Source organism: Chionomys nivalis, chromosome 19 (genome assembly GCF_950005125.1).
Source record: "Chionomys nivalis chromosome 19, mChiNiv1.1, whole genome shotgun sequence".
NCBI lineage: Eukaryota > Metazoa > Chordata > Mammalia > Rodentia > Cricetidae > Chionomys > Chionomys nivalis.
Genome location: NC_080104.1, coordinates 16,779,105 through 16,923,283, shown reverse-complemented (window position 1 = coordinate 16,923,283; position 144,179 = coordinate 16,779,105). Strand labels below are relative to the sequence as shown.

The 144,179-nt window shown below is 39.2% G+C and overlaps 6 protein-coding genes across 8 annotated transcripts in view; 3 read left to right on the top strand and 3 right to left on the bottom strand.

Moving 5' to 3' along the window:
* The window catches only part of Rhag (Rh associated glycoprotein), a 26,750-nt gene extending 22,519 nt beyond the window's left edge, over positions 1 to 4,231 (top strand). The window contains exons 7-10 of the mRNA XM_057751214.1: positions 459 to 580; positions 1,527 to 1,600; positions 1,936 to 2,009; positions 3,459 to 4,231. Of these exons, the coding sequence (XP_057607197.1) occupies positions 459 to 580; positions 1,527 to 1,600; positions 1,936 to 2,009; positions 3,459 to 3,533 (345 nt within the window). The 3' untranslated portion in view covers positions 3,534 to 4,231. The remainder of the gene's footprint in view (positions 1 to 458; positions 581 to 1,526; positions 1,601 to 1,935; positions 2,010 to 3,458) is intronic.
* A 13,869-nt stretch (positions 4,232 to 18,100) lies between these two features.
* On the top strand, positions 18,101 to 34,653 carry LOC130890388 (cytochrome P450 2K6-like). Its single transcript, XM_057794321.1, has 9 exons — positions 18,101 to 18,206; positions 20,464 to 20,626; positions 21,579 to 21,728; positions 24,656 to 24,816; positions 26,537 to 26,710; positions 27,543 to 27,684; positions 28,341 to 28,525; positions 30,986 to 31,127; positions 34,466 to 34,653. The coding sequence occupies exons 1-9, from the start codon at positions 18,102 to 18,104 to the stop codon at positions 34,651 to 34,653; spliced, it is 1,410 nt and encodes a 469-aa protein (XP_057650304.1). The 5' UTR covers position 18,101.
* A 6,608-nt stretch (positions 34,654 to 41,261) lies between these two features.
* C19H6orf141 (chromosome 19 C6orf141 homolog) lies at positions 41,262 to 45,474 on the bottom strand. Its single transcript, XM_057751811.1, has 2 exons — positions 44,719 to 45,474; positions 41,262 to 41,720 (listed from the first exon to the last, which is right to left on the bottom strand). The coding sequence occupies exon 1, from the start codon at positions 45,461 to 45,463 to the stop codon at positions 44,921 to 44,923; it is 543 nt and encodes a 180-aa protein (XP_057607794.1). The 5' UTR covers positions 45,464 to 45,474; the 3' UTR covers positions 41,262 to 41,720; positions 44,719 to 44,920.
* Positions 45,475 to 68,955: 23,481 nt separating this feature from the next.
* Glyatl3 (glycine-N-acyltransferase like 3) lies at positions 68,956 to 78,019 on the bottom strand. The gene is made up of 5 exons (XM_057752045.1): positions 77,942 to 78,019; positions 77,051 to 77,158; positions 76,046 to 76,172; positions 73,931 to 74,063; positions 68,956 to 69,382 (listed from the first exon to the last, which is right to left on the bottom strand). The coding sequence occupies exons 1-5, from the start codon at positions 78,017 to 78,019 to the stop codon at positions 68,956 to 68,958; spliced, it is 873 nt and encodes a 290-aa protein (XP_057608028.1).
* A 7,635-nt stretch (positions 78,020 to 85,654) lies between these two features.
* Cenpq (centromere protein Q) lies at positions 85,655 to 100,267 on the bottom strand. The gene is made up of 9 exons (XM_057751139.1): positions 100,102 to 100,267; positions 95,840 to 95,974; positions 95,549 to 95,603; positions 94,377 to 94,503; positions 93,269 to 93,337; positions 91,894 to 92,023; positions 87,050 to 87,169; positions 86,850 to 86,927; positions 85,655 to 86,203 (listed from the first exon to the last, which is right to left on the bottom strand). Exons 2-9 carry the CDS (start codon positions 95,936 to 95,938, stop codon positions 86,072 to 86,074), a joined length of 810 nt encoding a protein of 269 aa, XP_057607122.1. The 5' UTR covers positions 95,939 to 95,974; positions 100,102 to 100,267; the 3' UTR covers positions 85,655 to 86,071.
* Positions 100,268 to 100,374: 107 nt separating this feature from the next.
* Mmut (methylmalonyl-CoA mutase) lies at positions 100,375 to 131,727 on the top strand. Of its 3 annotated transcripts, none has more exons than XM_057751886.1 (13): positions 100,375 to 100,506; positions 103,850 to 104,268; positions 105,663 to 106,030; positions 109,084 to 109,241; positions 111,341 to 111,512; positions 114,047 to 114,295; positions 117,088 to 117,199; positions 118,451 to 118,566; positions 122,197 to 122,312; positions 123,310 to 123,441; positions 125,872 to 126,019; positions 126,472 to 126,639; positions 130,206 to 131,727. In XM_057751886.1, the coding sequence occupies exons 2-13, from the start codon at positions 103,890 to 103,892 to the stop codon at positions 130,332 to 130,334; spliced, it is 2,247 nt and encodes a 748-aa protein (XP_057607869.1). In that variant the 5' UTR covers positions 100,375 to 100,506; positions 103,850 to 103,889; the 3' UTR covers positions 130,335 to 131,727. The 3 variants fall into 3 exon arrangements, with proteins under 3 accessions (XP_057607869.1, XP_057607868.1, XP_057607870.1); XM_057751885.1 differs by having other exon boundaries at positions 100,394 to 100,499; XM_057751887.1 differs by having other exon boundaries at positions 100,394 to 100,518.
* The last annotated feature ends 12,452 nt before the right edge of the window (positions 131,728 to 144,179 follow it).

Below are 144,179 nucleotides of genomic sequence, written 5' to 3'. Positions count from 1 at the left end.
TTTGACATGGGTGCATTTCAATTTCAAAGGAAAACTGAGCCTTAGAGAAAATTGCCTCTTCTGAGTAGAGGCAGAAATGGAGAGATGAGGAAAGAGAATACAGAATAGCGGACAGTAGACCTACAGTGTAAACAAACTTTGAAGTCTAACATATGTAAGAACTACAGGTTTTTTTTTAATGTACTATGTTTGGAATTCATGCTAATAAGTAGTTTCTAGTGGCTCATATCAGAAAATCAAAATTTTTAAAAAGGAGTAAATGTGGACATGATGGGACTGACAATTTGATTCACTCTAGTAAAATCTTAACCATGCGTTTGTAATGTGTAACACTACACTGTTTCGTATGTAAATGATAAGAACTTATGACTCTATTCTTCTACACAGCTGTTTGCTCCACATCCTTACAGAGCTCTGTCTGTCTTACAAGATAATGATCTTCCTTCCTTTTACATTAGCCACTGTTAGCTAACAAATTGATGATCAAAGATACATGTGGAGTCCATAACCTGCACGGCTTACCTGGTGTTTTCGGAGGCCTTGCCAGCATTTTGGCCATATACTTGGGAAAGTCTACAGTGTGAGTAAAAATCAGTGGGTGTTTCTTGCTCTGGTCCTGTGCTTTGTAACTGTGTTTGTGGGAATACACAATGATGGGGATGGGACCCTGTTGGTGGGGTTAACTTCCAGGCTCAAAGAGACATGAATGCTGTTGGCGAATCTTTTCTAGTTGCGTCTTTTCACAGACTCGCTCCCTTTATGTTTTATAAACTCTATTACCCGCCTTCTCAGAGAGTAGCACTGTGCTAGTGATACTACTACCTTCAAAGTTTACTTGCCATTTGCGTAGCAGCCTTACACGTTTTAATTTCGCTAAAATTGTTTCATTAAAGTGGTGAGGAAATGCTATGCTGTGGGACAATGGTCTGTATCCTGTCACTTGTATTTTAATAAAACGCTGATTGGCCAGTACCCAGGCAGGAAGTATAGGCGGGGTGACCAGGCAGGAAGTATAGGAAGGGCAATGAGAATAGGAGAATTCTGAAAAGATGAAAGGTCAGTCTGCAGTCATCATCCAGACGCAGAGGAAGCAAGATGAGAATGCCTCGTTAATAAAAGATACAGAGCCACTTGGCTGACATAGACAAGAATAATGGGCTAATTTAAGATGTAAGACTTAGTTAATAAGAAGCCTGAGCTAATAGGCCAACCAGTTTATGATTAATGTAGACCACTGTGTGTTTCTTTGGGATGCAATGGCTGTGTGTCCGGGCAGGACAGAAACCTCTGTCAACAATGGTAGTCACATTGTTTTAGCATTGTCTCACCGAGCCTGTTAGAAGAGAGATTCAAGAACTGATGTGCAGTTGGCAGTGAGTGAGTGAATCAAATCAAGGGTAAATTTTTGAAAGTCCTAAATTCCTTTTGATGAATGCTTTATTAACCATAACTAATGAATGACAAAGAATATTTTTAAAAGAAAAAGAAAAAAGCAAAACCAATGACTACATATTTGCTTTTCCTAGGTCTACCATGGCTATGCAGGCAGCAGCACTGGGTTCCTCCATTGGCTCAGCAGTTGTTGGCGGTTTGGTTACAGGTCTGCATCAAAAGTAAACATCTAGATGAGTTTTGTGTTACATGATTGTAACCATGGCTACATGGGAGGTTAACAAGGAAGGATTAGGACTTCCAGACCATTGTAAAATTATCTCAGAATAAGAAGAATAATAACATGTGAACTCTTGCCAGTACCCCATTACTTCATTTACTTTGCAGAGAAATGATTAAGACACAGTTGATTGGTCAATTCCAAACTGTGCTAAGATTCTGGCAATTAATTACCTCAACTAAAGGAGATGTTTTCTTAACAGTATTTTAACTGCTTAGTAAGCCTTCCCTCTTCATAATACTGTATTCCCTCTACCCTCACAGGTCTAATTCTGAAGTTACCTATCTGGGATCAGCCCCCTGATGAGTACTGCTATGATGATTCTGTTTATTGGAAGGTAATGGACAGGATTCAAAAAGAGAATATAAATCATGGTTCTGTCATGGTTTAGATGACCTAACCTCTTAGCACCAGTCATACAATTACACAATTCCTTCTGTTAGCCACAGAAGAGATGCTTCCCATCTGGCCAGCTGGCCAGTGTGGAAATGGGCACAGAATCATCAAGAATTCACTGTGCCTTTTGGTAGCAAAATATCTCCTTTTCTGATCGCTATGGGTTCCTGCATGCATATGGTACACATAAACTCATGTGAGCACACACATACACACAAAGTACATATGTAAAAAGTAATATATATTAAAGGGTATGATATATTTTAAAGTAGAAACTCAACAAATATAGAATTTAACTAGCAAATACCATTTCAGTTCCGTTATATCAATTTTTTAAAGATGTTTTTTGTTGACCAAGATTTCTGATACACCCAGTCTCACAGTCATTTAGTCCCAAAGAAACACACAGAGGTCCACATTAATTATAAACTAATTGGCCTCTTAATATAGGCGTCTTATTAATTAATTTTTACATCTTAAATTGGCCCATTATTTTTGTCTATGTTAGCCACGTGACTTGGTGTTTTTTTTTAAAGGAAGGAGTGCTGTGGGACAATGGTCTTTTATCCTGTCACTTGTATGATTTTTAATAAAACGCTGATTGGCTAGTAGCCAGGCAAAAAGAATAGGTGGGCGACCAGACAGGAAGTAGAGGCGGGACAACAAGAATTCTGAGAAGAAGGATATTTCAGTCTATGGTTGGTACCATATACCCAGAGACAGAGGAAGCAAAAAAGCAAGATGTGACTGCCTTGCCAAAAAAGGTACCAAGCCACGTGGCTAACATAGACAAAAATAATGGGCTAATATAAGATGTAAAAATTAGTTAATAAAAAGCCTGAACTACTAGGCCAATCAGTTTATAATTAATGTAGGCCTCTGTGTATTTCTTTGGAACTAAATGACTGTGGGACTGGGCAGGACAGAAATCCCAGTCAACAGTTTATAAAAAAAAAAAAAAAAAATGCTGGTTACTGACCAGCAAGGTGTTATATTCAATGTACAAGTAGGAAAAAGCAATTGTAATTTTTAAGGCTGAAGACTGTGAGGAAGCACAGATCCAAAAGTCCTGTGATAAACCAGCCCCACGCTCTGCCTTTTGACTCCACTGCTGCTTTCTCCCAAACCATTTCCTGAATTCCCTGAGGGAGATAGGTGCTTCAGCAGACTCTTAGGGAAACGGGGGTTTGGGAAGCTGGGAAAGCAGTCAAAGACAATGGGATAAATTATTTGCTCTTTTATTTTTCTTTAAACCAAATATTTTTTCTTCTCATATTTTCTATGTTTAGATAGTAGTGATAGAAAACACTTTTGCTTCAGTACTAACTTTAGACAGGCCCGGGAGGAACCATTCAGTGTCACATTGTCATTGTCACTTTTGCTCTCTAAGGTTCCCAAGGTCAGAGAACTTGATCCTCAGTTCTTTCAACATGCGAATCACAATCACCTGGAGCATGAAGTTTAAATATCGTTCCTAAGTTCCTAAACCCTGCGTCGTCAGCATTACCGAGAAGAGCCAAGCTGAAGCAAACAAAAGTGTCGTATTCCCAGACCCAGAGACAGTGAAAGACACATTCCAGGCCCCAAATGGCCCGTGTAAAAAATGCCTTTATATCTGGTATTATTCCTTGATGTTCAAATGATTTCTCAATTGACAGGAAATTGCCCGTTAAACAGACTGTCAATTGGGTTCTATCCCAGACTTGAAGAATGACTTTGCAAATGACTAGAGACATAGCAAATATTTGATTCTATTCTTGATATTTTGCAAAAGAGATTTACATAGAAACCAACACTCCTTGATCATGTCAGACTTTACCCACTTTTTAAGTTAGCATGCAAAGTAGTAATTTTACATCATGGTGTCTTTGTGCGTGTGTGTCATTATTTTGTTCTTGTCCATTTCCCTACCTGCTGCAACCCCTTGTAATTCCTTACCTTCCCCAGCTGGGTTCTTCCTTTCCCCAGTTAGATATGGCTTGTTTTATTACATGTATTCCATCACCATCCCTTTCATGTACATACCATGTCTTCAGTTCCAAAAAGTATAAAGTTGGAGTCAATAAAATGACATAGTAAAGAATCTATACTACAAAAATGAAAGAAATTTTTGTAAATAAAAAGTAATATTAATCTTCTAGTTAGTGCCTTTTTAAATTTTAAAAACAGTCATAGTAATATTACACTGCTGCTTGCAAATTAATTCCTTTTTATGGTTATTATTTGTAATAAGAGCTTAAAAGCTATCTGTATAAAATTTTAAATAATTAAATACTATTATTAAATAAGGTATTTGTCTCTAGCTCACTTTTATATGATGATTGAAATCCATTTTCATCGTAAGCACATATATACACACCTCATACTTAATGCATTTTTAATTCAAATATATTACTTATATATTCACTATCAAAATCAAGTGACCTTTACATAGTATAACTTTTAAAGCACTGCATTTGGAGATGATGGTTGACACAATCACATTAAATCATTTTTATAAAAATCAAGCAAAATTTTTCCAACATTTTTCTTCTATCTCCCAGTCCCCAAATCTTAACAGGAAGCACCTGGGGTCCAAAGGACTGGGAGCCTTGCCACAATCAATAGTTACAACTTTAAAACTACAGGCAATGATGAATTGCTTAATATTTTATTTCAGGTAAATATTTCTAAGTCATAAGAACATTGTGTGTCATGCAGGTGACTTCTTGCACCAGGCTCTCCTTCAAACAGCCTTTTCAAATGTGTCAAATAAGCAAAATCTACTGTCTCCTCCTATGATGGCCTCCACAAACAAGCATCTTCTTTACCCTGGCACTCAAGGTTCCTTTACTCTCTTTGGATCACAGAGAAAAGCACAGTGGGTCTGGAAACACTAAATTATAAGAGAGGATCTGACTTCTCTGGAAACGTGTTGTGATGGCATCCTTGACTGGCTTGTGAACACTCCCATTGACCTTTCTTTAATACAGGTCTTAGAACACTAAAATTTTGTTTGTTTAAACTCTGAGTTAACATCCTCTTGTTTGCAGTAGTGTATCGTCTTTCTTTTTATGGACAGAATATTTTTATTGGATGAAGAAGGACACTAAAAAAGAAATCCCACACTGTCTCAGAAATAAGTATAATAAAAGGTTATTTATTTAGAGGTAGTCTCGCAGATCACAATCCTCTGCTGGAGTGGGGAACAACAACCAAAACCTGCAGCCAGAAAAGAGACTGGACATGCACTTTACATCAATATCTATGGTGTAAGAGGCCACCCCCAAGTGGGCAGGTAACTTAAAGCTACTGGTGGTAAGAATTCCTACAGCACCCCCCCCCCTTTTGTTTAAATAAGAAAGTTCTAAGCTTAATACAAAGTAATATACAATAAGAACAAATATCAGTTTTAAAATTTAGAATTACAACCAGCATAAACAATATCAAGCAAGAAACATGATAAATGTTTCAGTAATTATCCTATCCTAATGAGTTTAAGTCTTGTACATAAATAACTTGGCCAAGTCATGAGAGGAAAATAACTACAACTTTCTAGTCTTCAACCCCATCAAAGACCCGAGAAGGGAAATAATATTACTTGAGTAAGCAGGAAGAGCAATCAAGCAACTTCCAAAATGTGCAACAAATGACAGAGACAACTGGCTACCTGGGAAATCACCCAACGTCTCATTTACAGTGTTGGAGCAACCAACTTTGACTAAGGCCTAGAGTAACTAACATACCATTTTCAGAGGCAGGAAATTTTTCAAAACCATCTTACCCTGTCTTGACAAGACTTGACCGTCTATTTTCTTGTATTCTGCTTGTCCTGTCTGGACATCATGCATTTTGTCAGTGGGCAATGCATGGGCAGTTCCTTGTTCAAAGGCCAGTTTTGCCAAGAAGAAAACAAGCTCCAAGTGGAGTGTCTTCACATTCTCTTGGGAATAGATCAGTGCGGCCAGGAGCAATCGTGTCTCCCTTCAATAGAACCCCAAGTCATTTAAATGTCATATTCTACAGCTCTTTGAACTGAAGCTGGCCTATCTATGCAGAATGAAATCTCTATATATCTAAAGAACCTGATTAGTCTAACTATAAGTGTGACAAACATGGATGACTATTGACTTCATAATAGAATATTAAACAAACTTTAAACAACTGTGCAACAAATGAGGACAATGATCTCAAAATATAAACAATGTACAAGTATCTTGATCAGAGGTAGAAATGTATATTGCAATTGATAAATATGTCCTAAAATTATACCATAAACAAAATGTCTTAAGCAGAGGTAGAAGCATGCATGCATACAATATGACAAAATAACTTTGCCTAAGTATACAAATGCTGTAGATAAAAATAGGAACATATTCAATATAATTTAAGCTTGTATCAATATACAAGAATCTATACCAATGTCAATTACCTATAAATAATAGCTCACAAATATTCACTCCATTACTCACTATTATTATTACTGTGAGTAAGCTCACACTAATCTATTATCCCATCCAATTTCTCCTTTTTTTTCAAAGAGATCCCCGAGCTTACATAATTTTCTCCCCAACCCCCAACCTTATAACGATTATAATCAATCCCTAAATGATATACCTAACCCTGAGAACAAACTTTGTTGAGAGTGGGGACGTGGTCTTCTAGAATTACTTCCAGCTGTCATGAGGGCAATGTTCTTTCTATGGGATCCGGTGAAAATAAAATGATGGTTAAGTTCCAAGATTACTATCTGGTATAGTTGCAAATAGTCTCTGAATATTCGGTAGGGTTTTTCTGAAGTTCCTAGTTGGAGTTCTGGCCAGAACGTTGTAAAAAAAAGTGCACCATTTCAGCTAACAAAGGTAGAACCATCTTGACCAGCTGGTACCCAAAACAGGTCTTATAGTAGCACTATCAGCATCATAATGTCATATCAGCCAGGTGAAGTTGTTGTTGTGGGGCCCCATCTTCTTCATGGAAACTTCAAAGGTTACTGCAGGAAAATTCATAGTTCATTGTGGAAAACTTAAACATTATTTAAATAGACATATACAGGCATATATATAGATGAAAGGTATAATAGAGACAAAAATAGGTATGAAGAAAAGTAAAATGTTTTCTAAATTCTTTTTTCTTTCTGTCCCATACCAAACGGCTCTTGACATGAGACAGAAACTCTGAAATTTTCTCTTAACAACACGCTTGGATTTAGAGGACAGATCCATGTCCAACACCAAAGCCAACTCTATATATTCATACATAAACACACACATATACATATATATGTATATATGTATTTATATGTATGTATGTATATATATGTGTGTGTGTGTGTGTTTTAATCACCTGTCCTAATAAGTCATATTCCTTTTTCTTAATGATCCATATTGGATAGTTATCTTTGCTTCTGTCAGCATCCAGACATCCAGGGTCTCTTGAATTTTTGAAGGTATGTATTTTCCTGTAAAGATAAGAGCAGAACCCTGTCCCAACACTATATGGTTTCCTTACCACCTGTATGATTTTCATCTTTGTGGATGAGCTGTCATTTCTCTTTCTTAATAGATTTCTCTTTTTCAGCTAATCTTTATAAATTTTGATGGTATCCATTGTTTTCCTTCTCCTGTGAAAACAAGAGCAAAACCCCATCCCCTACTCTCCCAGTCTTCTACCTTCTTCATCTTCGTCATATTTATTCCTTTCATCTACCCCAATTATGTCGATTTTTGTATATCTAACAAAGTTTTATGTGCAGGTAGTCTGGGTGTGCACAAGTGTCTATGTGATATACTAAAAACTTTATTACTTTAAAGTTATTTATTTGAAGGAATGTTTTTAACTCAAGTTAGAAGTCTAAACCCTCTCTATTTTAATACTTAAATAACATCACTTTCATGTCAACAAAACAAAACAAAATTCAATATGTCAAATCAATCTGCCAGTTAATGGGTTTGAATGAAATTTCAAGATATATGTAGGTGATCAGTTTCAGGAAACTTTTGTTATTCTTCATTCTTAACTAAATCTGAAGTGCTGACCCAGTATTATTAGATGCAATTTCAGACAGATTTGTGAAATATAAGATATCTTCAGAATTCTCCAACCCTTATTTCCATAGCCTTTAAACAGGGTTTTGCATAAGATGAGAAAGAGCTGCTGGTTGGCCTGGGATTGAAAGCTTTCTCCAAAGTTCTACTTTGTTCCAAACTACTTTTATTTAGAATAAACTTCAGCCTGTTTTAATTCTCTTCCCTGAGTGTATGGTGGGGCCTTGTTCTAGGCAGAGTTTATTTATGTTACTAGTACTAGGATTTTAAGTTCTCACTGCTGAGGTACTTTGAATGGCAGTTAGGGAGGCAACCAGAAATGGTACGTGCTTTCAATTCCAGCCCTCAGGAGAACAGGCGGGAAGATCATGAGTGTCCAGTCAGCCTGAGCTCCAAAGCAAAACTGTCGCTCAAACAATTACAGCCGCAAAGTAATGTGAGGGACAAAAGAATTCTCTTCTTAGTACCTCTGCCCAGTCCCAGGGTGCAATTCCTCTGGATAACCAACTGAAGGACAAGATCGCTGTACATTTCCGTCATCCAGCAAGACCAATAAACGCTCCTGACCAGCCTTTTGGAGGCTTGCAAGTCACCAAAATTCTCACCACCACCCCAGGGAACTTATCATAGGAGCTGCATCTCACTCCCATGATGGGTCCCAAGTAATCACTATTATATGTGTAGAATACACATTGGGTGTGCAAATGTGCCATAGCACACTTACGGAGGGCAGGGGGCAGTTTTGTGGCATCTATGTGAAATCAGGCGTTGAATTGAGGTTGCCAGACTTGTACAACAGATGAATTTATTCTCTAAGCTGTTTCTCCTCCCCCAGTTGTCAACTTTTTCAGTTCTTCACCATCTAACAATTTCTTCTGTATTTTTCTGATTTTCATGATCTTGAAACTTTTAAAAACTACAGATCACTGACGTTGTCTCCAGTTTGGATTTATCTGGTGTTTCCTTAAAAAGTTGTGTTCAGGCTGTGCGACTTTCACACCAATATTGCAAAGGTGAGAATCTGCATGGAATAACATCTGCCTGGATGGAACAGGATTTGAACTTGGTCCATAATTAATGGTTGTTCTTTGAACACCAATGAAGCTGACTTGTTTCTTCTTACCTTAAATTTTCTTGTTTTGGAAAAGCTAGACAGATAACATAGTCAGTAATGGATTTGTCACACAAGCACAAAGATGTGAGTTCAAATCCCATCCCCTCTCTGCTAGCCAGGAGTGGTGGCACACCTTTGTCATTTCATTGCTAGGAGACAGAGGCAGGTAGATCCCTGGATCTCAAATGGCCAACCAGCCTAACTTGCTTACTGAGTTCAAGGCTAATGGGAGACCACATGACAAAAAATTAACAATAATAATAATCAAAAAGGATATAATGCTGAGGGATGTGTCACCCAAGCTTGAACTCTGGACTCCACAGATATGTGCACACTTGTACACATGTGCCCATTCCCACACTAGCATCTACACAAACAAGCATACATACAAACACAATAAGTAGTTTCTTGTTTTGCCTTTGTTATTACTATTTTGTGGGGAAGTAATGGGAAATGCCCATAGTCCCCGTGTCACCACCTCTTCCTTGCAAGTCTTTTAGTGTGTTTATACATTAATGTATACCCATATAAACTTTTGATTTCTCTTCCTTCCTTTCTTTTTTTCTTCCTTCCTTTCTCTTGGTTTTTTTTTTTTTTTTTTTTTTTTTTTGGCAGGGTTTTTTTATAATGGCCCTGGCTGGCCTCAAATTTACACACAGTGATCTACCTGCCTCTGCCTCCCTAATTCTGAGATTCAAGGCATGTGCCACCATTTCCAGCTCTTATTCAAATTTCAACAAAGCATAATAAAATGACTATTAACTTGAAATTATCCCTGACTTTGCCAATACATCCCTGTTCATGATGCTTTCTACATCTTTTCCTATGTGGTTGTCTCATGTTTGTGCCTATGTTAGCTCTGGAACCAGACATTTTTTAAATAGCTTCTTCAGTGGCCTTTATCTTCTGAGATGTAAAGACACATGTGATCATTGTCATTATGCTGCCATTCTCCTGGTCCTCTCTGTTGTCAAAAACAGAGGAAGCAAATGATGGGAATCTATGTGCAAATGCTTGCATCTACGATTAGTTCAGACTATCTAAATAGTTACACAGAAAATGGGGGCTATCAAACACCTGCTTTACAAATGTGAATTCGTGCCAGTGTAATGGACAAGTTAAGGGGGGAAAACATAACAAAATTCGTGTTTACACACATTAGATTTTACTTTTAAAAATAGTGTACAAAATTGTCAAAGAACTAATTTTTTAATCACATAATTATGTCTGGTATATAATAGTATTTACATTAAAATAAATGATGTGTGTTTACAAATATATTCGTGCATTTCTATGTCTAAACAGTTACATAGAAAGTCAATTAGAGAGTGGCAAATGCTGCTGCATCAGGAATGGACTCCTGTAAAAAGAGGGATTTTTCACTTGTTCATGGCAAGTGTTAGCTTGTATCATCTGTGACAGTGTTGCTTGTATCATCTGTGACAGTGTTGTATGTGTTCATATAATGTACATGAATGCAGGTTAGAGAAACTTTTTAAAAAGGAAGAAATATAGCTGGTTATAGTGGTGTATACCTATAATCCCAGCACTCGAGATAGGAACTCTGTGAGTTTGAGGCCAGCCTGGTTTACATAATGAGTTGCAGGACAGCCAGGACTATACTATACAGAAAGACCCTCTCTCAGGAAAAAAACTGAAAACAAACAAAAAACAGAAAGAAAGACAGACAGACAGAGAGGGGGGGGGAAGAAGAAGGAAGGAAGAAGGAAGGAAGGAAGGAAGGAAGGAAGGAAGGAAGGAAGGAAGGAAGGAAGGAAGGAAGAAAGGAAGAAAGGAAGAAAGGAAGGAAGGAAGGAAGGAGAACTGAACACAGAAAACTTCATCCAGTCATACAAAGTGGCACATAAAATATAAGCATGTATGTATGTGTGAATGGCATTTTCCATTTTGGCAGGCTTTGGTTCACACAGTACTAGGTTTACAACCATATTCTCCCTGTTCAACTTTTTGGATATGTAAATGAGAAAGGCGAAGAAGGTCAAACAATTACAGTTTGGGGCAGAAGAACAGAAGGTAGTGACATTAACATAGGATATTTTCTCTTGCATTTGCATTATGGATTATGTTCTTGTATATTTGTTCCCTTCAGGGTGGATGTGAAAACTGTTACCTTGAATTAGAGCAACTGGCATATAATTTTTAGTTTGTAGATTTTGACATTCCAAACAGACTTTGCAATGTCTTCAAAACCTCATAGATACAGGAAGGGAAGGGAAGGGAAGGGAAGGGAAGGGAAGGGAAGGGAAGGGAAGGGAAGGGAAGGGAAGGGAAGGGAAGGGAAGGGAGGGAGAGAGAGAGAGAGAGAGAGAGAGAGAGAGAGAGAGAGAGAGAGAGAGAGAGAGAGAGAGGGAAAGAAAGAGAAAGAGGGAGGAAAAAGGGAGGGAAAGAGGGAGGGAGGGAGGGAGAGAGGGAGGGAGGGAGGGAAGAAAAGTTAATTTCAGGCATTGTATGCATTCTTAAATAATTATTATTTAAAATTTTTGTAAAATGGGAGAGTGGAGGTCACAGGAGAAGGTAGAAGGGGAGAGAGAAAGAGGAAGGTGAATGGATAAAAATGCATAGCTCAATAAAAATAAAAGAATTCTGTGGCAAAGTTGGGTGGCAAGGAAATGGGAGAGTGTGGATCTTAGAAGAATTGGGGGACATAAATATGAGCAAAACAAATTGTACACAACTCAAAACTCAGGGAAATGCTTACATTTTATCAATGTAGCTAAGAAGAAAGAGAACTGCTATGTCACATGTACCAGGAAGTACCAATCTAAGGGTCCTCCAGATCATTTTAACATTAAGATAAGTTGTTAGAAAGACACCAAATTTGGAAAAGATAATGTATTGGCAGTCATATTTTGTTATTGCAAAAGGACACAAATTAAATAATACTTGCCCAGGGGTGTGTGGTCTCCGGATAAAGCCAAGAACACCCAGGCACAGGCTCCCAGTTGTTTGAAACTCATGGAGTCAGTCCGACAGGACTTACTCTTAACAATGCTTTGTGGCAATATACAAACCTAGACATATCTTCAAAGATGGCATCTTAATTGAGAAAACATCTCTATAAACTTGGCCTGTCAAAAAGTCTGTGGGGTACTGCTTTCATTAATTATTGATGTTGAAAAACCTGAAAAGCCCAGCCGGTGGTGGGTGGTGCTAGATTGTATAAGAAAGCAGACTGAGCATACTATGGGGAGCAAGCCAGTAAGCAGCACCCTTCATGGTCTCTGCTTCAGCTCCTGCATAGAGCTCCTGTCTTGAAGATCCCAGTTTCCCTCAGTGGTGGTGTTTGACCTGATAGTCGTAAGCTGAACTAAACTCTGTCCTCCTCAGGTTGCTTTTGGTCACAACATCAGTAACTCTTAGCTAGGATAGACATCGCACAAGCCTAAAAGGCGTCTTCATTAGGATCGCTAGTCACATTTCTTTATCTCCCTTAAAGGTTTTGAAACAGGGCATTTCCTTCAGTAATGCCTCCTTTATGAAGTTGTAGATGGCAGAGGATAGACTATTCCAGTCAGTACATGAGCCTGGTAAATAAACACCCACTTGGTTATTCATTACCTACTTACTTTTTATTGTTTAAAACAACAAAACAACAACAAGAAAACATGCTTCTCACATGCCCCCCCCTTTATATATTGGGGTTTTGAATCTGAACTTTACAGATTATCGCATGAGGACAGTGAAGATAAAGGAAAACACTTTACGCTTTGTGTTCTAGATAATGACTTAATTTTTTAAAAATATCTTTCCTTGTGTGGTTTATAAAATCCTTAGAGATGTCCCTTTGCTGACCTATGTCGAGCCCAGGCACATTCCTCCAAATTTCCCCACACGCAATTGAATAGCTGAACTTCTAAGCCACTGATCAAGCAGAACAACCTCCCTCTCTTTTCTCCAAACTCAGAACCATAGCACCTATTTCAGTAGTCCCTCCCTTGTTGCAATAATCCCTCTCTCTTCTTTAAAATAATCACTATGATTAAAATCTCACTTTACTATCTTGATCTGTTTTGAATTTGATAGATCCTGTTGAATGCTGAACTTATTAGACTATGCAATTTACTTATATTAATGAAATTAGGTTAAAATTCACAAGGAAAAAACCTTTATATATGTAGGCATTCATAAAGGCTAAACAAATACACATGGAAGCCCTGCTAATTGATAATTGATCTTTGTGAATAACAGCGTATACTTTTTATATCTACGAATTACTGGGAAACCCAAACTCTAATTATGCTTGCCAGTCTTAGAAGTATTTGACATCCTAGTCCCCTATGGATGGCCTGCCTCAGATACTGCTCAATTGACAGTGTTTGCCTACCATATACATGCCTCTAAGTTAGCTCCAAAAGTCACGGTAAGACAAATAGTATAGAAGTTTACAGAAGTCATTTCTTAAATGAAGATGTTAGAGTTCGAACAGTGTATACAGTCTTATATGTAGTGAAATAGAGAGACTAATAACAATTAGAGCATGTTTTATAAAGAACTTGAGCTGGGCAGAGGTGGCACAAGCTTTAATCTCAGCACTTGGAAGGCTGAGGCAGGTGAATCTTTGTGAGTTTGAGGCTAGTCTGGTCTACAGAGCAAGTTCTAGGACAGGCTCCAAAGTTACACAGAAAATCCTGTCTCAAAAAACAAACAAACAAAAAAAGAATAAACTTTTAACTTATATATTGTACAACCTACCAAGATGCAGATTTATAATGTCCATGTTTTAAGTTGGAAATTTGTTTATTTAATGTTCTGCAACTATAGAATGCTTTCAGTCATTAACACAGGCTGACAACTGGTTAGTGAATCATGTTATATTTTTATAGAGTCTAATTTTGATAACTATGGTTCAGGATGAATCTATTTCATATTGAAATACAGACAGGTTGAGTACTTTGTCACAAGTGGCCTAAGAAAAAGAAGAATTGGAATTCAAATTCAAGTCTGTCAAAGGTCATATTTTTCGACACCCTGCTGCATCAGACCCTTTCTATACCCAAAAAGTCATTACCAAGGTATAATATTTGGAGCTCATGAAGAAAAGCTTTTGGATATACCTCATGAATACAGACAATATATTGTGTTTGAGAGGGCATAATGAGTACACATTATATACATTAATACATAATAGCAACATTACATACATTAATACATAATAGCAGTATGACATCATTTTAAAACATAAAAAGAAAGTGCAAAAAGAACTTTGGAATGACTTTTGTACATTTTTAATGAGAAATATAAAGACAACAATTGGATCACTTTACCTAAATCACCACATTTAGCCCTGAAACTTTTCAGTTTAGTAGTTTATGTCCAGACAGCTCTGTATCCTCCCATTACTCCATCCTTGACTGTATTTTGTGACTATCTCTTATGGATTTCAGTATGGGTGAAGTTAAAAAACTAGGATACAATCACCCATGGGGGAAAGAACCCTCCTACCATTTTCTGTCATTTTGTATGCCAGCCCCTTGGGAGCTAACATGTACCCTCTCTGACTTGGAGACTTGAAATTACATACTATGTCATATGCAGAGATTTCATTTCTCTTTTTGGAGAGTTAATAATAGTCAAAACATGAAACACCTAACTTCCTTAACTGACATACATATATTCCAGGAAATAATACTGATAATATATGACAATTATCCTACACATTCAGAGGAACAATTAAGAAACAGTGATGAGCCGGGCATTGGTGGTGCACGCCTTTAATCCCAGCACTCGGGAGGCAGAGGCAGGCGGATCTCTGTGAGTTCGAGGCCAGCCTGGTCTACAAAGGGAGTTCCAGGACAGGCTCCAAAAGCTACAGAGAAACCCTGTCTCGAAAAAGCCAAAAAAAAAAAAAAAAAAAGAAAGAAACAGTGATGACCATATTTCTTTGTTATTTGTCACCCTCAGTCTCCAGGTGCATCATTAATCATGGGCCAGATGTGTTCATGAGAACTGGAATCTAGTGAGCTGTCACAGAGTTCGAGAGCATTCAAGTCAGGTGAATCTGAATCCTCTCACTGACCTTGATCAGATCACTCAACTCCATAAAGCCACCATTCCTTCATTTGTAACTCTCAATAATCACAGTATAGTCATAATAAATAACAGTATTGTCTGCACAAAGTATATTCTATACACAGAAGCACTGTTCTTTGTTTTGTGCTAGTAGCTGCCTCTTTTAAACCGTTCAAATGTTTAAGACTTGAATGAGAAGATTATCATCACTGCTTGACAAATGAGGTTATCTGACACTGGGATATAGCAGTCCTAGGTTTTCGCAAACAAAGGAAACTTTAGTTATGTGTGAGAAGTAATTAGTATCCTCTCACTAAACCGTGTGATGTACAGAGCATCATAGAACAACAAACTTAAGTTGCAATGGCAGCCCTGCTAAAAGATATAGCTAACCATATCTCTACCAAGACTCCTGATCTCTTTGTGCTCACTGCTTTCACCCATGCAATGGCAGAATTTGTTTTATATGGTCACATGACTCTTCTCAATGTTAGTAAGACTGACTCTTCAAAAAGTGTGAAACACATAAATCATTCATTAAATTTTTAATCTAACTACTAATTTGATACATATCCATTAAGGACTGAGTCCTGTCCTAAGCACTGAGGAGGTGAAGGTTCCACAGTCAAATAGAAAGTAGCTGTGCATGTATGTGCATGGTATTTAGAACTCAAGAAACAGAGACAGGCAGATCTGTGAGTTCCAGGCTTACCTGGTCTACAGAGGAAGTTCAAGGCCAGCTAAGACACAAAGTGAGATCTGTTCTGAAAAATAAAAATAAAATAAAGTCAAAAGTAGAAAGGAAACATCCTCACTTTCAAGAATTTTGGTTTGATATGAGAAAAAAATGATTAACTAAGCATGAACTGTGGTGGTAGCAAGTGAACACTTGAGGGGGAGTGCCATCAGGAAGCGATGTGCAAAAGATTAGTCTCTGCAGTCTGTTAGCCAACTTCCTTTCCACAGACCTGACACAGCAAGGAAAAACGCACATTTCTTTCCTGAGCAACTGAACTAGAAAAAGCTTCTCTTCTGGTTATAAGGGTATAGAAAACTGATAGATTAGGAGATATTAAGAAAGGTTCCTCATCAAAAAAAAAAAAAAGAGGGACCTTGTCAATGAAAGGAAAGGGCTGGTGGAAGATGCTGAACCTCACATGTTCACCAGGGGCTGCATGCTCAGCATCCATCACAGTGATTCAGTTACTTATATATTGTACTCTTATCATTTTTTCTGTGTCAACTGAGAAGTAAAGGCTCAATAAAGTTTATAGAAAGAGATTATATATATATATATATATATATATATATATATATATATATATATATACCGGTAATCCCAGCACTCCAGAGGCTGAGACAGGAAGATAGCCAGTGTAAATCTAGTGTGAGCTATATATCAAGATCATATGATGCAGCTATCTACTCCTGGAGTACATCTAAAGGAGTCAATGTCAGAATGTAAAAGATACCAACACACCTCGGTTTGCTGTAGTTATTCTTAATAATTGAGTTGTGAAATCACCTTAGGCATCATAACTATGCACGTAGATAAAGAAAGCATGGGATGGAGGTCAGTGAGATGACTCAGTGGGTAAAGGGATCTACTGCCAAATCTGATGACCCCAGGATCCACATGGTAGAAGGAAATTTACTGCCACTAGCAGTACTCTGACATTCACACAGGATGCATACACACAATAAATAAAATGTGAAAACAAGGAGCTGAAAAGAGAGAGAGAGATGGAGAGAGAAAGAAAGAGAGAGAGAGACAGAAAGAGAGAGAGGAGAAGATGAAGGAAAGGGGAAAGGAAAGAAGGGGGAAAAGTAGCGTGTGTACCTAATAAAGTATTATTTAGATATAAAGAATAAAATTATTATGTGAATGGAATAAAATATCATAATGTTAATCAAAATAGGCAAGACTCACAGAGAAATATTACTTGTTTTCTCTCATATATAGAATCTGAATGGTTTTTAAACACATGAAGTAGAAGGGGAACTATTTAGAAAGAGGAGCGGGCAGTAATAGGTGGGAGGAAATAAAAGCGGGCAATTGGGAAGAAGAGTACGATCAAATTGTGTTCTGTGTGTGTATTATAAAAGTAATGCCAACTATTAGAATTATAATACATTAATAAAATATTCAATAATATTCTTTAAAAGTTCTCTATCATGGTACAATATAAATTGCACAATGCAATGTTCATACACTATTATTTTCCTTCATTTCTCAATCTCCCAAATATTTTTAGAAGAGATTCGTTTACTGAAGATCTGAAATAGAGTCTGTGCTCAATTCTTGCTAAGTTTCAGATAAGTGCCCTGTCCAGGGTATTAAAGGGGAGGAAACATAAGATCATGTAACCGTCTAAGAAATTTGAAGCTCTCAATGTGGTTTTCACATCTCACCACTCATGCAGAGACCATGCTGCACTCTACTTACCAAATAATGCAATCGAGCTCACTGTGGAAGTGTGGACTTCATGCTCAGGGTTAAGCATAAGGAAATATAAGCTTAATCACCGTTTTACATAAAGAGAAAATCCTTCCCTATTTTATTGGACAGAATAGGTTGAACTGGAGGGGAAGGGTAAAAGATCAAAACAGGGCAAGGATGAAGAACAGGGCTTATCTCAGCTTAATTATAAAATAGGTGAAAGACAGTGCCTATAGTAAACCTAGCGACACCTTGAAGTCTTTGGTTTTCATCAGAAGGGTTGGTTCTATCTGGTCATAATTGGAAAGAGTTCTAATTCATTAGTAATTACATCAGCTTAAGAGAATGAGTTGGTTTGATTCTTCTGCTCTACTTGTGCTTCTGGCACTTATTCTCATTTTTACTTTAAACGTGAAAGCCTTTATGGCCAAAGCATCCAAACTACAGCCTCCAGGACCCAAACCTTGGCCAATTATCGGAAATCTACACATGCTCAACTTGAAGAGGCCATATCAGACCATGCTAGAGGTAAGACAAAAAGGCATCCAGATGTACATGATAATTCTCTTGAGGTGGTGGTGGTGGTGGTGGTGGTGGTGGTGGTGTGTGTGTATGCATGTGATGCTTATTAACTTGCATGTGCTAACAACAGTTCACATATGTGTTTTGGGGTGATCAGATTTCAAAATTGACAGAGCTGCTTAAAAATGCATATACACACTAAAATTTCTATGTGTGAGTGTGTGTGTGTGTGTGTTTGTAAAAATTAGCCAATATGATTCAAGGAGTTAAGTGACAATTATATTCTCAAGTATCTATGCCATGTAATCTTCACCTCAAGTGTTCTGGTCTACATTTTTTTCATATATGATCTACTATAAAACAACTAAGTTTGATTATTTGTGTATCTGCAGACTTCAGGTTAACTACTCAAATTTCTATCATAAATAAGATGAAAATCTATACTAATGGTCCAGCAGTTCAGATCTAGGTCTTCTATCAGTCTGATGAATGAATTCAGCTTACTCTGCGTCCATAGTTCAGATCTAGGTCTCCATCAGTCTGATGATTGAGTTCAGCTCTTGTCCTTTGTGTTGCTATCTTCCAGTTTACAGAGTTCACACAAGAACTGGTCTAATGATACCACATGATAAAGTTTAAACTTTAAGTTCTAAAGTGTTTCTGAGTTGAGTTCTCAAAAAATTTGTAATATTTTAATTTTAAAATCTTTTTTTCTTTTTTTTAAAATTTTGGTTTTTTGAGATAGGGTGTTTTTGTGTAGTTTTGGAATCTGTCCTGGAACTCACTCTGTAGACCAGGCTGGCCTCAAACTCACAGAGATCCACCTGCCTCTGCCTCCCAAGTGCTGGGATTAAAGATATGTGCCACTACCACCCAGTCTAACATTAAAATCTTAAAAGACAAGGTATTGAAGAAAAAAAAACTATATTACTTCAATTGATCAAAAAAATAAAATAAAATCGCTTTAAATTTGCCTCGTGCTTTTTATTTAATAAGTCAACACATTTAGCATACTCCCCTTAACCAACCTGGGGGAAGATAAAACGGCATTTTATCTCCATATTACAGATAAGTTTACTTTACAGAAATTACTTCCTAGAATCAATACTTAAAACAACTTTGTGGCCCCTTATCCTACAATTCAAAATCAGGTTAATTCCTCATAAGAATGAGATCTTCATTCAGCAAATTTCTTCATCTAATTAGGTGTTCCTCAACTTTATTTCCACACTACTCCTGTCCTTTGCTTATATATTAACTAGGCTAAAATCTTTGCAGCATGTTTTTTCATTTTCTTTCTCATTTCCACACATATGTCTTGTTCTGAACTATTTCCACCCACAGAACAGGGAGGTTTCAACTCTTTTCCATTATCTGGACCTTTTTTTTAACTAAACTTATCCTCAAATTGTTTTTATGAGATATGCTAATCTACCCAATACAAAGCAGTTCTCAAACAAAACACTCTGTTCTCGAATTCTCATTTTAATTTCTACTTCGGAAAGAGTGATTTTAATTGTACTAATTTTTTAAATCATTGAGTCATCCTTCGATTTCTGTTGCAACTCTAAATAAGTAAGTTTTAATGTAAAGGAGCATTCCGAGCCATCTTAGTCTTCACAAAAACTCAGGTCGGTTAAGACCACAGGCTCTTAGCCAGTGTGCCACTGATTGTGTGGTTCTTGCTGAGCAGCACCACCTACTGTGAGACCTCATAAAGACACAGTAACCTTTCTGTTCAACAGAGGTGATAATCTACTTCAGGTAAGGGAGCTGAGATGTAACGGAACTAAGAGTAAATCAGGATGCCATGTATATTGGCTTCTGTTATCCTTCAATTATTAAAGAAAATGGAATGTTTCTTTTAATAAAAAATGTTAGCAATAATAGAGAATTAACTTGGTCCTAACATCACAGCACACCCTAAGAAACAGGATATGTTCATATGGCATATATTAGCGTGGTAACAAAGAAATGTTTGGTTTTTCCAGAGTTGTGGCAGGGCATTTGTTGTTTTCAAACAAAAACATAATAGGGAGAGACAATGGTTCATTCTGTAGTAAAAGACAAGTCTTACTCTCACATTTGAAATCAAATAGAGCCCAGGATCATGAACTGAAGGCCACCAGTGGGGCTCCAGGGGCTATGATGGCTGGAGGAGTAAACTCTAGTAACGAAGGCCAGAGGTCATGATCGATTTCACTTTTGATTATACCCTGATGTTTCAGTTCTTTCTCTACTTTTTTTTTTTTTTTCACCAAAGCTCTCCAAGAAATATGGCCCCATTTACACCTTTCATATGGGACCAAAGAAGGTGGTGGTGCTTTCTGGCTATGAGACAGTGAAAGATGCCCTTATTAATTATGGCAATCAATTTGGGGAGCGTTCTCGGGTGCCTATATTTGAAAGACTTTTTGACGGAAAAGGTAAAGATCCCTAAACTTTGAATATATCCTTTTTGTTAAAGTTGTTAAATATTAACTATGTTCCATTTATTTATTCTTATCTCCTTACTTTGATAGTTTTATATGCTTTGGATTAATCTTTCTCCCTGGAAAATAGTGAATTTGTTTGCAATTGTTCATTGACACCTAGGTTGATATAAGAATCAAATAGAAACTCAAAAATCATATACTGAATTCAGCAACAAAAATTACAAAATGTTTTCCCAACCCAGAAGTCCTTGCTGTACTACTAGAAAAAGAAAATACCTTTTTACAGGAGAAGGATGTGCTTCACAGTCCACCACTATAAAACCAGGAAGGAATGCCTTTTACATACTGCATCAGATATTCACACTGAAGCCTCTCGGATGAAAAAAAAAATTAGCTAGGACTCATGATACTGGCTTTGCTAATTGGAGTCGCACAAAGAGAAACAAATTTACCATATATGTATGGTATGCACGTTAGGTTAAGTTCTGCCTATCTAACCCTAGGTTCTTATCTTCCCAGAGGAGCTGAGAAACAGGGATCTTGTTTCCCTGATCATTTCAGACAGGTCTCCAGATATTTAGGAAAGACATTCTAGTCTTACATCTAAAGAATGATGACTTGGTTTTCAAAAAGATGTGTGTATATTTCAAAGAGAAGGGAAACTGCTTAGAATGTTTTCTACAGCAAATCTTCTAGGAAGTGAAAAAAGGGAGACTTACTAATCTTGGCAGGGAGATCTTGCTTGTTTTCTTTATTAACTTGCTGAGAAATGAAACTAGGGTTTGAAAACTGCTAGATAACTACTATTAGACTATGCATCAACCCATTCTTCCCTTATTTCTGGCAGAGAATATCAAAGCTTTCGTCTATAATTTTTATTTGTCCTTGACCACTAAATTTAACACTGTTGGAGGTAACTTAGACGCACTCTTTTCTCTCTAAGGAATTGTCTTTTCACATGATGAAAACTGGAAAACAATGAGAAGGTTCAGTTTGACCACGCTGAGGAACTTTGGCATGGGCAAGCAGATTATAGAAGACACTATCATAGAAGAATGCCAGCATCTTGTACAGGATTTTGAATCTCACAAAGGTCTGTAAATAAAACCATTTCATGAGCAAAAAATCAACAGAAGGTATGTTTAGTCATGTAGTTTGAAATAATTTAACTTGTAAAACAAAATCCCAAGGACATACAAGTGTCCAATGCTGTCTACTCAAATACCGTCCATGTCAGATGAGACACTTGTTCTTATTCTCTCCTGCTCCTTTCTCTCCCCCTTCCTGCGCCTCTTCCTCTCTCTGTGCTTCCTCCTTCCCTTTCTTCCACCCTCTCTTTCTGATATTTTCCCCTATATATATAAATCAGTTGGAATTTACTTTTATATAAAATAAATTTTGAACTGTTTGAAAGTATTTTGAAAATATGCTGTCCTTTTATTCTCAAATAATATGCAATAATGCTCGTGTAATGCAGTATTTACTTACCAAGAAGTTAACTGTGACATAATACATAGCATCCGGATTTTGGTCTCCTACATAAGAGAATTTAAAAACTGGCCCATGATGGCTAGTTCGAGAACAGATAAGGTGCTTTGGGCAGCAGAACAGATGAATCTTCCATCTGAGCAGCTGCCAGGGATGGGGGATAGATACGGGAGGCAGCAGAGTCATGCTTGTCAAAGGAGAAGTCAGAAGCCAGAGCAGTCTGGCTCAGGAGTAAATGCCTAAGTGCCATTACCCCCAAGGCTGAGATTTCCAGGTCATCCTCAAGTGTATCATATTTCTTTTTTATCTTTGTACTTTACTTGATCTTCCTTAGACTCTCTCATCTCCAATGTCTTACAGCCAAGAAGGTCCTTAACTTTGTCCAGACAAGGGAAGAATTCATTAGTAAAGGCTAGATACCACAGACCAGGGCACTCGACAAGATGATTACCAGCTACCAGCCATTAGAGGTTCGTCAGCAGATGCCAAGCAGACCCCGAAGAATGCCTGGCAATTAGACATCTCCAGGTTCCTTTACATCTTTTTTTCCTGATGTTTCTTCTCAAAGTCAGGCTACTGAAACTGGAAATTCTCTCTGAGGAAACCCTTTTTCTCAAAGCAATCTAGGAGTATCATTCTAATCTTCACTGTCCATTCTGTCTTGGAGTTGTCTGCAGAAAATTCTCTGACCTATGGTATTAGATCCTAAGACTCCCATTTTTTTTTTTTTTTTTTTTTTTTTATTTTCGAGACAGGGTTTCTCCGTAGCTTTTGGTTCCTGTCCTGGAACTAGCTCTTGTAGACCAGGCTGGACTCAAACTCACAGAGATCCACCTGCCTCTGCCTCCGCAGTGCTGGGATTAAAGGCGTGCGCCACCACCACCCGACTAAGACTCCCATTTTTGAAGGAGCTCTGCTCCATCCCTTGGAGGAAGTACCAGGCAGAGGGAGGACAATCGGAGTCTGAGCAGCCTCCCTAGGTTCCATACTGAGGCTATTATGATTAGACTACACCCTTTGTGCCCAATCATGTTTTCATTCAACTCTCCCTGGTTCATGGAAGCAAAGTTGAAAAAAGGCTACTTTACCCTCTGTTTCTATGTGTTCAGTCTAATGATGCCTACGCTATATGTAGTGCTGAGCCAACAAATTTGTTATTCTTGCATTAACTTATCTTTTGTGGTGTTTTGAATGTGAATGGCCCACATAGATTCATACATTTGAATACTTGGTCCTCAGTTCGGGGGAACTGTTTAGGAAAGTCTAGGAAGTGTGGTATTGTTGGAGAAGGTGTGTTATTGAGGGTGGGCTTTTAGACTTCTAAAACCCACACCATTTCCCAGCATATTGCTTGTGGATAAGAAAGTAAGCTCTCAGCCAGTGCTCTAGTATTATGTCTGGTCTATGATGGTAATGAGCTCTAAGATTCTTAAACTGTAAGTCATATTCAATGTTAAATATATATATATATATGTGTGTGTGTGTATATACACACAAACACACACACACACACATATATATTTGTTCATGGTGCCTTCACAGCAATAGAAAAGTAACTAAAACCCATTAATCTCAGCACTCAAGAGGGAGAGGCAGGTGGTTTTCTATGAGTTCAAGGCCAGTCAGGCTATATAGAAAATTCTGGGCTAGCCAGGCTACCTAATGATATTTTCCCTAAAAAATAAGTAGATAAATAATTATGCCAGTACAAAGTTGGCATGCTTGTGAGTGGCCAACCTGATTATCCCCTCTCTTACCATGCCCTCAATATGTTATTCCTAAAATAAATAAGTAAATAGGTTTTATGAGGTTATAACCTCATAAGCCAAGTAAGCTTTTGTATATGTCTGTGGGAGATGTAACTGGGTAAGGAACCTTGGGCCCATGCATACTAAGCAAGCACGTGACCACTAAGCTGCAGCTGCAACCTTCCTTTTACTTTTTATTTTGGAAATTGATCCCACTTGGCTGTCTAGGCTGGCCTTGAACTCATTCTACAGCTTGGGAAGTCCTCAACATTAGATCTTCCTACCTCAGTCTCCCCTGTAACACAGATACAGACCTGCGAAACCAGGTCTGATTTCACGCTCTGTGTAGATTTCAATGATGCAGAAAACATCAGAATGTAGTAGAATTTCTAGCCCAAACTTCAGTGTAGCCTACTATAGTGAGTGATGTTTTCCCATTTGTTGTGCAATAACAACCCTCTCTCCACACACTGCACTAGAAAGCTACACACACACACACACACACACACACGTTAAGTTGCCCGTGCCACATTATTTTTTCTGTAGCAGAGCTGAATGCCAGTCTTCGTTCACATTTCCACTTCATTTCCTTTGTGGCCATCTGAGCATTTGTGGCAACTTCTAGACATGAGCCAGAGCTATAAAGTTCACATCCCTGAAGGACACAAACACAGCTAATCCTTCTCCGAAACTCTTCATTGGAAAGCCTGCCCCAGTCCGTCTGGAAGTGATTTAGCACTGTGTATGTGGCTATTCCTGACCTGCTCAATGAATTGCCTTCTAGGAAAACCCTTTGAGATCAAAAGAGTACTGAATGCTTCTGTTGCTAACGTCATTGTGTCCGTGTTGCTTGGGAAACGGTTTGACTACCAAGACCCCCAGTTCCTAAGACTCCTAACCTTAATTGGTGAAAACGTGAAGCTCATTGGAAGCCCAAGCATTGTGGTAATGTTTCTTTCTTTCTTTTTTGATTTCCTTTTGTGATTTAGATCCTATGAGGTATACTTGACTATTCGAGAGGCTGTACAAAGGATGCTAATGTGTTCTAAGTATGATGGTATAAACAAACAAACATGCTTGTTTAACCTACCCGATGGTCCTCTCATCACAAAGCACTGCAATAAATACCATGATGCATGGATCGTGAGAAACACTAATGTATGGCTTTGGTCTGTCTTATAAATGTAGCCATCTGTCATTTACCTACACCAACAACCATTCATGGGATATGAATTAAGCATCAATTAAATAAGAAGTGTATAGTGGAATTCAGTTAGGAAAAGGGGTTTTAACAACTCCTTTGAGAAGGCGACTAAATACCAGATCTTATCTAACTAAAAATAAGTATATTGAGAGATTTTAGCAAACAATAAAGTCAAATGTCAAAGCTTGCACCGCTCATCAGTTGCAAACAATAACAACAACAAAAGAAACAAAAAAAAACAAGTATGAAGAATTGCATCTTTAAAATTAGCTTTATTCAGAGAACCATTAACATCCTAAAAAAAAATCTTTGTTACGTCTCATCTCCAGCCTCAGATTAAATGGGGAAAAGAAGGGATGGAGACTGCCTCTCTGGTCAAGGTATCTAACACATCTTGTCACCATCCCTTGCATGCTGCCTTCAATCTCTTGACTTCTGAACCAAGAACTTCTTTAAATCTAGCTGCTATGGTTGGTGCCAACCCTGTACTCTTCCAGGGGCATCTGGACCGGGAGATGGTTAACTGAGAGCTCACCAACCACTAACAGTATGTGTGAGCTAAGTTAATAATACAGTGTACTTGATGGATCTTTTCTACATCAAGGAGTTCAAGAATGTCCTTATAATACAAAGGTGTCCCTGTCAAAGTCTTCGTGAAACGTTTTTACGGGTTGGGGATGACTTTATAAAGTGGTACTTCTTGATGGGATCTACAGATAATGTCTGTTACAAACTGAAGGGTTCTTTTCTACATCAAGGAGTTCAAGAATGTCCTTATAATACAAAGGTGTCCCTGTCAAAGTCTTCGTGAAACGTTTTTACGGGTTGGGGATGACTTTATAAAGTGGTACTTCTTGATGGGATCTACAGATAATGTCTGTTACAAACTGAAGGGTTTCTGTGGTTCCACAGAAAACTTAAGTGAATTTATTGTGTTGTTTGGGATTAAGATGATGCAGTTGTTTACCAGAACTTTTTGGTATTTCGAGACAGGGTTTCTCTGTGGCTTTGGAGCTTGTCCTGGAACTAGCTCTGTAGACCAGGTTGGTCTCGAACTCACAGAGATCCGCCTGCCTCTGCCTCCCAAGTGCTGGGATTAAAGGCGTGCGCCACCATCGCCCGGCATGAAGATTTTTTTCTTTTAAATAAACACTGGGCTTCTTTCTCTCCTCAAAAAGCTGATATTATTGCTGTATACCGTATCACCTTTAATTATGCTACCCCACAGGTACAATATGCAAAATACTGTGCGTAGATAGAACTTATGAGCTGTTTCAGGATTTGCTGTTGATTGTTTAATTCTGACAAATGGAAAAACATCATTATATAATTCCGTTTATCATTCTTAGCTGAGGCAAAAACTGAAACTGTTATTTCTACAATTTTTCACTAATCATATTTTCACTTGCATTGTCCCAACTAGCTTATACCCATACTTAAAGTATTTTTTAAATTTTTTAGCTTTTTAATATGTTTCCTGTTTTGGGATTTCTCCTAAGAAGCCACAAGAAGATCATAAGGAACAGAGATGAATTATTTTCCTTCATAAGGATGACCTTCCTAGAACACCGTAATAATCTGGACAAAAATGATCCGAGAAGTCTCATTGATGCTTTTCTGCTCAGACAGCAGGAGGTAATGGTGCTTCTCTCAGTGGGTTCTTTGGCCAAGATTTGCTATTAATATAACTAATCACTTCTAGAAGCAAAATATTCCTTCAGAAAAGATATACAACTGAACTCAGATTAACAGTGGGTCATTTATAGACTGAAGATGTTATTTATTACATTTTGCTTACATTTGCATATTATTATTGGGGAAAGATATAAAGATCTTTTATATTAGTTCTTTAAAGATTTGTTTATTTACTATGTATATAGTATTCTGCCTGCACGTATACCTGCAGGCCTGAAGAGGGTACCAGATCTCATTACAGATGGTTGTGAGCCACCATGTAGTTGCTGGGAATTGAACTCAGGACCTTTGGAAGAGCAGCCAGTGCTCTTAACCACTGAGCCATCTCTCCAGCCCTATATTAGCTTTTTATTTTTTTAGTAATCTTGCAATGTGTTTCATCTGTTAAACCTAAGAAAGATTACTTTGTTAAAAAATTAAAAAGAAATACTAAAGAAATATAAAAATTTTAAAAAGAAAAAAATTTAAAGAGAATTAATATGGTATTTCACAATACTATAATAAGGCGTGGGGAGTGTTTTAATAACTCAATTGAATACTATCTCATAACCTTCCTAAACGAAAACAGCCTTTGCTATTTTCAGATTTATTTAGCATTGTTAGCATCTGGCACTTACTCCAAGTCCTCCAGTTCTGTAAAACAGCTGCATAATAAAAGGAAAGTCCTCTAAGCTGAAGAGAGCTCCACCTGCTGTTTTTAATCTATGGTAATCTTTTACAATTACCCATTGTGACATTATTACATGACTAAAGACGTATTTTAACATTTTAGAAAAACGATCCATCTGCTGACTATTTCAATGAAGAAAATTTGTTAGCCCTCGTGAGTAATTTGTTTGGAGCAGGAACAGAGACCACAGCCTCCACACTGCGCTGGGGTATTATACTCATGATGCGATACCCTGAGGTTCAGGGTAAGTCTCTAAGATTCAGAGCATTACCCCAGCGAAGGAAAACAAAAGTCTCTAGGAATTAAAACCACAGAATTCTACAGTCATACTGGATACCTGTAAATTGTAACCTTGACAATAGCTTACATAGTTAGTTTCCTTTGAGAATAAGAAAGAGAGCGTTGGGGCTGGGGAGGTGGCTCAGCAAATTAGTTGATCTTCTTGTAGAGGATCAGAGCTCTGTTCACAGTTTTCAGACCAGGGGAATCACAACTCTAGCTCCAAAGGCTCTTCTGTATTCCCTGGGCACCCGAACTCACGTTCACATACCCACAAATACACACACACACATATACATACAATTGAAAATCAAATAAATCTTTTGAAAGAAAGTAGGGTTTGCTCTTTACACACCCTGAGATAATCTGAAATCATGCTCATTCACAGAGCAGCCTTAGAAACAGAAGCAGAAAGTCAGAAGGATGATGAAGAAAGCTCCCAAGTTGAGAGAACAATTGGGTTTGACTTTTATATTTTATATAAATATCACTAATTTAATATTTTATATTTTACATATTTAATGTTATATATTTATATATTTTATATATAAATCACTTATTTAAAAATCACTTGACTCCATGTGCAGGCAGAACCCTAACCTCTAATTGTATTGTATTCAGCAAAGGTCCATGAAGAGATCATCAAAGTTGTGGGCTCAGTTCAGCCTCGAATTGAGCACCGAACTCAAATGCCCTACACAGACGCTGTCGTTCATGAAATACAGAGGGTTGCTAACATACTGCCCACAGGCTTACCCCGTGAGACAACCACAGATGTTATGTTTAAGAACTACTATATTCCAAAGGTAAGGGCTTAGACAGGCAAGAGGAGAGAGTATATCCCAGATGTTTAACGTGGTAGAAGCACTGAGACTGAAGCTCAGGGACAGTCTTGGCCCACTTTTCTCCTTCCCTCCTGCTCCCTCTCCTTTTATTATCTCTTGCCTTGCCTTCCTCCCCATCATTCAAAATAAGATAGCTGTGTGTTTGAGTGTGTGTGTGTGTGTGAATGTGTGTGCACACGTGTGTGTGTCTGCAACTGATAACAACAGTTAACACTTTGTAAAACATTATTCTATTTTATGTTATAACTGAGAAAAAATGGGATTCAGAGGATGTAGATCTTTTCTGGGATGAAAGGTTGCTCCTTGAAGGAGCCAGGATGCCAGGATGTCACTCTCAGAGTCCTGAGCTTTTTCGAGGCAGGCTCTTTCATTGGCACCTCCATTCTTCAATCCCATCCTCTCATGGAATTATGCCGATGGATTCCCAGGCTCCTTCTTCAACAAATCATTGCGTTCCAATGGAAAATTGAAGACATATATGTATACCTTCCTAAAAGTAGACTGAAGGAGAGCATGGCTAGGAGGTTGTGAAACGCAGGTGGAACCAATAGATTTCCTCAATACCTAATCAGAGCACAGCTGCTGGACCCATGTCTGCATAAAGCCATGGTGCTACTGATCATTCGGAATTCTTTTCGCTACACTACTGCACCCCACTCTGGGAACACTCTCTGAACAAGACTGTGCTCACCTTTGGAGCTTTGCTTCTCAGCCTATGTTAGGTACACTATTGAGCTGAGTTCACCCAATTAACAGTGAAACAGAAAAACAAATGCAAGCAACGTGATAGTGATCTGTTTCACATGACTATAATAAAATATACAAGGCAGCTATCTTGCAAAGAGAAACGGTTCGTTCGACTTAGGGTTTTGCCAGTTCACGTTGAAGATTAGATATTCCTGGCCCATCTAAGTTGAACTGGTGAAGACAGTAGGTAGCATTGAGAGAACTGTATGGAGAAGCCAGTGAACAGACAAAGACTGGCTGACTGGAGTCCCATAATCCCCTAGAAGGGAACATTGGCACTGGTATAAAGATGAACCAGTCCCATGGTCCTCATCTCCTAAAGTTCTAAAGAGCCTTTAAAACAAGTCATGAACATAGAACCTTTGGAAGAATCTCTCCACCTTCAAGCCGTAGCAGAAGTGAAAACAGAGAAACAATATTAAATGTGATCCACAAGACGCAGTAAGAGTAGTAGGAGTTTAGTTTTAGCCTCCTGCTGTGCTACAATCCATGTAAAATGCGGTTGTCAAGAGGACTTTGCAGGTACAGGGATATCTAATTAATGTGTTGTCCTACTAGGAGGTAGGCTCAGTCTTGGCACAGTTCAATCAGCTTTTTGGTGAAATGAATATAATTAACATGTTTGCTATGAGGCAGAGAAAGTAAATTTACATATAATCTAGGTAAATAGATATGTTGATAAATGATTGATAGATAGATAGATATAGATAGATAGATAGATAGATAGATAGATAGATAGATAGATAGATAATGGCGTTACACACATGTTTTAAAACAAAATGCTTTCATTCAACTGTCTACTTGAGTAGAAAAAAAACACAAATACTTTATTTGGTAAAAGTTAACCAAAAGATTATATTCCAAATAGTCATTAAAGACAAGTTTAATAATAATAGCTATCAAAATTAAATAGTAAATATTTTCTTTAATTAATTAATTTATTTCCTGATGACTAAACTTGAATGTTGTATACCCAAGGCAGGCATTCTTGTGCCTGAACTATGCCTCCTGTTCAGAGTTTTGAGTTTAATCATGATTTTACAATGTTTTGTTTGCTGTCATTCTCAGAATGCTCTTTCCTATACAGTTAAAACCACCCCTTCATTTATAGAAAGCTGTTTTGTAACATGTGGCATAACATGAAAACAGAGAAGCTTATGATTTAGAATCTGTCCATATAATCTTTGATTTGTCATCCACTGTCATGGACTGTGAAGGATAAAAGAGCAAATCTTCACCGAGCCATCGAACCTTCCAGAAATTCCGCCATGTTCTTTCTTTTGTATTCTTTCATCTACAGCTTACAATGCAAGTGAGGACCACTGAACTTCCCCTACACAGACTTAGAAGTGAATTTGTTAAATTCATGAAACAAGTAAACGTTAACAAGCTGAACGGGGAACCTGTTAAATAACATGCTGATATCACATAACTAATACACACTAAAGGCTCATTTCCAGGTCCTGGTTTCAGTTAGAAGCTAAGGAAAACTTTGGTGACTAAAGGGAACATCACATTACTGACCTTAAATCCTTCTCAGATGACCATATTTCTTTCAAGAATACACCGTATCTAGAAATTGCCAGTCATGTTTATAACACTTTGCAGAGGAGCCTCTTAGAAAGAAAAGTCATTATTTTTTTTTTCACTAACAGCACTAACTTTTATTTCTAGGGCACAGAGGTGATCCCTTTGTTGACATCAGTACTGCGGGATCAAACCCAGTGGGAAACACCAGACACTTTTAACCCCACTCATTTCCTCAGCTCCAAGGGGAGGTTCGTCAAGAAAGAAGCTTTCGTGCCCTTTTCAGTGGGTAAGGTGCCTTACTTGCCACAGCTTCTTTAACGAGTAAGAGAGCTGTCGCCTCAAGAGTATGCTCACGTCTTGTGGTTTTCACGCTGAAAAATTACTTTCAGTTTTACTTTTGCCCCATGATCAATACTGTATTCAAACCTGGCTGCCTTTGCATTCCCTGTGAAGTCTCTTTCGACCTTTAAGCAAGCAACAGCCATCCATATTTAGGATAAGTAACCTGTTTAGGAATTTCCCCCAGTTTAGTATGGAAATCAAAATTTTCTCTGTAGTACTGGGAAGATGACTCAGCAGTTAAAAGAAATTTTGCAAAGGACCTGAGTGTGGTTCTTTTTTTCTTTTTTAAGATTTATTCGTTTTATGTATACGAATACACCTGCACACCAGAAGGAGGCATCAGATTTCATTACAGGTTGTGAGTCGCCATGTGAGTACTAGGAATTGAACTTGGGACCTCTGAAAGAGCAGCCAGTGCTCTTAACCTTTGAGTCATCTCCCCAGTCCCTGAGTGTGGTTCTTAGCACCCACATTTGACAATGATAACTGTTTGTAACTCCAACTTCATGAGCCTCCAGTGCCTTTGGATTCTGATGGAATATATGTACACATACCTACACACAAAGACACATATAATTAAAAATAAATCTAAAAAACTGGAATGTATTGTGGGCCTCCGTTAAAGAAAGCTAAGACTAACAATACTGCTTTTTGTTTGTTCAGGTTTTGTTGTTGCTGTTATTTTTGCTGTTATGAGACAAGGCCTCTCTATGTAGCTCTTGCCATCCTGGAACTCACTATGTACACCAGGCTGGCCTCAAACTCAAAGAGATCCATTTGCCTCTGACTCCAGAGTGCTGGGATGAAAGACATGCGCCACCACACCCAGCCTAATACTACATCTTAGTCATAGACAAACAAGTAAAATTCAAACTATAAGAAAAATATTAAATATGAATCAATTTTATTGTCTGCTTTTAGTGTTAGCTATAACCTCTCTGTCCTTATGTCCCTCTAGTTGTGGGGAAGGTACCCTTTCCTTCTGTTTCCATTTACGGTTACATCCACACTGTCAAGTCTTGTGCTGTGAAGGGAGGACTTTTGTGATCTAAACATCTTTAATTGTCTCCAGAGAGCATTCTCAGATTTACACATACAATAAGATTCTCTTGCTAGAGTTGGAACCTCTTATACTACATGTTTTATCTTGTTGGGCTGGTCAGAATTTCCCATCAAACTCAATAAAGCTTCAACAGAAGGTCATAACTAACATCCCAAGGTCTTTACTTCTCATTCTGTTAGACACCATTCAGTTACGTCCTATTTCTTGGGAGATGGAAAGAGCTAACGCCAAACCTACATTAGCTAACCCTTTCACAGCCTTCTCCAAGGCTTGCAACACTGTTATAATTATCATTTACCTGTTGGGTCACCTGTTACACAGGCAAGACCACGAGAACAATAGCAGTACCAAAGCCAAGCACAATAATGCCAGAGCCTTGTTGACATTAAACCTCCTTATCACTGAGAGGTTAGCTATTCTATGGACATAACTAAACAGAAAAGAAATACCCATGACTTTGAACCCCATAAAAACCTGGCCTCATTATTGTGCCCAATAAGAAAATGCAGTTATATGTAGAGTGATTCTGTTCCGTGTAGCTCTCCAATAACCAAAAGGTTAACATGAGATCTTTTCCCTCTGTTGTAAAATAGAAGTCTTCTATGATTTTGGACATTTGCAATTTATGTTTATAAAAAACAAAAACTAAAACAGAGCTCTACAGCTGTATTAATTACAAAAATTACTGGCCATAATGTAAGTAGCACATTAAAGCCCTCCTGGGAGTAAACACACCTGCTGTGTCTTCAGAAGGACTGAGGGCAGAATATACATTAACGATGCTGCATTTCATTCAAACGTGTTGCCTTCAATCTACAACATGAATGCAAAACTCATTCTATTTAATCTAAAAATAAGATTATTCTTCACACAGTACAATCTAGGAAATATAGATAACTACCAAGAGCTTATTATTTTAATGAACTTCTACCTGGAAAGTTTCCTTTCTCAATTTTATTTAATTATCCCAAACAATGTAGATTTCAGAATTATACCAGTTGGATCTCTCTTACCAAATGCTTCTACAGATTAATGACCTTTTCAAGATCACTGTGACTAGTTCCTATTCCTTACTCTTTTCCATATAATCTCCCTGGTGCCCCATGTATAATGAGAGTCAAATCTCATGCAGCTAATGGCAAAAGACCTCATCCTCACCTTCCCTCATTGTCACCTGGCGAATTTTTCATCCTTTCTTTCAAAGCTTACTTATAAAGCTCTCAATCAAAGAATGAGCCTTCCCTGGCTTACTGGGTATCTTTGCACAGTCTCCTTGTGACACTGCCTATTTATCTGTAGGTCATCTACTACACCATTGTTCTCTTGAGAACAATAGCAGATGCTTAGCCAAGTTCAGTAGCTGTTGTGTTGACATAAATGTGAGTTGGTGAATGAAATAGCTAGCTTTTACTTCACGTGCTTGTTTTTACGCGTGATCTTGTGTTACACATGACTGTCAAAAAGTATTTGCAAATTAAAATGTTGTTATTGTTACCTTTTCTATTGCTGTGATGAACACCATGTCCATAACAACAACTTAGAGAAGAAAGGCTTATACTTCTGGTTCACATTGCATTACTGAGGGAAGGCAAGGCACGAACTCAAGACAGGAACCTGGAGCCAGAGGCCTTGGGAGAACATTGCTTCCAGCCTCCACATCTAGCTCATGCTCAGCCAAATTTTTTTATACATCCAATACTAACTTGCCTAGGGAGGAAGTCACCCACAGTGTGCTGGGCTTTCCTATATCTATGATCAGTCAAGACAACCTCTCAGGTCAATATGATCTGCGTAATTCCTCAGTTGAGGCTGTATCATTAAAGCTGCCATTGGATTTATTTTTTGTTATTTCCAGGTCTTGCTTTGAAACAAAACCAATAAAGCTCAGCAGAGGTTGATGACTGACCCACTCATTCCAAAATAGAGGAGAATGTGTGATCTGGTCTTGTCTTTGGGATTGTTCAGGGTTTTGTGCTGATGTCTTTATTTTTATCTTTTTTTGTTTTTTGTTTGTTTGTTCGTTTGTTTTGTTTTTCAAGACAGGGTTTTGCTGTAGCTATTGAGCCTGTCCTGGAACTAGCTCTTGTAGACCAGGCTGACCTCAAACTCACTGAGATTCGCCTGCCTCTGCCTCCTGAGAGTTGGAATTAAAGGCATGTGCCACCACTACCCAGCCTGTGCTGATGTCTTAAAACCTCCTGTGGTGTCTGTGTCTCCAGGTCGTCGGATGTGTGCTGGAGAACCACTGGCAAAAATGGAGCTTTTCCTTTTCTTCACCAGTCTCATGCAGAAGTTTACCTTCCAACCACCCCCTGGAGTCTCCCATTTGGACCTGGACTTAACCCCAGACACTGGTTTTACCATCCAACCAAAGCCTCATAAGATATGTGCTCTTCTCCGAGCCTAAGCTCTTTGAGTTTACTGAAGCCCCAGTTCTTGGTGTGGCCTGTGATCCTCTACACAAAAGCTTTCCTTCCTTTCATTATAGCTATGGTATTTGGCCAAATCCTTCATGATTATTTTTGCAGTTAGCTGCCTTCTCACAAAGGGATGTCTTTTCAAGTCAGGATGTGTTTTTCAGCTAACTGCTGTAGAAGAAAGCTCACTACCAAGCGTGAAACAGACATGGGCTTCTTAGCCATGAGACATCTAAGAATCATCAATCAAGAGTCAAAATTGGGGACACTCTTATCCATGAATATCATCACAACTGCGGTAGAGAAAACTCAAATTATTAATGCGCACATTAAACACAAGGTATTGTCTTCATTCTGAGAATAAACAAGTGGTGGCTAATGACAGTTGGTTGTGAGTATAGTCAGTTTGCTGAGATCAGAAAGTATTAGTTAATCAGGGTCCTACTAGATGGGTATGCGGGGGTGGAGATCAATAAAGGCACTTGCCATGTAAACCTGGCATAGCACCCTAAGTTTACAGAACTCATGTAAAGGTAGAAAGAAAGAACCGACTCCACAAAAGTTGTTCTATGACTTGTACATGTGTGCCATGGCATGTGTGCTTACACCCGTACATCATGCACACTCACACACACGTACTATCACTGATGATTCTACTTGGTCTGAAAAGGAGAATATTCATCTGTGCTCTGGCCTGAAAAGGAGAATATTCATCTGTGCTCTGGCATACCCAGAATGCCTGTGCTTAGTGCTCTAAAGTCCCAATGAAGTCATAGGCAGGGGACCCTGGCAGCAGAACAAAGAAAACCATGTAGCTCCCTAGACGCAAAAACAACTCCAGCTTTTATGAAGTCAATGTACCCTCCCACCATCAACAACATGCTTCTCCCCTGCTCTTATCTGATTCGTATCTAAGTGAGAACTGCACTAGACAAAGACGACTTTATTTAAGGTATTGTAATTGGCTAGAACCTGGTCAGAACCCAGCTGTGCAGAAGAGCAAAGCAGAAAGGCTTTCAACAGTGGGGTGTGTGTGCCATGGAAAAGTACTGGAGGCTGGGAAGGAGTCTGGCCTATGAGCTGTGTCCGGCTCACTAAATTACTCCTGCATTTTCAAATACTTCTACTGACTGACATTCTACAGTTTCTACTCATTGCCCATTTGACCTTTTCTTTTTATCCACCACTATAGATAAAACCCATAAAAAAACACGCTTTGCATGGTAAGCAAGCATTCTTCCACTGAACTAAGGCCCCCGCCTTTGAGCCTCATTTGAAAAGCTGCTACTTCCCACAGAGACTAGGAGTTCGAATGTCCTATCTTCCTTGGGAATTCATCTCAAGGAAAGCTCTTAGGTCATCAAGAAATCCACATCTGTGAAACTGGCAAAAGATCTTTTCAAAAGACTTGGATTTCAAAGGGAAAGGATTACCAAGAACATTTCTCAAGTCTCAAAGTTCCCTTCCCTGTACATTGGGAAGAAAATTTTCTACAGGTCAATAAAGCCAGAGAAAGTTAGGCCATCTAGGTCATTCTCAAGACATCATTATTCTCAAGGCCTTTTGATGGGAGGACCTCAGGTGCCCTGACTTGCCAGAGAGCTAATGGAAACAAAGAAATGGAACTTACTAGCTTCACTCTGAACCTTGAACACACACAGACACACACACATGGAAGTGCACTTTCTGGCTTGCCCTTAGTTTATTACTGGATCTAGTCAGTTCTAAATCCATAATCAAAACTAGCTGGTGAATGTGGTTTTCTTACCTGGGGAGCAGTGAAAATGCCTTGCATCAGAGATCAGGAGACCCAAGTTTTAACCAAGTAACAAGTTTGTCAGCTATCTATTGTTCTGACATCATGACTACACACTGGAGAGGCACACATGCTCTGTCTGCCTCCAGAAGTGGGGGGGGGGGGAATAGCATTTAGTGATATGTGTAAAGTTAAACAAAGAACTATCTTTGCTGTGCTCAGAGAGGAAAAGAAAAAGCATCATTTTATGTAATTGTAAAGTAACTAATAATTAACTTTAGTAAAGTTTAAAATGTCTGCAGAAAATATGATTGAGAAAACTGATTTCCACTAATGTATTTTTTCTTGATTCATTCTTTAATAATAACAATCATAAAATAAAGAATTTCTTGATGAAGATGTGTATGTCTGATAAAAATTACTTGATTCTACTGCATGGACTGGCTTTGTGGGAGCCTGGCTTGTTTGGATGCTCACCTTCCTAGACCTGGATGGAGGGGGGGACCTTGGACTTCCCACAGGGCAGGGTTCCCTGTCCACTCTTAGGATTGGAAAGGGAGGGAGGAGTGGGGGAGTGGGAGGGAAATGGGAGGTGAAAATTTTTAATTAATAAGTAAAGAAATAAATAAATTACACTTCTATAGTAAAATCTTTACAATTTATTGTTTCTCTAACTCTTACATATAAATTACATAGCACAATCAATATAACTTGATTTCTTCCTTAGTCACCGTAATTGCTATGCTTTTGTCCATGTTAGTCATTTAAAATTGTTTTAAATATTTCTCGTACATTGTATTTATTTTATGTACGCATGTGTATATCTTTTTTCAGCCTGGGACTGAACTCTGGTTGTCAGTCCCGGCAGCAAGTGCCTTACCCACTAGCATCTCATGCTCCGTGCTCCACCCTCAAATTTTTTTGGTAACATTGGAAGTTGAAACCATATTAGAAAAGAGCCGCGTCACTGAGTGTCGCCCCAGCTGAATCTGCTCTTGAAGTATAGAACTAGTTGAGGGTGAAGAAACGGTACTCTTGAAATGGACTTGAAAAGTCGAACCTTTAGTAGAGTGTCCTCTACTAAGTGCATGAGGTGAGGGATTTTTGATTTGACTTGTTTGTGTGTGAGGGGGAAATAAATTCTGCTCTTTAAAATGAGCTTCTGCATAAAGGTGGTAAAGGGAAATTAAAACATGCTACTTTAAAGTTTACATCTGCATGGTTAAAATTCCAAGAGCAACTACAGCTAGCCTAGGCATTGGGGAGAGAAGCTGCAGAGCTTCACGTTGAATTTTACCTTCAGGCCATCACACACAGTGAGTGGTGTAGACTCTGGGTCTAGTTAATTTTGATGTGTGATGTTTTTATTTACTTATTCATTACCAAGTTTTTTAATGATAACGTTTATTTAAATTTTTTAAAAAATAAAAATCAGATCAGTCACTTTGTAACAACAGAAGTGTTTATCACTGAACATATGGTGATACTAAAAACCAGATGAACCTTTAGCCTCATTTGTCATTATCTTGAATCCCTCTGTTGACTTCTCAGGACAATCTTCCATCCCCATTGGTTAAACCTTGGGTCAACCAAGAATATGCACTGCTGAATCCTTTCTTCTCCTGCAACATAATCCTTAAGCAGAATTTTATTATAACATTATTTCATTTATGCCATTGTAATTTTCCTACACATTGGGATGAAGAGATTGTGACATCTGAATCCTTGTAACTTCTAGGATCTGGGTCAGCATTAAGTCCAAACCAGCCTTAATTATTTTGCAGCCTTGTCATTATTCTGCTACAAAAATCTTTCTAACTCCCAGAATCCTCACACTTCTTCGTAACCGAAGAGGGCTGGTAAGTTACTTCATAGCAGGCAACATGTTTTATATATACAAGGCCTTAGGTTCAATCTCCAACACATACAAAGTTCGAAATTAGCAAAAGGCTGAATCTATAGTTATTTATTTGCTAGAATTGGCAGATGTACTAAGGATCAAGTTCAGGGCCTCAGACATGTCAGGCAAGCATTCTGTCAAATCCCGTCCCCAGCCTGAGGTTGAATCCATGTGGCAGTGGCTAGATCTTATATGGAGATATTTGAAAGCAGATAGAAAAGAATCACTGCAGAAATGCCTTCAAGTATTTTGCTTTATGTCCTTAGAAAGTACAGCATAGGTGCTGGTAGGGTTGCTCAGTGCTTAAGGTCAGAGACTACTCTTGTTATGGATCTGAACGCAGTTCCCATAATCTTTGTTTGGATGGCTTACAACTGCCTATAACTACAACTCAAGGGGTTGCAGAGTTGTTCAAAAACACCTGTTTTTAAATACACATTACCACCACTCCTCCCTGAGATAAACATACAAAATAATAAAAAATAGAAAATTAAATAAATACATTTTTAAAAATGCAGTTGATTAGATTGAAGAGAGACGTACACATGACCACCATGACTGATTGTTATTATGATAATGATAGCTGATTTGGGTGTTCATTATATGGCCGGCACTAAGTAGCGTTCATTAAATTTAATCTTAGAGAATTACTGCAGTGCTGGAGGAATGCCACTCAGCCTTGGCTGCCATCTGTCCATAATGGCAGGGTTACTCAGTAACTGCCAGCTTTCTGATGTGCCCACCTTGTCACTCAGGCCCTCCCTGATCTAAACCCATCCTATGAGAAGTTGTGCTTCTAGGCATTCATCCCCTCCTCCCCCAATTCTTGATGCCAGCGGTATACCTCAAGCCTTCCCCTTTCTGTGTTTCCTCTTCACTCTTAAGAAAAATTTGCCCAGACAGATTCAAAGAGAAAAAGACTTTATTGGAGATTTTTATGGTAGGGAAGAGAGAACAAACTGAATTTCTCTGAGACCGATGGTAGGAGAGTTTCTAAACTGGTGAGAGTGTACTGAAGGATTTTGGAGACAGCTGTTCAATGTGATTCGGCCATTTGTGTCTGATAACTAATAATCTGGGGAGGTAGTCCTCTGTTTTCCCACACCACACAGGCAAAGATAATTTGGGATCCTCTCTTCCTCAATGACTCCATTTCAGAGAAGTGGCTCATGGGCCCTTAGTCAAGCTAAGAGAAAATGTGAAATTTTCCCACTGCCTGGGTGCTATTGCTTCCAGCTAGCCTGTTACCTTAACATTATTACAAGCTCTGTTCCGTTAAGACTTTACGCTTCATTTACGTACACGTGTGTGACTGTATGTCTCATGTATACTAGTGCATGCGAGGGCAGAAGATTCCACGTGCCTGTGAGACGCCCACTGTGGATACAGGGAACCAAACTCAGATCTCAGCTACTGAGCAATCCTCTCTCCAGCTCTCCAGTACTCTCTTTTAAGCCAAGAGGTCAAGTTATGATTTTTAAATTCACTTCCTTGTTCTGAGCATAACTGTCCTTATTCTACCGGGAACTATTGGCTGGCGCAGTGCCTGTACCCTGAACACACCTCTTTTGCTGCCCCAAGTAATCTGGACTTTTCCTTTCCTTATCTCCGTTTATGAGATTATTTAGAGAAATAAATCCATAAAGAGCTACCCTTTCTAATTAAAGAGAAAAGTACTGGGTGGCTAAAGAGATTTAGGTTGTTCCAGAGTCCCAACCCTGTTTTCCTACCTGAATCAACTTATTGACATTCAAGCCCCACCTTTGCCCCACTCCCTCATAGCTCGCCATGAATGACTGACAAGCTGTGACTCAGCTGCAGAGATCTGAAACCCTGCTGTCCTTAATGACTTCCTGCCCTTCCTCCCCTAAGGGGCGTCTGGCAATAAACCATTTCACATTCTTTGAAAATGAAAAACTTGTTCTCAGTTAAGAGATCCAATAATCAATCAATACTTCATTAGGGACAATTATAGAAAAATATGGCTGTTTAAGAAGACACGTTTGTTTCCTCCAGGATACCAATCCCTGATAAACTGCCTTGTCTATCCTTTTATAAAGTCTAGTTCCATAATCCAACAAATTGTTATTGCCCTGACATTGTTAACAATAAATTATAATTTTTTTAAAAAATAATGTTTTTAATTGTAGTAACTGACTGGGCTGACATTAAGCTGAGGGACAGGACAACGCTTGTGAACCTTGAATGTGAATCACCCAGGGGTCTTTGCAGACAAGCATGCTTGCTCTGACTCAGCAGTGCAGCGAGAGTGGAGGGAGAAGAGACTCTGCTCTTTTCTTTTGGGGGAGTCTCTTGGGCCAGATCCCCAGTGACAGCAGCCTGTAGGGTAGCTCACCTTTCCAGCTCCTTTCTGCTGCTGTGATAAAATGCGGTGACAAAAAGGGGACCCCGTGGAGGAAAAGCCTCCTTTCTTCTCACACTATCCAGCTAACTAAGAAGGAGACCTACATAAAAGCATTACTCAGAAAATACAAAGGGGTTACACTAGGATTATTTTTCATAATTTATCCTTACAATAAAATAAATGCATAAGTAGGCATTAACTGAAGCTAGTGCACAACAGCCATGCTTTGAATCGAACATTCTACAATGCTGAACAAACGTCTCAGCAGTCAAGAACTCTTTCTGGGTTAAGTTTTGATTACCTGCACTAATCAAATGATTACTTACAACCACCTCTACTCCAGTGTTAGGGAATCTAACACCTTCTTTTGCTCTCTGTGGGCAGCTGGTAGACACAATAAACATATACACATGCAGGCAAACACTCATAAACAAAAAATTTAAAATTTAAAAATTTTAGGAAAAAGAGAATCACAGTGAGTTTTAATATCAAGACCTGGTAAGGCTCCTCAAATACAACAAGCAAGTCAAATACAATGACTAGCATGTGTACTGATGGGTGTGGAAAAGGGGATTAAAGAGAGACGGTAGTCCAAGAATCTGGAACACACTGTCATCCCATTATGTGGGAGGCTGAGGAAGATCTCCAGTTCAATCATCACAGGCTGGTTATCAAGTCCAACGTAAGCCTGGGATACACAGCTAGACACTGTCTCAAAATAAAAATATATATTAATTTTAAAAAAAAATCAGAGGTAGGCACTGGCCTGATCATGGCAGCTATGTTACTCTGACATTTGTCGCAGTCTATTGTGTTCAGATGGGCCTCTGGGAGTCTTTGGTGCAGTTTATCCAACAAAGACAATTTCAGATGAACTCAGTTTTCTGTGAGGTAGAGGTTAAGTCAAAGAGCCACGACCTAGTCATCCTGAGAGATGCCGAGACCTGGTCATCCTGAGACAATCCTTGGTACTGAGGACAAGTTCGGATGCTCTTCCAAAGACTCTTGTGAAATGGAAAGTGTTCTTGTTCTTCACCTGTCAGGCAAAACAAGACAGTTCAGCAACTACTTTTCGCTTTCAATGTGATATCTATTTAAAACCTGTAAACATACTGCAGAAAGCTAACTGAGCGGGAGGGGCCAGGTAGAAAAGTAGTTTTAAAATTATTTTCCAATATGGGGCGTGATGGCGCATGCCTTTAATCCCAGCACTGGGAAGGCAGGCAGATCTGAGGCCTGTCTGATTTACATAAAGAGTCCCAGGCCAACCAAGGCTAGATAGCAAGACCTGGTTTAAGCGTCAACTGCCAGGGAGGCAGTGAAAGCTTTCCGCCCCTCTATTCATTCAGCATAGTGATTGTGGTCCTTCCTCTAGTCTTAGTTGAAGACCCCCACATGGTGTAGAAATCGTTTCTAACGAATTTGAGAAATGGGTGTGCAGATCCATTAAAGATGGAAAAAGCTAGTTCATTTTAATTATTTGTTTTGCTGTTGCTTGTTTTGTTTTTGATTTCTACATTACGTGATTAAATAAAAAGCTGAATCCTGGTTAGGAGAAAAATGGGTTGAATGATGACCACACTAGGAATCCTAGGAGTCAGTGCTGAGCAGTTATTACATGCCAGGCGGTATTCTAAGTATCTTAACTAAATCCTACCCCAAAAGCTCAGCATTTCCTCTCCCTACTTAACAAGTAAAGACATAAAGATTAGGCACCTTGCCCAAGGTTAACAAAGGGTTGGTATGGGCCACAAAACTCCAGAGCCTGCCTTCTGATAGCTGAAGGATGCTATTCTTTGGGGTCATTGCAAAAGATAGTTGTTTTTCTTGTCTCCATTCAATGCTCATTCATGTAGAACCAATCTCATAAGGGCAGAGAGGCCACTTGCCAGTCATGATTAACCTTACAAAGAGATCAGGAGGAATTTCTGCAAAAGGAGAAGTTATTGGGAGATCAGCATCACATTTTCAACTACTCTATAGATCTGTGAATGAGTTCAAGCACTAATGTCCTTCCTCAGGGAAGCTCTCTCAGGCCTGAGAATTGCTAGTGGTGACTCTCCAGCAGGCTGATCTTGCAGGATGCAGGGATAAAAACGACTCTCATACTTTTCCTAAATCTGTGTTAGAAATCCATGGTACCACCGGCGGTGGTGGCGCACGCCTTTAATCCCAGCACTTGGGAGGCAGAGGCAGGCAGATCTCTGTGAGTTCGAGACCAGCCTGGTGTACAAGAGCTAGTTCCAGGACAGACTCCAAAGCCACAGAGAAACCCTGTCTCGAAAAACAAAAAACAAACAAACAAAAAAAAAAAAACAAGAAACCCATGGTACCCTCAGATGGATCCACTTTTGAGACAGGGTCTCCATGTGCAGCACAAACTGGCCTAGATTTCAAATTCTCCTGCCTGGGCATATTTGAATCTCTAGAAGTAAGATGCAGTCATCGTCATCCACGAATCTTTAGGAGGGAGATGACCACATTTCTTGTCTACTTAGTAAGCACATGAAGACACTTGCTCATGAGCTACACAAGCTATTGACCTCGAGGGCAAACTTAGCTCTTCTGTTAAAGAAGGAAGCTGTCTGGCCAGGCAAAAGATAAAAGGTGGATCGGATGATTGCTTGAAGGCAAATCAAGCTGGGACTGAAGACAGATGAAAGGACTAGGTAAGAGCAGCTGTTCCAGCTTCACCCCCAAAGCAGAGCCCCTCTCCTTTGTTACCTGTCTGTTACCAAATACCCCTCCCATAGGGGCCAGTTGAGCCCTCACCTCTCTCTAAGAACTTTGTTTTGCTCCTCAGAGTTCCAAACTAGGTCCCAGTACTAAAGAGTTAATAATGACCTGGGACTGGAGAGATGGTTCCCTGGTTACAAGTACTTGCTACTCTTCCAAAGGACCCAGGTTCAATACCCAGCACCCACACCATGGTTCACAACCATCCCTAACTCCAATTCCAGGGGATCCAATGCTGAGTTCCGAGAGCAGTGGCCACATTAGTGGTGCACACGTGGACGTACAAGCAAAACACTCACATAAATAAGATAATGAAGTTTTTTTGTAATGCTGGTGTCTACTGACAAAGGAAATTAAAAAAACAAGTGTTAGCCTTCGATCATTTTAAACACAGGATAGAGTTAGGAGAGAAGGCTCAGTGGTCAAGAGTGCAGACTGCTCTTGCAGAGGACCAAGTTTGATACCAAACACTTGTTTCCCCAATTCCTAGTTCCCTGTAGCTCCAGCCGCAAGGAGCTCTGGCCTCCAGACATTTACCAACACTCAAGGCATATACATCTAATTGAAGATAATACAACTTAAACCCAGTAGAGTTCTTGTCAGTTCAGTCTTAACTACAGATCTCAGTAGTTAAAAAGTGTGGGAGTCTGGATAAGAATAGGGCATGTTTCTTTCTGAACAGAAAAAGCAGAGGAGCAGATTGGGGATGGAGTGGGGAATGGGAGTTAAGGAGGGAGGGGAAACTGGTTGAGATGTAAAATAAATAAATAAATAGATTTAATTAAAAAAACAGGAATAAAGCATACAACCGTTTATGACATACTGCATCCAGAATGTCTACCTCACTTATTAAACAGTAAATTAGGTTACATGCCCTCCGGGATAAAGGCCTGTTCTCAGGCCAATCCCCTCCACACAGAAAAAACACCCTCCCACCCCAGTCTTTCTTTCCCTTTCTCCTTTTCTTCTCAAGGCGGAAATACGAAGGACCAGAGAGGAAATTGCATACCAGTGTTTAGAGTACCTGGAAACATTTTGCTTCACTTCCTGATTCGTTTTATTTTTTTCTATATATTAAAAAAAATAAACAAACAACGTTCTTAAGGCTTTCGAAGCAAGTCTCTCTGCACCCGCCCCACACACCACACAAATCCTAGAGAGCAAACATCTCTTGTGCTTTTGGGTGCTTAACAGGAAAGAGATGCAGACAAGCAATATGAGTTGCTTCCAAAAACGCCAAGTGAATTGACTAAGGTTTTGCGCTTTCGAACTCCCACGTTCCACCAGTGTAAAAATACCTTTTATTCTCTTAAAGGACTGTCAGACACTGACGCCACAGAGGAAGTCTAAAACTGCTGAGAGTTGGTTCTTCGAGCGTTTCCGCGCATCCCTAGCCCGGGAACATTTCCCCGGGTTCGGATCTTTGGCGACGAATTATCCTCCCGTAGCAAAGCGGGTACATCCAGGTTCTGCTCTCGCCCCAGTGCCGCACAAACGATGTCAATCACTCTGGGTACGAAAAGTGACTGCGGTTACAGAGCGCTCCTTGGTCCTCGTAGTCATCTGACCCTTGGTCCACTCAGTCCGCTGCACCTCCTGCGTCTCATGGTAATCCACGACCCGCACCAACAGGGACCTGGGGGCGGCCGCTGGGTTCCGAGGCTGGGCTCCGGGGACCGTGGCAATGCGCCTGCGGGAAAGCTTCGGTTCCCGTTCCGAATCGCGGTGGTCTTCAATCCTCGGACGGAAGTCCTCGCTCTCCACCAGCTCTGCGCAAGCAGGGTCCGCTTGTGTTCCCAACCACCTCTCGGGGTTCAGAAGAAAGAGCACTTTTTCTCTGACCCAGGACGACTGGCAATCCAAATTCGCTCGCGTCCGTGATCTCACGTCCCCACCTGCCGCTGAGAGGTCCCTGTCGGTCTTCGACAGCGCGGGATCCGGAGCGCCGGTATCCACGGGCGGCCCACCCCCGACCCCGCGCGGAGAGCACACGGCCCGCCCCCGGGATCTCCCGGGCTCGATCCCGGCGAGCGGGTCATTCATACGTCCTCCTTGCTCCAGTTCTCAAAGGAAAACTCCAGCTCCGCTCAGAAAACCGCGGGCGGTTGTAGGGACTGGGTGTGGCCTGAGCGAGTCACAGACTATAGGAGCAGCCCAGCCCGAGGCCAGGCTAGGAGAGGATATCAGCCTCCTATCTTGGTCTACTTTCTCAGCCCTGAAACCTCAGGTCTCCCCACCCATTCAAACACAATCTTGGCGCCTTTTCTTTGCTTTAGCCTTAGAGCCAACTCTTTTTTGGTGTGTTCGGCTCCAGCTCCACGACTGCCTAGTAAGGTCTCCATCTGCCCTCATGCCCGTGCCCCTTTTCTCTAAAACTGAAATGATAGGCACTTGGGGCACCTTCTCAAATTCTCAAAACATTATTTCTTATTCCTTTCCATGGATGTTCAGCATGAAGGAACAATTACGTTTGGTTTTTAATCGTGTGGTTTAATCAAATTCTGAAAAAAATATATATTTATTTGAGAAAGAACTCTGTTCCTGAACTCCATGGCAATGCCCCATCCTCAGCTTCCTGAATGCCTGAACTGCAAAGGATTTGTGTCCATTTTCAATCCTCCCCTAGGCTAGTGTACCTCCAAGTCTGTGGAACCCAGGTCATGGGGTGATGTTGAAGCAGCTGAAGTCTTAGAAAACAGAGCTGGCTGTTAGTTTGTACATTTCCTTTGGAATGCCAGGATCTGTGGGGACAGTGGTCAACTCCATCTGTGTTTTGGTTGTTACTGTAAGAGAGGCCCAATGCCTTTGACTTCAAACACTTATAGAAGAGAAACGGAGCAAATAAGAAGAAATCACGGAATTTATGTTCTTGTACCTTTATAGACCTCCTCCCATTTACCTATCCTCTCCTTTTTTAACCCCCCCCCCCAGATAATACATCCATGTATCTGTTCCCATGTCTGCATATATGGCTAAACCTGTGGATACTCAGAGTCAGGGCCTATGCCACATTAGTCTATGCTGAGTTCGTGGAGAACTCTAGCCAACAGGAGAAAAATCTCATATGTGAAAGTTCTAGTCTATACCTGGTAACAGCTATTTGTTTGATTCGATAATATTGTTTCCCTGTCTGGTTCATCAAAATGACCACAATTGTGGGAAATTTTGCTCTCACAAGAAAGGCTCAACAACATGCTGAAACAGACGTCTTGGTATCAGGGTGGCGTCTGGCTGATTAGAACTTGTTGCGGTCTGGCTAGCCACTGCTACTTCACATTTATCATTCTTGAGTGCTTCAGATGAAAATAGCTTGAAGCACTTTAAAGTCGGTTATCTTTTTTACAATGAAATAAGGAAGTAATATTTCTTTGGTGTCTTTGGGGATCTTGCAACTTTCTGACTCTGATCAGACACTGATACAATGCAGCCTGGTTTCTATTATGCTTATGTTTGTTCCTGATTGATCTCTGAAGTATCTCCTTATAAGACTATAAGGCTCTGTCCTGTTCATAAACCTAACCAGGAAGTACCTAGTATTGCTGAATGCCAGGAGCAGAGTGGTGGGACATTTAGAGGAAGAAGCCAAACTGCTTAACTCCAGAGTGTGCTTCCCTGGAGGTAGAGTGACGGAATCACCTAGGAGTCATAGATATGAACTCAGCTGTGTAGATGAGGATCATCTGCAGATCAACTCTCTGACCTCCGCTCACAGATTTAGTTTCCATAGGTTTGGAGTCAGGCTTTGAACATTGACTGTTAGCAAGGCCCTCGGTAATTCTGATGCAGACAGGTGGTCCATGGGCATAATGGGAAACATACCTCAAATGCACAGCAGCTGCAGATGCTTGCACCATGTTAGTGCAAGAACAGGCCCTTTAACAGTTAGGCATGGGTAGAGGAGGGGCTCTTGGGGCCCTAATCCTAACTGCTAAACCGTTTGCTACTGAGCGATTCATGGAGGAAGAAAATCATTGTCTTCATTTGTACACATGCTGGTGACTCCGTAGGAATCCAATCTAATGGTCACACAGATGACCCTGATTGAACTAAATGGATCAAAACCAGTTAGCTCTGAGAACATATACACAAGTAACATTATACAGATGGAGCACAGGTTATATTTAGGAAATAAACTTACATATATATATATATATATATATATATATATATATATATATATATGTATGCAGCAACAGTAAATGGGTAAAGAGGCCTTGAATTGGAATGTAAGTATGGAAGTGTTTGGGAGGGATTGGAGGGAGGAGGGGAAAAGGAGAACTGCTGTGTTTATGTTATCATTTCAAAAATAAAAATCTTAAAAGAAAGTAAGAAGCCATGAACCTGAGAAAGGTTGGTATGGACAGGAAAGAGATGAGAATGGGAGGGATCTCAGAGAGGGCGTGGTGAATAGAGTAATGAAAATACATTATATGCACTTATGAAATTGTTAAAATCCTAGACTTATTTTGTTCTTTGAAGCAGCAAGAACACTTTTTTCTGTTCCTTCTTTTCAGGAAAATTGAGAGAAACCTAGTGTTTCTCTCAATGCCGAGTCCGTGGGGACCCCAAAAGATCACCAGGGAGACAGACTCACTGAAATGCAAAAGCAAGGTTTATTGTGTGCACAACACAAGCTGGCAGGGACCTCATTACAGCAACTGGTGGAGCAGCAGCAAGGGGACACACCCCGCCCTTCTAGAGGGCATTATTTAAAGGCAAAAATCAGAAAAGTTACATAATCAATTCTGATTGGCTTGTGTCTAGGGACTTCTCGGGAATTTTATTTTTGAACCTTCCCTGTTGCTTGTCAAGTTTTCTTATCGGCTGACCTTCGGATGGGGACATTCTGCAGTTGTCTGTACTTTCCAGAAAGCTACCCTGTTACTTTTGCCCCTAGTCATTTCTGAGGACTGGAATGCTTTATGGGAAATAGCTTTCCCAAGACACATGATAGAGGTGGAAGACAAAATGGAGGAACTTTGGTTCTCCATTCCTCTCGGTTCTAGTAACTATAGTGAACCATACCATGGGTTCCTGACTTGACTTCTAAGTATCTTTGACCTGAAAAGAAACACCTTTAAGTTCATATTTAGATGGCAGCCAGAATAAATCTAAAGTCTTGAACTTGTGACCAAACAGTAAGTAGTCATTGCTCTATCAGCTTATCAGAACTATACCTTAGAAGATGAAAGAAATCAGAAACATTTTCCATATCTTAACCTGTGTTTACATCTTACTATATTCTTTAGACCCTCAAAGCTTATGAGCTTTTATATCCTTAGACCTTCATATATCTTAAAACTTTTTTTTAATCAAGAGACCTAGTAGCTTTAGAAAAAGCAAGGCTTGATTTTTATATCTATAAAATGAGCTAACAATCTGGCTATAGCTCTGTGGAAGGATCTGGATGCCTGCTGCTGCTAAACTGACAATACTATAGCTGGCCTAGCCATAAATGTTATCAGAGATCTCAGAAGGATAAATAAACTATACCTGAGGAGAGATCAAGCAGCTTCTGAATCTATTAAAAATGACAGGGACTGGAGTCCATGTACAGTTAGCCATACTCAGGTCTCCGTGGCATTGAAGTCAGAAGAATCAGAACAGCAGTCTTATAGTCTTAGCCAGACCCATAAGGTGATTTTTCCCCGCTGTGGAAGAGAGACATGGAAAAGACTGATCTTACTTTGTCTAGGCAAAAGTGGTGCAATCAATTCTCCAATGACCTGCTGTTTGTCCACAGTCTGGACCGAGTCCTGGCAGCAGGTATTGCACTGGGGCCATTCGCCCAGTGGTCAGCATCATCATAAACCAGGTAGAGACATCATGGTGTCCCATAATCTTCTTTTGAGACCTTCGGTTACTGCTAGGATCTCCGAGTCTCTGTCTAATATAAACTTTTTAATCATTATTTTAAATGCCGTATTTTGCAGATCTCTGAAGTATGAGGATTGCCTGGGTATATCTGATTGGACAAACTTTGTTTCTAGTCACTTGTTTTAAGTTTTACTTTGAAAACATATACAGGGAACTAAATAAGGCTTATTCCTGTAATTAATGATACCAGTACTTTAAGGATTACTAACTAACTTCTTTTTCCTAATGGTCTATAATAAGTTAGCAGCTTTTATAAGACTAAAACTTTACATTCTGTCAGGTTTAGCCTTTAAAAAAAATAATGATTTTGAATTGAAGCTAATAAAGAGTCATTCTGAGGTTATAAACAGAACAAGTTTGTATCCCTCTGTTAATGCTGTCTCCTGCAAAGGCAAGGAAAAGGTCCCAGGGCAAAACGGGAACAGGATGGGGACTATAGGGGCTACCATTGCCCTGGACAAGTTCTAAAATCCTGTACCAGCATGAAACATCTGAGATTAATTGTAGTTTTTTCCCATACCCTAACCAATAGTAATTTGTAATCAGCCCCTCTAAATGATGACAGATATTTATAACTTATTGGATCTGAATGACCAAGGCAGCTATAGTAGAGGGAAGTCTGGTTATCGTGTTACAACATGGTCACTACAGCTTAACACCTATAGCCAATGACTTCCCCTCATTGCCCTTGGCCCGCAGAGCCAAACCTTGGCCATGTTTGGCCAGAAATCGAGGCCCCCAGCCCCCAGAGCAGGCCGAGGGAATCCATCCACCAGCATGGGAGGTGGCAGGGTGGCATGCAGCATGGGGGTTTTAGGCGGGAAACCTGCAAAGGCAAAGGGGGTGCAGTCAGATTAGGTGGAAAGAAAAGCCTGTCCAGTCAAGTCAGTTGTCAACAGAGACACAAAGACAGAACACACAAGACCAACAAACACAGCAGTTAGACTAAGGGCCCAAAACAGACACTGATGGGTACCAGATAATCTGATTTATTGGGAGCCTGAAGACTTGGCCTGACACAATCAAAAAACACACAGGAGGGATAGGAGGCATTCAGTAAGGCTACCTGCTTACCAGAGACTTCAGATTCAGAGTTACAGATGGGGCCTGACTGGGTCCCTGACAGGATGGTCTCATATGAGAGACCCCTGTCCAGACAAGGAAAGGGGATGCCTCCTGATTCCTCCAGGTCAGCCATCTAGTGCATCTGCCAGGCAAATTGACCTGTTCAGATTTAGATTCAGATTCCGAGATCGGCACTGACAAAAACGGAAGAAAGATAGACAAGACTTCAAGCACAGATAGATTTACTGCGATAGATCAGAATAAACCTTCAGGGTCAGGGGTCCCAATAGGAGGTCTCTGGAGATCCCAGACAAGCCCCTAAGTGTTATGCCTAGTCCTTGGGGACCCTAAAAGATCACCAGGGAGACAGACTCACTGAAATGCAAAAGTAAGGTTTATTGTGTGCACAATACAAGCTGGCAGGGACCTTGTCACAGCAACTGGGGCAAAAGCAGCAAGAGGAGGTGTCCCGCCCTTCTAGAGGGCATTATTTAACCCAGAAAAGTTACATTAGCAGAGTGTGGGGTGATGGGTTTAATTTTGATTGACTCATATCTAGGGACTTCTCAGGAATTTTATTTTTTAACCTTGCCTGTTGCTTGTCAAGTTTTCTGATGGGCTGACCTTGGGATGGGTGTACTTCCCAGAAGGCTACCCTGTTACTTTTGCTCCTAGCCATTTCTGAGGACAGAAATGTTTTTATAGGAAATAGCTTACATAAGACACAAGATGGAGGTAGAGGACAAAATGGAGGAGCTCGGGTTCTTCACCTAATAGGCGGTGTGTATATCACTTCCAAGTACTTTTCTTGCCTTCGGATGAGATGAAGAATTAAAACAGGGAATGAAAAAAGGAGACAACTATTTGCTAAGGAATGAGGCAGAGACACCCCTCATACAGCACCTGCATGTTTAAATGAGAAGACATTATGTATTTGTGCACATAAGGCCATGAATGAGAAATGTGGAGGAAATACAGTCACGGAAAACAAAAGTAGAGAGTTTTCCCCGAGGGTGGCATTTGCTGTGTGTTGTGTAGCAATATGGCCTCCCAGTGAAAATATTTTTTCACAGGGGTAGGTTCATGATATTCAGGAAGTAAACAAAACTTATGAGATTCAGGAAGCGACTGAAAAGCCTGCAATTCTCAAGCCCCCTAAAGGAATATAGACAGTGTAATGTTCTGTACAGACAGAAAGAGTTACCGTGGGAGAACTAGCTGTCTGTCTGTCTGTTGTGCAATTTAGTTAGTCATCACTCATGCGGGGGGCTTTCCTGTGAAGCAGCTGCCTTTGAGTCACCCATGCTCCTGTAATTAACCCCAATAAACTCACAGGCTCACCAAGCTAGACTTAAGTGACATCATGTCTTTGGCTTGTCATCGATGCCCTGGGCTGAGTGTACAGTTCTTCAGAGTCCCTTCTATATGTCACTCAATCCTGTGCCTTAATATATCAGTGATTTTAAAAAATGTATAAAGAGTACTGAGATGAACCGTCTAGCTGACTCTCTAAGTTCCTTATGATAGCTGCTGGCCAGTGAGTGCGGGTGTGTCAGACTGTGCTGAGCTCTACTGAACTGTAATGGTGAAACTCCAGTTTGCACTGGATTCTCAAAAGTCAGAAGAGATTTTCATTAATTCTCTGTGAGACTCTGTGTCTCTTAGTAATGGCAGAAGCTCCACCCGTAAAGTCTCACCAGCATGACTGTCCAATAGTGAGTTGAACAAAGATGACACCGACGGACATGCCAAAGTGAATGAGGGAAAAGCCCACGAGGTCTCAACCCTGCACAAGAACTATAGGTAACTGAGGAATTCTGGGAGTGGGGGAAGTCGTCCTCCTTGGGACGAGCACAGCAATTGCTTATCCAAACCAAATGGTCGATCCTGAAAACATATATTCAAATGAAACATTATACTGACTGAGCAGGTTATATTTAGGAATGTGTATGCGTGTGCATGTACACACATACACACACACACACAAAAATAACAATGAATGAAGAAGAGACGATGAATTTGAAAGATAACAGGGAAGGATATATAGAAGGGTTTGGTGGGAGGAAAGAAAAGCGGGAAATGTTGTGATTATGCTATAATCTCAAAAATTAAAAAAATAAAGTTATAACTACCATTTTTTTCTAGCATAGGTGTATACTTTTGTTGGTGTTCTTATTTTATGGATTAGACTCAGAAGGATGGTTATCTCTCTCTCCTGCCGTTCTGTCTCTCTCATCATATGTTTGGGTGCTTATGTGGGTGGCAGGGGACACCCCGAGCCTTGAACATTCTAAATAAGCACTCTGCCACTTAGCTACCTCTCTGGGCTTCAGGAGTTATTTCCCACGCTTATAATACAGTGCTCTTGTCAGTTATTCTAATTCTGCTTCCTCTACATGTGCCATCTGCTGGCAGCCTCCTGGTCTTAACTTACACCCACATCAGTACTCAACAGCTTTCTTCCCTTATCTGCTCTAACATCCAAGAGTTGAAAAACTGGTCCAGCAACCAGTTCTCAGCTCTTGGGAAAGTGAGTGCAGTCCTTCCAGAAGGCAGCAAAGGATGAACTTAATGGAATGTAGTGAGTCAAGCATTAACCCAACAAAACCATTGCCCATTTCCAGCTGCCCTGGAACCAAAATATTACACTTGAATACTTCATGGCTTCTCAAACTTGACCGGACACTGGGATAATCTAGGAAAGTCTTTTAAGATGTTATCTGGTCAATTTTGAATGATTTTTATCATAACTGTGCTGGAATGTGGCTGGGACCATGTTTAAAGCTTCCTAGATGGTTCTAACAGCTACTACATTTCAGAATCATTGAGTCAGACCATCTTTTAGGCAATACTAAATAAATAAAATGTAATTAAACATATTGAAATGTTACACTGAACCCTGAAAATACATGCGACTATAGTGTGTCCATTATATATAAATATATATATTTAAATATATATATTTAAATTGATTCATTAGAAATTTTACATTATGCACCCCAATTTCACTCAGTTCTAAGGCCTTCCATGTCTACCCTCCACCCTTGTATCCCTCCAAGAAAAAAATCACTTCATTCCTTCGTCCTTCCCTCCTCTCCATCATTTCCTTGTTCACTATTGTGTCATTAGGAACTGCAGTGTGTCACATAGTATATCCTTCTGCTCAAACAGCATTACTTGTAAATGTTCATGGTAATGAGCTGTTGGTCTGGTACAAGGCCTCTGGCTTCTGCTATATCATCAATACTGGATCCTCATCAAGACTCCTGTCGGGGGTCTTGGTGTTGCCCCAAGTCATGGAGCTCCTTTGGCATGGTTCAGCAGGGCACATATGGTCCCTCCAGCAGGTTAGAGGTGGGGTAGATGTTGGGGGTTATAAATGGGGTAGATGTTGGGGATCATAGAAGGAGTAGTTGTTGGGGTGGGCCCACTCAAAGCCCTGGATATGAACTAGGATGATAATTGGCTTGGTAAACCCAGGCCTCTACCAGGACAACCCCTGCCATGGGTAGGGCCAGCTTCCACTGTGGCTGATGAGCACCAAGGTTAATTTTCCCAGAGCAAGTGAGAGACAGGACCAGCTCAGTACTGGCCCTTGTACATCTGGCTTCAGATGGCAGTTCAGACCACAGGCATCTGCATGGTACTTGGTGGCAACAAGAGCCAAGGACTTTAACACAACCCTGGCTTCAGTAGGACTATGAACGTAGACATGGCCCCTGGTTGCAGCATGAACTAAGATGTCACCATGTCCTCAGGTAGCAGCACAGGCCATTCAGATCAATATGACCCTGGTGGCAGCACAGCCCTCAGACATCAACATGGCCTCAGATGGCATCCCAGATCATAAATAAATTTTTAAACAGAACAGCACCTGAGGAAGCTCTAAGGTTGTCTTCAAGGCCTCCATATGCATAAGAATGTGCACACAGAGAGACAGACACACGTACACATAATAAATGAATGCAGAGAGCAACAAATACTGATTGACCCACACAGTGAACTACTGCCCAGCCATAACAAGAAATAAATTGTGGATTTGCGATGTAGTAGTCTGAAGAAAAGAACTTGCACTGTGTGGTTTCCCTTATGTGAGATATTGGAAAGTGTTAAGTGATCTGAGGTGACAAGAAGATCTGCTGCTTCCCAGAGGTCCAGTGGAAGCAGGGCAGGATGGAAAGTTCAACACAACTTTCTTGCATAAGCATAATCTTACCAAATTATGCATATTAAGCGTGCACACTAGCAAAGATGGGGCAGTTTGAATATAATTGTCCCCCAAAAGCTCATAAGCAGTGGCGTATTAGGAGGTGTGGCTTTGCTGAAGTAGATTTGGCCTTGTTGGAGGAGGTGTGTCACTGTGGCGGTGGGCTTTGAGGTTTCCTGTGTTCAGGATACTTCCCAGTGTCTCAGTCAACTTCCTGTTGCCTGCAAGATATAGCGCTCTCAGCTCCGGGACCACATCTGCCTGCACACTGCCATGCTCCTGATGATAATGGACTGAAACCTCGGAAACTGTAAGTGAGCCACCCCAATTAAATGTTCTCTTTATACAAGTTGGTGTGGTCATGATGTCTCTTCACAGCAATAAAACCCCAACTAAGACAAAAGGTGACTGTATCTTATTAGGATTGTTCATAGTTTGGCATTATCTTGATGGCTGTCATTGTCTGGATAAGTAATAAAAAAAGGCATATTTATTTCACTTTAAATACATAGAACATACATTAAGAACTGTAGCTTAGTACACAGAACATCTAAATACATGTCATCAAGGGAAGAAATGAAAGCTAGAGTAGTTGAGAACGACTTTTGGACTAAGTGGACTTCCACCCATTTTGGTTTGGGTACTTTGGTTAGAAGAAACTAACAGCTGTGGACTGAGTTTATACCTCCTAAACACAAGGATTGGAAACAGAATTCCAAATGTTACTGAATCCAATCTTTAGTAGGTAATAAAGGCAGCACGAAGCCATAAGGTTCATGCCCTTAATCTGATGGTACTGTGTTTGACAGAAAGAAAGAGGGGCGTTGATTTAGTCCTTTGCCACTGGAGGACATTGCAAGGAAGAAGCCAGACAGAGAGGCTTCATCCAGACCCAACTGAAGAGTGTTAGCACCCAGACCTCAGAGCCCCTAGCTCCCAAACTGAGAGTTATGGGTGTTTGTGAACTGCAGTCTTCCATGTGAGGGGCTGTGAACTAAACTTGTTTCCCTGCTAGGATGGCAAATGCTCTAAATCACTGAGCCTTTTCTCCAGTTGGCTGACTTTTAAAACAGAGAAACACTCAACTGAGTAATAAAATTATAAAATATGTATTAATATGAAATGTGTCCCACATCCTCAAAGGCTTGGTCACCAGCTGGTGCATCTATCTATGAAGACCAGGGGAACTTTTGGAGGTGGGGCTAACTGGAGAAAATATGTCACTCACGCCATATCATTGTGGTCACATTGTGGTCCAGCTCTGAGTTGTCTCTCTCTGCTTCCTGACTACTAGCAATATTCTGTCATGGCGTTGGGCCTCACTACAGGCCCACAATCATGGAGCCAAGCACCCTCATCTCCAACCTTAGAATGTTTGGATCAAAATATAAATTTCCTGCTTTTAAGTTCCATCAAGTGTTCTGTCCGTGAGGAAACTATACCAGTACACAACATCAAGTGTTCTGTCCGTGAGGAAACTATACCAGTACACAACATAGATATGCACATGACAGAGTTTTCTACATAAAGCAACATTATAAACCACAATAAAATGGTAAGCAGACACACTTGAAGAGACCAAGGTTTGATTTTCTTGTTTGTCTAGACAGAATCTTCCTACATATTCCTTGCTGACTGCGAACTCACCATATAAATCAGGGCCTTGAATTCAAAGAGCTCTACCTGCCTCTGCCTCCAGAGTGCTGAGATTAAAATCATGAACTACCACATCCACCTTGTTATTTTTACATTTCTCACAAGTTAAAAATAATGTCTACAGTATTGTCCATACTCACGGCTTCCACCATATCCTGCATTATGATAATTCTTGTTTATATTTATTCTCACTGCTGCTGCTCATTTCTATTCTTACAGCAGACAGCACTGCCATTTCAAATCATTCCCTTTCCAATCTAAAATGGAATCATACCTCTTGCTTATAGTTTGGGACTATGTGGCTACCAAGGCTTCATGTATGAGAATATATTTTACTCCACTGATTGGGTTTTGTCACATGCCTTCTGAGATTCTGACACCCAAAGAGATATGACAGCTGACACTGGAAGCCTGTAAGCAGGAGCTTGAAGTCATTGCAAATTGGCCCTGAGCTTGGCCTGGATAAAGATTCTTACCTTGGTCACGATCCCAGAATGAAGACAACACGCTGTTTAGACCAAAGCAGAATGCAGCAGAGCTGGGGCAGTTGATACACATGCAGAGAAAGAAATCACTATTGTTATTATACCCAGTGAAAAGTCCTGACTTACTTCTTATGGCAATCAAGACTTAATAAAAAAATGTCCTTGGTCAATTTTCTACTGGATAGCTCTTCAGAATATTCCCTGTTCACATCAAAACCCAAACATCCCACAACCCAAATTAACATCATTTTCTCTTTGTCTCTGCTCCTCCCCCCACCATGTTGACACAGGGTCTTTCTCTCTATGTAGTACTGACTGTCCCAGAACGGGTTATGTATCAGCCTGGCCCCAAATCAGAGAGCCTTCAGGCTAGGGTATAAAGGCATGTGCCATCACACCCGGCTCCTCTCTTCTCTTAACTCTGTTTTCTCATTCCTGTGTTGCTTCTATCACTGGTCAACAGAACTGCAGTTTTATTGTCCTTCCTTTCCCTCAATGGCTTCCCCTCACCCACATACTTTGTATTTAATGAAATTTTGGAAATCTTACTTCCTTACTGTTTTCTTTTTTCTTCCTTTTCTATTCCCTTCCTTCTTAGCCCTCACAGGTGCAGACTCTGAGGTCAGACATAAGAAAATCTTTCTAACCTTATCCAACCTAATTACTACATATGGTGGACTGAATCCCCCAAGCAGAAAACTAATGAATAATATCTATGAGCACAAAGTGTAGGTTTGAGAAAATGTGAGGTGACTCAATATAAGTAAAAGCTAATCTCATTATGAATAATATTGAAGATGACAAGCATCTTAAAGGAGAACTTAATCACACTTCCTGTTTATAGCTGACATTCTGTGACTAATCCATCTTGACTGTGAAAAGAAATATAACCTTTCTTCAAGTGTGTTCTTGCTCTTGTGTGTGTCCAAGTGTGTGCGTGTGGGTTCTGTGACTTCTGTTATGGTAAAAATAAAATGCTGCCAGTCCTGAGTGGGCACAATACCATGGAGGGCCACGAAGGCAGCCAGGTCCTAGGCAGGGAGCTGCTGTGTGGCAGGTGAGAGACCCAAACAGATAGGCATGCCATGTGGAGTGAGGTTGGATATTTGTTTAGTGGGTTATGGAGGGGAAAGGAAAAGGGGGGAAGAGGAAAAGGGAGAAAAGCAGAGAGACAGGGGAAGGAGGAAGGAGGGGGGAAAGGGGGAAGTGGGAAGAAGGGAGAGAGGCAGAGTTGCCTCTTCAAGAGAAAGACAGAAAGGGAGAAAGCCCAGGCTGAAAGCAAAAGAAAGATTTGCCTGCCTCAGTGGTGGATGGGGGCAGGGCTTGTCTCTCACTTTTTTAATTGATTTTTATTGAGCTCTACATTTTTCTCTGTTCCCCTCCCTGCCTCTCCCCTCCACCTCAACCCTCTCCCAAGTTCCCCATGCTCCCAATTTACTCAGGAGATTTTGTCTTTTTTCTACTTCCCATGTAGATTAGACCATATCTATGTATGTCTCTCTTAGGGTCCTCATTGTTGTCTAAGCTTGTGTCTTAAAGGGGCAGGACAGACCATTACAACTTCAACCTGTAAAAGGCATAAACAACACTTGCTCCAAATGTTTCTTGAGATGTTACAGAATTAAAATAAAATACTCCCCTAAGCTTTCATAAATCATCAAATATATAAAAATATAAAACACACTTTAATTCTTAAGGTTTCAGGTTTCTTTTAAACTGAGAAGTAATTACATGTTTTTTATAAGTTTCCTAAATCCAGAAGAATGGAAGTCAAAGGTTTACATGTGTTTGTGTATGTGTGTATGTGTATTTGTTTGTGTGCATATGTGTGTGTGTGTTGTATGTGTGTGTGTTTGCATGTACTTCCTACAGTACAAGAGGCAGAGGACACCTTGTGGAGTCAGTTCTTCCCGCTCCCATCATGTGTGTTGCAAAGACAGGGCACTGGTTGTTCGTCTTGGTGGCAGGTACATTTACCAGCTGAGTCATCTGGCAGACCGCCCCTGAGATAATATTTACAACATGGAATCTTGTTTAACACATTGAACTCAAAACATTCATGTTTCGTTCTATGCATTTTCCTATGATACTATAATAGAAACTTAGCATTACCTTGCATGTGTTCTGTGTCCCTGCAACTTTAACTACAGAATATTTTATGAACCATTTAAGAACTTACACACCATAGAAGAGGTGGCAATTCCTGTGTATAATAGTGTTGCTAAAATGTTTTGAAATTTTCAGTTAAAAAACTAAAAAAAATTTAACCACAAGGAATAATATGTATGTATATATAAATGTATCTCAGTAATATATTTATATATGACATTCTGATTAATAAATAACTGCTGACATGAACATTTTAAATTATAATTCATTATTGGCTGGTTGTATTATTCTAGGTTTTAGAGTAAATTTATCATGGTTCTCTTCTGTCAGAGATCAATTTAGGGCTCAGCTCTTTGATGATAAACAAGTATTTTACAGAACAAGAAACCGAGCCACCAGAAAAAAACAGTGTCAACACTCAAGGACGTTAACGAATACCCAGTATTCTCCAGACTGTATCCTATTTCAACACAAACAAATACATCTCTTCAACAGAAGCATGTAGTATTGCCAAAGAAAGAATTCAACCTTCGACCCAATATATTAACAGTAATTACATATTCCAAATGAAACTCGCCAAGATTAGTGGGATAATGTCAGTATCTTAGTGTCTGTTGTGGTCTGAATATGAAGTGTCTCCTGCAGGCATATGTGTGTGAAAGTTCTGCCTCCAGAGGAGGATCCACTCTAGGAGTGGGTGAGACACTGCCGGAGGGAGTGAATCACTGGGGCTGTGTCTGCCAAGTGTGCACCTGGGAACTGGTTCTCCCTTCCTGTTTACCAGGAAGTGGAGAAAAACCTCTGCCACACATTGGTGTCTCCGATGTTTGGCTCAAGCACATGAGACTGAGCAGCTCTGAAGAGAAATAAATCACTGTAACTTTAACCCACATTTAATCCTTCTTCTCCAAACTGTGTATATAGATATTTTGTTCACAATGATCAAGAGCAACTAACAACAAGAGCTGGTCTTGATTAGGGTGAGAGACCATTTTTCTTCAGGTGACATCATTGTATAAATTCTACTTCCCTCTCTGTCTCTGTCTGCCCCTCCCTGTTTTCTCTCTCTCTCTCTCTCTCTCTCTCTCTCTCTCTCTCTCTCTCTCTCTCTCTCCCTCCCTCCCTCCCTCCCTCCCTCCCTCCCCCCCTCTCTTCTCTCTTCTCTCTTTCTCTCTTTCTCTCTTTCTCTCTTTCTCTCTTTCTCTCTTTCTCTCTTTCTCTCTTTCTCTCTTTCTCTCTTTCTTTCTTTCTTTCTTTCTTTCTTCCTTTTAAAATCTGGCTTTGACAACCATAAGAATAATGTTATAGCCACAGAGATTTTGCTGTCTAAATAGTTAGCTCTGTGTGAAGATTCATGGATGTGTTACTTTCAGCAAGAGACAAACAGAAAAAAATAAAAAACACTGCCTTTCACCAAGTTCACAAACAAGTTGTTCTGGAATGTCTATCAGCTCAAAGAAAGGATTAGTAATAATTGCTTTTTTCTCTCCATTTTGTACATGTTGTATAATCAACTCCTTAAGGGTAAGGCTTGAACAAAATACACAGTGAGTTGAGCTGGTCTGGACTTCCCTTTGCTGTTTCTCAACCCCTCAACAATCAACTCACCATTTCTGTTTATTTCTTTCTTTTTTTCCTTTCCCTTTGCCCTTTTCCCTCTTGCTTCCTGCCTCCTCCTCCTCCTCCTCCTCCTCCTCTTTCTTCTCTCATCTTCCTTTCTCTTTTTCTTTCTTTCTCTTTTCTTTGTTTCTTTTCTTTTTTAAGAGAGAGGATGTCGCTATGTAGCTCAGACTAGTCCAGACCTCACACTGTGTAGACCAGGTTAGCTTTGAATTCATCATCCCAATGTCTCCACGTCTGCTAAATGCATACCCAACAAAGGCTTGCTCTATGTATTTATTTTCAACACTATAACTTCATTAAGAAACAAATAGAATCTTCTCTTTTATGCAACCCTTTCTTTGATTCTTAGATTAATTCAGTACCAAAATTTAGGAGAGCAGATGGCAGTGGTGGCACACACCTTTAATCCCCGTACTTGGGGAAGGGAAGCAGGAAGATCAGGAGTTCAAGGCCACTCTGGGCAACACGAAACTGAACCTATCTAAAAGAGAAAGAGAGCCGAAAGATGGTGGTTCAAACCTTTTGATACCAGCACCTGGGATCTCATGTCTTGGATTCCAGTACATGGGAGGCACATCCCTTTAATCCCAGCACCAGGGAAATAGAGACAGGATTTTGTAACTGTTCAGTCTGAGGATTTGTAGAGAGAGGATCTTGTCCTTCAGTTTGAGGATTTGGTAGAGGTAAGAAGTCTCTCTAGTAGCTGGCTCCTTTACTTCTCTGATCTTTCATCATTTACCTGGATATCTGAACTCTGGCTTTTATATTAAAACCAATTAGAATTCACACTACAGCTGTCTAAACACTTTTGACAAGGATTTGACTTGGGGATGGGTGAAGCACAGCTCTCGGAATTGCTGGCGTTGCACATTGCACCCTTCAGAACTTCCTAGCATGAGGCTGTTCCACTTAGTGGAGCTGACAGTCCTGTCTGAATCAGTCAGCAGTGCACAGCTGCATAACAAAGGTGCATTTCCCCCTTTACAGTTAGCAATTAGCCTGCAGCGGAAGACCTCTATCCTACATAGCTACTGTTTCCCATCATCTCTTTCATGGTGGCAACGGATCCTCCTTTCTTGCATCAATTATTACAGTGAGTAGTGCAGAACGATACCTCTGTCATCATCCTTTCTAATTTTTATAAGTAAACATACTTCTGCAAACCATAGCCTTTGCTTGCTACCCCTCCTCTTTTTTCATATCATTTTGGACTCAAGGACTTATTAAAAAATATGTTTGCCATATCTGTTAGTAATATAGTTCTTTGTGATGTTTGTTACACCAACTCAGATAGGGAAATTTTTAGGTGAATACATACTTTTTTCTTTCTTTCTTTCTTTCTTTCTCTCTCTCTCTCTCTCTCTCTCTCTCTCTCTCTCTCTCTCTTCTTTCTTTCTTTCTTTCTTTTTTTGGTATAGTGTTTGTCTGTGTAGCCCTGATTGATCTGAAACTCACTCTGCCGTTCAGGCTGGCCTCAGATTCAGAGATCTATCTGACTGCCTCTGCCTCCCGAGGGCTGGTATTTAGGGTATGCCCCACCATCACCTGGCAGTTCATACATTTTTTAATAGTTGTTACTATTAGCAACAAGCCTGTGAGATGAACTTTGTTACTGTGTTGGATGTACATTTTTTACACTGGGGTGTAATGTCTCTTGTTATAAGAAAATATTTTGTACTTAAAAGTGATTTCTAAAGCGTAAAATAAAAGCAATAGAAAAACAAATCAAAGGCTGGCAGGGCAGAAATTTTTAAAAGATCTAATATATTTCAATGTTTAAAAAGCCCTTCATTTGCCATATGGTAGAATGGGCAAGTGAGAGAAAACTTCCCTCCTTCCCTTCCCCTCACTGCCTGCAGCAGCTGGGAAAGCTGGCCCTGGGGTCACGAGACTGAGACAATTGGCACTGCATCTCACCCAGGTGAGTACCTGCACGGTAGAGCTGACCCTCTTGATGGGGAGGTGGGGCATAGATGGGGCACAGGCTGGAGGGTGTGAGAGCAGGAGAACTGAGCCCACAGCCATGTGGTGGCAAGGGTGAGGAAAGATGCCCTTCCTCCTTTGTCCCTTGCCACCTGCAGGGGAGCTGGTATTGCCTCTCACCAACTGTAGCACAAGGGAGAAAAGGTCTTGCACGTCACCTGAGCAGCACACTGGAGCTGACCCTGGCGGCACGGGGGACGGCGGGGCAGGGGAGCCAGTCCTGTGAACATGAGAGCAGCAGAGCAGAACCTGCCCCCCTCCCTGTATGCCACACCGTGGCTCTTTCCCCCCACTCCTTGCCAGCTGTGGCAGGCAGGAGAAGCAGTTGCCAGAGACGTAAGAACGGACGAGCTGGCCCTGTCCCCCACCAACTGCGGCAATTCGAAGAGTGTGCTACACACCTCTCCTGGGCCGCGGTGGTATGAATGTGGAAGAGCCTGACCCAAGAAGGTCCTGAGAGCAGGAGAACTGTCCCTGCTTCTTGCTGCCTGCTGTGCTGGGTGAGTTAGCTGGGAAGTGCTGTGGAGCGCTACCCTGTTGGTGACTAAGAGGGAAAGCTGGTGGGCTGACCAGTGCAGCTACTGCCCAGACTCAGAACCAGGCCTACGAGTTGGCCTATCTTAACATCCACCTCATCTGAATGGCTAGAGTATGTGAAGGGGCTAGTCCCCAGTCCTGCAGATCCAAAGCTGCAGGATACCCATGACACAGGACAACAGAATATCACTGGGAAGAGTCCCAGTGAGGGCCTAGTACGGATAGGGTGGCAGAAACCAGAGGTCTCAAACCAGAACAAAACATTCCCATTGTAAAAAACACAAGTAAAGATGTATGGACTATGGGGTGTACTGTGTGACTCACTGGGCCATACTAGCTTCCACTTGGAGATTTTGTTATTTTGTTTAGTCTTTTGGCTATACTTTTAAACTTTATTTTTTTTAACGGGGGGGGGGGTGGTCACAAGGTCAGAGGGCACCGGTGAGGGCATGGGGAGATGAGTGGGATCAGGATGCATGGTGTGAAATCTATGAAGAATCAGAAAAAGTAAAAAAAGATAGAAAATAATCTAGAACTAAACTCTGACATCTAGTGTTCACTATAGAAACTACATGGTCTTGGCTCACCACCTGCATATCCTATAATAGGCTCTGTATTCATTCAGCAGTCTTTAATAACTCATGTCCGTTTTGCCTTGGAAACACAGGTCCGTTGAGTGAAGAGAAAGCTGGGGAGGAAGACGTACCTACATGCTGCATTCCTTTAATTTATTTATTTATTTATTTATTTATTTATTTATTTATTTATTTTGCTTTTTTCGAGACAGGGTTTCTCTGTGGTTTTGGAGCCTGTCCTGGAACTAGCTCTTGTAGACCAGGCTGGTCTCGAACTCACAGAGATCCACCTGCCTCTGCCTCCCAAGTGCTGGGATTAAAGGCGTGCGCCACCACCGCCCGGCCCTTTCATTTATTTTAAAGCAGAGGGATAGGAGATGTGAACAGAAGTTTCCCAAGGAGAAGAAAATCACCCAGGGTGAGCAGGTTGGAGCGGTGGTGGGGACATGTGACAATCCACCCTGCCAAGCTTTATGTGAGATCTGAAAAGGAGGAGCCATATGCAGTCAGCCTTTCCAGCTTAATTTCAGTCTTCAGGCACAGTACAAGGCTGATGCTAGGAAGAACAGGGAGATTCACACACTGAATTTCATGGTTGGGACTTATGTTAAAAAAAAAAAAATCTTGGCCTTGGAGAAACTGTTGAAAAGTGAACTAGTCTGTTAAGTCTGCCTCCTCAAAAGCAGAAACATACGCCAATATGGTGTTATACATCCACTATTTTAGTACACCCCCACTCAAAATTTTTAAGCAACTATCACAAACAAGAAGGAAGATGCTGTTGCAATCTGGGCCATGTTATTCCACTTGCTTTTACTTTTGTTCTGTGTTCTAAAGTTTACGAAGATTAGAAAAATGAAATAAACTTTAGGTCTAAAATGGGCAACTTAAGGGAATTTAATGTACAGTTACCTCATTTGCATCCTCCGAAGTCAAATCACCATGTAAAAACATAGAACAAGAAAGTCCCAGCTTGTGATCCCACTAAGGTTCTTCCCCAGGGTGTGTGCTAATCTCTGCATGGCTGCCTTAGCTACAGAAGTTTGAGAATATTTTGTATTTTGTTCTTGGTTGTTTTTGTCACTTTTCCCTGGTGAATCTCAGAAGAGTCAATTCATTTTTGAGGAAATATTAGACCCAAGGAAGTGCACATCTTGGAGACATGGGGCTGGTTTCCTCTATTGACTCTTTACATCATCCTGCCCAGCCCATGGCTGCACCATACAGTGCTTGTAACTACTTACCACGGCCCTTCTCTCTCAGTGCACATCATTAAACTGCCTTCAGGTCTATTTCCATCCTCTGGACGCTTCAGTTAAAGTTTAACTAGGTTATGTATGCTTCTGTAACTGTTTTACATTTACACATTATGTACTTTCCCTCAATAACACAATATTCTGTTATACCAAATTAGTTTACCTGGTGGTTGCATTATATTTCATCAGTGTGCTACTTTATAAAGTATTTTTCCTTATAAGCAGTGCTTTTACATCTTTGCAATTTGTTTTATAATACATTTTATGGGTAGAGAGTTAGGTCAAAGGGCCGTTGTGTTGTTAGATTCCAGCTCATTTGCTTTTAATGATTTTTTTTATTGCAAAATAAAACAGATGTATTTGGGCTGTTGTAACTTGATGACTTTTCACAAAGTGAAACCTATCCAGGAAGTGCCCTAACACTGAAACAAACCCAGCCTTTCTGAACTACAGCCCAATTCTGATTTCAGAAGCTGGAGCCTGTTTTTGCCTGGTTTGCTTCCAGACTGTGTGTAAACAGAATCATCCATCTGGAAACTCGTACCTCCTCGGTTTTTAGCACGTGCATTTTCAAAGTTCACCATGGTGCAACAGAGAATTCTCCTTTCATATTTCTTTGTAGTTTTACATTTGAGACAATCTCATGTAATTTGGACTGACCTCAGACTCATTTTGTAGCTGATGATGGATTTGAATCCTGCCTCCACCTCCTGCCCAGTAGGATTACAGACCTGCCCCACAACTCCGGGCTCTCTGTGTTCTTGAGCCTCAGCAAAATTTCATGGCTTGATCATTTCTCATCTAGAAAATTCTTCTCTGTGATGGCCATCTTATGGTGTTTCTCTGTCTTCCTTTTTCCATTCTAGAGCCTTTGCCTCCACTTACCTAAAGTGACTTATTCAAGGTCTAGTTCTAAGCAGTCTCAATAAAACTCCTGTTTCTTTCTGTCTGCATCCTGATGATTCCGGACTATATATTTATGTCTTAGATGTCTCTGTGCTTAAAACTTGGCATTCAACTTGACCCCACTGCTTCCGATTCCACAACTCTTTAGAGTTCAACAGTCTAAGACTGAACAAGTGTTTTCACTCCTTCCAACCATCCCTGACCCAGACATTGTTTCTGGTCTCTGAAACGTCCCACCAACTAGTTCTCACAGTACTGAGAATTCAGTCATAACTGGCATTCATCGCTCACTATACCCAATAGTTACTCAGCTCAGTCCTGACATTTCCTCCCTAGTGACTCAGGTAACTCTCCACTTTTCATGTTCAGCTTTGCCAGCACCCAAATTCAAATTCGTAGCCTTTCAAGTAATAACTAAAGAGTTTGCTTAATTAAGTTTAATTAAGATTAAGCTCTACTTTAAAAGTCTGCATTGGTTTGTAGTGCACAGAAGAAGTTTTTTTAAGCGAGTACATAAAGGTCTATAATCGCTACTCCTCTCTCATCCCATCCTTCCTCTTGGCATTTCTGGATATATCCTTACATTCCTTAAATATGATTAAAACAGAGTTGAAAGTTGAACAAATATTTCCATCATGGCTCCATGTAAGATAGAATGGTTAGTGCAGTGCAAATTAGAAGGGAAAAAAATAAATATTGGGTCCAATATTTTCAGACAAAATTACATATTTAATGAATGACATCATACTAAAATATGATCCAATTTGTTTAACACATAAATATATAGGCTCATGATTTTTTATACTTGTATAAGTTTTAATTAAATTATACAAAATTATTTCCTATATATACAGACACTGAAACTGAAAAATGACCAAAAATGTTGTCAATTGTTAGAGGTAAACACTTTTGAAAATGAGGAGATAATGGAATCATTTCTAGAAGGTTCCAAATGACATGAGGCTAATTAAAACAACTAGAAGAAGCAGCTTTGTTCCCGAAGGAACTGTGAGGGATCATCTCAGTTTGTGTTCACAGCAAAGGCGAGAACCGTCACTTGCTGAAGCTAGTTTTCCCAGGTCTGAGGAAAAAGCAGGGTGCATGTAAATAGAGTCCACACCTCAGAAGACAGCAAAGGAGAGATGTTACTTATCCTTTCTTTTACAACCTCACCTCAGCAAGAGAGAGAGATGTTACTATCTTTTCTTCTACAACCTCACCGTTCACAATGGCCTATGGTCATCTTCATTTTGCAAACACTGGTGTTCTCATCCTTCTAAAACTGTAACAACTATAACACAACTCCTGCACTTAAGGCTCAGAGGAGGAGCCACCACAGCAGCCCAGAATACAGAAGTGGACTTTTTGAGTCTTTTCTTTGTTGGAGATTCTCTGAGAATGTGAGATTTGGATGGGGGGGGGGCACTTCTTAGACCATGCGGGAAGAAGTCGAAAGTTCCCACTGAGAATGACAACTAATAACACAGTGTTAAGTGTACAATTAGGGATGCGACAAATTCAGATTATGGTCATGATTTTGCCACTTACACACTGAATAATTTTTGATGAGTCATTACATCACTAACTCAGTAAGAGTTCATCTATCCTGAAGACTACATTATGAACATACAGTGTTTGGTGTACTTATCAATAAGTGGTAGATAAATTATCATTAGGAAGAAACAAGCAATAATGATAACACCAAGACTGCGGCAGGTGCTACTCATGTTGAGTCAGGGCTAAAGATAATGAGCATCCCAAGGGCAGAAATTAGCTCATGTTTTCCCCAGGGTTTAATGGACTCCTGTTATTTCTCTCTGGTACCAAGGATAAGTTTCTAGGTAACCATTGGCTAAGGATCACCTAGGAATAAATCCACCCTCAAGAAGTCTTATTATTAAAATCTCGTGCACACCGACCATTTTGTTTCTTCACAGAATAAACACCTAAACATTGGATTTTGCCTTATTTTTGTAACCAAGGTTTTATAAGTTCCAGGGGAGAGGAAGCAGTGGTTTCTGTATGGTGAAGTCAACTTTACTGAATCTACATAAATTCACCCATTGCATTGATGTCTGCTTTCATCCTGTTGTTTGTTACATTATTACATTATTACATTATTGAAAATTACATATGACTAGACCAGTGGAAATTAAATTTACAATAATGATAACAGGGATACTGAGATGACTTATCAGATAAAGGTGCTGGCCACTGAATCTGATGGCCTGAGTTTGAGCTCTGAGACTCACGAAATGGAAATGGAAAATTAACCCCCTATCTATTGTCCTCTGATTTACACACAGAGACCAAATAACCTAAAAAATGAATCACAACATTAAAATAATAATAAATTTAACTATTTGAGAACTAAAATAAAAATTGCAGATGTATGGCTTTCCAGTACTAATCATAGCAAATGTAATCTTGAAGGATTTATTGCCTCTAGATTTAAAATTTCTTCAATGTAATAAGAGGATTAAAGTTGATTATAATATCAGTATTCAAGGATTATAAACATATGCCTATAGAAAATATGCATGTAACACATCTTATCTGCCATTTTTATAACCTCATACACACCTATATGTGAATTTCAGATTTTCATAAAAGAGCAGATTATCATTCAGGTATCTGGAAGAGTTCATGGGTAAGGTCTTATGATGACAGTTGTTCATCCAAGGCAAATGAGAAGGAATACTGAGAAATGCAAATTCTCAGGTTCTGCCAGGTGCTCAGCGCATCAGAAGCTATGGGGACAAGTGGACATCTGTGCTGCAATCTCTCAGTCTGGTAAACCACTCCCAAGGCACCAGCAGTCAGCCACTGAAGGGGGACCCAAGACAGGTTGGGAGCGTGAAGATTTTACAGCAGGAGGGAGTGGCAGGGCTGGAGACTATGGAGCAGGGGGCCAATGCCCTACATTAAATCACACTTTCTTATGCAGCCGTTTCTAACAGTGGGCCAGGAACAGCTGAATTTAAAGGTATCTTCCCTGCAGTGGGTCCTCACAGAGGACACACACCCTCTATTCTGAGACATAGTTACTGGGACCCTAGGCCTCAAAATTCTTGATGGTGGAAATCTAAGAAGGAAAAGGTTTCTCAGGGTGATCTGGCATGCGTTTTTCAGACCCTTTTCAATGACATGCTTTTTTTTTTTTTTTTTTTTTTTTTGGTTTAATTCACATTTCACAGGTAGCTAAAACGGGGTGTATATTCAGGGAAAGTAGAATATTCTTGGGAGTTTCTGTGAGCTAAAGGTGAGTTTGTCTAGAGAAAGCCCCAGGGGTGAGAATAAGCCTATGGAACCGACAAGGCAAGAACTCAGCATGGACACTCTTCAGAAGGTTTATAGAAGCCACATTGTCATCCAGGACATTTCCCTGGGACGGGAATCCACGGCTTTGCAACTTCCTGGCCAGTGTGAGCGCCACCAGTCGGCTGTAACCTTTCCTGCGATGGTCAGGTAGGGTGTAGCCATGGCACATGGTGGCAAACTGGTCGGTGATACCCCAGGACACGGGGTTTCCCTGCTCGTCACGCACACACACGCTGGGAAAGCACTCGATGAGTTTGGCTATGTACCGCAGGCACTGCTGGTTGCCGCCACGGGACCAAGTCTGGTTGAGGAGACCAGCATCTGAGACGCTCAGGTAGGTCAGTCTCGGGGTAGGCCCAGTTCTGAAAGAAAAGCAATAAATCAATAAATTGGTAGTCGCGTGACTACCAACAGCTACCCTTTTCCTACCAATTATAAACGGAAATCATCTCCAAGACTATGTTTGGCTTTTTCAAGAATTTAGAACTTAAAACACTTCCCACTTGAAAGACCATCACGTGAAATTTAGCTTCATGCCTGCTTGTTTTTGTCAGCTCTGCAGACTGCGGTGTGGCCGAGGCTGCTTCTACATCTTCACTTTCTGGGAGAAGAAGTATAACTTAATTTATATTTGGATTGCTTTTGTATTGATGCCGAAGGATAACAGACTCTCAGGGTTCAGCCGGTCACAAGCAGACAGTGGACTGGAATCACTCCCAAAGGAGGCAGACACCTAGCTGATGCCAATCATGTGATTCCCTGTTTTGTTTCCAAGTATCTGACTTGCTATTATCTCCAGGGGTAGAGTGTTAGAACCTCTTTTGACTTTGAGTGTTGCTAGATTCTTGAATCATAAACCAGGCCACAGTTAGCACACACATACTACTACTTCTTCTTCTTCTTCTTCCTCTTCTTCTTCTTCTTCTTCTTCTTCTTCTTCTTCTTCTTCTTCTTCTTCTTCTTCTTCTTCTTCTTATTATTATTATTATTATTATTATTATTATTACTACTATTATTATTATTATTACCACTACTACTATCATTTTCACCCAGAGTTGCCCTTAAAAGACTTTGTGAAGTCTTAGGCAATCCAGATTTTTTTGAGTCCTAATATTTTTAACTTAATGGTATTTTAGCATTCAAAATCATTCCGTCTTTGCATAGTCATGGCTACACAAGTCACTATGAATATGTATACTCTCTGGAAGAAGAATTAGGTTTGCCAGACTTTCCCTTCTGCTGCTCCTCTCTAGATCGAATGTTCTCATTTTTTCACTGGCCCAGGCCAAATTTTATAGGTCACTAGCTTTTATTTATTTTAAATTTTTTATTGAAGTGTCTAGTAATTTTATATGTAAAAGCCCTGATGTCAAGATAAAGTTCCTGGTTCATTTGAAGAACTGAAACAAGGGTCTGGGCTGGAGAGATGGCTCAACAATTAAGAGCACTGGCTGCTCTTCCAGAGGTCCTGAGTTCAATTCCCAGCACCCACATGGCAGCTTACAACCATCTATACTGGGTTCTGATCTCCTCTTCTGGCACGCTGGCACACACAGAGAGAATTCATATACATAAATGACTGAAATTATAAGAGCTGAAGCAAATTATACCTATAAGGCTGAGTGTGCCTTGGAATTTGCTATCATTGTGAATTTGTCAATACTACTTAACCCATTGACTAGTAAAGACTTATATTGTAGCCCTTTAGTGGTTTTATAAACATATCTAATTGTGCCTTTTACATTTCTTAGTGGTTGCCAGCTGCAGCACTGGCCAATCTTCTATTGAGGAGACAAAGGAGGGAAACTGGCTTATGATTTTTTAGTTCAACTTTGAAAGTATACGTTAAAGAAAGGGCAGAGACCCTCAAGCACAAATATTAGTACAAGCAGAAATATTGCCAAGGCAAGCACCTCAGGCACAGTGTGTTACACATTTGTACATGAAGGATGAAATATTTGGAGTGCAGTGCACAATTTGAGTATGGCTTTGGAATTAAAGACAAATGTTACTGCTAGGAAAGATCACCAGAATAAGCCCCATGACATTGGGATGGAAAGGATATTTTGAATAAGATACAGAAGTACGCGGGAAATTGCAAAAATAGGACTACATCAAGCTAAGAGCTTCCAGAAGGCAGCTATATTCACTATAACACACTATGGGGAAAGGCTGTGTACAAGTAAAGAAACAAAACAATGAAGAAAAACCCTGAAGAATGGGTAAAAGCTATTGCAAATTATACTTGTGATAGGTGTCTAATACTCAGAACACAAGGAATGAAAAAAATCTAATGGGGATAAAAACAAATAACATAATTTAGAAATTTAGACCTACAGGGACATTTTTTAAAATATGGTATACAAATGGCCAAGAGGTACATGAAAAAAACTACAAATCAAACCCACAAAGAAATATCACCTCACTGAAGTCAGAAAAGTTCTTGTCCAAAAGTCAAGAGACAACAAGGAGTAGTCAAGATTGGAAAACTTTATACACTAGGAGAAAAGTAAATTAGTATAACCACTAAGGAACAACATGGAACAGCATGGTGATGCCTTCAAAAATTAAAATTAGAACTGTAATATGATCAAAAAATTCTGGGCGGTGGTGGCACACGCCTTTAATCCCAGCACTCAGGAGGCAAGGGCAGGCAGATTTCTGTGAGGTTGAGGCCTGCCTGGTCTATAAGAGCTAGTTCACAGGCTCCAAAGCTACAGAGAAACCCTGTCTCAAAAAAAAAAAACCAAAAACAAACAAACAAACAAACAAAAAACAACCAAACAAACAAAAAAAGAAACTCTACTCAAGACTATATAGCCCAAAGTAGTAAAATCAGTCCCTGTTGGCCACAACATGCTTCTCAATAAGCAAGACATGAACTCATGTTAGACATTTATAAATAATGTGACATATATACAATGAAATCATATTCATCCTTAAAAAGAAGATTCAGTCTTATCATCTGTAAAAACATGGGTGGGACTGTTGTTATATTAATCAAAATAAGCCAAGTGCAGAGAAAGTCAGAGAACACGCAATCTCACTCACAAAGAATCTAAAATCCTAATCTCCCTAAAGCAGAGAATGAAATAGTGTCTAGCCAAGGCTGGGGAAGACAAACAGGGATTAGTTTTTCTTTTAAGAAATCTTTGTCTTACCCAGGAGTGGGGGCGGCACACACCTTTAATCACAGTACTTGGAAAGCAAAGGCAGGTAGATTTTTTTTTTTAAATATTTATTTATTTATTGTGTATACAATGTTCTGTCTGTGTGTATGCCTACAGGACAGAAGAGGGCACCAGACACCATTACAGATGGTTGTGAGCCACCATGTGGTTGCTGGGAATTGAACTCAGGACTATTGGAAAAGCAGGCAATGCTCTTAACCTCTGAGCCATCTCTCCAGCCCGGCAGGTAGATTTTTAAATCTGAAAGCAGCCTGGTCTCTAAAGAGTTCCAGGATAGCCAGGGTGACACAGAGAAACCCTGTATCGAAAACCATCCCACAACACACAAAAAAATATTCTTTGCCTTTTACATATTAAAGTAGCTAGGATTGAGGATAAAATGTATGAACTCTGTTTCAGTTGATTGAATAAGTATGCAGCGTTCATAGGGTATAGTTCTCAGGAAGGATATGGAAGATTGTTCCTGTGCTGGGGGAGGTCACAGGGTATACATGAAAGATTACCAATGTACTGGAGGAGGGTTTTCTTTTTTCAAAGTTTGTGTGTGCTCCAAGTTTCCATACTGTGAAAACATAAAAGAAAGCCCTGGTGATTTCCTGCAATGTTAATCTGTGCTTACCAGGTCCTCCAACACCTACCACGGGAGCAGAGAACTAACATGCACGGAGGTGGGCACTTTTTAATCAACCTTGTTTTATTCTTTTTTTTTAAATCACTTAAAAAAAGATACTATACCCTAATTCTTTTAATTTACTTAACTTAGAAAAGTGTGTGTATATGTGTGTGTGCATGTCAACATGAGGTATTTCTTTCAATTGTTCTCTGCTCTGTTTTTTTTGAGACAGGGTCTCTCACTGAATCCCAGCTGGTTAATTCAGCTGGACTGGATGGCCAGCAAGTGCCAGAGAAAATCTTATTTTCCTCCGAACAACAGGTGTTTGCTGCCACAACCAACTTTTAAGTGGGTGCTTGTGTCAAAGACACTTTACCAGAGTGAGCTAACAATCTCTCCAGCTCCTAGGCACCAGTTCTTAAGAAGGGATTGAGGTCCAGGAAAGATAAGCTAAAGGGAAGAGCCTAATGATGCAAGGCCTTCAAATAAGAGAGAAGCAGCAATGCAGACACACACTGACATGTGTTTGCAAGGGACTGCCTTCACATGCTGGAGTTGTGATCATTTCCTGGCCTCAGGACTCACTTGTGTGTTTTATTTCTGCTCTGTAAAAAATAGAGTCATGATGGTTCTACTTTAGAGGACAGATGAAAAAGGAACACAGAAAAGGAGAGGGATATATTTCAATCATTTAGTCCCTTGTCATTAAAAGCCCAACGTAAACCAGTAACACACCTCTAGCTTTAAACAGCAGAAACCTCAACAACTTTGGACTCAGACCACAAGTATTACTTAGGAATATATCATGGAGGGAAAAAAGAGATGACTTTTCTATGTATACTTCATATACTAGGAAAATGCAGGTTTCATGAGCCCACTGACTATAGACAAAGATACTATTTGATTTTCAGAGGAATAATAAGCAGTGAAACACAGGAAGAGAAAAAGTGTACGTAAACACACACCACACACACACACACCCTTAGCCCAATGGCCCAATTCTTAAAGCCTAAACTATTCTTTCACAATAATAAACATTCCAGCATTGTTATTAGGACTTGCATAACAGTAAATCCAGTTCCAAATGTAGAACCTGTTTTACATACAGGAAACTGTGGTCTGGCACAGATGAAACAGGAGAAAAATGGACAGCCTTGAAGGAAGACAGCTTTATATCCAAATCCAACAGCTTTGCATTGGCAACGGCTTTGGAAACAGTATATAATTCACCTTGCAGCCCTGGATGATGACAGACACAGAACCACAGTCATTTATTTCAGCATTTTTATTTCAACTGTCATCACTGTCTGATAGCCTGTCATGTTTTAACCATGATATAGATAGTTATATATGTATTGCTACAGACATTCTCTTCTTGATCTACAAATCAAATTATGTTGTCATCACCAGTCATGTGCTTCTACTACTGCTGGAAATATCTCAAGGGAATTTGGAATTTCTTACTGGAAGTTTTATTTGTTAATTTACTTAATACCTCAAATTAAATTTTTTGAAGAGAATTGTCCCTTTTTTATTTATAGCTTTAAAAGTTAAAGGCTGTTTATAATAGTTTAGATTTATTTAATAAGGTAAGGTGTGATGGTTACCTTCTACTTGACAACCTAGAATCACATGGGAAAGAAGTCTCACTAAGGATTGACTACCTTGGGGTTAGCCTGTAGGCAGAACTGTGCAGTATTGTCTTAATCAGTTAACTGATCTGGAGAGAACCTGCCCCCTGTGGGTGGCAGCTTTGGCAGGAATCAGGCCTGAACTTGTTAAGAGTAGAGAAATAAAACTGAATGCAAGCAAGCAGGTAAGTGAGTGAGCGTGTATGGGCACATCCTCGTTTCTCTGCCCGTGACTTCTCTGTTCGTGGACAAAGTGTTGCAAGTTAGTACCTTGACTGACCCCCAGGGATTGATGATGAAATTATTTCAGCTGTAAACTGAAATAAACTCCTTTTGTCCCTAAGCTATTTTTGGCCATGGTATTTTATCATCCACAGGAATGAGACTAGAACACAAGGCAACTTTAATGCTTCCTGTCCGTTTCCACAATGTCCCTTATGGTATTCCAGGTGTAGCCTGGGGTTGGAAGATTGAGCTCAGTTGATTCATCCAGATCCCACTCATTTCTCCCAGAATGCTATATTAGTTACACCCCTTTGTTTGATATTTATCAGGCAGTGTTCTGGGAACTGTCCCCCCACCCCCAGCATACAAAATATAGGCTTTGGTCTCTGTTCTTAAGAGCTACAGCACTGCACTCTCTCCAAGTGCCCTGTTTTCTAGCCTTTGCAGTCTGACTATGGGTGGACAGAGTCCTCTGTAACGTGGCTTTCTTTCTTCTAGGCTCATTACTGAAGCATGTTATGTGGCTCTGTTTTCCTCCCCATTTGTGAGTCACTTCTCAGTATGGCCTCAAGACTACAACTGGCTGAGAAGGCATATGGAATGCAGTGTGATGGCTGAACTTTGACACCTCCCTCTCTGAGCTGAGCCTCAGTAAAGACTAGAAAGTTTACAGGTTAGTGCTACTAAAATTACAGCTGCAATAACTAGTGTCCCTTATTACAAAACTGGGTTATATCTAAGTAATCAAAAGGTTTGTATTTTATTGTTTTTTAACCATCTGCTACATATGTAGTCTATATGGCTTAGGCAGGCCTTAAATTTGGATCCTTCTGCCTCTACCTCACAAACACTGTGGGTTTGTGATTACAAGCGGGTTTCCTCATACCCAACACTCAAAATATTGCCTACAAGAGAAAAATAAGTGATCCAAGCCAAAGGTAACATACATACTCTAATATAGGAATAGTAACTGTATAAAACTCAAGTACATATGTTAAGTATTTATGGACTTATCTCTAAGTGTCTATCTCTATATATTGTACATGTATGTAATAGCTTTTAAGAGATCTATAAAAAGTGTGTGTGTGTGTGTGTGTGTGTTTGTGTGTACACACACATGGGCACACTAACTGCAAAGGCCAGAAGATGGTTTTAAATTCCGGCGCTAAAGTCACAGGTGGTTTGAGCTGCCTAACACTAACATGGTGCTGGAAAGTGAGCTCTGGTCCTCCGGAAGAACAGCCAAGTACTCTTAACCACTGAGCTATCTCTCTAGTCTTCATGGTATCTTTTCATACATCTCTAGTGTACCTGATAAGAAAGGAACATGCAAGCATATAATGTATGCTTTGAACTTGACCTTACCTTGTATCTGAAAAACTTGGTCCCAGTTGATAACGTCACGATCTTCCAATAGCTGTTGGTATGCGCTGACATCTTTGTAGAACACAGCATATGCATTGGTGTAATGGTCAAGGTTATCGGTCTTAGCCTTGGGCAGAAGACATAGTCATGAATGCAATACCCAAGCTGGGTAATCCATGCCCTGGAAAGACTAGCTATTATTACCATCTAGCTAAGTTTCAATTGTTCAAATCAGTTACATAGAAACAGAGACACAAGAATGAGGCTAATATATTATAGTGAGAAAATTAGAAATTTTGTGACTTTTCCCCCCTTGATTCTTTCTTCCAGAACTAAGAAAGTTTTAAGAACTTTCCAACTTTCTAGGATTTAATTTATAAAAATTAAAACTGTAGTAGCTCGAGCAGTGCCTCTGCTGAGTTGCCTCAGTTGACTCTAGAACTCATCACATTAACGGCTGAAGCTAATCAGGATACCTGGCTTTTATCACTAGCTGCACACACACACACACACACACACACACACACACACACACACAGGAAAGTTAAAAGTCAGTGAGCACCATGTAAGAACCACGGCCCTCACCACCTTCCTCATGCAGAGGGTAGATCATCTCTGATCACTTGAGGTTCTCTTGAGCCTCAGAGGGAGAATAAGATCATTGATCTCATTGTGCTGACTTCCTTAAGTTTTCTCAATGTTTTTTAAAATTCCCAAATTCATCAGTCATAAGAAATTCCCTACTAGTGAAGGAGCTAGTTTGTACAGAGCATTGGGTGCTGCATCTTCTTGAGACTGTGAGATGCTAAGGGATCACTTCCCGGCTAGCAGTCTTCCATCTGAGACTCCAAAGTAGCCACCTACAAACCGCTGATGACGTGCATCACATGTTAAGATAATGTGTGCTATTGTAATGGTCATACCATTCCCTTTATCTAACCCCTTCTTTCCAGTTGGAGCCAACTTTTACTTTTAATGTTTCTTAGTTGCTTTTCAGCACTGTACCTCTCTCTGTCGCCGGGTGATGACAGCTTTGAAGTTGGGCCATGAGTCCAATACTACTTCCTTTTGAAAGGGATTACCACGATTTATGTTCATCACTGCTCCATACACCTGAGTCAGAGAACCAGAGCCCATTAGCTATTCCAGTTGAGAGAGAAATTAGAGAAATATTCACATACATATACACAATATGGAGTTACCATTTCAAATATGACCATGGAAACTAGTAAAAAGTCTGTTAAATCCTGATAGCCTATAATTCAGAGAGAGATTGCTTGGTGACTGAGCACCAATTAATATGAAGGTAATAAAAGAAGCTGTTCTGAAAAAGATGCCTTTCCCATCTTTTTCCTTCATTAAGAGAAATGTCTGTCCCCAAAACATCATGTACACACAGAATTAGTGAAAGTTGCAGCATAGCAAGGATTGTTGAGCTAATATCACAGTATTTTCTTCTTCATCATCATCATCATCAAACAGGAAACAACTCCAAGGCAACTTCATTGCTCACAGCAGCCTCATTTTTACATTTATTATAATATTGATTTATGATATCTTCAACACTATCACAGAGTGATCAGCAGGCCCTCTGGGATTTTAGATTGGAGGCTTGAGGGACCCAGAGGTAACAAACCTATAACTAAACTTCAGTCCTCAAGCATAGTCTTACCTTCAGCATCACCAAGTTCTGTCATTTAAATCATGTTCAGAAATAACACAGTCTACCATTGTCCAAATTTCCCTAAGGAGTCCTCTGGGATGACAGAAGGGTGACAGGAGCAGACTGGGAAACTAACTTGTGTTCATCAGAGAAGAACAGGGACAGCCACACATTTGACATTACCTCCTAGATTAACACCATAAAGAAATGCAGTATGATTAGGCTCACAATACCTTGAGTGATTCAGGAAAGTGACTCTTCAACATTTTCTCTAGTATCAGTAATTTGGTGGAGCAGTTTAGCACCAACATCGTCTCCAAAGGGTTGAGCTTCTGCACTTAGCTAGAAACTTGAAGATAGACATTTAATTTCTGATTATTAACTTTTGATCTTACTGGGAATATGCTAGTGATCCCGTTTTCTTCTAGTGTAACATCGATGCTGCCTTTGAAGAGGATGGAAATGGAAGGTGGACGGAGCGGGGGCTGCAGGGTAGGTAAACTAGTGAATATGTGCAAATGGAGATCACTAGACCTAATCATTTATAGAGGGGACTACACATTCACTATATTCTGATTGTCCCCAGCAGGGAACTAGTGAGAGCTGGACTTCTATATTCAAGTGTGTTTTGTTTTTGTTAGTCTCAAATAGCTTGTTAGCAGCAAGAAGGGAGGGCATTCCTGGCTTGCCAGTTTCTTTACCATCACCCACCATTTAAGTTCCACCTTATAGAAGAGAAATATAGATACTTATGGTCCAATGATAACAGGGAGGGAAGAGAAATAACTGGGTTTGACACAGAAAACCAAATAAAAATCCCTACTTCTTTAGCGACAATGGTCTCCTTAGCTTGGAGGCGCCTCCTCTTCTGGAGAAATTGTAATGCTTGTCAACAAACATTACTTTTGGTTTGTCTTGAACTCTTTCTTGTCTCTTAATTGGAGGATAAAATGATACCACCTGCTAGCTCTATCATTTCCTAAATGCTGTTAAATAATTTTTTTGAACACAAGTAAATATGTATGTGTGTGTATACATATACAAACATATAAAAGAATTAAGTTGAAATTGAAATTCAGGGAAATGGAAAATAAGACACAAAAGGAATAGAGCCTAGAGAATGTTTGGTCTATACTATGGTCCTCCAGATAGAATCTTATTCCTGGATTTCATATGCGATATCCAATTTCCTTAAATTAAGATTTATTTATAACTGCCGAATCAATCCTGTCAACGTGGTGGCAGTTATCTACAGTTGTGTAAAGGACAATAAAAAACTGTCTCCCGACACACATGTCCAGTTAAGTTCCACAGAGAACTTTATTGTCGTATTTCAGGTCTCAAGTTGTAAACAAGAGTCACTATTTAGTGCTACTTTTATTTACCTAATTAAAAATCATATCTTTTGTTAGCAATTTTCTGTTTAAAATGTGAGGATAAGCAATGGTACAGCGCTTGGCTCTAAAAGGGGCAGCTGTATCACTCTAAGGTTCAGGGAGTACAGTAGGGGGGTAGGAAAATGAGCCAGAGAGTGGAAGATGTACAACAAAAGATGTTTCCTTGACACGACAGGGCTGTTGCCTTCACTGAATCATTGCGGTTGTGGTCATCTGTATGAGAGTAGATCTGCCAACATTTCATCATGGGTCGTGAGAGGTTCCACATCTCTGCGATTGACAGTTGCCAATTAATAGGTGTTAAGGGAAATGTGTGTCATTTCCTTCAAAAGTGTCACCATTGATGAATGGCCCTTGCTTCACTGAATAACCTTCCACCCGTGGTCAAGGGAAAGGAACTCTAATTAAATATAGTGGCCTTACACAAAAGGAATGGATGATGGGGTGGGTGACTCATTAAGAAGAGTTCCAGTGGGAAAGAAAGGGGGGGAGGGGAAAGAGAGAGAGAGAGAGAGAGAGAGAGAGAGAGAGAGAGAGAGAGAGAGAGAGCAGCTGTGAAAGGAAATCAAGTTCATGCCATAAATATATGGAATTGACAAACAATTAAAAAAATTAGAGCGATGGTGGCGCACGCCTTTAATCCCAGCACTCGGGAGGCAGAGGCAGGCGGATCTCTGTGAGTTCGAGGCCAGCCTGTCTACAGAGCTAGTTCCAGGACAGGCTCCAAAGCCACAGAGAAACCCTGTCTCGAAAAAACAAAAACAAAAACAAAAAAAATTAGAAATGGCTCCTAGTCATAGTGCATAAATGCTGCCTAGATATTCCTAAGTGCAAGGAGACTGTGGTATCTCACAGGAAAAGCACGTTAAGCATTGTTCAAGTATGAGTTTTAGTGTTACTAACCACTTTGATGAGAGCCAATCAACAATACATATTGACTAAACAATGTGTATAACAAAAAGAACATACAAAGTGAGGTTATGCATAACTTGTGATTGAACACAGTCTTGTCGAACCTAACTCCGTTCCCCTAGGAGCAATGCTTCAGTATCAACTCCATCAAAATTTCACACGACAGTGCAGACTGAACCACACACAATGAGAATCGCCATGGTGGGAGCTCACATTCACCACTAAAGTTTCCGGTCGTTAACACGGAGAGAAAGAAACAAGATTAGGTACCGCTTCAGTGGTCCATAAGATTCCTCCATGTTCCTCTCCTGTCAGTTGCTTGCTTTTGCCTGTCGGCCATCTCTACACTGCAGTCCGGTTTCCTATAGTCAAAGCCTCCCTGGATCAGAGAGGCTTAGCTCTTGTAACCAACCAACAGATTACTCAGGTGAAAAATTAAAATCAGATATTCCTCTGGACCTTACACGCAAGATACTACTTTTAATACACAGATGTGAAAATGCCTATTCAATAAAGAGTGATTAATTTCATGGGCGATCATCAAATGTGAAAATTTAGTTAGTGGTACAAAACAGAATATGGAAATTCCCATAGATAAAGAAAGCATGTTTTTTACACAATAAAAATATATGTATGTATTTGTATATATATACATGTACATATACAAAGTGTTACCAGAATGTGATGTCCTTCCTACTCCACTACAGGTCCCTAATAATCAGAATATCTTCTAGAATTGTAAAGTAAAGGTGTATAACCCATTTAAGTAAATTTCTACCAGTAGGCACACATAAAAAGTCTTGTCGAGGAAAATAAGTTTTTCAAGGTTTAAGAACTTGAGTTTCTTTAGGAACATTGTTTATCAACACAGAGATAGTACCTGGAAAGTTTTATTGATTAATCATACAGTGGAAGAATAACTGTTTTGGAAAATCATTTTTAGAAACAAGAAAAACATTAATTTGTTTTCATGATAGTACACCATTTACAACACAATGCCTAGTATCTTTTTTTTTTTTTTATTCTTAGGGCGGCACTCATATGAACATAAGCTTCTACTATCATAAGTTATACAATCCATTTCCCCAAATTTGCAGAAATTGTAGGGGTCAGTACATGCCTCGGGTGATGGATGAGTCTTGGAGCCTTACCCTGGGAAAACTACCTTCTTTATTATGGTATATCTTTGCTGCCAGTGAGCTTTTAAATTTTATTTAAATTACAATTAATAATTTCAAAATGTTTTTAATTTTCAAGGGCTACTCAAATAAACGACTACAACCTGGGTCTTTGAGAAGTTTACTCTCCCACAGTCCTAGCGTCCAGATAGTGAGGCAAGGGATTTGGTAGGCAAAAGTCCTTTGTGTTTCCAGCCCCTGGAAGTTGCTGAAAGTGACCCCAGGTCACAGAACTGGATCCAGGGGAGCTCCAGGCTGAAGAGAGCAGCAATGAATACAAGGCCTCCAGCTAAATGCTAATTTTAAGGCTACTATGTTAGGAACTTCTGGAGTTGCTTTCTGAGGCAACAGATTTGCATGTTCTAAAAGCATTGTCCTTAGGCTGTGAATATTTGGAATCAGCTTGGTTTCTGATTCTAACATAAATACTGTGTTACAGGAAAAAACCAAAACCAAAACCATAACAAAAAACCCTTTTATCAATTAGGTTCACAGTTCCTGTGTTTTGTCTCTGTATGTGGCACTTTAGACTTTGGGAGAAATGAATCAAAATTAGGGTGAAATATAGGACCTTTTTCATTCCTCTTTAAACAAGAAAAGTTTCTTTCGAGGACCTGTCATCCATTGCTCGTAATTACCACTCACAGCTACCACATATAAAGGACTTTTGGTTCAGATGACAGATATATCTTCTGTTACTCAATTTAAAATCACAGCACAGTGCAGCTTGAAACTATGTAATGCTTATTTTCCCATGGAAAATTTGAAATGAAAAATGAAACCACAAAAAGCGTTCTTTCCTCTAAACACAAGAATTTATCCTATCTAGAGAAGGTGAATTTTATCTTTACCGTGTCCCTCCTTCCTTCCCAATGATAGACTAATGACTTGGAGGGGGTTGTTTACAAAACATACCTTGCTGTTGAGAGAGTTCTGTTGGAAACAGGTATTTTAGCTGTGTCTCTCTGCAGAACGCGTTCTGTGTAAATGGTAAACTTATACGCCTGGGCTACTTTTCTAATTAAGCCTTAGTGGAAAGAGGAGGGAGAGTGGCCACACCTAGAGAAGGGGTGGGATTTGTGCAAACCTGATAATAATCATCTCAAATACAGCACAGGTATTTTCAATCCGTTTTTCTTTTCAACGCCATCTAGTCTTGTAGTGCAAAACCCAACAAATATGAACCTTGAATAGATGGCTAGTTAGATGCGCTTTAGACATGAGGCCTACCTATTTATCAGAATCGTATTGTGGGGCGGGGGTAGGAAATAAAAACAGAAGCTAGGCAAAGGAGGTACAATAGGAAAATGATATCTGTACTGACTTTTTGGATGCTTTTAAATGTTTTTCAAAAAAACTATTTTGTTGCCCTAAACTTCCAAGGTTAAAATATTCAGAAAAGGGGGTATTTGTGTAACTGAGAGTTGTTTTGGGAATTATAATTCCTGCACCATGTTCTTTTAAACGAAAAGTCAGGCTGTGGATTTCTACCACCGAGTGGGCACTTGAGCATCTCAGCACATGCTCAATAGGGCTTTGGGAAATAAGCTGCAGAGATGTCCCTGGTATTCGGAGAGTGTTTGCTTGAAAAGGCCACAGAGGAGGTCACTGTTTACCATCTTAACTGCTGAGACTAGGTAAGTTAGGACATTCTTCCTGAAGAACACTGTTCCAAGGAATAAAATTAGTAACTGGCAACTGAAACCCAGCTATTCGAGAAATCATTATGTCAATTATCCTGTGATAAAATTAAGGTGTGTTAGATACTGGTATATTGATAAGCAAAAACATAAGACATGTAAGGGCAATATATATCTTTTTGTGGTCCTTAGTTTTCTAATGAACTGATACTCTTAATGTAGAATAGAACCATGTGCAGAGTGTCCAATGGAATTATTTGAGTTTAAGAGGTCAGGTTATTTATGGCCTAACCCCTAAGCCAAAAAAAGTGGCTGTTGTGTGGTGATTTAGAAGAAATGCACCGAAGGGCAGCTCTTTATGAAAAGCGCATTTGAACACAAACAGGCTCACACCTGTAGATAACGCTATCACTCAACTGGGAAATCTGAATTTCTCTATTTGCTCTTTCTTTTTCTCAAGCTGAAAATTTCTTGACAATGAACGAAATGTGAGATTTACACCAATGCCAACTCAAATGCTAATTTTGACAGGTGCAAACTGCATATTTTTGGTAAACAAAGAATGAAAAGAAATGATATCCAACCACATAACGCAAATCCTTTAATCATAGGTTCTACCGCAGGTGTTTCACAATAAACAGAGCCCAACAGAGTTGGGAGGGAACAGAGAGCCTTACATAAAGGATTTTAGATGAGTGACATGACGTGAAGGCTGTAATTTACCTGCATAGTAGCTTAGCCAAACAGTTATACCACGTTATAGTTCTATGGCAGTTTACTGAAGACTTATTTCCCTGTTAGTTTATTTCAACAGTTTTCAGTCTGAGTTCTAAATAATTAACAAATAAACATTTGCCAACCCAACTGGTGAAAACACTTATTTTGTAAGTGATCATTTTAAAGTTGAATATCTTTCAAATATTTCTTCACTTTAAAACTTTTCCTTTAAGAAATTTTGTGTGTAAGTGATCATTTTAAGGTTGAATATCTTTCAAATATTTCTTCACTTTAAAACTTTTCCTTTGAGAAATTAATCTGCTTCTCTTGGTATTTCACTTATAGCTATCTTGTGGTTCTTTATCTATAAAGACATACTTTAAATATGTTGAGCTCTCTAGTCTGTAGTGCATTCAGTATCTGGCTTGGCTCTTAAACCTTTTTCAAAACCATCAGAACTTCATATAGTTCTCTGCTTGCAAGGACTCAGGCTATTGCCTTACTGACACCTGCTGTTCACTCATACCTTATTTATTTACTTATCATCTATGTGGCCATAAAAAATATTAGCTACGTATTTATCTCAAATCATTCACAAAAGTATGCCAAAATAAAGCATTTCAAGAAAAATATGTTTCTGGTTGCCTGTTAGGTCCCTGACAGTAGCACAGATCTAAGTTAAAGACTACATCCTTCCAAAGATAGGAGGGCTGCCCATTAGTTCATCCATGGCAATGAGCAATGAGCTGCCTCTCTCTCAAGAGTACCGATAAACTAGAATTCTAATTGACCTGAAATCATTTATCAAGCAGATATCCTGAGGAAAACAGCATGCTGGTGTAAACGTTCTAACTAATGATAAACATCAATGACTAGGGGTTTTATTAGTCTAAAAGCTTGAAGTTTTTAGTTGCTGAGTGCAGGGTTTTAAGTTATTCTGTGGCCTTTATTCCTTTCCTGATGTCTTTCTGACATTATTTCCTAAGCCAATCCTGCTTCTGATTCTTTGGAATCGAGCATCTCTGGGATTCCTAAAACAAGACTTCCCTCTATAATAGGCATCAATCCCAAGATAGTTAACTGTAGGAGAATTCTGGGGAGCTCTGCTAGGGGGCAATTAGTGGTATTATGACATATCCTTAATAATGTAACAAAGTGACAAAATATTCCTTACTAGAATTTTTTCAACTGGAGTTATAAGTAGCTAAAAAATACAAGCCAATGTGCATCTTTTGCTTAAGAGATGATTTTGACCTGCTTATGGAATTATTTCTTCACATACATAAACTTACCATGAGGCAAAATTTATGCAAGTATGCTTTGTTGGGATACAGTTTTATATAATTAATGCTGTCTTTGCCAAAACTGCCACCTTGCCTGTCAGCTGGCCTGGCACCTGTCTTCTAGAGACAGTTGAGATATGAGATGAACACCCGTGGAGGGCACTAACAGCACCTAAGCTGTCTCCTAACTGACATGCTTGTTAACAGCTTCTCAGAAAGCTGTGGGCCACTTCTGTGTAACGTCCCATAGAAACACTTCTTTCTACTCCAGGTTCTGGAGCTTCCTTCCAGCTAGCAGCTACATTCTCAGCCGCAGGTCTTCATACATCACAGCGGGTAAGCCTAGACTGCCACCTCCTCCTGTTATCTCGGTATGGTCTACCTTCAGCAGTCAGTTCTCCTATGCTGGCTTACCCCAAAACTGTTTTCTGGCTGGGTTTTTGTTCTTTGGTTTTTTTTTTTTTTTCTTTCATTTTTAAGGGAATAGATACACTTAGGTTCCTTTTAAACAATCTTCTTCGAGTATACTTTGCTGACAGCAGAAAATATCCAATATCTAAGCATTCGCCAACCAAAGGACCAAAATGTTATTACCTTCAAAATAAAAAAAAAAAAATGGAAAAAACAGCAATAATTCCACAAAGACCAGGGATTTAAGGAAGCATGTATGACTCTTCTAGTTACACATGACCAAACAAAAAATGTAGGTTATTAGCTAAAGAGAAAGACACACTCACATCTTTACTGATTAAGTGCTACACATAAACCCTTCTTATCCACAAAGCTACTCCCATAAATAAGTTCCATTCAGAAATCATGAACTGTTACAACATTGTCTTTTTATTGAATTTTAAAAATCATTCTTAGTACATGGTCTTAGCAAATAACTATAGACATAGTATATATGGACTTCTTTTAAGAACATTAGATACTAATGATAGGCCCACAAAGGCTATTTTTATAGTGGATATCAGAGGGGAATTTTTCTGCAGAAACACCAGTTTTATAGTATTATTATAGTTAAGTTGTATAACTTCCGGCCAGATGTGCAGCTCACACAAGTCATCCCAGCACTCAGATGCTGAGGCAGGATTGCTGTGAGTTCAAGGCCAACGTGGGTGATACTGGACTAGCCCAGGCTACAGAGTGAGGCTCTGTCTTAAAAAGAAAAGATTTACAATCCATAAACAATAAGTTAATATGGAACAATGCTTAAAAACAAAAACAAAACCAACTCTAAGAGTGATCAAGTTTCTTATAGGCTTCTTGAATGAATGCTGACATGTTCTTCACTGAGGCTGAATTATGAAGGACAACCAAATCCTTTAGAAGAGCATTCTGGTTCGGAATTAGTGCCAAAATTTCTTTCTGCGGGTAAGACAGTACAGTTAATTATAGCACTTTATTATGAAAATATATCATATTTCTGTTATTTGGAGACATATAATAATCTTAAGTACCCTCCGCCCAACTTCACTAATTATCAACCGATGACTGTTCATTTTCAAATAAATCTTTCCTTCTCCCATTCCTGCTAAGCTGGGTCATTACAGATAATCAAATGAGCATTTACAATGACAATATCAATAAGCTCTCTGGAAGAAAAGACAAACTACCAGCATATAGATTAATGATAAATACTCTAGTGCTATCTCATAAAGTGCTATATGTCATTGTTAAAAGTCAAAAGTTAGAGTTACATATCTATAATTAGAACTCTACAAATACATAAGAGTATATAAAGGAGTATAATATAAAGCTACTCATTTCTATTAGTACTTTACAATGGTATATTGGCATAATGGAACATTAAATAAATACTGATAAGAACAGTCTACATGAGCTGACAGAAAACATGTTCAAATTATATGCCAAGTAAGAAAAGTAATTTGTCAAAAAATTTATAAAAGGATTAGTTTGCTTAAAGAAATGGGATAGGGTTTTATATAAGGGTGTGTGTGTGTGTGTGTATGTGTAACACAGTCTGGCAAGAGTATGGTAAATGGGTACTTACTTGAAGTATGGGTGCTTTAAGACTTTTCTGAGAAAGTTCTGGAAGAGACAGTACCTTATTAGTATCCACGTGGAATTCCTGAATAGAAACAGAAAGATAGGGATTATCTCACCTTTCAAAACTCAAGTTTTCTTGGTAATACTTTAGCATTAAAAAATATAGTTAAAAAAAATATTACCAATACAGTTTTTAACCATCACCTGTTTCAACTTCTGTTCCTCTTCCTCTACGTCATTTGTCAGAATTTGAATTTTGTTCTTTAGGCTCTGAATATTCTCAGCCATGGACTCTGTGGTCGCTACTATTTGGTCTATTTCGTTCTGAGGCAAAAAGATAAGTTAGTATTTTAAAGTAAATGTCTTCCAAATGAAACCCTAGGAGAGAGTGTGTCCATATAATACCTTACATTTTAACACGCTCTAGATGACAATTTTAACTTTACTTTTGCTTACCTTTCAAAACAGAGCCCCTGGAATGCTGCTTGGCCACTATAACATGAATTACAAGAAAAACGTACTTTGGGCTGGAGAGATGGCTCAGAGGTTAAGAGCATTGCCTGTTCTTCCAAAGGTCCTGAGTTCAATTCCCAGCAACCACATGGTGGCTCACAACCATCTGTAATGAGGTCTGGTGCCCTCTTCGGCCTTCAGACATACACACAGACAGAATATTGTATACATAATAAATAAATAAATATAAAAAAAAAAAAAAAAGAAAAAAGAAAAACGTACTTTCATGGGATAAAGAGATAACTGCCCGTCACTGCTTCTTCTAAACTTAACTCAGCAGCTAGCTAGTACCAGAGGTCCTGATCCTTGTATGGGTCTTGCAGAGCCCAAGGATTAATGATACAAGTAACAGCATTTGTTAAGTAGGATATACTTCCAAGTGCCAAAAAAAAAAAAAAAAAAAAGAAAATATTTTTTATTTTAGTTAGGAACATTTATTTAGTTAGGAATGCCTGTTTAAATGTGCCAGAAGAATAAAACGCTAGGCATTGAGATTAGACATTAATAAAAACCTTGTATGAGCATTTTCTAAATAAAAGAAACATGTTACTTTGTAGAAAAAGAGAAAGAAATATGCAAAATGAATGAAATATAGAAATAACAAGAATATGCTGATCTCAGACCAAGTACAGTATAAACCAGTAACTGAGTTATTAGAGCTGCGCCATTTTAAAGTGCATCCTAGACGCCATCCCACTTCATCTGTAAATATTTCGATGCACAACTCTAAACGATGGAACAAATATGTAAGATCTGTATTACCACATTAGTTAAAATTCCATTAAATTCCACAATGTTGACAATATTATTCCTATTTTTATTTCCTTATACACAGGAACTACTTTACTTTACACTTTATTTGACTAATGCTCCATATTGGTAATGGTTGGTCTATTTTTTCTCTATTTTTTTTTTTTTTTTTTGTCTAATCCTAATGTAACTGAAATTCCTAAGTAGAAGGAAGGAGGTCATTTGTTTTTACGAATGCTTCAGGGCTTGAACTGCATTCCATGGTGAAGTTTACCTGCTCCACAGCGTCACGCTTCTATGAACTGACTTCTGAGTTTACAATGTGTGGATTAAGACAATTGCAAAGCAAATCATATATATCATTTTACTATGGCTGCTCCAACAGATCAGATCTAAAGGGCAATAACCCAAACAAAGGTGATGGTTTGGCTATGATTCCTTTAAATTATCTGGTGTGAGGGTGGGTGGGTGGGTATTTTTGGCTTTCCAAGTTTCCTCTCTGCTTTGCAGGTCTTTTCATCTATGTATGCTTCCTTTCCCTGCTCTGTGTATGTTTCTTTGCCCCCAATAAAACCTTTCTCCAGCTGCTGATTTGCTGTGCTAGAGATTTCTCTTTTGTTACTTATTGAGCTAAAGATTTTCCCAGCCTTTTATTATTTACTTGTTTGTTTGTTTATTATTTTTTCAGTACAGGGTTTATCTGTATAACCCTGGCTATTTATTCTGGAATCCACTCTGTAGACCAGGTGCCCTCAACCTCATAGATCTTCCTGCTTCCGCCTCCTGATGTGCATCACCACACCCCGCACTTTCCTGCCTTTTAATTTTTTTACTGACAGAGAAAACAAACCCTACCAAGACTCCTAGATGGTAAAATTTTTGAACTTTCACCTTAGAATTTGTTCAGAGGATCGCAACCTCCCGCAAATAGTCACCAGATGGACACCTCGAGTTCCGAATCTTTGCAATTCGTTAAGTTTTATTGTGGTCCTTAGATCAATATCCCTCTGCAACACTATCACCCATTTGGACAGCTCAAATGAGCTAGAGTGATGGGCACCCCATCCCCCAAACTACCTATACAGTAGTAAGGTGACCTCTAAAAGAGGGAAAATGAAGGATTAGGAGTTGTACAGATTTCTTGGTAGGAAGACAGACAGTGAGAGGGGCCATGGCAAGGTAACAAAGGCAGCAAACTTCCAAGATGGCTGGCTTCTTCCTCACTCTCCCAGTATGAGATAAAAGCCAGGTTGCTTAAAAGAAAGGCATTGTACTGTCTTTCTTTAAACCGATCAACCACTAAATTAGGGAAGAAGACTCTTTGGAGACTTTAAAAACCCAATCCTAGTGAAGAGACTGGATTTTCAGCTTCCTGAGACTCCCTGCTTTGTGGGTGGTCTCTCTGTGCTCTGCTACATGCCTGTTTCCTCATCCCCAACTGCTAAACAAACAAACAACAAAAACAAAACAAAACAAAAAAGATTATATGGAAAAGCAGGGCATGGTGGCAAATGCTCCTAATCACAACACGAAAAGGTTGCGCAGGAAGAGCAGGAGTTGGAGGACAGCTTCAGATCAATAAAATCTTGTCTCAAAAACCCCAAAATTATAGAGGAGATTTCTTCCTTGCCTATTTAGGTTTTTGACTGCACCATGCCATTTACATGGCCTTCTCTTTGTTTCTGTATCTTCTCTTGCTTCTTGTAAGTACACTTATTGTTGGATATAAGAACCACCCATGAAGCCGGGAAGGGGGTGGCACACACCTTTAATCCCAGCACTCCAGAGTCAGAGGCAGGTGGATCTTTGTGAGTTCAAGGCTAGCCTGGTCTACAAGAGCTAGTTCCAGAACAGGTTCCTAATCTACAGAAAGCCTTGTCTCGAAAAACAAACAAACAAACAAACAAACAAACCCAAAAAGAACCACCCAAAAATTTCAAGGCACCTCATTTAGAAATTATTGAATTCTATTAACTAATTTTGAGACAAGTTAACAGGTCAGCCAAGGTTACACTTAAACATACACACACACACACACACACACATCCACATCACTCACTAAATGAAGAGTTACATATAATAATGAAGATTTTCATTATGACACTAGGAATGGTGGCATATATCTATAATTCATTTGAGCATTCACGAGGCAGAAACATTATAATTTTATGGTCAGCTCAAGGAAATTAGCAAGAATCTGTCTCAAAATATAATAAAAAGCCTAGCCATGTAACTCAGTGGCAGCGTGTTTCAGGTACTGGGTTTAGCCTCCAGCAACACAGGAGAAATGGAAATCATTGGAAGATTTAAAGTTTATTTCATCCCATAATTTTGTCATCCTCTTGGCTATTCCTATCATATTGATGTGGCAACACACTCCATCCCGCCCAGATGTGGTTCCTCCTCTGAGTGAGTGCCAAGGAAACCACAGACTGTATCTGTACTTCTGCCATTGCCATTGAGTTTTAACTGGAAACTAGAAATACTTTACCACTAGGTCACACTATCATTTATTGCTTGCTTCTGAACACTCTTATTTGATATAAATAGTGAACAATTATCATGCTTTAAAATATGCACAAAAACCGTATATTAATGTCATGTCACTGTTTATTAAACGGTAGAGGTGTTGCCAGTACTAAAAGATGATCAGAAGCAGTAACTTTGGGATGGAAATTGTAGTATGGATTTATGAATTAAGTAGGGCCACTACATAAATATATCTCATTAATTTGCAATATATGTGAATCCATTGCACAACATGATTCTTCCTACTCAGGAAAAGTTGGAACGAATTAGTGTGAGTTACTAGATGCTCTTCACAATATCTTTCTTGTACTAACTACTATTACCACCCCAAGCATTTGGAAGCTATTCAAACAGTACCATCTACAAACTACTCCAAAATGTCTCAGGGTGGTATGCTACAATTTGTTTCGGTTTCTATAACTAGTGAGCTCTTTAACATTGCTTTTCTTACTTAGTTCAAATATCAACTAATTAAAGGCTAAAAGTTGAACACTATGCTCTGATTCAATTTTAAGCAGTTTGTTTAAAGTTAGAAAAAGCAATATTTTTCTCAGATAAGGAAAATGAAGATCAGAGTGTGTGAGAATAAGAGATGTAGCTGTGGTGTGTCTGGACAGCAAGTCTTCAATATCCGTGAGCTATAGACCTGGTAACAATCTGGAACTCTATGGAACAAAAGTCTCAAGACCTGGCAATTAAAAATATCTACAACTCAGCTAAAACAGAGTAACTAAAAGAATGGGGCTGCCCAAGACTAGGATTATTTGGCCAACATAAAATAAACTGAATAGTATTTTTGTAGACTTTTTGATCTTATTGTGGTCTTTTACTTATTTATTTTGATTTTCATTACTGTGGATTTTTTTTTCCTTTGTATATGTGTGGTTTTGTTTGCTTGTTTTAAAGAGAAAGAGAGAAAGAACATAAAGTTGGATGGGTAGGGAGGTGGGGGAATCTGGGGAAAGTGTAGGGAATAAAGAACGATCAATACATACGAAAGGCTTGTTCAAAAATATTTACAATAGGGCTGTTACTTATCACAGGTAAGTAAATCACAAATACATCAATTTTAGAGGCCTAAAGTTCAAGTGAAAATTTTTCTTTCTTTACAACAAACAAGCAAAAACCACCACCAACAAAAAAATCCTCAATTCAAAATTTGGATTTATTACAAGACCAATACTACGATGACTTAAATTTACCCTAGTCTCCTTTTGCCACCTCTATAATTACTGAAGCCTTTTTGAATGTCATACCTGCAGTAAAGCCATGTCCTCTTCATTAGCTCTTTCTTGTGCCTTTTCAATTTTCAGCAGATTTGACACATCAGTTAAATAGTTCAGCGTTCTGGCAGGGACTTTCAGGGTTCCACACTGTTGTAGTAATCTTAAAAACAGAGTAAACACGTTGATTTTTGGGAACATGATCTCTTTTTTTTTAAAAAACAGTTTCATTTTTTCCTACTCCCACACTTACAAGGGTTACAATATTCTGTTTTTTTTTTTTCTTTTTCACAAAGGCTAGCTGCATTTTTCCCCAAAACAAATCACACCTAACTTCAATACATTAATGATTATTGCAAGTCATGGAATGCTAAGGCTACTTTACTAGAACATATTTTAGTCCACACATTTAAAATATATTTTAAAATCAGGACTTCCTACTACTGTTTAAATATGCTTTCTAGACTATTATAGCCTGTGAGTCTGCCAGTTTAGTATAGATTGTTGAATAAGAGAAATAACTCTAGAAGTTTTAAGTCTGACCCCAAACCCCACTTCTCGTTTTTAAAGAATGCAACCAATACAGGTTAGTCTAAATGTTTTCGAAGATAAATGAGTTTTATAGTTTAAGGCAGATAAGATGGTTTCTACAGGCTTTGCTATAGAACACAATGAGATGAATTGTACTCTAATATATTAGAGTCTTTAGTGATCTGTGTGACCCCCCACTTCCTGCAGATGACAAAATAATGTTCTCAGACCTGATTCTTGAGTTTTATGAGAAAGAAATTAAGGAGAATATACTCATTGTAGTTGCTTCTGCCACTATAACAATATGGGTTTTGTAAAAATTCTCTGTAAGTTGAACACTCTTCCACACTCTTCCAAAGCTAAAACCCAAAATGTTCCAAAATCTGAACCATTTTTGGTTCCAAACTGATGTCCCTAGTGGAAAATTCACCATTTACATTGACTCATGCAAAAAAGTTTTAAAAATATTGTACAAAGGCTGTTAAAATGGCTCAGCAGGTAAAGGGCTTTAGCAAGTACCTGAGGATTCAAGGTAGGATACAGGTAGGAACACAAGGTGAAAGGAGAGAAGCAAGTCTTTAAGAGAAGCAAGTCTTCAAAGCTGTATCTGACCTGCAATAGCATGCCACAGCACATGTTCTCTCGTACACACACACACACACACACACACACACACACACACACACACAAATAATGCTGTATTTGACCTGCAATAGCATGCCACAGCACATGTTCTCTCGTGCACACACACACACAAACAAAAATAAAGCTTTAAATGGTAATGAAAAAGCACATTCCACTGAAATCGTTTTAGAACACAAGGGCAAATCATATTTTAAAAATAATTATAATTTAATCATTTCCAATTGTATATTACCTTTTCTTCAAGCAGTTGAGATGATACTGAATTTGTTCTTTTCCTTTAATGTTCTTGCTTAAAATTTCTCTGGAGGAAAAAAGACTGACTAAATATTACTTTGAAACTATTCAATCTGTATTTCAAAAATGTTTCAAGTGTTCAACCTTACTATCTAGGTAGAACCACTCACCTTCTCTTTTATAGTAGATACATTTTTAAATAATTTACATTTAACTGAAATTCATGATACTAAAATTTTTAGTATTACATATCTGTTTTTATTATTACTGGTATAACACAAATATAATACAAAGTAGTGGGTTTTATTTTGACATATCACACACACACACACGATGATTTGATAGCATTTCTCTTCTGTTACCCACAAAACACTTTAAGCAGAACAATAACATTTTCTTTGAATCATATTGTACTATAATAATTTATACACCCACCTTGTCTGATGTAGTTAAATTCTACTGTGGAATTTAACTCTGTATTTCATATAACATAGTAGTTTTCAGAGAAAGTGTTATTGTGAATGCAACTTCTGAAGAGTCAACATTGAGTTAAAATGTTAAAAATCTTATAGACTGCAAATCAATCCACACAGAATTGATTTTTCCTTCACTGATAGGTTCCAGGTTTCTACAATTAAGCAAACCCTTTTTGTTAAAGGCTAATATTGTCATGGTTTAAATTTGATATGTCTGCCACTGGCACGTGCACTGAGTGTATGTTCTTCATCTGTGGAAATTTTAGGGAGCAGTGACTGGCTGGAGGATGGTTATGCAGGAAACTGGGGTGTGTTTTAAGTGACACCTGGTTCCTGGTGCCTGTCTTGTTTCCTGCTTCCTCCAAGTCATGCTTCCACTGCCATGATGTTCAGTCTCTCAAGGGTTCAGAAGCAATGGAGCTAAGGACTATGGATCAAATCTTCTGAAACTGTGAGCCTAAATACTCTTTCTACTGTTTAAGAGTATCTTTTTCACTCTTAATGTTGACATTAAGCATTCTGTCACCTCCATGAACAAGGTAACTAAAGTATGTAGGAATATTTAGAAAAATGTAAATAGTAAATACCTATGTAGGAGTAAGTGTTGCAAAGGAAAAATCTGAAACTCACAGAATGACTGACTCCATCATACTTTGCAAATAATCTCCAGTGTTCTTTGGAATAGGCTGCCAGGTGCTTCTCTTGTTGGAGGCTATTTTTATCCATTTGAGGTAAGTACACTTTGCTTGTCCTGATACTGGTAATACAAGAGAGTCTAATCAAAATAGAGGTTTGCAGTTTTACTTAACAATGATTTTAGTGTAAAGAACATTAATGGCATTATGAAACTAAACGCTCTACTCTTTAATTCACATCTTCTTGCAGCTACAACACCTCAGTTATTGAAGATAAATTTGCCCACTGTGATGATACCTGATATAGTATCAAGTAACACTGAAATACAAACACTTTTAAATAAACACAGTTATTATTATTAAAATCTGTTTCTGAAAAATTACTTGAAATTAAAAAAAACAAAAAAACAAAACAAAACAAAAAAACACCAGAAAACTATTTCTAACACACACTAGAAATGACCGAACAAGCTAAAAACAGACACTGACTGTTACACCTTTATATCAGACACGAGTAATTCAGAGTGCGGAGCAATGATTCACCTTCTAGTTCTCATCAGCGTGACAGATAAACCTCAAAAGCTTTCACCAGAACAATTAAGTAGTGCACTATTCTACTTACATGGCATAAACAATGAGATACAATACTGGTTTCACAGAGATTAGGTAAGGAAAAAGGGGATATATTTTTGAAAATTATAGGAGGGCAGAAATTACAAAAGAAAAAGGCAAGACACCCCAGGAAATATAAAATCAGAACACTATCTACATGGAGAGGCAAGGAATCTTCTTATAAAGAAATGATGTTTAAGAAAACATGAACACTTCAAACAAATTTATTTTGAAAAGCTTAAGCTAGTTTAAATATAAACTAGATTATAAACTATCGGTATAGTCCTGACAGAGTTGAAAGTGCATATATTGGGAGAAAGAAGTAGAATTGTCTTATCTCAGAGATGAATAATTCGGAGTCGGGGACAAAGACTGTTTTCTAGTGCCTATCAATGTGACAAATAAACTTCTTTATATTTCCTAGAAGAATTAAGCACTGTAAATGTGGCTGCTTTGACCACCTTTCACTACTGATGAACTCATAATCATGGTGTTGAAAGTTTTTTCATGAAACTCAGTAGAAGACACTTTAAACAAGACATACAAGAGCAATACCTTTAGAGGACAGACGCCCTGCATGACTTCTGTTTCTTTTTGCTGTGATTCCAACCTAGAGACATAAAAGCAATTAAATATAAGATATAATGATGGTTTTGAACACATTTCCATGTATATTAAAGAGTTGTATTGAATTTTCCAGTAGATAGAGGAAAAACTATACAGCTGCTTCTACAGATAAGGTAAACATTATGAACAAAGAACACAATAAAGACTTTTGGCCTTTTTAAAGGGATAGATAATATTTCTAATCAAAGGATCTAAATGATAGATTTGATATTTTATTACCTCATTTTCTGGCAAATCCCCATCCTCATCAGCTCTCTGTTTTGAAGTTCTCTTTAACTGTTGAGAGTTTCTCTTAGAAGCATTTGCTTTACCAGGCATTTTGATCTAAACAACACAATTACAATGATACATAGTCTGCAAAGGTGAAAAAAAAAAACAGAGAAAGATGAGGCTTATACCATGTTCTGTTGAAAAGATTAAATGTAATTGTTCTAATTATGTCTTCAGAATTTTGGAAAAATATCTTTTCTTAAAACATTTAAACATGTTTTAAAAAAATCACTTTGGTGCTGTAGATGTAGCTCAGCAGGCTGAAGGCTTGCCTAAAATGCATAAAATCCTCAGCACTGAAGAGACCTAGCTCGGTGTGCCTCTCTGTAATCTCAGCCCTCAGGAGGGAGGGCAGGAAGACTGTAAGCTTATGGCTATCTTCACTTATGAGTGGGTTTGAGACTGGTCTTTAACATGAGAAATGAATCCCTGTCTCAAAATCAAATGAACAAAAACTTTTGGTTCCCATTAGTAAAATAATATTAATTTAATTTCACTCCTTAAAATGGCTACTATTTCCAGTTTCAGAAAAAACATTTTAAAGATGCTTTTGAATTTATATAGCTCCTATATGCAATACTATCTCCATTTTTAAATTCAAGAAAAAAAGCGTAAAGTTGACACAGGCAAAGTCAGTTCAGAGAACATTGCTGAATTTTAAATAATAGGTTCACCCTAACCCATGTTATGGGAAGGGGAAAGGAGAGAGATTTTAGGCCTATACTCTCACTGCACACTGTGAATGGTAATATGGAAGTAGGCCACTTATAAGGAGGGAAGCCGAACCTCCTGCGGCACTGTGTGAATTGTAATAAGGGTACAGAAATATGCTGACTACTCGGGTGTGCTCATGAATTACAAACCAGACAGGGGAATGGCAATGGAGGTATCAATGGCAACATTTAGAGAAACTTTTTCTATAGCAGACTTTTAAAATCAAACTCATTTCTGATAAAAAGAAAAGAATGGGTTATGTATTTCTACATTTTATAATAAGTGGATAGGTTATAAGTTAGGCACAGTTTAAAAATTCTTAGCATGTATCTACTGAGTTTGCCATCATTCTCTTTCGGAATTCTAAAAATTTACTGCCTTTAAGTTTTTATGTCTAAGTGCTTTGCCTGAATGCACATCTGTGAACCACAAACACAAGCATGCTTGGTGCTCACAAAGACCAGTGGAGAACACAGAGCCTCTGGGACTAAAGTTGGAGACGGTTGTAAGTTAGCATGTATGTGCTGAGAGTTGAGTCTGGTTCTTTTGAAGAGCAGCCAGTGCAGAGTCCCTGAATATCTATACTTTTAAAAACTAAAGTCTTCTCTCATCTACTTAAAATTAAGACAGAAATAATAAATAAATAAAAAAAAACAGTTGAAAGATCACACACCACATTTAGGAATCACATATCAAATCAGGTAAAAAATTAGTAGAACACCCCACAAAACACTTTATCTGTTACCGGGCAATGTGGTATATTAGTCTATGCTCAGACTTACTCCCTTGTTTCAGTTCTAAAATACCCGATTCCCTCAGCTAGACTTCTACTAAAACACCAATCCACATTGAGTAAGCTTTACATGTGGACCTCTTCCAGAAGAACTGACACACAAGCAGTTCATGTTCACCAAATAAGAGCATCTGCATGAGAGGGAAGGTAGGCACTGAGATCTTTAGACTGAGATGCTAGGAAGTCCTTCTGACTACTGCTAAAGGGAGGCAGGGCCAATGCCACTCTATGTTACATCTGTTGAGGTATAAACAGGAAAAGACTGGCAGCTTCAACTTCCTTGTGCTCAGAAACATCTGCTCTTGAAATCCAGTCTGCAAGAGATGGGAAGGCCAACATGAAGAGGAACTGAAACCCTTGCTAAAAGCCTTATCTGAGCCCCCAGATCCACCTTGTCATAGAGTGCACGTGCCTGAGCCAATATATCTCCAATTATATAAAAAATATACAAGTCAGACCTACTAAGTCATTCACAATCCTAAACTTTGGAACAAAACATGTGATTAAATATTCACTTAATGTGTTTAACACCTACACTCTTTACCTTGACATTTACAGTCCCTAAGAATCTAACCCTACCCTGCTTCTAACCCTCCTTTCCTGATACTCTGACATCACATTTCCCTCTGTAGCTAGATTTGATTGATTAACACACTATTTCTGCCTCTCATGCACATATTGTACATTCTAAGTGAAATCTTTTCTGGCCTATCTCTGCTCACTCAGTGAGTCATCATCTTCCCAATCCTTTCTAATCCCTCTTCTTCCTTTCTCTACAGAAGTCTGTGGGGCCTTTTCAATTCTTGTCATCTGACACAGTAGGGTTTTTCAATCATTTTCTCTGGATAGTATATACTCATTAGCATTCAACTCAATACTACTCCAGATGTGATTTACAAACTGTTTTGAAAAACTATATTAAATACAGAAATTGAGAGTAAAATTTCTATAGAAATTTAACAGAATTTCATGTATGTCAAATTCAATCAAAAAATATCTGGCCATATGTTTTGAATTTCTTTTTTTTTCTAATAGTTAATACTTAAAATTAGATTAGCTTTGCAGAACAGTTTTAGATTCCAGCACATTGTGAAGAAAGTATAAAGTATTTTCACGTCCCTACACTGACACATAGTTTATCGTAGCTTTCATTGCTGGTGTTGGATGGTTTATGAGGTTGACTAGTAATTTATTTTAAAGTGTAGTCAACAAAATTTTCAGTATTGACTGAGTAGAAACCTGAAAGCAAGACAAGACAAAATTGGTGCGTTGCCAGTGGTGTCTTCACGGTCTCTACTTGAGGTAATAGATGATAGTGGCAAAGCTTCTCAACCGTGGCCTCATTAACACTGGGACACTTTTGTTGTTGTGAAAGGCTGGCTTGTGCGCTCTAAGATGGTCAGCGGCATTCTCATCTCTATTCACAGACACTAGAATGGGGTCCCACTCCCAAACAGTGACAACCAAAATTCTTCTGGGTCAGTGTCAAACATCCCTCTAGTCAAAAGGCCCCAGGTTGACAGCCAATGGAATGACGGATAAGAACAAGCTACAAATGGTAGTCCAGGTTCTAAATTCCAATGAACTCACTAGCCCCCAATCCAGTAAATTAACTAAAATTTCCCATGATAAGAAAGTACCAATATCAAGTACCTGAAATGCTGAAATGGCAGTACAGAATACACAGAAGTCCTAGATCAGTCTACGGGACAGGCATGGTAAGAATATAAACAAGGGTCATTACTGTCCCCATTGGGACAACTTCAGTTCCCAGATCCACAGGAAATCATAGCTTAATATTGGCTTGGCAGGCACAGATATGAAAACAATTACCATGTATGAAACTGTTATGTCCAAATCCGTGGGGTCCCCACAAAAGCCAACAGAGACAGAGTCCCATATGTAAAAGCAAAGAGCCTTTATTTTAATTAAGTTTGCAAACTCTGTCTCTCCGCATGTCCAACGTTGGATAACCGGACAGCCCCGAGCTCAATTAGAATTGGGTTTTTATAGTAGTAAAGGGGGTGAGGGGGGGTCTCTGAGGTTCAGGACTCCTGATTGGCTGACTTTTGTGTAGGGGTGTCCTGGTGAGGTGCGCTGGCAGGGGATCCTGAATGGTCTGCTCTTGGGTGGGGGTCGGGTTACCTCACCTTGTGGTTCTTTCCTGCTACTAGGTACGGCTTCAGGGTAAACTACTGAGACTAAACGCAACCAAACTGACCAGTGAGCAGGTGTGGGAACATTCAAGGAGGAGGAGGAGGAGGAGAAATGGAGTACTTAAGTGAAAGCAGCCCGCGGCAAAGGCATGACAGCTCAGGAGAGTGCGGCTTCACCTCCGGAGCCAGTCGGTTCAGATTTGAATGTTCAGGCGAGGAGAGGAGAACAGCAGCGAGACACCCTACTTTTCTGTTTGCTGAAACTAGTTTAAAACCTGCTTATCTCAATGTAGACCTTTGTCTGCGAACCACAAAGCAGAAGGAACTCTGGCGAGACAGCCGGGCGCTCCTGGACGGGTTACAGAGCTTCGGGAAGGAGGACCGCGAGGTCGGGGGAAAGAGGGAGGGAGAGAGGAAGAGTGTTTTCCCGCCTCCCGGTAGAATCTAGGATCTCAAGCCGCTGTCCCCGGGGGCAGAGACCTATGTGGACCTTAGACATTGCCCTTCAAAGAAAACAAAAAGCAAAAAGCAAACAAACGAGAGTTTACCACAAACGCGGGAGCCTCAAAATTCACGCCCTTCTGCTGCATCCATCGGTCCCTGAAACGCTTTCTCCACTCAACGCAGTTCATTCCAGGTCTCGGAAAGCGCGGCTCAGTCTTTTCGCGCCCAAAGAACCGGAAAAGAAAAAAAAGCAAAACAAACCAAAACAAACACAACGACCCGGAAACCGGAAGTATCCGTCAAGAAGGCCTGGCGCCCGTACGGTCCGTTTACGTCACAGGAGCGCGCCCGCGACGGCGGGGCCGGATTGGTTGGTCGGAGGGTGGGGTCAGCTACGCCCCCTGATTGGACGAGCTCTGAGCTCCAGCTGCAGGCGCCGGTAACCCGCGGGGCTCGGGGCTCGGCTGTGGGATCGGGGCTCGGCCCGGTCGCCTCCCACGTTGTGGCCTGTGAGTAAGCCTGTACGCCGCGGAGCCCGGCAGGCTTGCAAGTCTGTCCCCTCACTGCGGTCATCTTTCCGCCTCGTCTCTCTGACCTCCTTTCCTTCCCTCTTTACCGTCCTGCTGGGACAGAAGCCATCGGCCTTCTCCCTGAAGTTTAGGTGTCTTCGGCTGACTTCTTATTTTCGGCCAGGACATTGAAATTCCGAGGTCACGGCTGCAGAGTGCGTTTCTACAGCGCGGTGGCCTCGTCGCTCTGTCCCCTGGCTTCCCACGCACGCGCCAGGCAGAGGTCACTTGTGGGTAGAGGTGCCTTGCGGCCTCGCTTACCTGAGGCTCGGGTGGTTTGTAGGTTGTTTCTGCTAGACGTGGTGGCACAATAAACAAACAAACAAACGATAGGAGGGAGAAATGAAAAAGAAAAGGCAGATGTAATTCGATACAAAACTAAAATTTTCTAACATCTCAGTTTTGCCATTCAGAGCACAACACATGCGTGCAATTTTAAACCACTTGTTGATTTTCTTCCAACATAGTTTTGTGGTTAATGGTTTTCTTTAGGGCAGTGATTCTCAACCTTCCTAATGCTGCGGCCCTTTAGTGTAGTTTCTCATGTTGTGGTGACCCTCCAACCATAAATTGTTGCTGCTTCATAACTGTAATTTGCTACTTTTATAAATCGTAATGTGAGTATTTTTGGATATAGAGGTTTGCCGGAGGAGTCGCGACCTACAGATTGAGAACCGCTGCTTTAGGCTGGTAGTTCCTTTATTCTAATAACTTTCAGGATCTGTGTATCCACCGATCTTTGCAAATCGAACAGCGGGAGTGGCTAGCTTTTATGAAGTGTTAATGTGGAGCCACATCTAAACAGTTACACTCGCTCGCACTTGAGAGTTATTTTTGTTTCTGATTTTTTTTTTTTTTTTAAATTTGTTTTTTGGAGTCAGGGTTTTACCATATAGTCTGGGTCGCTCTGGAACTCCATGCTGTAGACCAGGCTGGCCTTGAACTTACAGGTCTGCCTGCTCGAGAGCAATGAAATTAAAGGATCCCTGGCTTTTTCTAAATTACTTTTATCTGGGGAATATATATATATATATATATATATATATATATATAGTTGTGAGAATGGCCTTCATTATTTTACTTTAACACATTCTAGTTGTCATTAACACACATTGCTTCTTTGAATGCTTGAAATCTTTTTATGGCTCTTCAAGGAATATTTAGAAATCCTATTGTCACCTACAACAATACTGTTATGTGTGTGTGTGTATGCATGCAGCATGTATGTGTGTATGTATGTATGTATGTATTAGAGACAGGGTTTCACTATGTAGATCTGATTGGCCTGGACTTTTTTTGTAGATCAGGCTGGCCTTGAACTCACAGAAATCACCTGCCTCTGCCTCCCCACTGCATGGATTAAAGGCGCTATGTGTGTTTAGTATTGTTATTGTGAAGTGCTGTTTTCAATGTTTACTAATTTGGCCTTTGGCTTTTCAGAAAATCCCTGTTAGAGTGGGACCCTGTTTTATCATTTCTTCAGTTTGAAGAAAGAGTCATTAAAATTTTTTCACAGGAGTCTGCTTCCTGTCTTCAGTGTTCTTTCAGGCAGTGTCTGAGTCCTTTTTAGTGTTCTGATCCCTGCAGAAGTAGTGTAGATGTAAGCTCAATATTCTCATCACTCACTTCTTAGACTTTCTGAAATCCAAGTGGCTTGAAATAAAAATGGATAACAAAGCTCTCCTGTATTTAATAGGTTAAAAAATAACAAAACTTTAAAAAATTGCTATCTTTTTTTGTATTTATGTTTTTATTCTGTTCTGCTAACTTTCAGAAAAGCTAGTTGAGTATATTGCATTTACGGGGATGTATCTTGATTCCTTCACCTAATACTTGAGCCTCTTTCCTTTCATATACTATACTCAACTATCAAGTACAACTTTTAAATTGGTGTCAAAATACTTAGAGAGAGCACACACAATGGTAACTGAATAGAGTACTAATTTCCACAAACGTAACACACTAATATAATTGATGTCCAGATCATAGCACTCATCATAAAAGCTTCCTTTTTTACTGTCATAAATGAAAACTTCTGTAAGTTCTTATGGGAAATATTTCCTTTTTCTATTTTCTAAACTTAGTTTAATAGTTCCATTAAGTTCTTTCCTTTGTCTATGTTTTAACACACATTCTAATTAAGTTTGTAATATTTCTGTTTCTCTAGTGCAAATAAAACTGCAGAGAATGTGTTCTATCTTTCATGGTAGAAGTTATCCCAGGATGGATATTACCCGGCTTAAGGGGGTAACATTTTTGAGACCTTTTATCTGTTGGAAATTTACTTCGTAGTTAAAACATCTAATATTTCCATCCGTGGCTTTATCTTTCTTGTTTTGTGACCCAAATAACTATTTGACAGTCTTCATTATTTTACTAACTCGATAGGTCAGAAGTAAATGTGAAAAATAGAATTTCTAAAAAAAAATACTTTTATATTTTTATTATTTTATGTATATGAGTGTTTTGCCATCATGGTGCCTGAGGAGGTGGTGAACCTCTATATATGGGCTGGAAATCAAACACAGGAATTCTTTGCAACAGTAAGAAATGCTCTTAACCATTGAGCCAACTCTCTAACCTGAAACCTAGAATTTTAAACTCATTTTTGCCTAGTGTAAAGCACCTGTGAGACAACTGTTTTAATGAAATTTGCATCTGATTTTCTTTTGAAAACCGGGCTCTATATGTTGAGATCATGTAACTCTTAAGTGTCAAGTAATTGAGGCAGTTCGCTGCTTTTCTCTGTGGGTAAATACTTCGCATATGCAGTGAGCTATGACTCCTCTATTATTTCTAGTACATAAAATGTATAAATGACAAAGACAGAAATATGTTTGATACTTCATGGATACCAGGTCATGGATGCCTGGGAAGCCTGCTCATTCTATTTTTCTCTACACAACAATGTAATGTCTATCATAAACTAAAAAAAAATTGCAAATGGGTTTTGAATGAAAATTAATTGAAATACTACCTTACATTTACCACATGATGTAACCTTTGAAAATTTTTGTGGGGAGGAAGATGTAGTCATATTTGCTTTCTGTCAGTGTTGAATGAGTTGGAGGGGGCTAAGACTGGTCAGGAAGACCAGCTAAGAGGTATAGAATGATAGTGATTATGAAGAACAAGAGTAAATGCTACATAATATTAGATGCAAAGCAGAAAAGGAAAGAAAGATGAAACAGGACCAATATTACATGAGTCCCTAGCCACTGAAAACTCCCAATTTTCTTCACAGTTATAAATGTATGTATATTGTTTTTCTGACTTTTTCTAGGTCTGTTCTCATCTTTTTTGGGGAGTATCCATGCTTCACCATGTTGAGAGCTAAGAATCAGCTTTTTTTGTTATCACCCCATTACCTGAAGCAGCTAAAAGATACATCGGCCTCCAGATGGAACCGACTTCTTCATCAGCAGCAGCCTCTTCATCCAGAATGGGCTGTACTGGCCAAAAAGCAGCTGAAAGGCAAAAACCCAGAGGACCTAATATGGCGCACCCCGGAAGGGATCTCTATAAAGCCCTTATATTCCAGGGCAGATACTACGGACTTACCTGAAGAGCTTCCAGGAGTGAAACCCTTCACACGTGGACCCTATCCCACCATGTATACCTATAGGCCCTGGACCATCCGTCAGTATGCAGGCTTTAGTACTGTGGAAGAAAGCAATAAATTCTATAAGGACAATATTAAGGGTAAGATTTCAGTGTGAGAGGTGATGGGTATGATGACATAAGAGACATTAGTATCTGGAAATAAAATATTCATTTTATGCATGAATTTACTGTGAAGCAAATGGATGCCTTTCAACTTCTATGGCCAAAAAGATATGAGGCAAAAGTAAAAGGTGTAAAATTCTTAGAGATAAAGCACACTTTTACCTACACTGTAGGAAAGAAATAAGATGAATATGCACAAAGGAAAGAGAGATGGGGTTTATCCTTGGAAAGCTTTTAGTTGATTTCGTTGAGGTAAGAATTGGAGAGACAGCTTAGAAGAAATAAGGAAATAAGTAGGAAATAAGGTGATAACCATATCTATAGTGAAATCTGTCCTTCATTAGACAATTATGTCTACAATTTCCTTTCTTCTGTATGACAAAATCTTACTGTTTGAATGCTCAGCTTTAGATTTACTAGGTTTATGTTGCTTAGAGAGGAATAAGATTTATATTTAATGTGTTTAGTATTTGGCAGTTTTTCATAGGGACTGGTTATTTAGCTTGGTAGTGCGCTTGCCTTGTGCGCTGAAGGCCTTGGATTTCATTCCTAGTTCCATTAACATTTTTGGGAGATTCTGAGAAGAAGCTCAAATTCTGGGTTTTTTTTTTTTTTTTTTTTTTTTGGTTTTTTGAGACAGGGTTTCTCTGTGGTTTTGGAGTCTGTCCTGGAACTAGCTCTTGTAGACCAGGCTGGTCTCGAACTCACAGAGATCCGCCTGTCTCTGCCTCCCGAGTGCTGGGATTAAAGGCGTGTGCCAACACTGCCCGGCCCTGGGTTTTTTTTGTCGGTTTGTTTGTTTGTTTTTCAAGACAGGGCTTCTCTGTAGTTTTGGAGCCTGATCTGGAACTAGCTCTTGTAGACCAGGCTGACATTGAACTCAGAGATCTGCCTGCCTCTGCCTCCCAAGTGCTAGGATTAAAGGCGTGAACCACTACCACCAGGCAAAATCTAAAATTCTATTTCAGTGATATTTGAATGGCCATGGCTTAAAGCTATGACCATGGTAAAGAATAAAAAAAGTAAAAAAGCTTATATATGCTAAATTGCATTAAGTATTTGTGATCAGCTAGATGTTTTCATGAATTTTGAAAACATCTCAATGAAAAGAATAAAAACAACCACAAAATTTCTTTGATGTATGAGATTAAGCCACAGATCCTTGTGCAGGTGTGAGATGAGTAGCTTATAGATAGTTTCTTATAGATGTAGCAGCTCAGTTTGTGTGTCTTAGCATTCTGCAATGAGCTGACTCTTAGGAAGCCAAGCATTTGTTTCACATGAACACGGACATGAGGTACATCTGCTTCCAGTGTCTTCACTGAGACTCTAACATACCCATGGCTTCTTTTTTTCCCTTATGTTCTTAGCTGGTCAGCAGGGATTGTCCGTTGCCTTTGACCTGGCAACACATCGTGGTTACGATTCCGACAACCCTCGAGTTCGTGGAGATGTTGGAATGGCCGGAGTTGCTATTGACACTGTAGAAGACACCAAAATCCTCTTTGATGGCATTCCGTTAGAAAAAATGTCCGTTTCCATGACCATGAATGGAGCAGTTATCCCAGTCCTGGCAACGTTTATAGTAACCGGGGAAGAGCAAGGCGTGCCGAAAGAGAAGCTCACAGGCACAATTCAGAACGACATCCTAAAGGAGTTTATGGTCAGAAACACTTACATTTTCCCCCCAGAACCATCCATGAAAATTATCGCTGACATTTTCCAATACACAGCACAGGTATGCTTTTTTCTGAAGAGTTTGCTGTAGTCATTTGTAGGGGATTTCACAAAGTGCTGCAAGTTACCGTGAAGTTCAATACTGAGTCTAAGTTATCTTGTCAGCCTGCCTTGTTATCTCTTAGAGCTTTGTCTTTGTGTGGTAATTGTATGGCCGTAACCTAGGCGCTATTCCACTTATCCATTTGCTGTTCATTTCATTCTTTGATAGTTAGTTGTCTGATAATTGTTAGAGTAAGGAGCTCTCGCTTCCTTGGTTCTTGTCAGAGTTTGTTCAAATGGAGTCAAGATGCATACTGGTATCAAGACAGAATTTTATTTCTGCTACTGACTGGTTTGGAACAGACCGCTTATATGTCTGCCATCTCTGTGCCATCCCTAATTCACCCCTGAGTAATGCATCCCTTCCCAGGCAGATTAGTGGGAGAAGGCGGCTACCTGGGCCTCCATGTTTTCTTTTGAGCAGTGTGTGTTTTTCTGGTCTTCTCTGCACTTCTTGTTAGCAGTGCCTGTCTCCTCACATCCTTTAGAACTGCTTAATGCCAAGGAGGAAGTCTCTTCTGCATCACAACTTTTTAACATATTCACCCTCTGCATCTACTTATCCCAGAAATCCTGTAAGCATTTTCTGCACCCTTCATTTGCTCTTCAGCCTTTGTCCTTTGGAAAGCATTTTGTTGTTGAATCTGCCCAGTTGAATTGTACTACATAGAATTGTATAATGGTATTATGTATAACTGTATTTATGCTACATTTGGAGGTTTCCAAGACATATGTAAATATTCTGCCTAACAGCATATAGCAAGCTTAAACTAAATGGGAATCTGCTCTGTTTGGTTTAAGGAAGTTACAAGGTTGTCTATGAAGGGTTTGCGTCTATGGAGCCCCACAGTAATCAGGACTCCAGGCTCCTTTTATCTTGCTTTCTTTTGTTGTTAGGTATATTAACTGCTATGGTTAAGGAAAGAAGGAAGGAAGGAAGGCCAGATATGTGCGAGGGAGAGGGATCTTCCAGAGGACTAGCTAAGTCCTCCTGTCTCTGTAGTCGCAGTAGTAAGACAAGAGCAGAAAGTAGGATTTGTACTGTGGAGCTCTAAGCTTAGGATGTGCTGTCAGAGAAGACTGGCTTCTGGGGTGGATAGTATCATCCTGTGCATCTATACCCTGTGACTGTCACTGTGTACAAGATCCTAATGGTATGTAGAGGTTCTGAATTGTGCTTACATACTTACATAATTCTTCCTGTGGCAGCATGCCAGTTTCAGAGTCTGATCAAATGATACTTTTTTTAAAAAAAAATATTGTGCAAATTGTGAACGTTGTATTTTTTAAAGAATTCTTAATTATGGGAAAATATGTATGTTGTGATATTACTGTGTTGACTACTTTTAAGTGTGCAGTGGTATTAAGTGTATTCCACTGTTGTGCAACGATTACCTGCATATCCCTTTACTCTTAATTTTGCAGAACTGAAACTGTCTGTTCCACAGACAGCCCTATTATCCCCGCCTTTCCTCCTTTAGGATCCCACCATTGTATTGCTATAAGCGTTTGCAAATTTGAATACTGCAGATTGCTCACATGAGTAGCATCATTCAGTAGTTCTTTGTTTGGATAGGCTCATTTCCTTTACTATACTATTGCCAGTGTTGTCCTTCTTATGCCATACGACAACTTCCTTCCTTTTTAAGGGTGAATAGTATTCTATCATATTATACTTCTATTATTTAAAAGTCTATCAATACACTCCTCTGCATAGCAAAGCACCTATTTCTTGGCTTTTGTATGTAAACTCCAAAAATAGTTATTTTTCTTAGTTTCATTCAATTCTATCCATTTTTTATTTTATTATAGAGAATTTTCAAAGAACTTTGGGTTAGAGTACTTGAAATTGTAAAATACACAACTATATTTGTTTATTATATGAGTGTACATAAGTATGGTATATGTAAATGTGGTACATTTAATTTATAACATATGTAAATAAGGCCAACTAACTTTTTTGAGAGCTTAGTGTCTGCTGGCATAATACTAAATGACTTAGATGAATCATTTCATCTTAAAACAGTTCTACAAGAATGACGTAGTTATTACCTCTACATTGTAGGAAACCAAAGAGTAGCACTGTCGAGAAACTTACCATTGGTTAAGTGTCATGGTGAAAAGATGAGCCCTCTGACAGCAGAGTCCACGTTTTCAGTGTTTTTATTTTATGTTCAGTTGAAAAAAGTCGTAGCTAACTCTTAGATTCTGCAGGGTCTATTCAATCAGGCACTAGACCTAACATGGAATATTGAGAAACAATGGTATGTAGCATTCTTAGTGGCCATAGTAGAAAGGAGCTAGAATATGCTTGATATTAACAATAACAGTAAATCAAACTGAAATCTTTGATTTTTTTTTAAAAACAGGATAAAGCCAACCTTTAAAAAAATCATTTATTTTTATTTCATATGCATTACTGTTTTACCTGCATTTATGTATATATGTAAGGGTGTCAGATCCCCTGTAACTGGAGCTACTGACAGTTGTGAGCTGCCATGTGGGTTCTGGGACTGGGGCCCAGGTACTCTGGAAGAGCACCAGTGCTCTTAGCCACTGAACCATCTCTCCAGCTCCAGTCTCTGATATTTTAAAGCTATGTATTTTATCCTGTTTTGCTTCAAAATCAAATCAGGTTTGCTCAGTGTGTACTTGTTCATATTGGATACATTTATGCAAATATGAAAATAATATGAGTAATATAAAATTTGTCAACATATCGGGCAAATCATAACGTCTTTATGAAGTCTTAGCTAGCTCAAAGGATAACTAGGGCAACTGTTTTCTGGTGGAAAAACAAATATGACACCTTGAAGATGCTTCCAAGATCAATCACTTAAATTTGAGAGGGAATTTGATTTAACAAATGCTAGTTTTTTTCAGTTATGATTATAAACTACCAAGTAATCTGAAAGTGTACATCATTTATAGATAATGCTTGCTTTTTTAACCTAAGTTGAATAGAATCTGTTCATATTTCATTTATTGTTATATATTTCTTATTTTATATAGCACATGCCAAAATTTAATTCCATTTCGATCAGTGGTTACCATATGCAGGAAGCAGGGGCTGATGCCATTCTAGAACTGGCCTACACCATCGCAGATGGCTTGGAGTACTGCAGAACTGGACTCCAGGCTGGACTCACAATTGACGAATTTGCACCAAGGTCAGTAGATTAAAGTTAGGTATCTTTTCTACATCAACAGCATTCATAGAGCCATTTTCTACCTTTACAGCAAAAATATACTGATAAAACAAATTTGTAGAAATAAATGTCATGATAGATTTAGATTGTCTTATATTTTTCCAAGTGAGAAAGAGAAAATAAATCAATATTATCAATAGCAAAAATAAAAAAGTATCAGAATTTAATCTGACCACACTTCTGTATAAATTGGAAGAATGCCATCTTTCTAGTGAGCACAACTGACTTATGCATGGAGTTATATTAAAATATAAACATGAGATCAAGTTATATTATACTTTTCCCCTTGAAAATATCAAAATCATCTACTTTTTTTTCTTTAATAGGTATATAAATGTTTGGGGACACACAATACTAGAAACTATATTGTCTCAAAATGAATTGTGAACTAAGTTGCATGAAAAATATGGAAACATTTCAATGAAGTTTATGAACTATTTAAATTGGTCAGAAATAATCATTCAGATCAGCAATACCTTAGTGAGCTTGTCCCCCAAGTGAGACTTACCTGTGTGCTGGCAATTCAAACGTGCAAAACATGGCAAATGACAATTTTTTTTTTTTGTTCTAAGACATTGTAGCTTGTTATTACTTCAGCTTCCAAAATATGGTCCATTGACTCCTAGGGATTACATAGATCTTCAAGGTTTACAGTGTTCCTGAGTACTTTAAAACTTGGTTTTCCTTTTACATTTTTATTTCCCCCAGGGTTGGTATAAACCTACGTGGTATGTTATATTGAGATAGATGGGAGATATAGATGGCTTTAGCTGTCTTCGTTTAAGCTGCACATTGAAGAGGTTTGAAAAAGTGCAAAACAGGACTAGGGAAATGACCAGATGGTCTGAGGATCTGCGTTTAATCCCCACAGCCCACACATCAATGCTGTAGACATGTTTGGAATCCCAGTGCTGAGGAGGCAGAGGCAGGTGGGTTCCTGGGGTTCACTGGCCAGTTATCTCGGATATACCCTGTCTCAAAAATAAACAACAAAAACAGGTCGATGCTGCCCAAGAAACAGACCTCATTTGGCTTGTGCGTGCACACCTCCACACACGGACACACAGAAAATGGACACCCTTCTAATAAAAACATTTTAAAATAAAAATGATTCTTCTAAGTTTTAATATTATGATAAGAAAATGTTACTGTTTAAAAGGTATATATTTTACATGTTATATGCTTATTATTTTACATGAACTAATGGATAAAATTTATATAATTATATTGAAATAATGAAAAGTTTTTCACAGTCTTCAGTAGATTTTAAGGATGAGCCCAGATCCTAAGACCTCTCAGTACTGGAGTTCATTGAGTTTTATTAAACGTTAGTGTCCTAGTGCCCTTTGGTTTACATGAGATTATGGCCACCAGAAGCAAATAGGTAATCTATATATGTAAATCAGTTAAATCCATTGCAGAATGTGAGGTAAAAGGGAATAGTGAGGTTAGGGACAAATTAGAGGAGAATGTGACTAAACTCAGTGCTCAATCATTTTCTTAAAACACACACAAATTAAACTATCCCATGCTGTACAAACAAAGTAAGCATGGGATTCTGTTCTTTCAGTCACAACCTTGTGTTACAAAGTTATTTTTTTTTTTTAATTTTTGTAACAAAATGGATCTTGAGCTGGACATGTAGGTAAATGGTGAAAGCATTTGCCTAGCAAGTGTACGGCCCAAGGTTCAATTCCAGCGCTGAGTAAATAAGAATTTGATTCTCCGGGTGAAACCCAGGGTCTAGTGTGTGTTGGGTAAATACTCTACCACTTAGCCACGTCCCCTGCCCAAGAATGTATCTTACTCAGCACACAAGAGCAAATTCTTTCCTGAAGGAAACCATTGTGAAGGGAATAATTCTTCCCAGAAGCAAACATTCCCAGCCATTTTTGTGTTAGGGTCACAGTTACTTAGATATGTGTGTGCTTTGCTTTACTTCAAATCAATTGTTTGAGATTCAGATCTGGACACGGGTTTTTCTAGTGTGTGATACAATTTGTTTTCATTTCTTATTTGTGTTTTTAAGTTCCATCTACTTCTGGACTTTACCTTTTTAGGTTGTCTTTCTTTTGGGGAATTGGGATGAACTTCTACATGGAAATAGCGAAGATGCGAGCTGGGAGAAGACTTTGGGCTCACTTAATAGAAAAGATGTTCCAGCCTAAGAACTCCAAATCTCTTCTTCTACGAGCACACTGCCAGACATCGGGGTGGTCACTTACTGAGCAGGTGTGTGTCTATCTGAAAATAATATCTTGAATAAAGAAAACAAACATTTAACAGCCTGTTTGCTAATATTTGAAGGTCATGAGTATCTTCAAGTATAATGCACTCTTAGGTTTTGAGTTTACACATTTTGAAAAGAGTAAGCGCCCTCTAGTGGTTAACTCAGATCATTTCTATCTTGGCTTGTGACTATTCCCCTTTTATTTTCTTAGTAGTTTAGTGTTTGTTCTGCCACGTCATCTTCATATTTGTGGCCTTATATTTAGCTCTCTTCATTTCCCCTCCCCCACACCCTTTTCCCAGTGCTTTCCTTTCTTTTCCTAGACAGTTCCCTGTTCCATTTTTTAAAAATCATATTTTTCTGTTTTATCACATCTATCCTCTCTATTACTCACCAACCATAAGATATCATCCTCCCCTTCTTTTAGTTTTGTGGCCTACAAACACACTTGTAAATACACACACACACACACACACACACACACACACATATTTAAGTTTAAATCTGGTTCTGTGGATGAGAGAAAAATGCAAGGTAATTGTCCTGATTCTGGCTTATTTTGCTGAACATCTGATTTCCAGTTATACCATTTTCCTGCAGGTCATGATTCATTTTTATTTATAGCTGTGTAAGATTCCATTGCATTTATCTATCACATTCTCCTTTCATGCGTTGATAGAGATCTAGACTGATTTCATTTCCTAGTGATTGTGACTAGAGAATTAATAAACCTGGATATGCAGGTATCTCTGTGGTGTGTTGATTTAGAGCCCTTTGGGTGTGTACTCAGCAGTGATATAGCTGGACCATATGGTGTGCTACTTTTAGGACTCTTTGACCGAGCACACTGATTTCTGTAGTAGCTCTGCAGCCGTTCATGCTCTCACCAACAGTCAATAGGGCTCCTCTTTGCATCTTTGCTGATGTTGTCGCTGTTTGTTTCCTTTCCTTTTTTTCTCCTTTCCTCTCCTTCCTTTTTTTTCTTTCTGTCTTTTACATTTTTTAGCCTTCTAATCTGGAATAGAACTCAATGTACAGATCAGGCTGGTCTCTGTCTGCCTCTGCGTCCTGAGTGCTGGGATTATAGGCGAGCGGATCTCCCCTGTGTCGTTGGTGTTCGTGATGATAACCATTCAGACTTGGATGAAGTGGAATCTTAAAGCAGTTTTACTATCATTTCCTTGATGGCTAAGGCTGTGGACACTTCAAGTTTGTGTATTTATTCTTTGGAGTTTTTTTCTTGGTCTTTAGGCTTTAGCCTCTTTAGTCTTTTCAGTGCATTAGCTTGGTCAGGGATTTAGGAATTTGGTGGTTTGGGTTTGGGGTCTCATTGTTTGCAGCTCTTTACATATCTTAGGTATTATTCTCCTATTTGGTGTGTAGTGGCAGAGTTTTTATTTACCCATCTGAGCCAGTCTCTTCACTCTGGTGGTTGTTTACTTTGTTATACAGGAGATTTTACATTTCATGGAATTTCATCGTCAATTCTTTGGATTATTTACTGTGTAATACAGTGAAAAATTATTTGCTGATAAAGAAATAAAAACCACATTATAATTAATACTTGTGAACGATTTTGAAGAGATACATCTTATTATAAAACTACTTATTTATGATTTGTTCTTATCCTAGTTCACACACACGCACGCACAGGCACTTAAAGATTACTATCCTTTGAATAGTATAACTTGATTCCATTAAAATTGTGTGGTGATACTTTGCTTCTGTATCCATTCATATCCATCCCCAAACTGCATTGGACACTGGTGTAGGTTATATAGTTGTTGCTTGATTATAATGTCTCTTATAGCTCTGTCTGTGAACTTTTTTCTTGTTTTGTTTTTATTTTTGGTTTAATGTTTTAGGATCCCTACAATAACCGTCCACATACCGTGATTTTTAACTTACATGTCTTTTTTACTGTTAATGGTGAATAACAACCAAGATGTTCTTTATGACTAGAAGTAGAGATTGTGAGGCTGGAAGGAACTTGTGTTACTATCCTGATTTTTCCAATTAAAACTGAAATCTATAGACTAGCCTACATCACACTTAGAAATATAATGAATTAGAATCCTATTTCCTACCTTAGAATTTACACTGAATCACTTTAATTAGTCAGTTAAGTGCGTACTTCGTACACATCCATTGCAGGAGATACTCTGAGGTATGAGAAATATTTAGGAGATTATAAATTAGGAAAAAAGATTCCTGTAATCAAAGAAAAATTACATTTCATGATATGCTTATGGAACAGTATTTAAACATTGTAAAATTGTTTGGTATTTTAGAGGAATATATGAGACAATGTTTTCATCCCTAAGTCTGGAATAGACACCTTGACTCTTAATTCTTTTCCAGCTTGCTCACTACTTTGTGTGAGTTTATTTAATACTCTGATGTCTGATGTTCAATCCATCCCCAAACTGCATTGGACATTGGTGTAGGTTATATAGTTGCTGGTTGATTATAATGTCTCTTATAGCTCTGTGATCTTTTTTCTTATTTTGTTTGTATTTTTGGTTTAATATTTTAGGATCCCTACAATAACATTGTCCGCACTGCAATTGAAGCAATGGCAGCCGTGTTTGGAGGGACACAGTCTTTGCATACAAATTCTTTTGATGAGGCTCTGGGCTTGCCCACTGTGAAAAGCGCTCGAATTGCCCGAAACACACAAATCATCATTCAAGAAGAATCTGGGATCCCAAAAGTGGCTGATCCTTGGGGAGGATCGTACATGATGGAGTCCCTCACAAATGATGTTTATGAAGCTGCTCTGAAGGTCAGTTTCTCCTCTTTTTTGATCTATAAATAATCATTTTTAAATTTATACTAAAATTATAAAATGTATGTGAGGAAAGTGGAATTTATCTTTGACTTTATAGTTTTTACTACTAAAGCATAACTTAAAAGTATATTTCTGTTTCTATGGTTATATTTTATGCAGGATTAAAAGCTAGCTATTACTAAAAGTGCATGTGCTTACACAGATGCAAAGACACAGACAGACACACAAGTAGACAACATGCATAGAACCAGACAAACTTACACAGATACATAGATAAATAAGCAAACAGACACATGAATACAGGCTCACACTGACAAAGACAGACATAAACAGATACACAGACACATACAGAGACACACATACACATATACACAGGCACGCACACACACACACACACGGGGAGGGGGTAGGCAGTACTCTATTGTGTTTCAGTTCTTATTTTTCTGTTTACAGGAGTAAACTATACTGCTTCTTTTGTTTTTTTTTTTTAAATATTTATTTATTTATTATTATACAATATTCTGTCTGTGTGTATGACTGCAGGCCAGAAGAGGGCACCAGACCTCATTACAGATGGTTGTGAGCCACCATGTGGTTGCTGGGAATTGAACTCAGGACCTTTGGAAGAGCAGGCAATGCTCTTAACCTCTGAGCCATCTCTCCAGCCCCTGCTTCTTTTGTTTTTATCTGTGTATTTTAAATGACACATATACTGTTTTTACTGATTTTGTTGGCTTTGGGTTTTAGACACTGTCTTTTGATTTCTGCTCTGGAAACATTTAGTATTTCAGCTGATAAAAATCTTCTTTCTTTCCCCTTCCTACCAATATAATGCTATCACAGTTTCTCCCTTCCTGTCATTCTTATTTGCTTTGAACTGGCTTTTCTCTAGGTCTTTTGACATTTATGGAATATAAAACCTTAATCTCATGCCTGTTATTTTGAAGTACTTCTTTTTTTAAAAACTATGTAATAGTCATATATGTGTGTAATATGTTTGAATAAAATCCACCCGTATTCTTTTCGAATTCTCCTCTCTTCTACTTTTTCCTCCTAACTTCACATGCTCTCTCTTAAGAAAAGAAATAACCGACTATGTCCATTTGTGCTGCCTTTCTGCATGGATGCAAGACCATCTACTGTTAGAACACTGCTCCCTACAGCTAATGGGCTCTCCCCCTCCTCACAGATATCAGTTGCCAGGAGCTTCTAAGATAGGGATGGGATGCTAACTCCTTCACTATCCATACTGAGGTTTTGACTGGTTTAATCTTGCAGGTTTTTTGCTTGCAGTTCCAGACAGCCACTGTGAGTTCATAGACGCAACTGGACAGTCATGCCTGGCAAAACTGATTTTTTCCAGAATAATCTACTCTCTCTACCTCTTAAAACTGTCTACCTCCTCTTCCACAGTGATGACTTGAGCCTTTGGGAAAAGAATGTGATGTAGATGTCCTATTCGGTGCCGACCATTCCAGTGTCTTAGTCTCTGAGTGCTGAGCAGTTGTGCATCTCTCTGTTAATTTTGATGTATTTCTCAGAGAAGCTTCCTAGTCATTTATAAATTTATGTGTTTGAAAGTTTCTTCTTTGTGTTCTTATCCTTGACTCGCATGGGAAGCAGAGGAAGCCCTGGGTTAATGTGTAAGGAGTGGATGAAATCCTGAGCCCATCATGTCAAGGACCTTGATTCCTCAGGCTGGGGAACTGGCAAAGCCTTCCTCTGCTCTGTGAGCAGATGTTGACAGTGTGTGCAAGAACAGCAAGTGCAGCTTGTTTCTCCTGGCTGACTGCAGCCTGAGGCTGCTGTCTGAGAGACTCCATGTGGAGGCTAGATAAGCGCCCCCTGCTGTGCTCTGCATAAGAAGCACATAGCTTCTTGGCCATTGCTCATCACTGGTGCATTTCTCTCCATCGAGGAGCTTAGGGCCCACCTCATCCCAGCTTTGCTTATATTACTTGTATCTGTCTGTCTTTCTTAATGTCCTGTTACCCACAGTCAAGTTCACAAACCCATGTATGAGCTACAGCGGACTTGATTTAAAATTATTTCTATGCATGACTCTGTGATCAAATTTATTAATACTAGTTTGCTTTTCATTCTAAGTTCTTTTTCTTGCCTCTTATATTTGTGATCAGAAGTACCATATCTTTCTTTCTGAAAACATCAGTATTCTTCTGATTATGTGTTGATACCCAGCTCATATGCATATTTTATTCTATATTATACTGAGTTTTTGATGATTCTCTTCCATCTCATATACACACATATATGACACCACATTTTGTTTTTCAGATTAAGAGTAGAAATGCATTTTAACATATATTTTTCTTTTTTTATGTGTATGTGCTTTTTTATTTTTATTTATTTTTGTAAACCTTAAAAACCTTGTTCATATAAAAATAAAGGCTTGAGAATGAACCTTATAAACTTTGTTCATGTAAAAGCAAAGGCTAGAGAATTGGAGGGCTATTGCTGGCCTTTCCCCACAAGATGTGACTGAGGAATTTCAGGCCTTCCAGAATATACTTTAAAGTTTTTCTTTTGTCTCTTTAGGTAGCTTTACACACATAAGTTCTGATTATTTCTCTTGTATTTAATCAGTTATTTTCTTATAAAATATTAATTTAGCTCGTAATTTGAATGCTTTGGGGGATATATAACATATAGGGCTAGGTTGAATGTCCTCATCTCTCAGTTTTACTAACTTTCTTGTCTTTTCTCCTTTTGTTTCCTTCCTTTCTTTTCTTCCTCCCCCCCATCTCTCTTTTCCTTTCTTTCATTAGCTCATATATGAAATTGAAGAAATGGGTGGGATGGCCAAAGCTGTAGCTGAAGGAATACCTAAACTTCGCATTGAAGAATGTGCTGCCCGAAGACAAGCTAGAATAGATTCTGGTAAGAGAGAATAGAAAAGTTTGTGTATGAACTGCAATGATTAAGGAGAACTATTAGTTTCTGGCTATGGATACCGTGCACAATCAATACAAATACATTTTAAAATGAAATAGCAATGGAAAAATAGGGCTTTTGTAAAATATTTCTCATATTCAAATATATTTAAATATATTTATCTGTCTGTATCTTGTATCTTTGCATTCTTGCAAGCACACAGGCAAGCATATATGTACTTACAACACAGATGTGCATATGTGATGAGCTATTGCCAATGACAATATCAAGCTGGCATGCTTGGCCGTCTTAGTGCTGTCCATGGAAGAATTGGTTCACTCTGGGGATACCTTTTGGTATGCCCTGTTAGAGCTGTGTCCTGTGGCTGGGAATGCAGCTGTGAATAGGACAAACATAAACTCTCCTGTGTCTAGAGATTTCATTACAGTGAAAAGGAACTGAACTGAGTGACCACTGGTGATTCTAAGTGCTGGGAAGGAAGTAAGGAGTATAAACTAGGTGCAACAGTCAGTTACCTTTAGATGAGAGAAGTATGCTCACAATGTTGATTTATTATTGACAGATTTTTAAAGTATTTGTCTTTCCATTTAATAACAACTGACTGTACAAAAATTCTATAAAATCATAGAAAGCTTTTGGACATCACTACTTTCTTTGCTTTCTACATCTGTCCTGGTAACCAACTGTCTTTGTTTTTTGTTGAGAATAGCAAAGTCCTTCCCTGAAGAAAACCCATCATGTAACTATGTAACTGTTTTTCCCACCTTACCTGTATCCCAGGATCGGAGTTTCTGCATTATACTGAAATTTGTTAGATAGCTGTATTTATATTAGGTAGATATTGTTATATTTACCAGAAACAGAAAGCAAGTTATGATAGAAAATAAATTAGGTATAAGATTTTGGACTTACCAAGATGGGATAGATATGAAATATTTTCTCTGAATTTGTCAAATGCAAATGTACTAGACATTGTTGCTATATTTATTCTCTGTATATATTGTATATAGTCATTGTACTTAATGTATATAGTTTTTTATTTTAATTATAGCCTTTTTTTAGAAAAAAGGGGAAATGTAGTGACATTTCAAATGTGTTTTTATAAAGACTTTAATAAATAATTAAGAATGATACTTAAAAATATTAAACTTATAAAAACGTGATAATCAGAGCGTTTTCAATAGGGAACCATTTATGAGTAAATTCACATGTTATTCTCCTTTGGGAAATCAATAGGGTCTGAGGTCATTGTTGGAGTAAATAAGTATCAGTTGGAGAAAGAGGACTCTGTGGAAGTTCTGGCCATTGACAATACTTCAGTGCGTAAGAAGCAGATTGAAAAACTTAAGAAGGTATTGTCAACCATCGTTTGATAAGTATGTCCTGGGTCTTGGGTTCTGAGTTCTCATATTGTTCTGCACAGCTTCTATAATATCCACAAGAGGTCAATATTACTTCTCATGTATTCTTTAAAGGCAAGACATTGGGAAAGTTGCTTGGATTAAATAATTAGGCAGTCATGACTCAGTGCTGAAATCACAAAGTAAGAACACAGTGTGGCTTAGGACCAGTGTTTGCGTCAGAGTCTCTCATTGTAATGGTTCCTCCAGTAGACCATGGTTCATTTGCTTTCTGATTTTTCCATGGCTCATTTGCTTTCTGATTTTTCCAGTTATCTGTCTTTGTTAGTAATTTTGTAAGCTTCAGTGTCTGGGGAGCGTTTTGCATTTTGCTGGAGTATGCTCTGTGTATCTTGGTGATCACCATATTTCTGTTCTATTTTAATTTCTTTCTGAAATGTTATATAAAAGTAGATAAAACATTTACTTTTACTGTTTTCACATATACTCTACTATCTGAAGCTGTCCTGTCTCCTAGTCTCTACCTTTTGTAATCACTGTTCTGAGGCAAGAAACAAACAAACAAATAAAACCTTTTAATTTTTTTCGTTACTTATTTTCCTTGATTAACAATCAACTTTTTCTCTCTTTGTTCAAACATTCTATAAAACTAAATAGATTTTTTTGTAGTTAGTTGGTATAGAATTCTATGCAGATATTTAATGATCTCTTTTCCACTTCCATCCCTAGTCTAAAAGCAAGTATCACATTTTATCATTGAAATCTCTATCTAGCAAGAAGCCTTATGTCCCTGCAGTCACAGGAGTCTCTATTTATTACAGCTGCAGACTCTTGACTCTTGCGCTTTAGTTTCTTATTAACTATATATTATCAAGGCTTGGGACAATCTGTTTACCATAAACTACCCTAAACCTTATTTGGGGAAAGAACCTCAGCTTCTGGAGAAATGCAAAGTTCTGTTTAAGCCCTTGAAACATTTAAACCTAGAATGACTCTTAGGACTATGGCTAAATCAGACTTCTTTCATTATAAGGTAGGCGGATCTCTGTGAGTTCGAGACCAGCCTGGTCTACAAGAGCTAGTTCCAGGACAGGCTCCAAAGCCACAGAGAAACCCTATCTCGAAAAACCAAAAATAAATAAATAAATAAATAAAATAAAATAAAATAAAAGTTAACTTTCACCATAATTAATCAATTTAATGTTTCTGCTGTGGTACCCTGAGCTCTTTCTGGTACTGAGTTAAAGTTTATATTTTCCCATGGTTTCCTTACAAGAAGATCCATGTTTGGCTGTTACGAGACCCACCCGCTGCACCCCAAGGCTGAACCACGTCATCACTAATTTTCTGTTAATTTTTTCTTCAGTCTCTAATCCTATTCAATTTTAGCATGTAATAATATTTTGCTCTTTTAATTTCAGTAATCCGCTGTCCAGGTAATTCTAGCTAGCTAAGGCGTGCTTGTGTTGTAGTGAGCATGGAAAGGTGTGCACACTTCCCAGGCCTTGCCTCAAGGTCCACCTTGAGGTCCACAAACTCCTATGATTTCCTTCCTGAAGCCTGCCAGCTCCACTGCTTAATCGTTCTTTCAGTCTTCTCTGCCTTATTTCTTCTCTTAGATATTTGTTTGTTTATTGTTTTTACCTAAAAATTCCAGGAATAATGTAAAATAGCAGGATGGTATGGGCATTGTTCATTTGTTAATATAATCAGTCACCGTGGCTAAAATAAAACTGCCAGTAATTGCTACTTAGTTAATACTTGCCAATTTTTATTGAAAAATTTTGCTCATCAAACTTGCTTGAACTGAATAGCTTAGAATTCCATGAATTTAAGACTAATCTTGCTTTTTGGATCATAGTTGCTGAAAATACATGTTAAAGATTGAATTGTTAGCCATTCTAGCTGTAAGTACAGATGATACTTTCAGACATTCTTGTTTCTTACAAGAATTACTCTACGCCGGGCGATGGTGGCGCACGCCTTTAATCCCAGCACTCAGGAGGCAGAGGCAGGCGGATCTCTGTGAGTTTGAGACCAGCCTGGTCTACAGAGCTAGTTCCAGGACAGGCTCCAAAGCCACAGAGAAACCCTGTCTCGAAAAACAAACAAACAAAAGAAAGAATTACTCTACGTTCTTTTTACTACTCCTTCTACCATAATACCAAGATTTATTGAGTATCTGTGCTATGCCAACAATTGCATTAGACACAAATTTTTCTCATTTAATTCTGTTAAGAATCACATGATTCTTTTTATTAATCCAATCTGAAAGAAGCTAGTTTGGAGAGATGTCTGTATCTTAAGTGAATGTCAGATGGAAATTGTACCCAGTATGAGTAGATCTCTGTGCCTTGTCTCTTCATTCTAATTCTAGTGTATTTCCAATGTTTTGACCATAACTCTACGCAAAAGGTGCATGTTTCCTCCATGCCTCCTATATGCACTGTGTGAGTGCACCTGTTGCGAAGATAGGTTTCAGTGAACAATACGTTTGTAAACGATGCTCCATGCTCATAGATGTTTTCTATTCTATTTCAATTCTAAAAACAGGTTTATCACAATTGTTAATTCTACATCACCACACTGCAGTTCATTAGGCGTCATAGCTCAGAAGCACCACACTCTAGCACACTTCACTTAGATGGAAAAATTCAGATTCAAACCATGCAGCTATGCAATAACAGAAACTAAGCCGTTTCTTTTTGAAGAGGATTTTGAATTGAGTTTTTCCTTACTGATTTTCCATCCATCTCTGATAACAGATTATAATCTCAGTGGCATCCTGGAAAATATCATAGTTTGGATTCTTTTTACAGGAGATGCAGCTTGTGAGACTTGGACTTGAGTAACATTGATTGTTCAAGTTGTTGACAGAGCACAGGAGAGCTAGGTCCTGAGGGGACATGGTTTTAGCCTTGTTCTCTATTATCTCCCCTTCTTGGTCTCTTTCTGTCAGTGATGAGGTCTCCTATTAGAATGATTTTTAAATAAAAAGAATAGCAATATGTATTCTGGCCACCATGTTGTCAGTCATCTAAAGGGCACTTCTGGTATAGTTAAGCTCCCCTGTCAGCTCTGATCTGGTGGTCTTTCCACTGTTAATTCAGAGTGTTCCTTGGCATTTCCCTGTAAAGGGCCCACCTGTTTTCATTGTGTTGTAGTTTCAGAAAAGCCTGGGTAACTATTTGCGAAGTTACTACTCTGCTTGCTTCTGATTTGTTGGCTTTGTGCTATATCAGAATTATTTTTACAGAATCCTGAATGAGTTAAACAATGGACACACTTCTTAGGTTGAATATTATGCTCTTCCATTGTTTCTCCTTCTTTTGAGGTAAAGATTATGGAACTTTAGCCGGGCGGTGGTGGCGCACGCCTTTAATCCCAGCACTCGGGAGGCAGAGGCAGGCGGATCTCTGTGAGTTCGAGACCAGCCTGGTCTACAAGAGCTAGTTCCAGGACAGGCTCCAAAACCACAGAGAAACCCTGTCTCGAAAAACCAAAAAAAAAAAAAAAAAAAGATTATGGAACTTGGTCAATAGAGTATGTATCAGGGTTTAATCTTGTAGCACCTATTTTATTGCCCTTTTGCATAAAACTGTCTCTTCTCTTCCTCCTAAGATCAAATCCAGCAGGGATCAAGCTTTAGCTGAGCGGTCTCTCGAGGCACTTACCCAGTGTGCTGCCAGTGGAGATGGCAATATTTTGGCTCTTGCTGTGGATGCAGCTCGTGCAAGGTGAACATGTGCGAGTTTGGAGATTTCCAAATAATGAAAGTTTGACCAATTTAGCTTTTCACAGTGTACTTAAATAAAAAATTGCTTCTGTAAATTCTGTGAGCCTAAAAGAAAGTAATGGAAACTGGTTTCAGTACTTACTAATATTTAAAATATTAATATACTTTGAGGGATATTGGTAGTTGTATAATTCACTGTAGCTTAGAACACATGGCACTGTTATAATGCATCAAGGTCTTTGATTTGTAGGCTGAGATTCTGATATTCTCAGCTTTATGATGAAGGTTCTGTGTACAACCCTGGCATAGTCTTTGAAGGAAAAGAGGGGGAACTCTTATGTGATAATTGTTAGGTAAAGGTTATTGTCCTGTCATTGCTTCTGAATCATTATAATCTTGAAGCAACCAGAAGAATAAGCAACTCCCAATACTAATCCTTGCCCCTTTTTTGCTAGATAAGTCTGGTGTTGTAAGATGAAAATAGAAGTAAGGGTGAAAAGGCGGGGAGGAATGCCAAGAGAGTACTTGTCAAAGTGTTTTACTCTCTTATTTTGTGTTGATGCCGTGGCCTATTTCACACTGTTTTCTGTCTGGTCTTTTTGAGTTCACCACTCTCCTTGGCTGGAACACACTGAAAGATTTATTTCTCATCAGAAAATGTCACTGGTACTTTAGCTCCGCCTGTTCATATTGATAAATGGGATTTTGTTGAGTTGCATTCAGACACTGACTGACTTGTAACTTTAAGGTCGTGTAGTCTTTATTTTGCTTGACAGGTGTTGTAAAGGGACCGGAGTGTAGATTGGCCCCAAGAGTCAATTTTATATTAAGTATTCTCAGGAAAGATGTTTTCTTAGTATTTTATAAACTTTCTTGAGGTTTTACAGTGTATTTTTATTTATTAACAAAGCATTCTAATTGTATTGATTATTGAGGTAAATATTTATCTACTTATTGTTAATTAATACTCTCCCTGGCACCTCTTTTTAATACTGTAGATGCACAGTTGGAGAAATCACAGACGCTTTGAAAAAGGTTTTTGGTGAGCATAAAGCTAATGATCGTATGGTGAGTGGAGCCTATCGGCAGGAGTTCGGAGAAAGTAAGGAGATAACATCTACCATCAAGAGGTACTGGGTGAGCTCTAGTGAGCTCTGGTCTCATCTTTGTGTTAGTTAATACACTTCCCTTGAGCCTGCCGATGGCTTAGTTAGTGTCCTTGCTACTTGGGAAATACATTGACTGTTGTACTAGTCTGCTGTTCTTCTAAAATGAGTAAATATTGAATAGAATATATATATTATACAGTTAATATATAACATATGGTTAACATAATTTATAACATTTATTACATAATTTATTATTATTTATTATAAATATGCAGTCTTGTGCCAGTATGTGAAACTATGATATTTTGGCCAATCATAGATTTTATACATAGTGGCCATCCCATAAGATTATAATGGTTCTAATTTCTGTCTCCCATTGGTATTGCACCTAGTGATGTAGCCATGGTCACAGCCATGTGTTTATGGTGATGCTGCTATACACCTGTGCTCTACTAGTTACATAGAAACATAGCATTTGCCATCATGTACAGTGTGTAGTAACCAATGATAACAAACAATGCTGTTACTCATTTCCTGTTGCTTTAATTTTTATGTTAGAGTATATTCTTCCTACTGGTAAATATGGTGTACTGCCAAAGAGTATACAGGCAGGCTGTAAGCAGCCTCACATACTTCTGCTAACTACATCTCAATTGCACCATTTTTTCCTGAATTTGATTTAATTTTGTGTTGGGGACCGGTCTCAACAAAAGCACTCTTGCTAGGGTAGAGGTGTGGGAAAATAAAGACAGGAACCACAAGACAGTAATGGGAGGGAGTATCAGGGATTATTCAGATCTTGAAAAATCACCCACACTTACTGTTCCATAGCTTTTTATACCAAACGTAAACTGGGGGAGAAGGCTTCATTAACATGATAGCATGAGACTTCCATCATCAGCATTCTGTTGCCTAGGTAGCAGGATGTCTCAAGTCAGGTTTACTCACATACACTTGGTCACATAGGCAGAAAACACCCCTTCCCCAGATGATCTCTCAGCTACAAAGGAAGGAGCAGAAGGACATTGGTATATCCTGACCACTTATCAGGATGGTGCTGAGTTTTCTTCAAAAAGGGGCCAAACAGCCACCTCCTGAGCTAGAAGGTGTGATTAAGCCTTGGTATTCCCCAAACTCTCTGACCATCAGATAAGGTAGCAACTGGGCCTGCATATCTTGGCCCCCACAGTTTTGTGCTTCTTTTTCAACACTTGTAGGAACAGAAAGTTCTCTCTCTCTCTCTCTCTCTCTCTCACACACACACACACACACACACTTCATAGAGCCTGGGTATGTAGTATACTGTACCACTAAGCTTATATAATTGTATCAGGTTTTCACATTGACAAAGCCACCTCATGATGTGTTTCTCTGAAGATGTTTTGGTCATTTAATAATTTATAACTATAATGAATTACATGTATAGTACATACTGACTGATGAGAATGCAATTAAATATTAAAACCAATAATCACTTGGCAAGGATTTTTTCATTTCAAACATTTGTTTATTTAATTGATGCTGGTACTGCTTCAGATCCTCCAGGTGGAGAGCTTACAGTCATGTTGCTATAGACTTCCTAACTTTTGTCACAAGCTTTAGTTACTTGAGTAGTTAAAACTTAATTTTCTCATTTGAAAACTAAACACATGACTGCTACCTGGGCAAAATGTAAAACCAGTCTTCACTGAGGTGACAGTGAGGACTGTTGCCACTGCCTGACGTGAAGCTGGAATGTGATTTGTTTCTTGAGTGTAAAACTGGCTTCTGGGTTATGGTGTTTTCAACTTGTGTAACACACTTCCCTCAAAAAACTGCATTAACAGTTAAATAGTCTATAAATGATAAATATAAGCCAATGTAAAAGTCATCAGAAGAAACCTTTTTTACAAACAAAAATTGATGTATTTTGTCATGTTTATACAATTTGTCATTTTATACACACAAGCATTCTGATTATGTATTATCTGGATGGGCCGCATTCTATGGCAATACTGGCTTCACAGAAAGGGTGTGGTAGTGCTCCTTCCCATTCTGTTGTATGGAGCAGTGTGAGGAGCATTGGTGTTAGCTTTTCTCTGAAGGATTGGTAGAATTTGGCAGTGAACTCTCCAGTCCAAAGCTTTTCTTTCATGGGCACTGTTTCTGCCTTGATTCCATTGTCTGTTGTAGGTCAGTCAGGTGTTTGTCCATTGATGTAACTTTAGCAGACCAAAGTTGTCTGGGGATTTATCCATTCTTGGGGTGGTGGGCACACAGGCTGCACTGTCTTTCAAACCAGACGATAACCATATTCAAGGCTTGCATGGCATTCTCACTATTAAATATAGATATTAATGAGATGCACATTAAGTGGGCATTCTTAAAAAATTTCTATGGGTAAACTGCAGTTTTACACCTTACATCGGACAGTTAATATTTAACTATTATTACATTTTTAAATGTTCCTAGAGTTAATCAATTCATGGAACGTGAAGGTCGCAGACCCCGTCTTCTTGTGGCAAAAATGGGACAAGATGGCCACGACAGAGGAGCCAAGGTCATTGCTACAGGATTTGCTGATCTTGGTTTTGATGTGGATATAGGCCCTCTTTTTCAGGTATGTATTGAAATTATTTTCAAAAGTATAACACATTCTGCATTTTCCAATGTATATAATTCACTTAATTTATGACTAAAAATAAAAACTCATGTTAACTCTGATGTTTGTGAATGTAAATGTCAGTTGAGAATGAAATGTGTGAGGCTTTGGATGGTGAAGCTACCTTAAAGGCTTTATTTTTGTAGTCTTTGAGTGTCAGTTGGTATTTATGGTCAGTAAAGATTACCATGAAAATTCCTTGGGGAAATTTTTTTGTTCTTAGACTTAATTGGTGAATTCCAGTCCCAGAAGCACATACAAGATTGGTGTTCATTGTATCAGTAGCTTCAATATCACTCAAAATGTGACAATAAGGGTCTGGGAAGTGACAGGTATAATTGTGGAACGCTGAGGAAAGAACCCCAGTGCTTTGTTTCACCCTTACCTGTCTCTGCCTTCTGTGTGCTCAGACCCCCCGTGAAGTCGCCCAGCAGGCTGTGGACGCAGATGTGCATGCTGTGGGCGTCAGCACACTTGCTGCTGGTCACAAAACCCTCGTTCCTGAGCTTATCAAAGAGCTTACTGCCCTGGGACGGCCAGATATCCTTGTCATGTGTGGCGGTGTGATTCCACCACAGGTATTTTTCTTCTGCATACTTTTCTGCATATATGTACATGTTCACATCTACACACATAGACACTCACACACAGCCTTTACTGGAGTTACTAACAGGAGTGCAGGTAAGGATTTACTTACAGGAGTCGGGGTGACTCGAAAGCAGATGCGTCACTAAAAAGCCCTCCCTGACACTGGCGAAGACTTAAGAAAGCTGCCTCCCTGGAGCTCTCTGCAGGACTTAGACAGCTTTGCTGCTCAGTCTCCTCCAGCAGTAGTACACTGCTTCTGTCGCCTTGGGGTGGGGTCCTTGTCAATCTTGCAGCTTTCAGCTATCCCAGGCGTGTGAATTTTGTTTTCTCCTGAATCTTAGGAATCGCCTTGCTTTTCCCTCGAAGAAAGGTTTCAATGATTCGGAGGAAATTGCTATGTAAGACAACACATATATATATACTGCCTACCCCCATGCATATGTATCAGGCTATGAAACTGGAGACAGTGCAGGACTGAAACATGCACAGACAGACAGACAGACAGACAAAAAGATAGTAGATAGATAGATAGATAGATAGATAGATAGATAGATAGATAGATAGATAGATAGATAGACAGACAGGTGGGCAGGCAGGCCGACAAGCAGACAGACAGACAGACATAGAAAAAAAATATATATATATAGAGAGAGATACATAGATAGATAGGCAGGCAGGCAGGCAGGCATGTTTCTAAGGATGAACTGGTTTTAGATACAGAGGCAAGTTATGCCTCAGTGATTTCACTGGTAAATTCTGCACACAGTGAGCATTGTTATTTTTTTTTATTAAGGTTATATTTTAATTCATTATATAAAATTTAATTTAGCTTTTTTCAAAAAATTGTATGAGAAAACCACCAGGAACTTATGATAGCTCTCTACCATCTCCATATTTAGTTAACAGTGGCAGAGAGATGCAGATAGAAGCAGTGAACTTCCCAATATAGAGAGAAAGATGGTGCAAATGAGGTGTGTTTGTACCTGGGCAGCAGTATAGAGGCTTTGGATGGGTCTTTTAGGTAGCTTGCATCTGTTGGAGAGTTCCTCATCCATTTTATTGATAGCCCCATCCTTGAATGCTTCTCTACCTCATAGTTATGTCCTTTGCATAGCTTTGTAAACTCCTTTACTAGTAAAACTATTTTGATTGAAATAACTTTTCTGGAGTAAAAAATAACCATACTGCTAGCACATGAAATCAGCTTGTCCTGAATATTATAGGCAATAAGGAGAGGAAGTAGATACTCAAAAAGGAAAAGAGAAATAAATGATATCAATTAATTATCAATGAGGTGAAAGAACACCACCCCGTGTTATTGCTGTTGTGTAGAAGAATCACTTAAGATGCAAAAGGACCTATTCCCCACCTGCTTTCCAATGATAACCACTTTTCCTTTTTAATTGAGATTAGGAAAAAATTGGTTTGGAGTGTATAGGAAAGTAGATGCTTGTAGGTGCTGCATAGACCCCACTAGAATATCCATCAGTAAAATACAATTTCGCATCTAGGTGTACAATCTTTATTCCTCTATTATACCTCACAAAATAGAATAGTGAGTTTATATTTTATTAAGAAATGAGAAAGTAGATTTGTATGAGGCTGAGATGATAAGGCAAGTGGCATCTTTTTTTTGTTTTCTTCCTACATCAATAAGTTTTTTTTTTAAATTTTTATTCTGTTACTGTAACAGATTTTCAAAGTGAAAAAAAGCTATTTTAACTCACATTTTTGGAGATTTCAGTCCATTATCTATTGTTCCTATTGTTTTGGGGAGTCTATGTTGTAGTAAGGAGACCATGAAGAAGGACAGTTAATCACCTCAGGGTCCAACATGAAAGATGAAGAAAGAATTCTCAGGCTAGTGACCCAAAACTCCTGTTAGATTCCACCTGTACCGCTTTAACACCTTGCAGTCATGCAAAGGCCTGGATCCAAACCTTTAATAGGTGGGCCTTTGAAGGCCACTAATTGAACTATAGTACTGGGTGTGTGTTAAATGCTCTTGTTACTCAACTTAAAACCACTTAGCTATTGAATTAGAAAGTGTAACACAGAGTGTTGAATCAAGCAGATGTACCATTTCCAGATGTAGCATTTACAGTTTCTGCAGTTTGATTAAACAGTCCCCATCTTCAGTACTGTGAACTCAGCCAAGATATTGGCCTCTTTGCATCCTTTTCCTCAAGTGCTTTAGGCTAGCCGAGAGAACACATGGATCCTAGGTACATTTTAAAGCGTGATCTGGCCTGCTGTGTGGAAGACATTGTGAAGTACCTTTTAATTTGGAGAAAATTCCAAATTAATACCTAAGGTGCAAGAATAAAAACAGAATAAACAACGTCCGTGTGCCCTTTGCCCACATTCTGGTATTGCTAACGTCTAACCCACCCACTAAAACCTGTGTGAGAATTAGGCAACTACGACCTTCCTTTGAGTTAGAGAATTTCAGAGTTCCCCAAAACTCACCAGCTGAATACACCATTCCATGTCTGTAGCTCAGCTGTCAGGGTAAATGCCATGAAACACTGCATTATTAGGAAAGGAAAAGGAGCTGGCAGCCTCTCATTGAGCCTCTTCTCAACCTGGAGCTGGTCGTTACCCGATGCTACAGTCATTATTATGAGCTCCTAAACAAGTAGCACCTGCTCTTTCAAGCAGTGCTGTGTTTTCAGTGCTGTAGGGCCAGTACTGCGGATATGAAGATGATTGGACATGCACTCTGTTCTCAGAAATTCAGGCAAGAAGGACACAGGTTCAGGAGTATGTGTTAAATGCTATTGCAAAGCATCTACTATTGTAAGAAGAGTACAAAGGTAGGAAAGGGTACTTGGCAGGTAATTGGAATGGTTTGTAATTTATTCTCTAGTTTTGACCATTTAAAAATGGGAGAAAAAGACCACTGTTGCAACAGTTGAACAAGACTAGACCATCTGTCCTGTATGGTAAGGGTCAAGCTTCACAGCATACCCTAAATTTGCTATTGTAGCTAAATGTGTTCTGCTGTTAACAGAGCCTCAAGCGCGTGGCGGTGCTTGTGTTCTGGGAATCCTTACACTAAAACAGTAACTGTCATTAATTAAGCTAATGACTGTAGCAGGACACAAAAACAACCAGTCCTCCTAAACAGAAAGCTGATTTATGAGGCCAGATTCATGATGTCACTGTTCACTGGTGACAGAGACATGTCCAAGAGAAAATAGACTGATACTAAGTTTAATACAGAGAACGATAAGCAGTGAGGATTTAAAGAATGGAAAATTAGGTTTTAAAGTACAGTTCCTTCTCGTTAGGGCCACATAGCTTCACATTGCAGGCAACAACAGGCAGTTTCTGGTTTAGACATGGGGGTCTGAGTGTAATGTTGCTGGTTATTGTTAACTGCCCCATCAAGAAAGGCTCCGCATGCAAACAATGTACCAGCTGAGAAAGCTTTGGTCATTGGTGAAGAAGAAGAAAGGGAAAGGTGTACACACTCATGCAGCACATATGTATGAAGTATGTTTCTTCGAAGTTGGAATGATATCTCTATTAACCAAGTAAATATGTCTAACAGGATTATGAATTTCTAAAAGAAGTTGGTGTTTCCAATGTATTTGGTCCTGGAACACGGATTCCCAAAGCCGCCATTCAAGTACTTGATGATATTGAGAAGTGTTTGACAGAGAAGCAACAATCTTTATAACATCTGGATCTGTAGTTATGACCAAAGAAGATAATAAAGCTATGTCTTCAGGTAATTCCAACATCTGTTGTTGTGCCTGTCTTGGCAGCCTCGCAGTAAAAGACCCTGATTATAAACATGCAGTTTTGCTAATACACATATTTAAAGAATATGAGTTTAAAAGTAAAAATCCCTAAAAATTATCTATACCAAATATTTCTTAAATACATTATTTTGAAAATTAAAATGGGATACTGCTAAGGAATAACTAGTAAAACAATTTCTTAAAAATAATTAAACTTTTATTTTGTTTTGCTTTTTGAGGCAGGCTCTCACTATGTGTCCTTAGATATTCTGTAACTCACTAAGTAGACCAGGTTGGTCTTAAACTCGTAGAGACCTACCTGCCTATGCCTCCCAAGTGCTGGGATTAAAGGCTGTGCCAACATGCCTGGCAAAATTGAACTCTATATATAAACAATTTGACTGATTCCTTCTGTCAATTTAGTGTTGATTTGGGTACTAGAATCTCAGGTTTCTGTGTTAATGAGTTAGCAAAATAATAACACTTAAAATCTTGGAAAAGATAGTGTGGGGTATTTATGAATGGAAATAGATTGGGATTATGAGCCTCAGCCAGATCTACTATTGCTTCAATAAAAATATTGTGTCACACCCTGCACAATGAAATAGGGAACAGACAGACACGCCTTTTAGAATTGTTCAATTCCTCCTTAGCATGAGAATGCGGTATTGTTAATATCAGGCCTGCCTCCAAACTCAGGAAAAGATGTTTGTGAACGCTTTCTTAAATAAAGTGCTGATGGTCATGTGGATTCTTCTAGAGTGCTGATTTAAGTCTGTTACATGAAATCAGTAAGCCTTCAGATCTAGAAACAGGCTCATTTGTATAGATTGTCTTATTAAAGATGAGTTACAAATATAAAAATAGTCCAAAGAGTTCTTAGTGTGGCCTTAAATAACTCATTCTTTAAAGGAAGAGAGTTGTTCTTTGTTAGGATGTGTTCAATGAAGGTGAAGTAAGAAATGAGGGTACTTCTGTAAATTTCCGTATTATAAGTCAGATAGTAGGATTTTGAAGAGCATAATCATATATTACTGTGGAATTAGACTACACTATAATGCAGTTTAATTATCAGAACAGGACTCATGGAGGGCATCATGACTACTATTGTTCCCATTTCAGAGATGAGCAGTGTGACTTCATGGTCAGCAATATATTCATTGTGTTATCTTATGTACCTTTTATAAAGAAATATATATTCAATAAATATGTTGTTCCTTTGATGTGTTCCATTGTGTGACTGGTAACTTGATATATATACCATGCTTTATATATTTGTAATTTCTGACATTTCTCTTTGAAGACCACTTTGAGAAGAACAGTCATCAAAAGCTACCAGATTTTATGTCTTTCATGTGTTTTTTGCTTAAATCACAAAGCAATAAAGTCAATAATCTCACTATTTGAAAATATTTCCTGAAGTATGCAGAAACACAATGCATAGGGTGGTAAATTTGGCTTTGCACTTGAGTAAGTGTTTATCTCTATTATATGTAGAAAATGTCAGCATTTAAACATTTTACTATTCCTTTATTTCAGAACATTCCTAAGGAAATATTCTGTCCAACTTTTTTGTCTTTGCATAAAAACCTCTGTGTTTACCAATTGGCACTTTTGAATTAGACGATGACCAAGTATACAGAGAAAGTGAATGTTCCATGGTCATCACGTTACAAAACAGAAAGGGATTAGGAAGGCATCCGCTAACTTACGCCTTCTTGATGGGACTGAAATCAAAACAGAAGGTTTTAGTGATATTATAAAACACATTCAAAATACACTGCAATGAGCATTTACTGAGATACCTGGGTCAAAGGTTAGTGCCTCCACAGCTGCTAACACATTCAGAGACACATTTTAGCCCGAGCATTCATCTTTTATCAAATGTTGGTTTTGTGAACCATAGTATGGGCCAAGGTGACAAAGTCATATACCATGTGGCATAGAACACAAATCTTTTAAGTATGTGCAGATAAAGAATAAACAGATCAGTGAGAAGCAGTAGACCCTTGTACACACAGTGTGGAACTGCAGAGAGAAGAAAACCTCCATTTCAGTTATGGTATAATAACAACAGTTACCAGGGAGAGGGATGTGTCTTTATGATTTAATATGAGGAATTTGCTCCCACAACTGAACAGAAACTACAGAAGATCCCAAGGAGGCAGCAGTTGTCAGGCATAAACTGAGACACGCTTTCTGAAGTAGGTGGGGTCAGGAGAAGATAATGTGGTTCTGAGACAGCAACTGCAGGTCCAGCCACTGTTCTAGTCTATTCAGGAAAGGTTTTTGGCTCCTTCAAAGAGCTCCTGAGTGGATCAGATGGGCCATTTAGGATCCCCTCTCATTTGATTAAAGTCAACTGAATAAGAACTTGAATTATAACATAAAATTCCTTCTCAGTATCATTAAGGATTCAGGAATGATTGATTTAGAGTGAGTGTGTGTGTGTGTGTGTGTGTGTGTATAGAAGGAGCCGTGGGCAGGCCTGCTTTTCGTCCCGCCTGGCTCTCGCACAGCTAGCTTAGCCCCGGAAATAACACACAAACTGGATTCATTTAAACACTGCCTGGCCTGTTAGTTTTAGCCTCTTATTGGCTAAGATTAAGTCATTTCTAATAATCTGTGTAGCAACACGAAGTGGTGACTTACCGTGAAAGATTCTAGCCTACATCCGTCTTGGGTCGAAAAACCATGGCGTTTGACTGACTCTGCTTCTTTTTCCCAGCATTCTGTTCTGTCTACTCTGCCTATCTAAGCTGCTGTCCTATCAAAGGCCAAGGCAGTCTCTTTATTTGACCAATGAAAGTAACACATAGACAGAAGACGCACCTACATCATATGTGTCTGTCTGTCACTTATTCTGTGTACATGCATTCCACAGAACTGACTGTTTTTATCTTTCTACTGTAATCTCAGGTGACAAACTCTGGAAGCCACCTAACTAGAGATACTGTATTAGCAGTTAGAGGCTGGTTTTGAATTCCTGCATGGAGAAGGCACACGAACCAGAGAGTCACAATCTGTTTTTGTTACCCAACATGGCAGTCCCACATAAAGAAACTGTGGTGGAATTTCATTTATATTTTAATAATAAAGCTTCCTGAAGATCAGAGAGTAAAACAGCCCCACTGGTCAGTCTTACCAACCAGGCAGTAGTAGAAACACATTTAATCTCAGTAGCCATACTAGTTTGCTGTAGAAACCAGGCAGTAATGGTTCACGCCTTTAATCCCAGCCCTAGAGAGGATTATAAAACAGGAGGAGACAGCTCTCAGACAATCTCATTCTGAGATTCCTGGAGGCAGGATGGCCATTTTGGGCTCAGGAAGAAGTAAGAGCCAGTGACTGGCTGCTTTGATTTTTGATCTTCAGGTTGAACCCCAATTTCTCTTTCTGAGTTTTTATTCTTGCTTCAAGAAACAATTAAGTATGTATTTGGTGATAGAAAAACTGAGGAAGAGTGACAATGATGCTGATTCAAACAGCTTATCTCCAAGCTAATTTGGAAATGTTCCTTTGCAAAACCAGTCATTTCGAAATGCTCTTGTTCTCAGAGTTCCTTTACTGTTACTAGTGAACCTCTCATTGTAGACAGATATTTCTGTCCTGCCTGGTCCCACAGCCATTCAGTCACAAAGAAACACACAGAGGCTTATATTAGTTATAAACTGTTTGGCCTGTTTTTAACTAACTTATTATTTTTTTTTTTTTAGATTTTCGAGACAGGGTTTCTCTGTAGCTTTTGGTTCCTGTCCTGGAACTAGCTCTTGTAGACCAGGCTGGCCTCGAACTCACAGAGATCCGCCTGCCTCTGCCTCCCAAGTGCTGGGATTAAAGGCATGCACCACCACCGCCCGGCTAACTAACTTATTTTTAACTAACTCTTGTAACTTAAGTTAACCCATAATTCTTATCTATGTTTAGCCACATGACTTGCTACCTTTTCTCAGTGCAGCATTCTCATCTTGCTTCCTCTATGTCTGGCTGGTGACTGCATCTCTGCCTTTCCTCTTCCCAGCATTCTCCTAGTCTGATTGCCCAGTCTGTATGTCCTGTCTGGCTACTGGCCAATCAGTGTTTTATTAAACTAACATGAGTGACAGATCTTTACAGTGTACAAGAGAGCATTGTCCCACAGCGTTTCACAGCTGGGATTTGTAGGAATGTGGTGTTAGAATTCAACTTCAGCCCTCCTCCCACAGATACTCTATATATTGAGTAATAGACTACTCATGCCAGGAGTTGTTATCGGGGAAGCTTGTTCACATAAAATGGGTGGCCACATTTCCTGTTGCTATGCTCTTTCTGCCTCGGAACCAGCGAGCCTGGGTGCAAGCTCTTGCTGTAAAACCTCCAATGAAGAAGTTGTAAGAACAGACCTCCACTTCTACAGCCATGCTGTTTGTCTCTGGTGATGGGGCCTGAACTCTCTTCAAAGCCCTCACCCTGTTGTTGCTTCTCTGTCCATCCATAGTGTTAGTAATTTTTCTGAATTATTAGTAATTTATTCCTCAATAGTACACCTAGATATTCTTTGGAAAAATCTGCCCCATCTAAAACTTAACAAGTTTATATGCTGATAATAGCCTTTATCAGCTAGACTATGCGCAACCTTGACTTTTCTCGCCAGGACAGAACATGCAACTGAGTTCAATTTTTCTTTTTTTAACTTTTAAATTTTGTTAGAAAGAAGCAAGAATAGCTGTTGTACCCAGTCAGGACCCCCCAAACACCCAAAGACTACCCAAAGGCCAAAACCGATGCAAAAACAGAGTCTCTCTCTTTTTCTCTCCCTCCCTCCCTCCCTCCCTCCCTCCCTCCCTCCCTCCCTCCCTCCCTCCCTCCCTCCCTCTCTCTCTCTCTCTCTCTCTCTCTCTCTCTCATACTGGTATGCTGGGGCTGACCATCCTGCACAACAAGATAGCAAGCGAGAGCGGGAGATTGGCCTTCTTTTAAGCCTATTGAGGGGAGTGTCTAAGGAAGTTAGGTCATTTTAGATATGATTGGCTTAAGGAAGTGGAAATCATATTAGTACGTCTTAATTGGCTAGGGTTAGTTAGGGATTGATTAGTCAGGGCTGTAGCTTTTCATTTTGGGGCAGGTCCTGTCCTTGATCTGCTGCAGAGGCTGGTTAAGGCCTGGCCTAGCCTAGTACTGCATGTACCAGGCCTCCCCCTTGCTGTTGGGGTGTTAGAGATGGATTGTCCTTTACTTGTGGCTTTTCTCAGAAACTGCTTGTTCAGTCTCAGGAAACTGAAATCAAGGCCTGATCTCTGAGAGAAGATTGAGCAGCCTGTTGCTGCATTTGCTTGGTTTTTTTCAAGCTTTGTATATGTTAGTGGGGTACAGCATGATGTTTTGTTAAATCCATCATTGCGTCATGATTCTATCAATGTAGTTTCTGTATTCATCACCTTGAATTTCCATCATTCCTTTATGACAATGAATGTAGTTTTAAAAAGTAAACTATAGAAGTTGAGCGAAGAGAGACTGTGCCAAGACTGAAGAGAGCTGAGGTAGAGGATGGGAAGTTGGTTAACCAGTGTAACATGGAATTGGGGTAGGGTGGATAAGTTGTGGGTTCTTACAGCATCATTTTTGAGTGGAATTCCGAAGGTTTGAGTGTAATGTCTTAATTGACTCCGGCTGGGGGAGATTGAATTTTCCTCGTCCTGTTCAAACATTCTGCTTGTTGGTTTTCCTTTGCTTGTGCTTCCTTGCCTGAATTTCAACCTTCATAGACCGTGAAATCTTCCTTGACATTTTCTCTGAGAGGTAACTCCTTTTCTGATACTATACCCTGCAGGTATAGTCCTTGTTGCCTTGTCCATCTGAGCTCTGATCTCATTTCCTTGTCTCAATGAGACTGGCATACTCTACTTATGTTTAGTTTCCTATATGGCATGAGTAGATAACTCTCCAAGCAGTAGAGTAGGCCCAAACAAAAAGATAACAGTGATGGCAAAACTAAACAATATACAAAAATGATGTTGGATGCTTACCTTGTACCATTCAAATAAAATGTAACACAAATTGGACCAAATATAAAAAGAAGAGCTAACAAGAGACTGAACTTGACTGTCTCTTGACAGTCTTTTGAATGCGATATCAAAAGTACAGGCAATATCAGGGGGAAAATAGAATATTTTGACATCATAACAATAAAAAATATGTTTATTTCTGTCCTGACCCAGTAGTTGTTCAGTAGGGAGTTGTTCAGTTTCCATGAGTTTGTGGACTTTCTGATGTTTCTGTTGTTGTTGAAATCTACCTTTAATCTGTGGTGGTCGGATAGGAAACAGGATATTTAAATTTTCTTGTATCTATTGGGACTTCCTGGGAGACTTTTGTCTCAGGGGAGGTGGGCGTTGGATGTGGAGGACAGGGGAGGTGGAAGGAAGGGAGGGAGGGGAAACTGCAGTTGGAATGCAATATATAAGAGAAGAATAAAAATAAAAATAAATTAAAAATGTATGCCTCAAAGTACATTATCTACACAAGAAACATGGAGCTTGCTCAATGAAAGAATTAAGGTAGGAATGTGTTTTTATAAGTGCCTGATCTGCAGAATATATGAATAGTTTCCAGTCAAAGGTCACAGCAAAAGAGTAAATATTCCAGTTGTAGGCAAAGGGGGTGGAGTGGCTAGATGGTACTGAGGTTACAAAGGCACTTGTCGCTCTCGCAAAAAATCTGGATTCTGTTCTCAGCACCACATGGCTTCTGCAGCAGCAGCATGCATATGGCACACATTCGTTTATGCAGGCAATACATACACATATGAAAGGAAAATGAATCTAGAAAATAAAAAATGGACAGAATTTGACAGGGATTAGAGATGGCGTGTGCATCTGGGTTGGGTTGGGAAGACTAGGGGTGAATGTCCCCAAAATACAGTGTCTGCATGTATTCCATTCTCAACGAATTAATGAAAATATTTTTTTTAAAACTGGGCAAAGGACTTAAACAGACATTACTCCAAATCAATCCTGTAGCTGTCCAAAGCACAGGAGAAGATATTCACCATCACTACTTCCTAGTCTTTAAATGAAAATCAATACCAAGCGGCATTTCCTTTCCCCCCTGTAAGAATGTCTGTTCCATAGTCTAAAAGTCATGGGGGAAATGAATACCTTGTTCATTTCTTGTAGAAACTTACTGTGGCTCATCTATTGTGGAGAACAGTTTAAGCCCTGCAGCTAACTAAACATGATTACACTTGTAGGTGTGTAGGCATGTTTTTGTTTTTTAATCTTTTAACAAGGTGAGCACGGGGAATCAAACATATTTGTGCAACAGCTGTCCTGTACTGACTGTCACCCCAGTCTGTATTTTGAATTCTGAAATATGATGGTGTTTGTGGGTTCGGTAAGGGAATCACTGCCCAGTTTTCGTGATAGAATTCATGACTTGATAAGAGTCCTGGCCCCACTACAGTAAGATGGGAACTATCTTCCACATGCCACGTGACAGAGCCTGATGTGTTGATCTTTTAATTCACCACTTTATTTTTCCTTTCATTTTACATACCAACTGCAGTTCTCCCTCCCTCCCCTTCTCCTGTCCTCCTACCTCCCTTCATCCCACTCCCCATCCACTCCTCAGAGACAGGAAGGCCTCCCTTGGGGAATCAATGAAGTCTGGCATACCAAGTTGAGGCCTGACCACCCCCCCCCCACCCCGCATCAAGGTGAGCCAGGTATTCCACCATAGGGAATGGGCTTTAAAAAGCCAATTCATGCACCCAGGATAAGTCCTGATCCCATTGCCAGGGGCCCCAGAAACAGATCAAGGTACACAACTATCACCCATGTTCAGAGGGCCTGGTTAGGTCCTATGCAGGTTCCCCAGCTGTCAGTCCAGAGTCAGCGAGCTCCCACTTGCTCAGGTCAGCTGTCTCTGGTTTTCCCCATCTCTTCAGCTGAACTCCAGGAGCTCAGCCCAGTGTTTGGCTGTGGATCACTGTATCTGCTTCCATCAGTTACTGGATGAGGGTTCTATGATGACAATTAAGGTAGTCACTAATCTGATTACAGGGGAAGGCCAGTTCAGGCACGCTCTCCACTCTTGCTTAGAGTCTTAGCTGGGGTCATTCTTGTGGATTTCTTAGCGCCAGCTTTCTTCCTAACCCCATAATGGCTTCCTCTATCAAGATATCTCTTTTATTGCGCTTCTACTCCATCCCTCCCCCAACTCAACCATCTGTATCCCTTATGTTTCTATTTTACACCCCATCTACTCAATTTACCCAGGAGATCTTAACTATTTCCCCTTCCTGAGGCCCTCTATACATGTCCCTCTTAGGGTTCTTCTTGTTACCTAGCTTTTCTGGGGCTGTGGATTGTAGCATGATTGTCTTTTGCTTTGCATCTCATACCCACTTATGAGTGCATACATACCATGTTTGTCTTTCTGGGTCTGGGTTACCTTACACAGAATGGTTTTTTCTAGTTCCACCCATTTCAAGATGTCATTGTTTTTTACTGCTGAGTAGTGCTCCATCATGTAAATGTATCACAATTTCTTTAGCCATTCTTCAGTTGAGGAGCAGCTGAGTCTCCAGTCCATTTATTTATTTATTTATTTATTTATTTATTTATTTATTTATTTGTTTGTTTGTTATTTCTCTATGTAACAGCTGCCTCTGCCTCCTGAGTGCTAGGATTAAAGTCTTACACCACCACTACCCAGTGACTTATCTATTTCCAAACTTTAAAACTAAACATCTTTTCTAGGCTATCAAGTCTACAAGACATTATTTTATCAATCTGACAGATAGACATCGATGTTCATAGTGGCATTATTTGTAAAAGTGAAAAAAGGCAGAGGCAATCCAAGTGTCTGTCTACTGACAAAATGTGGGATGCATTTGCAATGGAATATTCCACTGGAATAGAAAACAATATTAATACATACTACAATATGGACAGAACTAGAAGGCATTGTGCTAAGGAAAACAAGCAAGTCACAACAGACAAAGTCTGTATGCTTCTACTTGTATGAGATTCTTAGAGTACTTACATGCATATAGGAGATTATTATAGAGCTATATACAGAATCTCAACTGAAGAGGATAAAAAAGTTCCTGGAGGTGGGTAATGGTGTTGATTATAAAACAATATGAATGCGTAAAAATCTATAGAATTGATATAATCAATTTTGCATTTTTCATATCTTATTATGATTATGTATTTGGGATGATAATGCCCGGCTCTATCTAGTCTCTAGTCCAAGTATAGATGTTAGTATTTTCATTAATCTTTTAGAAATTCCATTAAAACTTTTTCATGTATATGTTTTAATTGCATACTTGTGTACCTAGTGCCTGCAGAGGTCAGAAGAGGACTGGATCCCATGGAGCCGGAGTTACAGATGAGTGTAACCTGCCATGTAGGTGCTAAGAACCAAACTCAGGCCCTCTGGAAGAGCAGCTGGTCTTAACTGCTGACCCACTTCTCATTGTGTATCTCCTACTGCTGCTATATTTAAGAAAAATGAAAAAATGGGAAGGTGTGAATCATAGAAAAAAGGCAGATCATTTAGAAAGCTGTACAGTTAAAGGATTTGAGTTTTTACTCTTAAGGCTGCAAAGAGCCACACAAGAATTTTAACTCTATGGAGAAGACGTGTGTGGTATAGCACAGCTACGGTGTGTGCGCTGCTTTCCATGGAGAAGAGTGGAGATAAGAGTTAAGAGCTTCCTATAGGGATGTGTCAGAGAGAGTCTAAGCATGTAAGTTTATCTCCTTAGGTACTTTCTTCTCAGATATGCCTGTGATATAGAGGATATGATCATACTTTAAAAGACTGACTTGTAGAAACTGACTTTTATCCTTAGAAAGACCTCTATTATTTGCTGTGGAAATCTGCTGTCTCCCACCACCTAATTTGTTGTTCTGAAGATTTAAAAAAAATAGAGTATCTTTTGTCTTCCTTCAACAGTTTCATATATACATCATGACTTCCAACTTCCCCCGTCAATCCCTAGGCACCCCAACACTCCTATTCCTGTATCACTCTTTTAATTACTGATGATTTCATGATTGAAGACACGGGTATAATGTCAAAATAAAGGAAATTTAAGTTCTTGAATTTTCATGGCTCAAGACTAGAACTTTAAATTGGTTATCAAAAGAACAAATAATCCAATGAAAAAATGGAGTACAGACCTAAACAGAGAACTCTCAACAGAGTAATCTAAAATGGCTGAAAGAAATGTTCAGCATCCTTAGTCATCAGAGAAATACAAATCAAAACAACTCTGAGATTCCATTTTACACCTGTAAGAATGGCCAAGATCAAAAACACTGATCACAACTTATGCTGGAGAGGTTGTGGGGTAAAGGGAGTACTCCCACATTGCTGGTGGGAATGCAAGCTGGTACAACCCGTTTGCATGTCAGTGTGGCGATTTCTCAGAAAATTAGGAAACAACCTTCTACAAGTCCCACTTTTGGGTATATATCCAAAGGATGCTCAATCATGCCACCAGGACATGTGCTCAACTACGTTCATAGCAGCATTGTTTGTCATAGCCAGAAACGGGAAACAACCTAAATGCCCCTCGATTGAAGAGTGGATAATAAAAATGTGGTACATTTACACAATGGAGTACTAAACAGCAGAAAAAAAATAATGACATCTTGAATTTTGCAGGCAAATGGATGGAGCTAGAAAACATTTTGAGTGAGGTAACCCAGATGCAGAAAGACAATTATCACATGTACTCACTCATAAGTGTTTTCTAAACATAAAGCAAAGAAAACCAGCCCGCAAATCACAATTCCAGAGAACCCAGACAACAATGAGGACCCTAACAGGGACATGCATAGATCTAATCTACAAGGGAAGTAGAAAAAGACAAGGTCTGCTGAGTAAATTGGGAGCATGGGAACCTTGGGAGAGGGTTGAAGGGGAGGGGAGAGATAGAGAAGCGAGCAGAGAAAAATGTAGAGCTCATTAAAAATAAAAAAAGACTAGAACTTTGGCTTTTCCAGCACATGGAAAAAATGTCCTTTACAACAAAGCTCTTGGTTCACCTTGGTTATCAACTAGGCATGGCTGGGATGAGGAACCTCAACTAGAGAGGCTGGGTGCCTTGATCAGAAGGGCCTCTGGCCACTTCTGAGAGGCCTCTTCTTAATTGCTAACGACTATAGATTAGTCATGGGCAATGTCATCCTCCAGGAGACGAGTGGTAGGTCACTGAGCATGCCAGAGGAAACAAGCCAGCAGACAACCTTACTCCATACTTTGTGTAAGTTTGTGCTTCAGGCTCCTGCCTTTACTCAGCCTGATGATAATAAATCTGATGAATTCTTCCCTTCGAAGCATGGTGCTTACAGCAACAAGAAACAGATGCACATGAAGCGCGCACACATACATAGGTTGGCATGCAGGTGATATAGCTCACAAGTAGAGGTCAGAGAACAACTTTTGGGATCAGTCTTAAACATTATGGGTCCTGGAAGCCAACTCAGGTTCAGGCTTACAAGCACCTTTATCCTCAATGCCATCTCATTGTCCCTTGGTTATATTTATCACTATGGAAGTTGCTCTTAGATTTTAGAAATATTTTAAAAGAAACATACCCCTCTCCACACCAACAACCCGTTTTTAAATTAAGAATAGTTCTTTGTTGTTTCTCTTGGTTCTCCGATCCACCATTTCTTTTTTCCTTTATGACCTCTAGGTGGCGCTCTAAGCTCAGGATTATTCTATTTCCCTGTTTGACCGATTCTCACTTTTAGAAAACTCTCCGCCTATAGTCACTTTCGGAAAAAGCATGTCTGTTTAATAGTCCATTTAGGCATCATTTGGAGCGTGTTCTGTTGGTAATTGCTTATGAACATGGTGTTCTGCACATGGTTGCTGAGGTGGGCAGTTTATTAGCAGTGCAGCTTCGACAAGATTAATGTTGAGTTCTGTTGGGCAAATCCATCCTTGATTCACATTGACTCATTTTAAGCTACTAATTTTTCTTGTCCTGTGTCATCGCATTTCAAATTTCCTATTGTGCTGACATCTTACTATTCACCATGAAACCAAGCTATGAAATAGAATCAGTTTTACATGTTAAACATAATAAATACTTACTCAGAAATACTTTAAAAGGGTAGTGCAGAAATCAACAATTTATTTCCAAATAGTTCTCTGCTTTATGCTGAAATCAGAGGCAAACTGTTTTCATTGTAACATGCTTTTACTTTGACAAGTATTTGTTAAATTTTAATGTATTACTATATTACTACTTTGGAAAATAAAGCAGTTTAAGGATTGCCTTCTTTTTTTTGCTGTTGTGATTTTGACTTATTGAGACAAGTTCTCACTGTCGCCTTGAACTCACAGCCCTCTTGCCTCAGTCACACAAGTGTGGGACATCAAGTTTGCATGCTAAACACGACGTCTTCAATTTGGCACAGCTGCAAATCCAATAACTTCTCTGTGCCGGTGCAACAAGCAGACAGCTTTGCTGTTGGGTCAACCTGTGAACGTTCAGTCTCACTCATAGTCACTTGGAGAGGCACAAGACCAGAGCAACGTGATGTCAAAGTTCCATGACTTCACATGTTTCTGTCCTATTGTCCCTTCTAGTGCTGTCAGTCCTGCCAGACCACAGGGTCATCAGAAAAATGTTAGTGACATTTTTTTTTTTTGCCAGAGAGAATAAATCAATACCTAGACATTAAGTGTGAAAGATCACGAAGCATATGGCTCTGTCTCCGACAGGAAAATATTCTCCATGATTGCAGATATACCTGGTAAAAGATGAATAGGAAGGTGATGGTTTTAATTCATTTCTAAATTCACTAAGAGAGTGACTGCTAATTTTGAGATTAACTTCAGAGAGACATTTCCATCGTCCTCACACACTGCAAGAGCTGGGTGCCATTTACTGTTCAATGAAAGCATGACAGAGACCCACTAAACTGTTGAGTAGAAGGAGTGGGATAATGTTTAGGATGTCTTTGAACTGTGCAGTAAAAGCAAAATAAAACCTTTACTGAATAGAAAATATTAGACTTTCTGAGAGCCTGAGTCCTGTTGCTATAGAAATCATTATTATGTAACCCCGTATTAAGTATGTATTGCACACCTCATGTCTAACTGATGGAAATGAAAAGAAGTGTACAAGCAGGCCCCATGGCAACTGTGACTGCCTGCTAGGAAGGAGGTCTCTCCTTAGTGCTTCAGAAGGAGAGAAGGAATGGCTGACTGTCTTCTGCGAAATCAAGGAGAGCTCTAAGGAAGACACAACATCTGGAACTTAAACCGAGGGAAGGGTACAGTGGGCGGACGTGTGAGTATGTATAGCATGGATCGATAGAACCACAGCATGTCCACGGAAGAGGGAGCAGTTAGAGCGAAGAGCTTGCGGTCCACAAAAGGCAACGATGGTGAAAATACTCTCTAAGAGTCTGTCTCCTTCATTAACACCTTACCCTGAAACAGCAGTAAAAATGGATTTCTTCCTGGGAGTTTGATGATGTCAAAGTGACATACATATTACTGATGTATCAAAAATATTCCCTATTTCTAAAACATTTCTAACCTTTCACACTTTCTGTATCATGTCTTTGTAAATAAGGAATTTGAGGATATCAACAGACAATAGTATTCTTTATTTTTTTATTTTTTTTTTAATTTTTTCGAGACAGGGTTTCTCTGTGGTTTTGGAGCCTGTCCTGGAACTAGCTCTTGTAGACCAGGCTGGTCTCGAACTCACAGAGATCCGCCTGCCTCTGCCTCCCAAGTGCTGGGATTAAAGTCGTGCGCCA

Coding starts and splice junctions, on each gene's coding strand:
- LOC130890388 (XM_057794321.1), top strand. CDS start 18,102: ATGGCCAAAGCATCCAAACTACAGCCTCCAGGACCCAAACCTTGGCCA. Junction 24,817..26,536: donor TTGGAAGCCCAAGCATTGTG/GTAATGTTTCTT, acceptor TAAATTTTTTAG/CTTTTTAATATGTTTCCTGT. Junction 28,526..30,985: donor AGAACTACTATATTCCAAAG/GTAAGGGCTTAG, acceptor TTTTATTTCTAG/GGCACAGAGGTGATCCCTTT.
- C19H6orf141 (XM_057751811.1), bottom strand. CDS start 45,463: ATGAATGACCCGCTCGCCGGGATCGAGCCCGGGAGATCCCGGGGGCGG.
- Glyatl3 (XM_057752045.1), bottom strand. CDS start 78,019: ATGTTGGTGCTAAACTGCTCCACCAAATTACTGATACTAGAGAAAATG. Junction 76,173..77,050: donor TCACCCGGCGACAGAGAGAG/GTACAGTGCTGA, acceptor CTTCTGCCCAAG/GCTAAGACCGATAACCTTGA. Junction 74,064..76,045: donor CCAAGTTTTTCAGATACAAG/GTAAGGTCAAGT, acceptor GTCATCATCCAG/GGCTGCAAGGTGAATTATAT.
- Cenpq (XM_057751139.1), bottom strand. CDS start 95,938: ATGCCTGGTAAAGCAAATGCTTCTAAGAGAAACTCTCAACAGTTAAAG. Junction 95,604..95,839: donor GGGATTTGCCAGAAAATGAG/GTAATAAAATAT, acceptor TTATGTCTCTAG/GTTGGAATCACAGCAAAAAG. Junction 86,928..87,049: donor AGGAACAGAAGTTGAAACAG/GTGATGGTTAAA, acceptor GTTTCTATTCAG/GAATTCCACGTGGATACTAA.
- Mmut (XM_057751886.1), top strand. CDS start 103,890: ATGTTGAGAGCTAAGAATCAGCTTTTTTTGTTATCACCCCATTACCTG. Junction 118,567..122,196: donor AGATTGAAAAACTTAAGAAG/GTATTGTCAACC, acceptor CTTCCTCCTAAG/ATCAAATCCAGCAGGGATCA. Junction 122,313..123,309: donor GTGGATGCAGCTCGTGCAAG/GTGAACATGTGC, acceptor TTAATACTGTAG/ATGCACAGTTGGAGAAATCA.